Raw genomic sequence first — 141,856 nt, 5'->3', positions numbered from 1 at the left:
GCCCTTCAAACCTGACACTGAAAACACTCTTGTTCTGGTCTATAGAGATAAAAGACAAGAGTTGGGTGTTAAGCCCTCCAAAAACACAAGCTGAGCTGTCGTGCCCTCACTGGGTTAGTGAGTCTCTGACTCAGATGCAGGGGGGAAAGAGCCCCTCGGCCCCTCCGGCCCCATCGATTTCCTCTCTCCTTGGAAGAAGGAAGGAAGGAAGACACGGGAGCCCACTTCGATTTCCCATAAACATTCGTGCACACTCAACCAGTAATGAGACTGAAGGATTTTTTTAAAATTAATTAATTAATTTATTTTTGGCTGCATTGGGTCTTCGTTGCTGCGCGCGGGCTTTCTCTAGTTGCAGAGAGCGGGGGCTACTCTCCGTTGCGGTGCGCGGGCTTCTCATTGCGGTGGCTTCTCTTGTTGCGGGGCACAGGCTCTAAGCACGCGGGCTTCAGTAGTTGTGGCATGTGGGCTCAGTAGCTGTGGCTCGTGGGCTCTAGAGCAGAGGCTCAGTAGTTGTGGCGCTCGGCCTTAGTTGCTCCGCAACATGTGGGATCTTCCTGGACCAGGGTTTGAACCCGTGTCCCCTGCACTGGCAGGCAGATTCTTAACCACTGCACCACCAGGGAAGCCCAGGCTGAAGGATTTTTAATGATGGTTCATTGTGCTGTTATTTTGTTTGTGCTTTAAGGAATATTTTTAGCTTTTTCTGTGTTTGACTAAGAGCAAATCATTCTAAAGGGTACACTTTGATCAAAAGCACACATCAATACATCAGTGTGATCGTGACCTTTGCATAAATAATATCCTGTAATATTTATCCCACAACTCGGGACAAGGCTTATGTTCCTAAATTAAGACGGTGATGGTACAAAGCTTACAAGTACTAATCAACCCAATATTAGAAATGTTCTGGTTTTTTAATTTGTTAGCAATTAGAGTCTATTCACGCTGTACCCAAGAGGCATATGCGAGATCTTTATCCTTCTGAAACCCCAACAAGAATTCTTAAGCACGAATATTTCATTCCTGGTTTCTGAAAAACTCCAATAAGTCCCTCTGAATCCGGAGAATGTAGTTTGGTATGGCTGAGTAAAATGGTCTCTGAGCAGCATTGGAATTCTATTTACAACCAAGAATATTTCTACCACAGAAAATCTCTCCTTCGTTTTCTAGTATCACCTTATGACTTTCCAAAAATGAAATTTCTCAGCTTTACACCAGTCTCATCCACCAGGTTTGGGTCAGGATGTCTGCTGGTCCTTTTGCAAAGTCCAGTCTCCAGGAAGCAATGAAGATTTGCCACCAGCGAGGTCAGGAGTCCAAATGGATGTGCTGCTGCCACACTGAAGGCCATTCCAGAAGAGAGATTCCCAAAATACCTAGGCCAGGGTGGCAAAGCACAGCTGACACCAGAGCTGCCCACCACTTGCTTTCCTACAAACTAAGAGTAATTTTTGACATTTTTTAATGGTTGAAGGAAAAAAGAATTTTTATGACACATATAATTACATGATGTCTGGGCTTCCCTGGTGGCGCAGTGGTTGAGACTCCGCCTGCAGATGCAGGGGACACGGGTTCGTGCCCTGGTCCGGGAAGATCCCACATGCTGCGGGAGCGGCTGGGCCCGTGAGCCATGGCCGCTGAGCCTGCGCGTCCGGAGCCTGTGCTCTGCAACGGGAGAGGCCACAACAGTGAGAGGCCCATGTACCGCAAAAAAAAAAAAAAAAACTGATTCTGAGCTGTACTGTTAATTAGCCTCCTGTCTCTGAGCTGTCCCTGGAGGCAGTGCCAGGGCCACGCCCCCCGGGGTAACAGAGGAAATCTGTCTTCATTCTTTGTCATCAGCACCATGGGCTTGGTTCTCATCACAGGGCCAGATACCATCGAGCGAGCTGAGAAATCACACCTATTGCCTCGAAAGTGTGAGCATGGATTGTTTTTATTTCGCTAAAATATACATCACGTGAAATTTACCGCGTTAACGATTTTTTTTTTTTTTTTTTTTTTTTTTGTGGTATGCGGGCCTCTCACTGTTGTGGCCTCTCCCGTTGCAGAGCACAGGCTCTGGATGCACAGGCTCAGCAGCCATGGCTCACGGGCCCAGTCTCTCCGTGGCATGTGGGATCTTCCCGGACCGGGGCACGAACCCGTGTCCCCTGCATCGGCAGGCAGACTCTCAACCACTGGGCCACCAGGGAAGCCCCCGCGTTAACGATTTTTAAGTGTACATTTTAGTGGCATGAAATATATTCACATTGTCGTGCACCCATCCCCACTGTCACCAGAACTTTTTCATCTTCCCAGAGACTAAAGCTCTGTCCTCACTAAGCAATAGCTCCCTGTCCCCCTTCCCCAGCCCCTGGCACCCACCCCTCCACTTTCTGTCTCTGGGAATTTGATTCCTCTGGGCACCTCTCATATGTGGGATTGTATGGTATTTGTGCTTCTGTGATTGGTCCATCACTTAGCGTGATGTCTTCAAGGAACAGCTAACTTTTGGTGGCTGCTCCCCAGTTTACACAGAGTTTCACACACATTATCTCACTTACTTTGTGAGGCAGGTTATTTTTATCCCATTAGAGCAGATGCTATCAGGCAGCTACAGGGCCACCTGAGGTCACCTACAGGCAGTGTGCTCACCTCAGGCCACACTACACCTGGCACAGGGCAGGCCCAGAAGAGCTGGATGTTATCACTCTGAAAGTGACCCTCGCCTATGAGGAGCAGGAGGTGGTGGCTCGGCACCACCTTCACCCCCAAGGAGGGCAGTTCTGAGGTGAGTTACCCGTGGTCCCTCAGAGGGTCCCCACTGTCCTGGGCCCCTGTACTCACTGAGTCACCCTATTTTGACCTCCTTGCTTCCGTCTGAATTCCTCACTCCCTCTGGTACTCCCTGGGATGAGCTTCTACATATTTAGATTATAGGCACAAAATCCTTGCCTCAGGCTCTGCTTTGGGGGGAATTCCAACTAAGTCATTGAGTATAGATAATGGAGTCAGACAGGTTAATGTGTTGACTCTTGCACAGTTAGGAAACAGAGAGCCAGGCTTTAGTCCTCGTCTCCTCACCACAAGTGCAGTGTCCTCTCGCCGCTCCCCTACTTGTAAGACAAGGTCTCTGCCTCAAGCATTTAGTCTGGTGTTGGCTAAGAGATTAGAAAGGCAGTGTTTGCCTGGAACTCTCTTCCCTACAGGGAGTGCCCTGGGGGAACGAATGACCTCAACTGGGGCTCCTTGAAGAGAATCTAACCTCAGTTAGACTGCCTTGTAAACATGTTGTCCTCAGGGAAATGGTCCTATTTTCAGCAGGATATACCTGATCTGTCAAGATTGATTATTGTGAATAAATTTGGAATGTATAGACCAGTAAGGACCTACTGTAGAGCACAGGGAACTCTGCTTGATATTCTGTAATAACCTAAATGGGAAAAGAATTTGAAAAAGAATAGATACATGTATATATATAATAAGAATCACTTTGCTGTACACCTGAAACTAACACAATATTATTATTCACCTATACTCCAATATAAAATAAAATTTTTTTTAAAAATTTGGAATATACAGGTTTATGGGGCAGAGAAGGGGAAGTGGTCACATACATATCTTCCATCTGTGTAAGTAACAGAGTATAAAGCAGAGGGGCCCCAAACCTAAATGTCTTCCTTCGAGAACCATACGTCTGTCTTCATCACTCGAAACTCGTCAGTCAGTTGGAAACTAAGACATGTTCTGGTGTAGGAAAAGGGGACGTTTGGAGAACTGCATCTCAGTTCTGGGCTCCTCCAGGACAGAATGTTTCATTGGTGCCTGCCCTTGCCTGTATTACTTGAACCATTAGTTTTCTGTTGGGTGAGATCTATAATTCACACTGAATCTGCTTTGACAATTTAAACCTTTGTGTTACATGCATATGTACACATTTTAAAATAATAATTAGTGAAGAGGATCTCCTTATCCAAGAATGACTAGTTTTAAGAACGTTTTTTAAAAAGTTTCTTAAAAAGGAAACTTGCTAAAATGAAGACCAAAACCTCACAGTAAATCCCGAAGAAAAGAAAAAGCCGAGTACATTATTTTGAAAAGTAAAATTAAAATTATGAAAACAATTTTTATTTTGTTTTTTATCAAAACTTACTGTAATGTTGTACATAAAACTAATACAATGTCTTAGGTCAATTATATCTCAATAAAACAGGGGGAATATCTGTCATGTCAACCACATGTTGATTTGGGGCCTTTTGGAAAAGCTCATTCTCAGGAGCTTTTCCCCTCAGAACACAGTTGCCATGTTGTAAGAAACTCTAGCCACGTCAAGAGGCCACGTGTGGCCTGAGCAGCTGAGCCCACAGCAGCCCGCCATCAACCATGTGAGTGTTGCGCCATCTTGGATTCCTTCCCAGTCCAGCCTTCAGATGCCTGTGGCCTCAGCCAACATCTGACAGCAGCTACAAGAGACCCCAAATGAGAAGCACCCAGCTGAGCTCAACGATCCCACAGAACCTTGAGAAATGACCATATCTTCTTGTTGTCAGCTGCAAAAAAGTGCTAATGACGCGATACCATGATATGATGTCCTTTACTTCATGGTTACTTTTGCTGAGTGTTGAGAAATGGCTAATTTTTGCAAAAATACCTGAGGGCTTCATCAGGTTTCCCAAGACCCTTCCTTAAATGTTTCACATTAAAACCCTTCTTTTGGGAAGCTCTCCTCTCATCACTATCCTTATTTATTTCCCTCTGATTCAACTGTATCATGTCTAACTCTGCCCCCTGCTCTCTTGACAATAGTTTGCAGTGTTATTACCCCTACTTCTCTTACCAGCTCCACAGAATCCCAAGTATCTTGCAGGATCGCCAATTTAACTTTGCAGTCAGTTTGCGTGGTGTTTCCATTGACTGTCAACTGTCGTGAGACTGATCCACAAAAATGTTGATGAGGCAGTGGGAGAGAGAGCCGCCTTCTGCGCAGAGAGGGAGGCTTGGTGGGAACCAGTTTTATAAGTGACACGTTTGGTTATTAGTGTTTTCCTGTTTTGAGGATTTTCACTCTCAACGCGACTTTGTAACGCTAGGGAGTCAAATGTGAAATAAAAAGAAAAGAAGCTCCCTGTACACGTGTTATCAGGAGACCAGGTACGTTATGTCTCCTCCTCCTGCTTTCTGCACCCCTGCCCCCAACTCTCCACTTCCTGATTCAGCAGCCTTAACACCGGGGTGTCTAGTCTTGTAATACTCCTCTCCGTGAGAAAAAGCACAGAAAGAATTATATATGACTTGGTATTTTGTCCCTTCCACAGATGATTTGTAATTTCACAAAGGATTGAGTGAAAAGTCAAAATTTAACCTCAGGGGAATTATTGCACTAGCGGTGAAATTGTGGGAATCTCATGAGGCATCTGCCGGGTGCTCTCCATACAGCTCTGTCCCAAGTCCATCTCCACCAGGCACAGGGCAGGGGAAGAGGACAGGGGACCACTGGGCCCTCTGCTTGCTAACTCAGTGCATGAGTGTTATCTGCAGAGAAACAACTGTCACGCGTGGTTGGGGACCAGCTAGTCCAGGTGGATGCTGCACCGACTCGCCCCCTTCCTGCTTCCTGAACATCTGTCTTCTCTTCGCCTGGACTGAAACTGATGATACAGGACAATGAGGACAGAACTGCTGGAGAAATGTCCCTGGGCAGGCAACAAGGGAGGGGGGTCAGAGCACAGGTGTGCGGGTTCGCCTTAGCCAGGAGCTTGGTGAGCACCCCCAGAGTGAGACGAGGAGAGACCTGTGTGCAGAGAGATGCAGCTGGATCGGAAGGTGTGATGCTGGTAAGGTGTGGAGAGCTTCTTGGTAAAGGGAAGCAAGGCATCCTCTGTGAGTGAGGCCAGGGAGAAGATGCAGGAAGAAAGACTAGGAAAGAGAAGGCGTGATGTGGTCACCCAGGAAGCCAGGTTCCAGGCAGGCGCAGCTACGTGGCTGACGCGGGAGCTGGATGTGGATGAATAAGTGGAGTTTGCCAGATTAAAGGGTGGGGGAGGGCCATCTCAGCAAAGGGAATAGCATCGCTTGGGAGACAGGGTGACTAGGGTGTCACCCTGAGAGAGGAGTACAGGAGGAATGGTGGGGACTGAAGAGGCTGCATTTGAGGTGTTGCAGGGCATCAAGTTCAGGTGTCCCTTAGGTGGCTGAATGTACAGGACTGGAGCCCAGCAAAGAGTGTTGCCAGTCAGTGCAGAGCTGAGGGTCACGACTATGTGAGCAACTGTGGATCAGGACCCAGGGAGATCGTGCAGAGGGGGAAGGGCAGAGGTCCAGGTACTGAATCCCGGGAAACACAGACACATTTAATGGAGGAGCAGGATAAAGAGCAAGGACCTACTGAGCAGCACACGGAACTATATTCAATGTCCTAATAATAAACCATAATGGAAGGGAATACAAAAAAGAATACATATACGTCTGTGTGTATAACTGAATCACTTTGCTGTACAGCAGAAACTGACACTACATTGCACATCAACTAGACTCCAATAAAAAATAACTAAATAAAGGAGGAGCAGAGAAAGAGCAATGACAGAGATGAGATGACTCAGAATAGGAAGGATTGGATTAAAATGAGAGCTGGAAGGGAGAGTGGCGAACTAGAATGCGAGAAAAGAGAGACTCTCAGGAAGGGGATGGTCAGCGTGTCAGATGCCACAAACGGTATGAGTGGAAGAGAACCCATCAGCTGAGCAACGTGGAAGGCGCCCGTGTTCCTCGCTGGGCCAATTACAATGTGGTGGGGAGGTCTGGAGTCAGCCTGCAGGGCGTGGAGGGGGCTGGTAAGGAGAAAATGCAGAGCATGAGCGTGCAAGGGCCTTTCCAGAAGGAAAGGAAGGAGAGGTGGCGGAGGAGCTGGGCAGGAGTGTGCAGAACGGCTTCCCTGTTTGAACTATTGGTTTGTGTGAAGATGCAAGCGATGGAGCCCGCGTGTTTGCGGGAGAAAAGGAGCCCAGAGAGGGGAGCAGTGGATTCCAGCTGTGCTTCCAGGGAGCTGAGCCCTCTGGGTGCACAGACAAGGGAGCTGAGCCCTCTAGGTGCACAGACAAGGGAGCTGACCTTCTAGAGGCACAGACAAGGGAGCTGACCTTCTAGAGGCACAGACAAGGGAGCTGACCTTCTAGAGGCACAGACAAGGGAGCTGACCTTCTAGAGGCACAGACAAGGGAGCTGACCTTCTAGAGGCACAGACAAGGGAGCTGACCTTCTAGAGGCACAGACAAGGGAGCTGAACCCTCTAGGTGCACAGACAAGGGAGCTGACCTTTTAGGTGCACAGACAAGGGAGCTGACCTTCTAGGTGCACAGACAAGGGAGCTGACCTTCTAGAGGCACAGACAAGGGAGCTGACCTTCTAGAGGCACAGACAAGGGAGCTGACCTTCTAGAGGCACAGACAAGGGAGCTGACCTTCTACGTGCACAGACAAGGGAGCTGAACCCTCTGGGTGCACAGACAAGGGAGCTGACCTTCTAGAGGCACAGACAAGGGAGCTGACCTTCTAGAGGCACAGACGAGCCAATCGACGTGTGACACAGTGACGATCATGAGTGCTGAGGAGAACCGGGGAGGAGAAGAGAGGGGGCAGGGGCTGTTGTCCGGTGGCAGAGAGCCCCCTGCTGAGGTGACATCTGACCAGATCCTGAGGGGAGAGGGGGAGCAGAGACCTGTGGGGAAGCATCCCAGGCAGAAGGAACATTGGAGAGGAAAGCCCAGGAGTAGGAGTGCACTTGGCGTTTCCAAAGGATCTCGAGGAGGGTAGGAGGGGCGGGAGAAGCGAGCCACTCGAGCCCCAGAGAGTCACACGGGGGCCAGGTCACGGAGAACCTTGTGGACCACTTCAAAGACTTGGTTTTTCACTTAAAAAATAAAACCCCACTTTGGGACTTCCCTGGTGGTCCAGTGGTTGGGACTCCACGCTTCCACTGCAGGGGACATGGGTTCAATCCCTGATCGGGGAGCTAAGACCCCATATGTCACGCTGTTCAGCCAAAGGAAAAGAAAACCACTTTCGTTGCTAATATAAGCGTAGAATTATTGTCTGGGAGGCTCGCGGACAGGAAAATTTGGAAAAGAAGAAAAATCTTCATAGTGGAGATGAAGCGGAAAGGAATGGTGAAGATTGGGGTCCTTCTAGATGGAGGGGGATCTGAGAGTCATTGCCCAATGGCTTGACTCTTTTTTTTTTCAGTCACCTATGACTGAAGGTAGTGAAGAGAGAGTGACAGTGAGGGGAAAGGTTCCAGACAGAGAGATTTCAGAGAGCGAGGGGGTTTGGAAGAGCTGCCCAGCTTATGGAGGAAGACTTCACGGGGCCCTGACAAGAGGCCAGCCTGCTAGGACCGCACCTTGGCTGGAGCCCTAATCACACCATGGGGAGGGTTCTCTGCCCGCTCAACAGCCTGGCTGAGACAGAGAATGAGGGGGACACGGTGAGAGTGACTGGACCAGGGCCACCAGGGGTCTCCCAGATGGGGTGAGAGATGACGCAGCGGGGGCTCACAGGCAGGGCAGATGCCATGGCCAGAGACAAGTGGTCTCAGTGGTGTAGGAATTTCCTGATTTCTAAGAGTATTTAAGTTCCTCTTTGAGACCAAGATCCCTTTGAGATGAGATGAGGTTGATCCCTTTTTCACTAACCCAGAGGCAGCGCGGCATCAGGGCAGACGATGGTGAACAGAGGAGAGTGGCTCTGATCTCCATATTCTGTTCTTTCCCAGCGAAGATGCTCTGTTTTCAATCAAAAATAAGATCATCCTAAATGTCACTGCCCCACACCCATCTGGGCTCCTGAAAGCAAGCTGCCTTGTTTCTGAATCAGATGTCATCACCCACTGAAAAGCCTACTGCCTCCAAGTTTGGCTGGGTGGGAAAGCCTTGCGCATCGCTCCCAGCGAGGCTGGCCCCGTGGTTACAGGCAACCGTTTCCTGCAAAGGAAGAGGATGGAGCAGAAACAGGTGGTAACAGAGAACCATTTCATCACGGCTTCTCTGAACCTTCGGAGACCCACAGTTATATCAATATTACTGAGCTGATTTATGGGTGTGAACATTTTACTCCCCCAGAGTCACATGAAGCATTGCCATTTTCCTGGGACGTCCCGAAGAGGCAGCAGGAAACCAAACATAGCAACGTAGTCTATAAGCTACGATGGGTTTCCCAGCTAAAACCTGGGACATCGTGCCTGAAAGTACAGACACAAGTCACGGCAGGCAAGCAGCAGGGCACTGAGATGCCAATGAAACCCTGCAAAGATCTGTCTTGGGAGAAATGTCCGGGTTCCCTCCGAGATATGGCCACACTCTCCTCAGCCCCTGCTGCTGAGCCTCCTTCCAGGAATGACAGAAGAATATGTTCAGGACCCCGTACCTGCCTGCAGGCGGGAACTTTGAGGCTATAAATACATCACCCACTTCATGGGGGCAGGGCGGGGCAGGGGGAGTGGTGAGCTTCCAAAAGCACGATCACCCTCATGAGCTCGTGAAGTAAGTTTCATTCATAAACATTTATATCCAGCAAAAGATTTCAAAACTGACTTTCTTTACATCAAGCATTCCCACAGAGGGAAGGGAAGCCGTGAGAAATTCCTCTACTGGTAGCCAAATGTTTTCCCTCACAACAGGAAATGATGCTCCAACACATGACGGTTGAGGGGTTATAACATCTGCAGGTGTTTTCTATAGAAGTGTTGTCCCATGAAGAGTTCTCGTGTAGCAAACGGAAAGAACATTCAACATTTAAAAACATGTAACAATGTGTGTACACCATAGAGTTGTGTATACACGTGTGTGTATGTGTGTGTACGCATGTCTGTGTTTGTGTGTGTCTGTGCTTTACAGAACAGAAATGTGTGTTTCTTCTTCCACTTAAAGGTATCAGAAAGACTGAGGTTTCTTAACACTGAGGTGTGCCAGATGCTTTGCATACCTCACGTTCTCGTTTCATCCTCACCACAAGCCCGGGAGGTATGGGCTATTGCTGTTACCATTTTATACTGAGGAAATGAGGTCCCTGGTGGTTAAACCTGAGGTCACACCAGCAGCAAAGGACAGAGTCAGCCTGACTCCAAAACCCATGTTCTTCCCGCTATATGGCTTCACCTTTTCAAGGTCCATCAAATACTTGTACCCTTTCCTGTACACGTATGCAAACGTTCCTGCTGGAGTAATTTTTATAGTTTGTGGGAAAGTGCTGCTAGGAGAGCTGAAGAGGAACAGAAGGAGATTTTTGAAAGCTACAGAAAGGATAGAGTTCCAACATGTATTTGGGCATTTCCAGAAGGTACAATGCAAGAGTACAGTCTCAGCATTAATTAGCATCTCGTGCATATGGGGTAAGGTGTCCTATACCGTATTTAGGAGATATTCAGTTGCATCCCAAGTACAAACCACAGCTCGTCTGCGTCCCACTGTTTTTGTCCACAATTTCCTCCACCTGTCAGACGACAGTCTCAGTTTCAGTGGTGGTGGTGTGGTCTTCCGGGCGCCTGGGTTGCATCCCATCTTTGAAAGCCCTGGTCAGAACCACTTTTAAGGACTCCTTGAACCGCTTCTTCCTGCTGCTGCCCACGAAGAAGTAAATAAAAGGGTTGGCGCTGCTATTGATTGTAGAGAAGAGAAGAGAAATGTGGTGCAACTTCCTGAACGTCGACCAATACTCATAATAGAGCAGGTAGAGGAGCCTCATGGGCATGGCGAGGATGGAGAATATGATGATGGAGACCGTGATGACAAGGTACAGCTTCGAGGAGTGGGATGCCCACGTATTCTTCCGAATCTTCACTACCAAGATGGTGCTGGACACCACCATGAGTGGAGTGAAGACCAGGAAGCTCAGAACGACTATGAAGACGATCACCGCCCTGCAGTCACTTCGGGATTGAGTCTGTCCTTCACTGTCAATGCACATGACGTATTCCATGGTGGTCACTAAGCAGGAAAGTGCCCACAGGAGGGCACAGACGAATGCTGACTGGTGCTTGGGGCGATGGCAGCGGTACCAGATGGGGTACAGGACGGACAGGCACCTCTCCACACTGATGGCTGTCAGCAGATACAGACCCGTGTTGTAGCCAAAGAGAAAGGTCACCGACAATGTGACGATTGTGTAGTAATAGCCGGAAGAGAGCTCGTAATCTAAAGCATAGTCGACAGACAGAATAAAAATGCAAAAGAGTAACGAGATGTCCGCAATAGACAAGTGGGTGATGTAGACGGTGAAGGGGTTTCTTCTCATCCGGAAGCAGAGGAACCAGAGGAGAATTCCATTCTCAACAAAGCCCAGTGGGGAAATGCTCATGATCACCCAGTGCACGATGGGAATTTCCCGACGCGGCTCTGCTACTGAGGTGTTCCCTCTGGTTGAGGCGTTCGAGGACTCCTCAGCAACAAATGATGTCCTGTTTGCCTCATCCATGAGGGGACCTCAGCCTGGGCTCTTCAGGTATTTTTCTGTAAATAAGTTTAAGAAAAAATCAAGGTTGACGAATTGCAGTAAAAGGGAGACTTCAGCTACGGATTATTACCTTCAAGTTATACAAAAAGTGTTCACTAGACTGTACAATTCTCTTTCCGACGAAGATAAAATTACACATTTTACTGAGAGGGAACTGAGTTAATAATCTTTTTTGATCCCCCCAATAGCTTTTGTTTCTGTATTACTACTTGCTTGCGGTTCAGCACCAAAGGGGATCCGCCAAAGCAAGAGGATCAAATTCCTGGTGTCCGTATCTGGTCTGGCCCGAGCTTTCTGAACGGTGTTTTGAAAACCATCTCATCTTCTGTGCCTTCATTTCCTGGCCTGAGAGACCAGGTTCATCACATTAAAATGCAATGACAAAATACATCTTTGGGCAATGCTGTTGTTGTTGCTTTTTAAAGCATAAAGTACCGTAAGTGATGGGTGATTGAGAGGGTACCAATGCTTTCAAAAAGTGTGAACAATTAGAAGGTATGTGTTTTATGTGGTTTCAGTATCTGGGACGAAGCCGTGCACCTACTCAGACCAGGTATGCCCTGCAAACCATCCCTGGGGAACAGATGCTGCGTTTCAACAAGGCGTGTTCATATCCTCGTGCTCCATAGGCCAGACCATGCGGCAAAACACTATTGACAGATACTAAACAAGGCGCTAACCCAAAACCAATAAAAATGCTAAATATTTGAGACTGCAAAGCAAAGATTATCAGCCACTTTCCCTCACACTTTAGGAATTGCTAAATAAATATATGCACGGCTCCCACCCCCTTCCTGTTATATAACAAATATACATAAGCCACTTCCACCACTGGGGAATGGAAAAGGGAGGTGCCCACAGAGGTCATCTCCTTTGTTCCAACTCATGATGTCTTTGGCTTTTTTTTTTTTTTGGTGGTGGTAAAACATTGTTCTTTGCTTTTGGTCCTTCCAAAACAGGGTCCTATATGTGCAAAATAATTAACCTCTAGAAAGTTAATTTGTAGATAGATGCCTTTTCTGAACGAGCTCACCTGAGGCAGAACAGCATACAGACGCGATATTGTGTGAGCAGGTGGGCTGGGGAAAAGGCTAGTTTCCTCTCCGGTGTTTGATCCAGGAGCCCACAGAGGTCCCTGGCTTCACGGTCCTGAGACCCCTCTCCCCACTAACCCTTCCCTCAGCTGTTCTGATGACATCCTGGAAATTATTTTTACTGGAGCAGATTCTCCTTTTGTTTCATAATTAGATAAGATATAGACCCCAGTACCCTTAGGAGCCAAACACAAGGACCGGAATTCACAATTCCATGGCATGGCTGAACAAAGAGCAGCTGTACAGACCAGACTTTATTTGAAGTTTGTAGGTAAGATAGCCATATTCCCCAAGTTCATCCACCAAATATTTTTCAGTGCCAACTTCAGGCCAGGCACCGTTTCAGGCACTGGGCTACAGCCGTGAATGGAACAAAGCATCAACCTCTTGGAGTTTATATTCCAGTGGGGAGGCAGTCAATAACCAATAACTAATAACAACAGCAACAAACAGATAGATGTCAGATCGTAATAAGCGCCACAGAGAAAAGTAAAGCACGGACCACGGCACAGGCCAGAGTGTGGTTTTGGAGACAGTGAGACATGGTTGGATTCTGGACGCAATTTGAATTGCTAACAGGTGAGATATGAGTTATCGAAGGAAGAGAGAAGAGTTTGTAGCCACTTGCTGAATGGATAATGTGCAGGGAGAGCAGTTTGGGAGGGGCCATACGGAGCTTGGGAAGCTCATGCAACAGCCAGACGGAGCTGTCTCAAAGCATGTCGGGAGCTGGGGTGTGGGAGCAGATGTAGGCTGCGTGCAAACAGGTGAAATGTTAGTCAGCCATAAAAAGGAACGAAACGGTGCCATTTGCAGAGATGTGCATGGACCTAGAGACAGTCTTACAGAGTGAAGTAAGTCAGAAAGAGAAAAACAAATATCGTATGATACCGCTTATATGTGGAATCTAGAAAAATGGTACAGGTGACCTTATTTGCAAAGGAGAAATAGAGACACATGTAGAGAACAAACGTATGGGTACCAAGGGGGGAGGGGGGTGGGATGAACTGGGAGATTGGGATTGACATATATACACTACTATGTATAAAATAGATGACTAATGAGAACCTACTGTATAGCACAGGGACCTCGATGCTCTGTGGTGACCTAAATGGGAAGGAAATCCAAAAAAGAGGGGATATACATATACGTATAGGTGATTCACTTTGCTGTACAGCAGAAACTAACACAACATTGTAAAGCAACTATACTCCAATAAAAACGTTACAGATAAATAAAGATCATCATGCACAGACACACACGCACAAAAACGAGGTGAAACGTAAAATCATGAGGCTAGATGAGATAACCTATGAAATATGGGTCATTAAAAAGGAGAAGAGGTCCAAGGACTGAGCCTTGGAGCGTTTCAAAGTTTAGAGCTTAGGGGAATGAAGAGAAGGAAGCAAAAGAAACTGAGAAGCTGGGAGCATAATTTATTCATGGGAACAGGAGGGAAGGCAGAGTGTGTGGTTTAAGATGCAGCCAGGTGGGTCGAGTGAAGAGGGAGTGTTGCAAGTTGGAAGAAGCTCTCTTCTGAATGTGCAGTATCTCTTTCTTCAGCAAAGTCAGGAGCAAGGTCATCCGCTCAGAGTGAGGAGATGTTAAGGGTTTAAGGAGAGAGGGCAAGAAGCGAAGTAATTAGGAGAAAGAGGGAAAGGACTGGGTAAATACACAAAAAGCAAGATTTCCAGGCAAACCTTAGAGATTGCCTGGATTAGTGCTCATGAATTTAAAGAGAGATGATTGGCATGACGTGTGCTTTTCTCCAGCTGTGGCTCAGCTGTCCAGGTGTGAGTGTGCAGAAAGAGGAGAGATGGATTTAACCAGGATTGAGGTTCTACCAGGCTGGTGCAATGGAAAGTGGGAGACACATTGTAGCACATACAAAGTGGGGGACACACTACAGCACATAGACTATGGAATTCAGTAGAGTTATGAGAAAAGTGAGGCCAGGAGAGAGGTGACAGAGGGTGAACAGGAAATAGGAGCCCTCGACTGTAGATCCCAGCAGTGTCAGAGAACTAACTGCTGAAGTCCGAGTACTAAAGGTAGAGAACGGGAGAATAGGAGGTGGAGGTTGAACGGCCGGATGCTTGAAGCTGAGATTGCAGTGGTGTGGTTTGGGGGTTACTGGTATTGATAAATGTAATGCATGACCACGGGAATGAATGGCTGAGGGAGAGTGGAGGACAAGATCCTTTGATCAGGACCTGGAGCCAGGGTGTTGGAAGAATTGTCTACATGGACATTGAAATCACTGGAAAATAGGCTAGAATACAGGAATATCATTTAAAAAAACTGGCTGTGAGCCAGGTGTTAAATCCTTAAGGAATTTGGAAAAGCGGCCCAGAGGTCTGTAGACAGTCACAGCAAGGAGGGTGGTAAGTAACATAGTTGGATGGTATGCACTTTAGAGCTGGGTGTTTTGTTGGTGGTAGTGGTGATGGTGTTTCAGGGGGAGAGAAGAAGCAAACAGAAAAACCTGAAACACAAAAACGGTAGAGGGTATGAAGGGTCTAGATCAGTGTTGTCCAACAGAAATGTAATGTGAGCCATGTGTGTAATTTAAGGTTTTCTGGGAGCCACACACAAAAACGTAAAAAGAAATATGTGAAATGAATTTTAATAGCATATTTTATTTAATTTGATGTGTTCAAAATATCATTTCAATGTGTAATCGATATAAAAATATTAATGAGCTACTTTAGCTTCTTTTTTTCACAGTAAGTCTTCAAAATGCAGTGTGCATTTTACTCTCATAGAGCATCATGCTTCAGACCAGCAATACTTCACATGTGCACTGGCCACACATGGCCAGTGGCTACCATATTGGATGGCGCAGATCTAGGGCCATCACAAAACCAAAATAGCTTACATGAGGAAGTCAAATGTTTTCATCTTTTAATAACAAACCTAAATCAAAGAATAGAAATGTAAAATCAGGACCTAATAAGAATTTTTAAGAAAAGGGACAAGAACATCTTTCTGACTCAGTTCACAGTCTGGAATCTCTCACGGACCACAGCATGATTCAGCTTTTAGTTTCTCATTATATGCAAGAGAGCTCTCATGTACTCCTCAAAAAATCAGTCAGGAATTAATACACAGAAATCTCTTGCATTCTTATACACTAATGATGAAAAATCTGAAAGAGAAATTAAGGAAACACTCCCATTTACCACTGCAAGAAAAAGAATAAAATACCTAGGAATAAACCTACATAAGGAGACAAAAGACCTGTACACAGAAAACTATAAGCCACTGATGAAAGAAATTAAAGACAATACAAACAGATGGAGAGATATACCATGTTCTTGGATTGGAAGAATCAACATTGTGAAAATGATCATACTATCCAAAGCAATCTACAGATTCAACGCAATCCCTATCAAACTACCAATGGCATTTTTCACAGAACTAGAACAAAAAATTTCACAATTTGTATGGAAACACAAAAGACCCCGAATAGCCAAAGCAATCTTGAGAAAGAAAAACGGAGCTGAAGGAATCAGGCTCCCGGACTTCAGACTATACTACAAAGCTACAATAATCAAGACAGTACGGTACTGACACAAAAACAGAAATATAGATCAATGGAACAGGACAGAAAGCCCAGAGATAAACCTATGTACATATGGTCACCTTATCTTTGATAAAGGAGGCAAGAGTATACAATGGAGAAAAGACAGCCTCTTCAATAAGTGGTGCTGGGAAAACTGGATAGCTACATGTAAAATGAAATTAGAACTCTTCCTAACACCATACACAAAAATAAGCTCAAAATGGATTAAAGACCTAAATGTAAGGCCAGACACTATAAAACTCTTAGAGGAAAACATATGCAGAACACTCTATGACATAAATCACAGCAAGATCCTTTTTAACCCACCTCCTAGAGAAAAGGAAATAAAAACAAAAATAAACAATTGGGACCTAATGAAACAAAAGCTTTTGCACAGCAAAGGAAACTATAAACAAGACGAAAAGACAACCCTTAGAATGTGAGGAGATATTTGCAAATGAAGCAACGGACAAAGGATTAATCTCCAAAAAATGCAAGCAGCTCATGCAGCTCAATATCAGAAAAACAAACAACCCAATCCAAAAATGGGCAGAAGACCTAAATAGACATTTCTCCAAAGAAGATATACAGATTGCCAACAAACATATGAAAGAATGCTCAACATCACTAATCATTAGAGAAATGCAAATCAAAACTACAATGAGGTATCACCTCACACAGGTCAGAATGGCCATCATCAAAGAATCTACAAACAATAAATGCTGGAGAGGGTGTGGAGAAAAGGGAACTCTCTTGCACTGTTGGTGGGAATGTAAATTGATACAGCCACTATGGAGAACAGTATGGAGGTTCCTTAAAAAGCTAAAAATAGAACTACCATATGACCCAGCAATCCCACTACTGGACATATACCCTTAGAAAACCATAATTCAAAAACAGACAGGTGGGCTTCCCTGCTGGCGCAGTGGTTGAGAGTCCGCCTGCTGATGCAGGGGACATGGGTTCATGCCCTGGTCCGGGAAGATCCCACATGCCAAGGAGCAGCTAGGCCCGTGAGCCATGGTTGCTAAGCCTGCACGTCCAGAGCCTGTGCTCCGCAACAGGGGAGGCCACAACAGTGAAAGGCCCGCGTACCACAAAAAAAAAACCAGACAGGTACCACGATATTCGTTGCAGCACTATTTACAATAGTCATGAAATGGAAGGAACCTACGTGTCCATCGACAGATGAAAGGATAAAGAAGACGGGGCACATATATACAATGGAATATTACTCAGCCATAAAAAGAAACAAAATTGAGTTATTTGTAGTGAGGTGGATGGACCTAGAGTCTGTCATACAGAGTGAAGTAAGTCAGAAAGAGAAAAACAAATACCGTATGCTAACACATGTATATGGAATCTAAAAAAAAAAAAAAGAGAGAGAAGGTTCTGATGAACCTAGGGGCAGGACAAGAATAAAGACACAGACGTAGAGAATGGACTTGAGGACATGGGAAGGGGGAAGGGTAAGCTGGGACGAAGTGAGAGAGTGGCATGGATTTATATATACTACCAAATGTAAAATAGATAGCTAGTGGGAAGCAGCCACATAGCACAGGGAGATCAGCTCGCTGCTTTGTGACCACCTAGAGGGGTGGGATAGGGAAAGTGGGAGGGAGACGCCGGAGGGAGGGGATATGGGGATATATGTATACATATCACTGATTCACTTTCTTATACAGCAGAAAATAACACAACATTGTAAAGCAATTATACTCCAATAAAGATGTTAAAAAATAAATAAATAAAATGCACTCACATTAAATATTAAAAGAAAATCAGTTAGGAAAGGTGTTTCAACACATAAGACCAAATTGTATTTTTCTATTATAGTCAAACTCAAGTAACCAAATTCTCTTTCTAAAGAGAGATCGTCTTGTTTCCGTTGTTTAACCAACATGTAAGTTTCAGTCACTGCACTAGGAGTTAAGTATACAGAAATAAATAAGACACAGTCATCTGCACAGTTTTACAGGGGAGGCAGACAGAACTAAATCTAATTCAATATGGGAAATGGAATAAAGGAGACTGACCGCATCAGAGCAAACACGCACCAGGAAGCCTTGTCTCAGGGTTTCAAGGTGGGCTTCACAGGGCTGGGCCTTGAAGGGTCAGTAGGAGTTTGTTAGCTAAGGAAGGAAAAGAAAGGCATTTTAAGAGAAAATAACAGATGGACAAAGGCATGGAGGCAGGAGGGCACAGAATGTCGGTTGTGGAGTTTGAGGAGACTGGTGGACCGAAGGTGGAGGTATGACTTAACAAGAAATAAACAACTGGACTGAAGCATGAAGGCCTGGCTATGATGCTTCTTTAAATATCAGGCTTATTTTATAGGTTATGCTTATCCAACATTAGTGCTTAAAAATTATATGGGGTTGCTTATTAAAAATGCAAATTCCAGGGCCCCACTGTTTCAGGAAGCCTGGGGTGGGACCCTGGAATCTGAACTTTCATAATCCAGGGCATTCTGATGCAGATGGATCCTGGGCCATGATTTGAAAAACACTACATTACTGTATAGCACAGGGAACTCTACTTAATACTCTGCAATGACCTATATGGGAATAGAATCTGAAAAAGAGTGGAGGTATATATATATATATATATATATATATATAACTGATTCACTTTGCTGTACAGCAGAAACTAAGACAACATTGTAAATCAACTAGACTCCAATTAAAATTAATTTAAAAAAAAAAAAGAAAAATACTACCTTTTGTACTAGGGAGCCATTAAAGTTTCAGTGCAGGGCTGGGATGTGACCTGAACTGTGCTTTAGAAAGGTTACCGTACCGTAGTCATTGTCTACAGGCTGAATGGAAGGGAATAGTGGATGGATCAAAGAAACCAGTGGGGGTTGTTGAAATAGTCCCAGTGAGAAATCAGAACTAGGATAATGACTGAAGGAAAGAACGGATTCCAGAGACATTTCAGAGAAGACTGGTAAGGCCCCAGTGACCATGAAGGGGAAGAGAAATGGAGGAATCAGCGGACTGAGCTTCCCATCTGAGGAGGCTGTGTAGACAACTCCTGCTGACGGGAAGGGCAGCGGCCGGGAGAACAAAGAATTCGTTTCATTGTGTGTTGAGAATGAAGCATCAGGAGGACACGCATAAGGGTGGATTCCAGATGTGCTAGCCTGTGTGTTCTTTGCTCCCAAGGGCCTACATCTTTTAATAAGCAGAACTTCACAAAACAAAGAATAATAGACACACGAGATCTTTAGAACATTATTCATTACTGTGCATTTGCCTGATTATAAACTTCAAATGTAGTATGTATATGCATAACTGATTCACTTTGCTGTACACCTGAAACTAACACAACATGGTAAATCAACTAGACTCCAACAAATATTTTTAAAAATATAAATAAAAAAATAAATTTCTGGGCTTCCCTGGTGGCGCAGTGGTTGAGAGTCCGCCTGCCGATGCAGGGGACACGGGTTCGTGCCCCGGTCCGGGAAGATCCCACATGCCGCAGAGCGGCTGGGCCCGTGAGCCATGGCCACTGAGCCTGCGTGTCCGGAGCCTGTGCTCCACAACGGGAGAGGCCACAACAGTGAGAGGCCCACGTACCGCAAAAAAAAAAAAAAAAAATTCAAAGGCAGAAGCCACCTAAGATCACATGATCCTCTTCTATTCCCATGTCTTTGGCCTGGACTCCTGGGATCAGTCTCCTCATTTCCTGTTCTTGCTCCCTGCACCAATCTATCCTTCCCAGACCCTCACATTGCCATTCCTTCCTTTTCTAATACTCCCTCCACCACTCTGGTGTTACTCATTAATTACCTCTATAGCCATGACATTCCTCCTTATAGAGTTAAAATTATATCTTTGCATTAAACTGCAAACTCTTCCAAGGCAAAACTTTATTATTCACGTCTGAATCGCTAGGACTTGACATAGCCATTCAATAAATACATACCGAATTATTCCAAGGGACAAAGGCCATCACCATGGCCCTGAGAATGCACCCTGGTTACCCATGAAAGAAAACCGTCATCTTGAGCCCAGGCCATCACATGTGTCTTGATCATGATGTGGTTGGAAAGCAAATAAAAATCCCATTAAAACTAATTCTCATTAAAAACTAACAATAACCCTGGGGACTTCCCTGGTGGCACAGTGGTTAAGACCTCACACTCCCAATGCAGGGGGCCCGGGTTCAAGCCCTGATCAGGGAAGTAGATCCCACGTGCCGCAACTAAGAGTTCGCATGCCTCAACTAAGGAGCCTGCCTGCCGCAACTAAGACCCGGTGCAACCAAATAAATAAATAAATATTAAAAAAAAAAAACAACTAACAATAACCCTCCAAATTGATTTGTTATAGCGTGGTTTTATTTAAATGAACACATTGCTAAAAGTTACATTCCCAGTCTTACCAGACCAAACTGAATTTCAGTCCCTCAGGTGAAATAGCGGATGGCAAGAAGTGCCTTGAACACAGCTGGTCCTACCTGCTCACCACCCCCAGACCCCTTCTTCCTCCAGGCTCCCGGGTCATTTTGCATACTATTCACCTCCATGGGTGGATGACTAAGATGTTTGAGGTCGGGAAGGGTAAGGAGAGTAGAAGGGTGAGTGCTGCCAGCTTTAAAGACCGTCTAGCTGAGAAAGCAGTGAAGATGAGGGGACGCAATTGCACTGCAGGATTAACTGCTATGGGCAATCTGTCTCCATGTCACCCCAGTTCTGGTACCATGGGCTCTCTGTCTGGGCACACGCAGCGTCTCCTTTGTGCAGCTCTCTTTCTAGGCAGCAATCATCTTTGCAGTGATGCACGTTTATCCAACCGTGACTGTCCCAGATGGAAGGAGTGTCCTGACAGCACTCTGTGTCCCTGACGTGGTTGGTAGCACAGCAACACAGCAGTAGAGACCCCACTGTGTAGGAAATGGCACCATTCTGGGAAGCACTATTGGCAGCAGCAGAGAAGCATCTCTCCAGCCTCCCCGCCCTCTCATTCCCTACAAGCCCTAGGGAGACAGCAGAAAGGTGGAGCGTGAGAATGCCATTGCCTAGGACTTCAGGGTTCCAGGCATCTTCCCTTTGTGTTAGCTTTGGATACTTCAGTCAGCTTGGGAGGCTGTTAAGTATGAATGAAAAATATTGCCTGCCTTATCAGTAAACAAAGCATGTTGCAGCCATCAAGTCATCACATTACAGCCACCTTGATGGTGAGCCCTGAGGGAACTCACGATGGAGGCAGGACGCACCCCACCCCACCCCCACCCCACCCCCCACCCCACCCCCACCCCCACCCCAACCACCCCCCCACCCCACCCCCACCCCCACCCCACCCCCACCCCCACCCCCACCCCCCCACCCCCACCCCAACCACCCCCCCACCCCCCCACCCCACCACCCCACCACCCCCACCACCCCACCCCCCCCACCCCAACCACCCCCCCAACCACCCCCCCACCCCCCAACCACCCCCACCACCCCCCACCCCAACCCCCCCCCCACCCCCACCCCCCCACCACCCCCACCCCCACCCCCCCCACCACCCCCCCACCACCCCCCCCCCGCCCCACCCCCGCCCCCACCACTCCCACCCCCCCACCCCCCACCCCCCCACCACCCCCACCACCCCCACCCCAACCACCCCCACCCCACCCCACCCCACTCCACCCCCACCCCACTCCCACCCCCTCCACCCCGCCAACAAGCAGCCAGACCCAAAATGATGCACCCTGAGGAGACTCCGGATGAGAAAGCACAGGATACTGGCCTCAGATAGCTGAGGTGCGCACAAAGGAAAGATTTCAGTGAGCCCAGAGCGACTGTGAGGTACACACATTCTCAACTAATTTGAGGATTCTTACTCCGAGCTCTTCCCACTCTGCCCTGGGGCCGAATCCTCTTTTCAAGACCTGGCTCCGTGCGCAGGTTCAGCGGCCATGGCCCACGGGCCCAGCCGCTCCGCGGCATGTGGGATCCTCCCGGACCGGGGCACGAACCCGTGTCCCCTGCATCGGCAGGCGGACTCTCAACCACTGTGCCACCAGGGAAGCCCCCTATGGCCTCTCTGTTATAAATCTAATCTAATCTGCCTCTAATCCTTCCACTTAAGGAGTTGAAGACATTACATTTCCTAATGTTACAGGATTTCTTTTTTCTCCAAATACTCATTTAATTTCTGTTTATGACTTAGCCAACGTAAGACTGAAATCACTGTGTTGTCTCTACATTCAAAGTCCACTGTGAAGTAAAGTAGCCACCAGTACTGTTTAAATGGCCCCCCAGTACCCAAGGGATCACCCCAACAGGCTCATTTTACAGTCTGTTTAATCTTTGTTTATTTATTTATTTACCTATTTATTTATTATTTATTCATTTTTGACTGCATTGGGTCTTTGTTGCTGTGCACAGGCTTTCTCTAGTTGCAGCAAGGGGGGCTACTCTTCGGTGCATTGCGTGGGCTTCTTTATGCGGTGGCTTCTTTTGCTGTGGAGCACAGGCTCTAGGCACACGGGCTTCAGTTGTTGTGGCACGCGGGCTCAGTAGCTGTGTCACACAGGCTTAGTTGCTCTGCGGTGTGTAGGATCTTCCCGGACCAGGGCTCGAACCCGTGTCCCCTGCATTGGCAGGAGGATTCTTAACCACTGCGCCACCAGGGAAGTCCTATAGTCTGTTTAATCTTAACACAAAATGAGGGATTTAACTTTTATCATTGCCTTTTTTCTAATTATAAAACAATATTTGTGTTCATTGAAGAAAATTTGAAAAATTCAATAGGAAAAATAAATCACATAAAACCACTACTCAAAATTAACCTGATCTAACATTTTGGGATGTTTCTTTTTAGTCTTTTTTTCTCTGTCTCACACACACTCTCTTTTAAATCTGAGATTGCATTTTATCATCTGTTTTGATTGCCTGCTTTTTTTTTCGCTCCATATCATACTGTAAGCATTTTCTCTGTCAGCCTTTACTTTAAAAAACATGACTTTAATCATCGCTATTTGGATGTACCATAATTTATTTTTAATAATCCTCTAACTTTGGACATCCCAGTTGCTTCTGGTGTTTCACCATTATTTTTTCAAAATAACAAAACACTGTAATGAACTCTCTTGGATGCAAATTTTGTGCACATCTTTCATCATCTCCCTAGGACATATTTCTAAAAGTGGAATTGCTGGATCAAAGGGTATAAATATTTTTCAAGATTTTAAAACATTTTAACAAGTTGTCTTCCAAAAACTGTATCAATTATACTGACATCACGGTATGAGAATGCTTTTTTTCACAGCATATATACTCTTTTGTCCCCATAACATCTCCATTTTTAAAAATTCCCAACTTTGATAGGTGATTAAAAAGGTATTTTGACTTAATTTGCATTTATTTGATCTCTCATGAGTTTGAATATTTTTCATGATAACAGTCCTTTGAATTTCTTCTTCGACATTATTTTTTCATGTTATTTTTTCATTTCTTTTACTGAGTTGCAAGAATTCTTCGTAAATACAATACTTTGTCAAATATGTTGGAAATTCTTTTCCCCAGAAACTGGGGTATTTGATAGAAGATGTAAGAGGATACAGCTTGGAGTTTTCATAAAAACACTTCCTGACTGTTACAAGTCTGCCTGTCCTCTGTTGATAACTGAGGTTTAGAAGTTGAAGGAATCATGTAGATACTGCAAACCACTCTTTGTTTTACATGTGAGGAAGCTAGCTCATAACTAGCTCGAGATTACATATTTACTTAGCAGCCAAGCCAGAACCAGAGTTTAGATTGCCCAGGTCCAAGTGGGCACTATTTCTCCTCCCCACTCCAGTCTTTTGTCAACAGTTCATCTATGTGTGAAGTTCACTCACCCACGCATGTGGCTAGTAGAACTTTGGGGACATTTAACAATGGCCTTAATGTCACCAGAAGTGATTACCACAATCAATTTGACTGTTAGTAAAGATTTTTATTAAAAGCCTCAAGGACTGGACTCTTTGTTTATTAAAGAATGCTATTATTTATTAGAAGATGGATTTTTATTTATTAAAGCACCATCTCATCTACCCAGTGCCAAACACTGAACAACAATAAAAACAGACAGGGATGAGTTGTTTTCAGTTTCTTCTCATCTGACTTTCTTCTGCCAAGTGGAGTGACCACTTTGGTGATAGTAGTCATCTCCACTATCAACAAACACCTCTATTAGAAAACAATAAAAGTGAGACGGTCCAGGCAGCAGCATCACGTTTTTAGACAAGTCCCCCAAAAGGGAGTAAGATGTAATCTCGTTCTCGCACCCCTGCCCACACACAATACAAAGTGTGTTATGAGATTCTACTCCATCTCCTCGCTGTGGTCTCAGAGACGACACCATTGCCTAGACATGCTTTCTCCCCTCTGGCTCTCTTGTCTCTTTGTAGTTTCTTCTCTGTCTCCTTTCCTGGATCTGTTCTCACCCTCCCTTTGGGCCACCAGGCTCCATTCCTGGCTCTCCTCCCTTCTCACCCTCCCTGGGTGGCTTCATCCAATCCCCTCATTTCAACTGTTACCACATACTAATGAAACCCAAATCTACAGTTCTAAGTCAGACATCTCTCCGGAATATCAGACCCTATAACTAATAGCCCTGGATATCTCTAACTGGGCCTTTCGTAACAGCAGACCCACCTCAGCTGATCCAAAACAGAAATCAGACCTTCGCTGCTGTTCCGTATTTCCTCTGGTATTTTCAGTCTGCCAAGCCAAAACACTGGAGGTTTTACGAGGCACTACTCATCTTGTATGTTCCCTGCACCAGTCCCTAGAATCAGCCATTTCTCCAAGGAGCCCTGGTCCTCTGAGTAGAGATGAGTACCTAGAAGCCAAGATCTGGATGTGGGGTGTACCCGTTGCTGTTGAGGTGCCACTGCTCCCAGGCCCTCTCAGGGGACAGAGCTAAGGGGTATATGTATATAAATATATATGTACAGGCATACATATATGCACTGACATCCATATTTCCATAACTTTCTACATATGTATTGATTACCAATGACTTCATACAAATATCTCCAATTTTGATCCAGCATCACTGAGTCCAGTTTAGTTTTCTTTGGCTCCGTACCTGCAGTTCCCAGCTCTGATGGTAAGAAACCTGACTCCCGTTATCCTCAAGGCATTTACCTGTTTGATCAATCCACGAATAGGGAAACAATCTCCTCTGTCCACCACTGCCCATCCTCCACCCCCACCCAGATGTCCTCCTCATTTTGTTGGGCCTTTCACCTCATGCCACTGTCTCCTGCCCTGGGACATACTCCTCCCCCAGCAGAAGCTCTGAACTTGGCTCCAGGTCCCCTCCCCTGCCGTGCAGATGCCCTCCTTGTCCTGCAACGTCACTGCTACCTCTCTCACCCCAGCTGGGCTGCACAGGCTCCACCACCTCATACAAGCCCCAGGCTATGAGAGAGGGTATACTTAACACCCATCTCCCTCCCTGCAAACATCAAAAGAATTGTGGGCAGTAAGGCATCTGAATGCAAAAGAGATGTTTGAAAAAAGAGGTTGCACATTGTTCAAACTACATTGCAGGGGTGACTGTCTATTCTGCCTGTACTTAGCCTGCTTTGTCTCTGAGCCATGCTTTCACTCAAACTGACCATAGATGTGAGTCCTACACAAAGCAACTTAGCCCCTCTGAACCTCAGGTCCTTCACATAGTTGGCACATAGTTTACTGTATTTCTGGAAGCCTGGGGTGTACAAAGAGCTAGAGACTGAAAAGCATTTTGCCAATACGAGTCTCATGGAAACGCCAAACTGAGATCATAAATCAACAAGCAGGGAAAACAAGAATGGTGGTTTCCACAGATGTTGAAGGATGTGGGCTGGCAGGTCTACTCGAAATTGCTACCTGCATTTACTTCTCAAAGAAAGTGAGAGCAACAGACGAGCAGCGAAGGTGATATAAAAACAAGAAGAATGAAAGAAGGCAGAGTTGTGGGGAGTTTCAGCTTTAATGGGGTATAAGGCAGAGTTTTAAATGCTCTATGTACATGCTTGCTGAAGTTTTCTCTAAAGATCTAAGAAGGAGGCATCCTCTTCCACATTCCCATTAAGTTGCCCAGAGCGCTCCCATGATCCTGAGTTCTCAGTCTACCACGTCAGTCTTAAAGGGAAGGAAGGAAAGAAGGAAGGAAGGAGGGAGGGAGGGAGGGGGAAAGAAACGAAAAGGAAAGGAGAGAAAAGCCAACCAAATGAGTGTCCTGGGTTGGCCATCTGAAACCTTGTATGTTCCTAGGCAACAAAAAGGAGAGGCCTGACCCTAGGCTGGACCTTCCAGGTGTGCACCTCTAGAGGAAAAGGCAAATTCTCCCCTCTGTGTGTGTGCAGTAACCTGGACAAACAGAAACCCATCTGCGAGATGGAATTTCCATGGCAGGTACGGGACCTGATGGGAATGTGCCGGCAGGAACATCTGTCCTGATTTTAAACGCCTCATTCCCAGCTTCCTAACCCTTGAGCCATCTGCACAGAGAAGCAGGAACTCCTTGCTCCCTTTCCACTCGTCTCAGAAGTGGGGGGACTGGGGGTAACTTTCTCTCCTGGGGCACATTTGGCATCTTGATGGTCCCACTGAGAGGAGGAGGCTAGTGGCATCTAGTGGGCCGAGGCCAGTGATACTGCTAAACATCCCACAGTGCACAGAAGAGCTTCCCCCAGCAAAGAATTTCTGGCCTCACATGTCGCGGTGCCAAGGCTGAGGCAGCTAGAGGCAGGCTTGTTTCCACCCTCTCACTGCTGCCTACATAGCGATCGGACAAAATCCTGCACGTTCTCTCCCCAGTTTCCCCTCCCCACCCTGCCTGGGAAATATTGCCAAGATACATCAAAGAGCAGGAGATTCTTTTCAACGGAACCTTGCCACCCGTGGGCCATACACCTGTCTTTAGAAGACACAGAAACCGATATTAATGCTGGTGCCCCCTGAGGAAAGGTAGAGGAACATCAATCCAGCCTCCAGCCAAGAGATTTCCCCAGAGGAATCAAATGCACTAACAATCCCTTCAGACCCCAACACCTTTATCGTTTATCACATCCCATTAGACAACCTTGAGCACCTCCAAGTCCACCATCAGATTCGTGAATGGATCCTAAGATTCTTGTCCCCTGTCACGAGTCAAAGAGAAAAAGTTAACACAGAAGTTTCAACCCCGAAGTTGAAAAACGACGTCTGGGGACAGCTAACGCAGCAAAGAAGCAAATTTTCCAAAACGAAGGCAGGAGGAGACAGAGGTTTTTGCCAACAAACACCAAACATCTAACACACTATGAAGACAACCAGCACAGAAAGAGTGGCCCGGGCAATAGCTTTTTGAAGAGGGAAAATCTTACTCTGGTTGTCAAGGGTAGCTGCACCATTAGAAACTGGGGTGCTGACTCACTAGGTCCACTTGCTCAGGGAGAGTCAGAGGTGGCAGCAGCAAGGCTCGTCATTCGCATCCTGGGGCACTGCTGCCCCACCAGCCTGCAGGGTCTCCGGTCCCAGCATGTCCTCCCAGGATGGCTGCAGCCTCCCTTCTCTGAAGAAACCAGAGCTGCTCTCCCACTGCTGAAAATATTTGAGAAGTGCCAAGCAGATGGTCCCACGCTTATCAGCAGAAGCCGTGCTTCAAACAGCATCGTTCGGTGACACACGCAAGTGAAAATCTTCGCGCTGATCCGCAATGGGAAGAAGCTGGTGACCACGTGAGGTGGTTGACCCCCTTGAGCCACCAGTGCCAGCCAGGGCTGAGGAGGCAGATGGCCCAGAGGCACGCTGCATGGAAGGGCAGAATCGCGTGTGCAACAGAAAGACAGACCCAGCTCGAATTCCTGACTCAGCCTGTAACTAACCAAGTGATGTCTGCCAAGCTCTCGAAGACTCAGTTTTGTCCCCTGTAAAATGGAGCTAATCATGACCACCCAAAGTTGCAATGGTTAGGGACTTCCCTGGCGGTCCAGTGGCTGAGACTTTGCCTTCCAATGCAGGGGGTGCAGGTTCGATCCCTGGTCGGGGAGCTAAGATCCCACACACAGCTAAGATCCCACATGTCTCACGGCCAAAAAAACAAAACACGAAACAGAAGCCATATTGTAACAAATTCAATAAAGACTTTAAAAATGGTCGACATCAAAAGAAACTTAAAAAAAACCAAGTTGCAATGGTTAAATGAGGCATAGGTAGACACCTGCACAGTGAGGGACATTTTGTTAAGTAATTAAATATCCATTCCCTTCCTACAACCAATTTGCAGAGCGTCTCATGCCCACATGAGAGTGTAAGTGTGATGCAACGGAGGAGAGAGAGAGAGCGAGCCCAGAAGCTACGTCCCAGGCGTGGACGAGCATCAATGCCCAGCTTGCTTCTCAGCCTGGTTCAAAGACAATTCCTGGGAGCAGCTGTTTCTGTTAGGTGCAGATTCGCACCCAGGCAGTCAAGTTACTTCCCTGCTGCCACCCCCGTTCCCTTTGTCCACAGACCCGAGGTGAAGGCGCAAAGGTCAAGCCGGAGGCTTCTGGATGGTCTGAGTAGCCAAGCCCTGTGGTCAAGACCCTCCCCTGCTTCATAGCAGCATTTATTTCTTCTTTTTTCAAACGTATTCCTTCATGGTTATTGTGTCACAGTAGTCATGGACTCCCGGGACTGACTAAATCAAAAGAGGGCAAGGATGCAATTTCAGATTCTGTGGGAAAGCCGACTTAGGAACCCACACATGAAGCTTTCCTCGGACTAGTTTCATAAGCAGGAAGACGAAAGGCAAGCCAAACTGGTCCTGTGGGAAGCCTGACCTGGGGCTCTGTCCTCCGTTGGGAAGAGGAGAGGGGTGACCAGGGCACGTCCCTGAAGACCTTCAAGCCACAGGCAAAACAAGGTGAGGTCAGGGCATTTACTAGGTCGGCAGGTGCTGAGCAGCAAATCAAAATCGGGTGAACTCAGTGCGTTTTCATTACCTGGATTTGATGTTCCAAGGGAGGAAAGGTCAGCCCCCTGAAGACCTTTACATTTCCCAGGGGATCATCAGAACCTGCAGGGAAAACCAGGACAGCCTAAGGCAAATGGCCAGGCCCAGGGGGTGAAGCAGCCAGAGGAGAGGGGATCAGACACGGGGAAGCAAACACAGATCGGGAGAGAAGGAACAGGCTGGCTGAGAGAGTGCCAAGGTCACGGGCAGGAAGGAAGAGACCGGAAGGGAACGAGGAGTGAGGGAAGGAGAGAGGGAAGCAGTTGGCTGCTTCTCAGAAGCTCAGGGACCGTCCAGATCTTATGAGCATTTCACCCTGTCCCTTCGGGGGCTCTGAAACCCTGAGCCGAGGGACCAACGGGAAGGAAGCCTCCAACGTCATGATTTAAGTCAACAGAATAGAGGGCCTCACCGATCTGCTTCTCCCAGCTCCTAACAGAACAGAGGAGTCTGTCCATCCTGCAGAGGACAACAGGTCGCCCCATTTGGAAACTGGTAACGGTCAGCAGGTAAACCTGCTGGAGCGAGGCAGCAGGAAGTAGTGCCTGGAGAGGTCCGGTGGGGTCCAGGCAGGGGGAGGGGACACGGGGTGGGGGGTGGCCGCTCGGGGGGGAGCCCGGAAGAGATGGCGCTCTCTGCCCCCAGATCGAGTGGGCAGTGGAAGGCACCGACTGTTTTGTGAGTAACTGGCACCACTAACGAAAGCAGGAACTCTTGCAGATGGAGCCGGAATTTCACTGTGGTAGCTAATGATTTATACTTAGAGAAAATACGGCAACTCTGTAAAAATAAAACTGCTTTTGCATTTAAGCCACAAATAGGTTGTCTATTTCTGTGCCTGGCTTGTCTTTGTGAGTAAACATCCTCCTCTTGAGAGGTAGGGAAAGCTTGGGCTGAGGGAGGTGTAGAGAGAAGGGGTGACGGAGCCCACGGAGCCCCGGAAAATGAAGAGTCCCAAACGTCCAGGGTGGAAAGAGGTTCCATCTTTTGCCTCCACAAGTTCCCTACAGAAACAAGATCCCTCTTTCTCCCATCAAACAACAGGGAAACATGGTGGAGGAGGCCTGGGGAAGGACCTTATGGGACCAAGGAAGGAGGAAGCTTGGTAACCAAGGAGGCCGCAGACTGGATCTATGGGTGGTAGACCCATTAGGTGGTGGAACCCATAAGTTGACCCCCACGTGGGAGAATTCCTTTCTTCCATCAAGAGTTTACTCTTACGTTTTAAACCCTCTCAAGGCCACGTATGCTTTGCTCAGGGTTAACCCCACGGACACCCAGTGAATTCCAGTCACATCCTAGAATGTTCTCCTCCTCTGGAAGGACCTCTACTTTACCCTAGATATTGAGCCCTTGGTTATGAGGAGACAGCCATCAAGTGCTTCCCAAAAGCCCAGCGCTCCCCTCAGTGTTAGAAAAACGGACAGTTAGCATAGCAAGGGGGTAGGACGCTCAGACTGAGAGAAGGGCAACGGTGGGGCAGTTGCAAGCCCGTAGGAAAAGGACAGAACTCAGAGTCAGGGCTGGAGATGGCAGGTCCTTGAAATGGTGGGCAAGTCATTTAGCAGCAATTGTCTTGGTTCACCATTTGGCCTCAGAACAGCTTCAGGTCTGCTAGAAATTTGGAGCGAGCTTGACTGGAGTGGTGAGTGAAGCTTTATCCCATCCATTTGATTGACAGGGTCTCAGAGCAGGGCTGGCCCCGCCCTCTGTCCTCCAGTCCTGCAAAAGGGACTTCAGATCTCACTGGCCAGATAAAAGTCCAAGATAAAGCCCTGAGAACAGAGCTCTGATCTGAATCCCATCAGCCTCGGGGACGCTTCGCCCTGCATCTCCTCGCCTACCCTGGCCCAGCATCGGTTGGGTCTCTCCCAAGTAAGGATCTTTACTTTCAGGGCGCGTTTCTAAAACATCAGATCTTAAAGAGAAATGCATTTTCTACTCCCTGCCTTTTGTTTTCCTCCAACTAGACAGGACAGCGTGGCAGGGCCCGTGAGAACACTGTGGAGCAGAGTCCATAGCAGGTGCTGCATGGGGGGAAGCAGCCCCACAGGAATCTGTGGAAGCAGCCCTCCCGGGTGGACCTTGGGAGGAGCCTGAACCCAGATTGGACCCGGCTGTGGGAGGCTAGGTCCCCAGCCCTGAGCCTCTCCGGACCTTCTCTCGGTATTTGGAATGTTCCAGAAAGACTCTTCCTGCCCAGCACCTTTGCAGGGAGAATGTAAAGTGACCCACAATGGGGTGAGCGGTCCTCAATCAAGTTGGCTCTCAGCACCGAGGGGCAGCGGGGACACTCATGGTGCGGTGGTCACCCGTGTAGACCCAGCACCGGGCAGTTTCCTTAACGGTAATAGATGGACCGTCTCCTGCTCTGAGTCAGCACCAAATCGGCAACACAGACACTTTGCCCTCTAGATTCCTTACCTAGATTGTAATCGTGTGCTCTCACTTGTCCAAACATCATGAAAAAATCCACTTGTGAGAAAGAGTATTTTTGGAGCATTGCCTTGGGACATGGAATCTGTCCATCACTCAGGATGTTCTAAATATTACCCTGGGTTCAGCCCTGCATTCTTGGCAAGCATTGTCTCGGCCCTTCATAAAACTGCAATTTCTAAATTACCCTTTGGAGATATTCATCAGCCAGCATCTAGAGGCTCTACAAGAAAAGACACATAAAAGGATCAAAACCGTGCTCGTGTAGGAACTGGCGAGCACCCTTCCCGCCGTACCTCCAGAGTCTCCTGTTGGAGATTCCCACGTCAGGAGTAGCTGAGTTTCTTCTGAGAAGCAGCCACTTTGTTTATGTCAATAGAACACAATAAAGAGTATAACTGGGGGGTTTTCTGTCCCTGCTAGGAAGCCTGAAGACACATCTTTGATCTGCCTTTGCAAATGCCCCACATGGCTTAAAAGAAGAATGTTAGAAATTACAAATTTAGTCAAAGGTCAGATTTGGGCACATTAAACTTGTATTCATTGTCCTTTTTCTGCTAATGACTGTGGATTTTGGCAAACAATATTTTTCTACCTACAATTTCCTCAAGGAGACTGAAAAAATCAGTCACCTTCAAATGACAGAAACTTAAATATTGGGACTACCACAAGTAGCGAACCTAAATAGCTGTGACTCTGGACCCACGCAGAAGAGTTCTCGAACTTCTACGACAGCACCTACTAGATTATTTTATGAGAGGCACTTATGTGTCTGTTTTCCCCCAAACACTTAGCTCCTCAAGGCAGAGGCCACGCCTTTCTCATTTGGTACTGGCTGAGCAAAAGAGTTACTTGAATAAATCAATTATGTGTAAAGTTGGGACCACAATTTTAAGTATTGGTTGCTTATTAATTGTTTCTTGAGTATTAGTCTAATTTCCCCAGCTGGACAGCACGTCATCTGGGGAAGGAACCACATGTACACTTCCTGAGAACACCAGGGGCTGAACACTGCTAGATGGCTTGACAAATACCCGGCTTCACGTAACTGAAATTCCTAAGCCCTCGGGTGAGAGTTTGCTGGACTAACCTGTCTCCGTTCATCACAACTAGCACCTAGCAAACCCTTCGGAATATATCACGATACCATGCCGCTGACTTCCATCTGTTTAGGGTATGAGAGGGTCCTCGGTCATCACGCCTGCCGTGTTTTAGAGGGACTTGCTACTCTCTTTTTAAAACCAGAGTGCCCTATCGTGGCCTAGTGTGTACTTGCTAGGTGATTTAGGTGGCAAGTAACAAAGGTGAAAGTGCATCCAACTAGCTTTGCTCCAGTTGTCTGAAAATAACACGTACGACAGGCTCATTACTGGTAAGTCAATCTCCATACGTTGCCCTAATGAAGGACGCTCAGCGTCCGCAGCCGAGAAAACAATAGTTAAATATTTCTGGCAACCGTGGCTCCTTTAGACCTACCCAGCGGCCCTATGCTTGGTTATAAAAATTGTATCAGACAAAAATGAAAACGTCCAGCCTGCAATAGTGTAAATTAGGCAAAATAACTAAAATCAACCTTAATTTGTCCCAACTTTAATCACCGTTCTGGGTAAAGAGGAAAGTACAGTCAACTCCCATTCCTTCCGACTTGACCGCTAGGTGTGTGGTTCTCCAAGACCTTGACCTTGTGCTTTCAGTGTTTGCTCCTTCCTCATTTCCGCAGACCGATCACCATGCAAGGGTGAGCCAGGGAAACAAGATGGGGGGGAAGCCCACTGAACGCATGTTCTTAGCAGAATGTGCTGGAGGAGAAGGAGGTTGTGCTATTGGCCAAAATGAGATTAGGGATTTTCAACATTTTCCTTTGAACATTCTTCCTGTGCTCTGCTGACAAGGATGTGTTAGGTCACCTCTGGTCACCATCCCTGAGTCAGAGAGGTGGGCTTTTAGACGCCCTCCGAGCCCCGAGATGGGTGGCGCAGAAGTGGTCCCTAAGAGATGAGAGGAAAGCAGTGGGTGATGGAGAAAGCAGAGGCCTCCATGCACAAGGCAAAAATGAGTGACCCCTGGGATGTGCACTTCCACCCCTCAGAGAATCCCTGGAACCCCTGGGGAGAGGTCGGGGTGGTGAGCAGAGACCTATCGATACAGGTCAAGCCAAGCACAACCTAGGTTAATTTTTATCATTAATCTGAGTTGCGTTCCAATCCCTTAAATAGTTCTGATACCCTGGAATTGTAAAAGGAGTAACCTGAGGTGAAAGTTCTAGAAAGTTCTAGAACAGGAACATTCTAGGCTCAAGAGCCTTTACTGAAAAGAGAAAGAGGGAGAGGGTAGGAAACTCAGGCATATTACCCACTGGGCATTTTTGGTGGATGGCTTTGTAATAGCAAATATGTAGTCCGTGTATTACCTGACCAGCCACAGAGAGGCTCTATTTTGTCCCCCACAAGCTGGGATCAGGGTTTTCCCTGCGTGCCTTTATCAGTCCAAAGATGTCAAGTGTCCCACTCTGCTCTGGAGGACTGCGGAGCCGAAGGCTGTCCACTCGGCAAGGGGCTGGCAGAGCAGGGCAGCGTCCCAGGCACAGATGGACAAGCGCCTCGCTGTGCCATGGACGACAGCTGAGCTCGGGGACAACAAGCCGAGAGGGACGGCTCAGGGCTGAGTCCTGCCCAGGTGGCTCTCCCCTCCCCTACTGTAATCCGGCGCCTGCCCCCACCTCTCTGGTCCACATGGTCCTTCTTCCTCCCAGCCTGTTACCATCTATCTAGTCACTGTCAGTGGAAAAATTGCTCTGCAAATAGGCACCTGATCTTTCTGTCTTGGGCAGACTGCAGCCTCTTTTTTCCCCCTGTAACTTCAGTCAATGATTGTACTGAGCAATGCGGGCTGGGGGCTGGGGAGGAGCCTTCAGGGCACAATGGTGAGAAGTTGGATTATCAGAAAACCTGTGGTCCCAGGGTTCCCCCAAGAGAGGGGCTGGGACTCTATCTCCAGTCTCTGCCTCCAGAAATGGACCAGCAAGGGGCTGCTTGTGGCCCTTCCACTTGACTCCCCAGTGGCCGCAGATAAGCCAAGGTGCACGATGGCTTATTGCACGCCCCCCTGCCCCCCGAAGGGCTCTTAGCCCTACCTCCTGCCCGCAGGTGCTCTGACTCTACTTCCTGAAGCAAGGGTAGGACGCTCCCTAATGGGCAGCAGGTTTTTCTGTGGATTATGATGTCTTGCCCTCTTTCATCCTCCTTCCCTACTTATGGGTATATTCATTTGCTAGGGCAGCCATAACAAAATACTACAGACTGGGGGGCTGGAACAACAGAAACTTATTTCTCACAGTCTTGGAGGCTGGAGGTCTGAGGTCAAGGTGTCGGCAGGGTCGGTTCCTCCTAAGACCTCTCTCCTTGGTGTGTAGACGGCCATCTTCTCTCTGTGTCCTCACGTCCCTCTATGTGTGTCTGTGTCCTAATCTCCTCTTCTTATAAGAACACCAGTCATCTTGGATTAGGGCCCACCCCAAGGACCTCATTCTAACTTAATCACCTCTTTAAAGAACTTGTCTCCAAATACAGTCACATCCTGAAGTGCTGGGGGCTAGGGCTTCAACACCTGAATTTGGGGTGACACAATTCAGCTCACAACAGTAACCAATTAGGATAAGGCCCTAAACTGTCCCAGGACAGGACACAGAGGGGCTTCAGCAGTTAACCGTCTTGCTCCTATACTGTAGCCGCTGGGCCCCCAGCAGCACTCTGTCCCCCGACAGCCCCCAAGCCCTCCCTCCAGCCCCCAGCTATTGCCTATTCCCATCTGAGCAGCTCCAGGACGCGGCAGCAGCCACTCACGCAGTTCTTGTGCTTGTCCCTAAAATTAGCTGCCACTGGATGAGGTTTCCTGCGTCTTGACTCTTTCCAGGCAGAGACGGGCAGCCTAGGTTCCCCCCATCCCCCAACCTGAGACATCTGTGGCATCACTGCTACAGATGTTATGGACAAGCAATAGTCCGACATCTTTAGGAAGTTTACTTAAATCTCCCTAGTTGAGGCCCCCTTGGGAGTGGTTGCTGGACAGTTCTGGATTTCTGCCCTTCCCCAGCTGAGATCCATGCCGTGTGCATCACCCCCATGTGAGAGGATTCTAGCAGGAGGATTCTTACCATGAAATGTTGGGATTCTGGCCCAGGGGGGATCCGACTTGTGCATGATGCGTGACCGGGGCAGACGTACCAATGCATACCCAGGCTTGTGCTCTGGAGTTCGTAGGAGAAGAGGTTTGGACACATTAATACCTGTGACGTGCTGTCTTGAAGAGTCTACACCCAAATGTCCCTGGGGTCAATTGTCCCCCTCTGGATACAGCAAGCTCAAGGTGCTCAAATACAATCACCACATCCTGCCATCTTGAACCAGGAACGTGCCTTCCGGAAGTCCACAATCATAGTTTGATGCCTCCAGAACCATGAACATTTATCAGGAGGAAAAACCACCCTGGAACACGGCTCTGAAGCCCTTCTATTCTACTCTAGTTCGCAGTAAAATGTTGAGGTCCCCGGAGACAAAAGCTTTACTAACACCCTCAGCTCAGGACCATCCCCCCTGCATCCGCCTCCATCTCCTGCCCTGGCTGAAGTGGGACAGAGCTGCCTAGTTCCACAGAGTTCTCAGCTTTGGGGATGGGGGCTCTCAGCCATGAATCCTTACCAGACTTTCGGCAGGAATATCTGCTGACCTCTTTGAGGCCCAAATTTTCTCAAGCCTTTCCTGAGGAGGACATTCAGCGATCTACATACGAGACCTGCAGGAATGGGCATCCATAGCTTCGGTGCTGCAGCTCAGTCCATGCTGAATCCTGAAATAATAGTTAGCGAAGACAACCTCATCTCAGACCGTCTGCGTCCGTTTTGGTTCCAGTGAGCAGTTACGTGAGGGGACCACGGCCAGTCCTTACCACAAAGATGGCCCCATACACATCCTCCTGCAACCAGTTTCTAAGGGCCAACTTGACTTAGGAAATCTAATTTGATGTAGGGTTCAAGTCTCATTATCAGACAGACACTGATACACAAAACCTTCCCTGTGGAGGACATCTTTTTTTGTATTTTTTGTGTTAAAATACAGATAACACGAAATTTGCCATTTTAACCATCTTTAAGTGCACAGGTCACTGACATTAAGTACATTCATGCTGTTGTGCAACCATCACCACGTTCCATCTCCAGGACGTTTTTCATCTTCCCAAACTGAAACTCTGCCCATTACACAAAGACTCCCCACTTGCCCTTTTCCCCAGGCGCTGGCAACCACCCTTCTACTTTCTGTCTCTATGGGTTTAACTGCTCTAGGGGCCTCATATAAGTGGAATCATAGAGTATTTGTCCTTCTGTGTCCACACAATGTCCACCTTAGCACGATGTCTTCAAGGGTCATCCATGTTGTAGCATGTGTCAGAACTTCATTCCTTTTATTATTTTTTAAAATATTTATTTATCTATTTGGCTGCCCCAGGTCTTACTTGCAGCACGTGGGATCTTTTAGTTGCATCATGTGGGATCTAGTTCCCTGACCAGGGATCAAACCCGGGCCTCCTGCATTGGGAACGCAGAGTCTTAGCCACTGGACCACGAGGGAAGTCGCAGAACTTCATTCCTTTTAAAGGCTGGATAATAGTCTATTGTATGGTATGGAAGGTGTATGTAGCACATTTTGTTTCTCCATCCATCCAATGGTGGACACTTGGGTTTTTGGAGGACGTCCTTTTTTAAGAGTGCTACGTTATAGATCAATGCCCAGATACCCTTCTTTCCATCTAGTTTTCAGGAACGTTTCTGCAATCAATAGCTTGGTATACTTCACTTAAAACTACACGGGAGGTACTTTGCATATACTTCCGGCCCTGGACTCCACATGTGCCGAGGGACCTGTATCAGGGTTCTTAACTGCAAACCACAGAACTAGACTCCAGCTAATTTGAGTAGAAAGGGGATTTATTAAAAGCACATTTGCTAGCTCACAGAATCTCCAGGAGGACAGAAAAATCCAGGCTAAGTAAGGACGCCCAAAACAACTGTGTGATGCTAAAATCGTGCAGCAGAATGAGCTCCATCAAGACACCGCTGCATCCTTCGCTAAAGCCACAGGCAATCTGGTTGCTGCCTCAGCCCTGCAGGCACCCAGTCCCGCTGCCCTGGGGCCCCCTGAACACCACCCCCACCAGAGAGGGTCCTCAGTGTTCCTTCTTCTTGTCACCAGCTGCCAGGCAAAGCCAAGACCAGAAAAATCTGGTCAACTGTGCCAAGGTCAAATGCCTTGATTCACAGGAAGGGAGCCTGGGAAAGTGAGACTCTCATGAGGTGGGGAACGCCCCCAGGGTGGGCAGGGGTCTGGATTCTGCGGGTCCAAAAAGAGAAACAAAGATCCAGGTCAGGCTTAATGGCCTCTCCAGCCTGAACTGTATCCTCATCACAGGGAGCGGGTGTCCCAGACTGTCCTATACTGCCTTAGGCCTGATGAAGTGGGGCCCCTGCCCTGAGCCCCGCACCTAAAGGCCCCCAGCGACCCTTCCCTATCCAGTCCCACCCACCAACGTTCACGGACCCGGTCCCTGGGTCCGCCTGCAGCCGGAGGTCATCCTCTGGGTACCCAGGACCCTGGAGCACCAGGGCACCGACGGCATTAATTACAATCACCATGCTGTGCAAACACCACCACTATCGAGTTCCGGAAATTTTTCACCTTCCCAAACTGAAACTCTCTACCCACTAAGCACTAACTCTCCATCCCTCCGTCCTCCGTCCCCTGTGACCTCTAATCTGCTCTCTCTATGAGTTTCACTGCTCTGGGTACCTTCTGTAAGTGGGGACATACAGTATTTGTCCATGTCTGGCTTATTTCGCTTACCATGATGTTTTCAAGGTCCATCCGGGTTGTACCACGTGTCAGAATGTCCTTTTCAAGGCTGAATCATATTCACGTATGGACAGACCTCATGGTGTCTATCCATGTGGCAGTCGACGGACACTTGGTTGTTCCCACCTTTTGGCTGCTGTGAATAATACTGCAAACATGGGTACAGAGTCCCTGCTTTCAATTTGGGGGGTATATACCTAGGCGTGGGATGGCTGGATCAAATGGGAATCCCATATTTAAGTATTTGGGGACCTGCCCATTTGTTCTCCACAGCAACTGCACCATTTTACATTCCTACCAGCAATGTACGAGACTTCAGTTTCTCCACACCCTCACCAGCACTTGTTATTTTGTAGTTTTCTCTTTTTAATAATCGCTATCCTGGGGGCTTCCCTCGTGGCGCAGTGGTTAAGAATCTGCCTGCCAATGCAAGGGACACGGGTTTCAGCCCTGGTCCGGGAAGATCCCACATGGCGCGGAGCAACAAAGCCTGTGCGCCACAACTACTGAGCCTGCGCTCTAGAGCCCACGAGCCACAACTACTGAGCCCACGTGCCACAACTGCTGAAGCCCGAGCACCTAGAGCCCGTGCTCTGCAACAAGAGAAGCCACGGCAACGAGAAGCCCACACACCGCAACAAAGAGTAGCCCCCGCTCGCCGCAACTAGAGAAAGCTCGCGCGCAGCAACAAAGACTTAACGCAGCCAAAAATAAAATAAATAAATAAATAAGTAAATGAAAGCTATCCTAGTGGGTATGGAGGGTAGCTTGTTTTATAACATTTAAATATTTAGATGTAGAGGGTGTGGGCTTCCATTTGTACTTTTATCTGAGCCTCAAAATTACTAGGGCTGGGCCTGTTCTTACCAGTGTAAATTTATTAGAGAGGTGTACTAGTTTCCTGGGGCTGCCATAACAAATTATCACAATATGGGTGACTTAAACAACAGAAATTTATTTTCTCATCGTTCTGGAGGCCAGAAGTTTGAAATCAAGGTGTCAGCAGGGTCTGCTCCCTCCTAAGGCTCTAAGGGAGGAAGCTTCCTGGCCTCTTCCAGCTTCTGGTGGCTCCTAGCACCCCTTGGCTTGTGGCAGCTTCACTCCACTCTCTGCCTCTGTCTTCACGGCCTCCTTCCCTGTGCCTGTGTGTCCTTTTCTGTCTCTTATAAGGACACCCCCATGGATTTATTGTTATGCTTTAATCTAGTATAACCTCAGCTCGACCCTCAGTTACATCTGCGAAGACCTTATTTCCAAATAATTTCTCATCCTGAGGTTCTGGGTGGGTGTGAATTTGGGAGGGACACTGTTCAATCCACTGTAAGAGGTAATTCCCTTCCCAGTGTTCCATTCCACTAGCGACACGGAGCCAGCCCATCACGATGGTGCCACAGAGGGGAGAGGTAGCTCAGGTGGCCCCAAATCCACAGTCAAGAGCAGCCCAGACAGGCTCCGTGTGCAGTGAATCATGCAGAGGTAGAGTCACTCTGCCTCAGGTACTGAGAAATACATCCGTCTTTAACTTTCTAGAACAAAGCTTAAACTCCCGTAACCACTTTGTTCTGGAAAAATCCTTAATCTTGGCACCCCAATGTTACTCATCTCTTCTAGCTTAAATTGTTTCTTTCAGGTAAGCAGGCAATTAAGATTTTCAGTTCAGTCACTTCAAAGTCCCACCCAGTCTTTCTCTCCCTTCCCCTCTGCAGAGTAAAGACAGCACTGCACGTAAGGGCAGCTTTGGGACCTCGTGGTTTCAGGGGGCTGTGCGAGCCCAGGGCCTCTGAGAGGCAAACAAGAAGGTAGGATTAACGTACAAGGACAGCATGGGGGGAAATGCCTGTGTAGAGGAAACAGGAAGGGAGCAACGGCTGGGAGAGTTGCCAGACCACAATCAATGCAAGTCTGACCCTGAGTGAAGGGACGGGAAGTTGGTGGACATGTCCTGACCTCCTGCAGAAGGCTCAGCAGGGCCAGTGGGGCATCCCCGAGCCCAAGCTGGCTGTCAGGGGAGTCCCATTTGCCCCAGCACCCTGCAGATCAGCCTTGGCTGGGAGCCGGCCCAGGGAAGTGAGGCCTCGGGCGCACATGTAGGGGGAGTCCCTGCGCCGGACACAGCGCTCCTGGCACTGTCACCTGAGCTGCTGGTCTGGGGGCCTCCGCAGCGCCCTCCTGGCCTGGCTCTGGAGTGTCTCCCTGCTGCATCCCACCTCTAGCCCCAGCGGAAATGTAAGCACTTGTTCCCACCCTGCGCAACGAAGCAGGGGCTCATCCAGGCTGCTACGGGACACCCGGCCCACCATGGTCACCCCCGGGTCCGTGCAGGATGCCCAAGGGCCCCTGCAGCCAGGAGGAAGCAGCAGTGTGGGACCACCTCTCCTGCAGGTCCCACACCCTCTGGGCTACCCTCCCCTTGGGGTCCGTCTCAGGCATCCCCCTGTCTGGTGCCCCTCGCCTTCCCAGGCCCCGCGCCAGCTCTGCTAGGACTTCCTGGCCAGCACTAGCCCCTGAGTGTCTGCAGTCTGTCTTCAAATCGACACTCCAGGCTGTAGTCCTCCAGCCCAGACCTACTGACATTCGCAGCCCCGCCTTCAAGTACCCAGGAAACCTCCTCCTCGCTGTCTGAGCCATCATTTTCTAAACTGTTTTAAACTCCAGCCTGGGCAGTGATGTCCGTCCCAGGCAGGGGAAGAGAGAGTCACAGGTGATAAGCTCTTCCGAGAACAAAAATACATCAAAACATATTTCAAAGAATATCATCCCACCCTCACACTAGGGAAAAATGGGGTTTTAAATGGCTCTACGGGTACGCAGGAAGGAGCCCTTTGGGGTTCCTTAGTTTTTGGTGCCATCAAGTGGTGATTGAGGTTTTTACAAAATGGAAGCCATCTAATGAATATTTTTATTCTTCTGTTTCCCTGCTTCTATAGGACATTGGATTTTTATCTCTTCAACGGTTACTTTAGGGAAATTTTTCCCAAAAGACAAGGGAAGGTCCCTTTACCTTGGCAAACCCAAAATTAGTTAAATAGGCTATTTTTTAAAGTCGGTGACTGAGATATTCTGAATTTCTAAGAGGCAGCACTCAAAAGAGATTTTTTTTTTTTTTTTTTTTGCGGTACGCGGGCCTCTCACTGTTGTGGCCTCTCCCGTTGCGGAGCACAGGCTCTGGACGCGCAGGCTCAGCGGCCATGGCTCACAGGCCCAGCCGCTCCGCGGCACGTGGGATCTTCTTGGACCGGGGCATGAACCCACGTCCCCTGCATCGGCAGGCGGACTCTCAATCACCGCGCCACCAGGGAAGCGCAAGTTCACCTCTTTAATTAACTGTGATCACTCATATGCTCAGTTATAGGTACTGACTTTTTAATAATACATTTCCTTTTTTTTTCTTTTTTTTTTTTATGGTGCGCTGCACAGCTTACAGGATCTTAGTTCCCAGGGACTGAACCGGGGCCCCAGCAGTGACAGCGACGAATCCTAACCACTGGACTGTCAGGGAACTCCTTCTTTGCTTTTCCTTTCTTTTTTTTAAAGTACATTTCCATTTAGAAGGGATACATGCTGTTATAAAAAATTTTCAGAATACAGGAAAGTATGAGATAGAACGTTAAAATCACCCAAAATCTCCCCTACAGATATCATTTTAATGTATTTTCTCAGTCTTTACAGGATAATAGAATGTGATGCATATACACCATTTTGCCCACACACGGACAATCATAGGCTTTAGATGGAAGAGGGCACAGAGATCATTGATTACGTCTGCCTCCAGCTTGTTTACTAGTGACTCAGGCCAACCACCACCATTGCCCCAAACTTCACCACAAAACGGTCCAAGTTATTTATTAAAGTTTTAAGGATTTAGAAAATCATTACCCCAGTTCTCTGGCCATAAAAATAGACATCATGGGCTTCCCTGGTGGCACAGTGGTTGAGAGTCCGCCTGCATATGCAGGGGACACGGGTTCATATCCCGGTCCGGGAAGATCCCACATGCCGCGGAGCGGCTGGGCCCGTGAGCCATGGCCGCTGAGCCTGCACGTCCGGAGCCTCTGCTCCACAGCGGGAGAGGCCACAACAGTGAGAGGCCCGCGTACCGCAAAAAAAAAAAAAATAGACATCATATGATAGATAGCTCTGCTCTCATGGAGAAAGAAAGAGCCTTTGGATAGAAGGTACCCATCCACGCAGGGAGCCGGGGGTCCTCCCATGGCACTGGGGCCGCAGGAGCTGGGGGAGAGGCAGGGGGAGCGGCCGAGGGCGCCCAACAGACTTGTACTCCACCCGGGGGCTCCGGCCAAGGTCCAAGAACCGCTGCTGAGCCAGTTCTTCAGATGTCGGCCACGCGGTCTTGTTTTTAGAACCTGCCTAAACCCACCATGCATATTCACGGCGGATGAGTGGGGCATTAAAGCACGGAGGGTATGGAACGGGCTCCCGACCCCCACAGGTGGCGTGGCAGGAGGACAGCGCGCCTGGCCCAGGGAGCGCCCCCCACGTGTCTCTGAGGCCTTGGTTCAGGGAAATGGTTTAAACTACAAACAAACAAGATTCAAAATTCTGGGAGCAAGGACTAGAGTCACATCACTTGTATATGATCAGGACCCAGAGGACCGTAAGAGCTCCCGGGGGCGGAGTCTGGGGGCTGCCACGTGTCCCTTTTCTGTACCACTGAGGCAGAGCCACGTCGATTATGCAAAACGATGAGGCCTGTGCCACTTGCCACGTGCCTCCGAGCAGCACCGAAGAATCCGAACTCGTTCCCACAGTGCTAAGAGTCGTCATAGGGGCAGAAGGAGCCCAACCTCTGACGGGGCATCGGGGCGGCAAAGCTCCAGAACCTGGAGGAGACGCCAGTTGAACTGAGTCGAGAGGGGCGAGGGCCATGAGCCCCGCGGAGGGAAAGGGCTGAGGGACGGTGCTCAGCATGGCCTGCAGGCGTGGAGCAGCTGGGGAGGCCAAGGGCTCCGGGACTCGGGTGCAGAACCCACGGAAGGGCTTCGGGCGGGAGAGGGGACCAGATCTGCCCTCAGATCCCTCTTATGTCTGTGAGGCCGTAGGAAGGAGGTGGGCAGGGTCCCAGGAGGCTCTGAGCTTGTCCCAGACGGAGGTGGTGTGAAGGGGGCCCGGACGAGGCCAGCAGTGGCGGGATGGCAAGGAAGAGAGAGGCTGAAGGGGGGACACCCGGTGGAGACAGGGCAGGGTCTGGGAAGAGTGCCCCAGCCCTGCCCTGGAGCTAACAGCGGGGGACCAGAGGGATGGCCACCACCTTCCTCAAACGAGGCCGTCAGGGAAGAAACACAGCTCCGCTCCGCTCCGGCCCAGATGCACTGGGCCCAGAGAGACACCAGCCGGGGCACAAGCTTCGGTCACAGCAGGACACGCGGACAGCACCCAGTCCCTCGGCACCGAATAGCTGCGAGGACCACGGACGGCAGAGGGCAGGCCGAGCTGTGTGGCTGTGAGCAACTCGGCGGCGAAGGAAAAACGTGGCTGGAAGGCGGGGGGACAGCCAGAGCCGCAGGGAGAGGGGCACAGAGCGGAGGATGGGAGGCTGGTGTCTGTTCCTTGCTTTGGTTCTTTCATTTAATGATGGAGAAAGGGCTGCACGAGAGGCACCGACACGAAGAACTAGAGGAGATGAGGAGAGAGCAGGGTGAGGGTCCCGGGCCCACGGGGTGGGAGCTGGTACGAGATGTGCGCTCTGCTACTCAGCACCTCCGACCATGCACACGCAGGGAACCTCAGGGGAAGTCGGTAGACAGAATCCGATCCCAGTCGTGGGCTTTCAGCAGCTCAGATGTCACCCCCACCCGCCTCCTCAGGGAGGGACAGTGGACGGTGCGGTCAGCCAGAGTCCCTGTGGGTGGACGTCAGGATGCTACCAACAGCACGGAGGCCCTGCTGAGCGTGCACGTAGCAGGGACTCGAGAACAACCTATGAACAGTTTAAGAGTTTAATGAATAAATGAATAATGTCTGATAAAATTACTATAGGGTCTCTCGCCCCAGAACGAAGACAGCTCAGTGCTCAGGCCCTGCCCCAACCCCGGGAAGTCAAAATGGTCACTGTATACGCTCAGCTGAGAAGTCCGTTTTCACTTTTCAGGTTTGCTTACTTAATGCAGGGCTCACATCCATGAGATGGGGCCCCAAAAGCCCACAAAAAAGGGGACTTTTCCTTAGTGTACACAAAGGAACATCCAATGGGAAGACAGACAAAACAACAATCCCACTAGGAGGCCGTTTGGACAAACGGGTAAGACCTCCCTCCCCTCACCGAGAGCAGGGTTTCATTGGTCTGACCAACGGGTAAGACCTCCCTCCCCTCACCGAGAGCAGGGTTTCATTGGTCTGACCACAAGAGCTGCCCCGAGCATCGCAGGGACAGCAGCCCGTCGGTCACCGTGTCACTCACACCCCAGGACAGGCGTGTGACTTCTGGGGTGGCTCCCAAACTCTCCTTCTGGGTGGCTGCCAGTACTAACACTTCTGTTTTATACAGAAAAAACTTCTTCCACAAGGAATTTAAGAAGGCTTTGCTGAATCCTTAAGTTCAAGGCTGAACACACAGCCCAGCCAAGTTCAACCCCTCACAGAGAAGAGCTCCTGATAAAGCCGAGTGAAGTGCCCAGCACTGCCAAGGAAAGAAAATAATCCGATTCTACCTCGATCTCAGGGTTCACACCTGTGGTACAAGTCACTTTGTTTCTAAGGTGAGTTGCTTCATGGTTTATGACAGTTACCCAAAACATGGACCAACACCGGCGCCCATGACACCTGGTTTTATTTTTCCCTTTACTAAAGCTTCAGCCGTTTCTCAGGCCTAAACCCCTGCCTATCAGCTATTGCTTTCTCTCTCAGCAATAACGGAGTCTTCTGCCCACCTGGTGTCCAGCTCCTATCGTCCCAGTTGTCCGTTCAGAAGACACTCTGGAACATTAGCTCAAATTCCCAGAGGTGTGGCTTCTCCCCGGTCATTTATAGAAAGAAAAGTTTTGGCCACATACAAAGGATTTATCATTGATAATATTTACAGAATTTCACACTCAACACATAACAAAACTCCTAGTAAGGACCGCGCAGATCCACGTGCAAGTAGGATGTGATTTGAACAAACAGAAGCCAGGACGGCAGCCCCGGGATCGCGCGGAGACAGGACGGGACTGCAGGCGGCCTTGCTGCGCTCAGGGGCGAGCTCTTCCCAGGAGAAACGCGATAAAGGCCCAGGTGGTGACTACGCCACAGACCCTGCAAGACAATGACACCGGTCAGCGGCCTGGATGGCTCGGGAGGCCCCGCGTGCGCCCAGCAGGTGTGAGAGCGCCGGCGCAGGCTGGCCCCTCTTCCTTCCCGGCTACATTCGCCCGGGTGTTATTTTCTTTCCATCCCTCTCCCGGCGCCAACATTCTCTCGAGGCTAGAATGGCTCTGGGACACAGAGGGCACCTTTCCCAGTGATTTACGTTGGAGGTTGAGAGGGGAGAAGACTGCCTAGCAGCCAAGCTTTCTTCTTCAACGATGTGGTTTTCGACGGGTCTGGCTCCTAACAGGAAACCAAAATCCTTCAAGCTCATTTAACAGCAGCTCTGTCTTCCCAGTTGCTCAGACCAAAAACCCTGGGTTTAAACTTGACCCTGCTCCCGTCTGTCTGATCCCACCTTCAGCACCCCCGACTCCCCCGATCTGCCACCAAGCAGTCCAAGCCGCAGCCGAACAGTGTGACCAGGTGACCTGGCTTCCTGACGTCCCCCTGCCCTGTCCTCCAACGTCTCCACGCAGATCCCTGCGCCACCGAACCTCCGGCGGCCGACCCAGCTTCTCCCGCAGTCCTCAGCCGCGCCCTCTGCTGGTCGCAACCCGCCGGCTTCCGTAGCCTTGCCTGCTGCTCCTTGTTTCGTCTGGTAGCTTTGTCACTGCCCCTCCACACGCCAGGAGCACCGCGCCCCCAAGAGGGCCCCTCCCCGCTGCCTCCTCTGCCTGGACACCGCCCCCACCCCGCGTCGCCGTGCCTGGCTCACTCCCCGCCAGCGACACCCCCCCACCCCCGCCCTGGGCCTTCTATGAGGGCCCCGATCTTCTCCTTTAAAGAACAACCTGCCCCCAGGCCAGCCCTCCCGCTTCCCGACCCTGCTCGTTTCTAACACTTATCACCTAACAGACCATGCAGGTCACTCGTTTATTGCCCCCACTCCAGTGCGAGCTCCACGAGAACAGGGGGTTTTGTTTCATCCACGGATGAAGCCCTGGAACCTAGGACAGTGCCGAAGACAGCACGTGCTCGATCAACGTCTGCTGAGCGTCACTGAACGACGTTTGGTCCAGCGTGCTGGTCAACGACCCCTTGCCCAGCACACACCGGCTAGCGAGCTGTGCTCGACTCACACCCAGCTGGGACCACCGGCAAGTCCGAAGCAGCCTCAGTCCCGGTCACTTACTGTAACAGGCAGCTGACGTTCGGGGAGTGTCTCCAGTAGCGGTACAGGGAGACCTGCAGGGTGGGGTGGCACCTGTACTCCTTCAGGATGCTCCGGGTGCTGCCGAAAGAAGGGCTCGGTCAAGCGCGCAAGCAGCACAGCTGCTCCGAGCGGCTGGAGTGGCCGCAGTTGGAGGGCGGGGGCTGAGAGCCGAGGCACCTACTCCTTAAACTTATTGGTCAGAAGCAGGAAGTGGCTCCCCACCAGTCTCCTGACATCAAACTTGCAGAGGTTCTGAAACTCGCGGTAGACTTGCTGCTCGCTGACCCCGGGCCACCTCTTGACGGTGACAATGAGGATGGGAGGGCGGATACTGGGGTGATCTGGACCCGAAAAATTCTAGAAGACAGGGAAGAGAACAGGTTTTCCACAGTTCCTACTGACTGACTACCTACCCAGCTGGAAAGTCCTGCAAGAGAAACTAGGATAGGCCCTGCGAGCAGGGGGGAGAGAGAGGGGAGGAGAGGAGAGGAGGAAGGAACGGGCGAGTTCACCTTGGCTCAGGCGGGAAAACACAGGAGACAGTCACAGGCTTAGTGGGGCGTGAGCGCCCTCTCTGGCCGCGTTTGGTGGCCATCAGAAGCCCCTGATAGCCCCCAGAGCCCCAAGCTGCCTCCAGCCTCCGAATGGGGGAGCAAAATGAAGTCTACTTACGATCTTGGGGACCCCGGCTCGGATAAGATTCACCTGGTTCACATAGGGAGCCAGCACATCGAGGTACAGCGGGAAGGAGGGCTCGGGGATGGGAAGAACCCTATGAGGACAGAAAGCCCCAAAGCCTTCAGGCCCACGGGGGGTGTCCCACGTCCTCGGCCGCAGCTGAGGCTCTGGTGACAACGGGCAAGGTGCTGCCCGAGACCCCCCTCCCTCCTCCCCTCACAGGCTCTGGGACTTCTGTTGACGGGCCTCCCCCACACGACCAGCGAGCTCTCACCATGGCCCGAGCCAAGGGAGAACTTCCAGGGGTTACCACCTGTTGGTGGCCATCTGGTAAAGGCCCCTAGGCTCACCAACATCAGCCACAGGCTCAGGGGATGAGCGAGGCCCCTGTTCAGAGGAAGGTCCACTCCATCGCCCCTCGACGAGACTGCAAATGGCTGTCCCTCGCCCCACAGCCTTGTCGTGACTCAGCCTCGCCTCCACCCAGACACCACCACGTACCTGAGCACAGGCCCGCGAGAAAGCACAGCCCTTGGCACCAGGCAGGCCTGGCTGCTACGGAGCTTCTCTAAACCTAGGAGGGTTTCTAGGTTTTGAGGATTAAAAGAAATTGGGGCTTCCCTGGTGGCGCAGTGGTTAAGAATCCACCGGCCAATGCAGGGGACACGGGTTCGAGACCTGGTCTGGGAAGATCCCACATGCCGCGGAGCAACTAAGCCCGTGCGCCACAACTACTGAGCCTGCGCTCTAGAGCCCGCAAGCCACAACTACTGAGTCCACATGCCACAACTACTGAGCCCGTGCACCTAGAGCCCGTGCTCCACAACAAGAGAAGCCACCGCAATGAGAAGCCCGCGCACCACAATGAAGAGTAGCTCCCGCTCGCCGCAACTAAAGAAAGCGCGTGCACAGCAACAAAGACCCAACGCAGCCAAAAATAAATAAATTAATTAATTTAAAAAAATTTTTTTAATTAAAAAAAAGAAATTAAGGACACAAGGTCCAGGTACTAAGGCACCAATAAGCTCCACTGCTCTTAGCTGCCCTCACAGTCAGAGCACAGGGAAGAAGGAGACGGGGGCGGGGGTTTCTTACTGAAGCTATAAGCCTCACATCAATGTGTCATAGGCTATTTCTGTGTATAATACCCTTTACCAAAAGAGACAAATTAGGCAGTACCCACATTAACAGAGTAGAGTCTGAAAATGTTTAAGTCAGTCCCAAAGAACACAGTTTTGATCAGCTCCTTCCCCTGGCCTGCTAAATCCTACTTTTATTAAAAAAAAAAAAAAAAAAACCCTCTTGAAGGGTATTTTTATCCCCAGCATGTGGGATCTTAGTTCCCCAGCCAGGGATCGAACCCGTGCCCGCTGCATTGGAAGCACAGAGTCTCAACCACTGGACCACCAGGGAAGTCCCTAAATCCTACTTAACACATGTACGCAGCAAGGATGGTGCCACAGAATGCACAGTTCACGTGTGGAGCTGATGCCTACAAGCCCAGCACTGCAGGCATCCAGGATGACAATGCCCTGAGAAAATGCATTTAAGATTCCAATTTGAGGTTTTAAGAACCTTTCCCCTGTGTGCCTTATTCCAAGTCACTGCCCTTCTCCCCAGCCTGACTGTGTGAACCCCGAGGATGGATCATTTGTTGGCCTATATGCTTTGCCCTCCTACCTCACTGCGGTTTACACGACACGAGGAAACAGGAGGGTAACAGACGAAGCAAGCATACTGCCCCGGGAACACTGGGGCGGGTGCGGAACCCAAGCCTGACCCACTGTCTTGGCGTCCCGACAGTGACTTTTCCCAAGGCCGACACAAGAGGCAGGGGGGCCGGGACCGGCCCCAGGGTGGGAGGAAGGCTGGGAAAGGCCGCCTATGGAGGAGGGCTGCTTCCATAAATGTGTCACTTACACAATGACACTTGCACCCTCCTTCTTTGGGAGAGTGTGGGAGCCCCGAGGTCTTGGTTTACAGTGAGGGCTCAACAGATCCTGACCACTGATGAGATCACAGCATGAAGGGAATACTCACCCGTGCACTCTCCACAGGAGCAAGTGGGCCACCTTCAAAAGAACTGGAAAAAAAGAAGCTAGAAATGTGACAGACATCGAGGCGCAACCTGATCACCTTATCAAAATATGCAAACTCAGGCCTTATTTCCACATGCGCCACCCACCTGGAAGTAAAGGGGGGGGTGGGCCCAGGGATGGCGGGGGATGACTGAAAATAAGACAGGGGTCTCCCTTTAAAAGCGCAGCAACTCTCACCTGATCCGCACAGGAAGGCATCGTACGCTGCTTCGTGGGGATACTTTGTCTCAACTGAAGTGTTTTTCCAGAAGCAGGAGAGACGGTCAAGCAGCGATTAGAACACAGCCCGGGAAAGGACTCTCCCCCAACCCCGCCCCAGTTCCACACCCACGTCGGCTGTGCACACACAGCCTACTAACGGTTGTTCCTGCAGAGACCACGCACCCTCCTCTCAGCCATACCCCACTTTGACCTAGGACCTCCCCACAGCAGCAAGAGCGCCCACGGGAGGTGGAAGCACAGGGCTTCCGGACAGACGGACGCCCCCGAGACCTCCGACGCCTTCTGGGATGGCTCCTTTCGATCGGGTGGTTATAATATGGACACGGCACGGGAAAAGCCCCACCCAGCCCTCCCACACCTGCCACGTGGAGACCCAGCTTGAGCTCCAGCACCTCAAAGCCGTGCCAACCTCGGAGAAGCACAGCTCAGGCAAACATACGTACCGTATTTTTCACATTTGCTTGCGTGAATAATCACTGGCCCAGAATTCTTGGTGGGATTCAAGTCACTATTAGAGAAGAAAGATCAATAGAAAACGTTCGCTGACAATCGTTTCTCATTCTCCCCTCATCCTCTTAACAAATAAAAACGTCCTCAGTACTGGGATTCCTTGAAAATCACAACGAAACACAGCTCTAATATAAAATAAAACAAACAAACAAAACAAAACAAGGATCCAGGCATGGGCAGACAGGTCTTGGTAACCAGGCAACGGGACAGATGAAAGAACAGCAGAGCCAGAGGCTCCAACCGCGACATTCTGAGCATTTACCAGACGCGGGACCCCAGCCCGGGCATAGGGTTCTATGCTGGGTCTGCCCCCGGGAGCTTGCTGTTCAGTGCGTCCTAGAAATGCGACGCCCGAGGCGTGAGCAGTGCACATCTGGCTATCGAGGGACAGGCCTTCGGGAGGAAAGGCTTCCTGAAGTCGGTGGTCCTACAGGAGAGTCCTGAACCCCAGTGACTCACCTGGTTGAGGAAATGGGGCAGCGCCAGGCACTTCAAGCCAAGAGAAGAGCACGCAGAGACAGCGAGGGAGAGGGCGAAGCCCGCAGTGAAGGGCAGGGGCCGGGAAAGAGCTCGAACGTTATGGGGGGGGGGGCTTCAGGAACCAGAGGAAGACTTTGACCAGAAAAATGGTCAACTTCACATTTTAAAAGATCACTCAAGTGGCAGCCCGGCAGATAAAGTAGGTCAGGCCACCAAGCTAACCGGGGAGGAGCTACTACCACCATTGGAATAAAAAATAAAGGCCTCAGGGAAGGCAATGATCCTGGGGATGCAGAAAAAGGAACCGGTTTCCAGGACATTTAGGGAGTAAAACCAACAGGCCTTGACTAGAAGACGCTGGTGGCCCAGCTCTGGGTCCCCTTCCAGGTCTCAGCTCTGGCATGTGGGTGAACGCAGCTGGCGTTCCCTTCATCTGTTTTCCAACAGAATCTATCGGTGCCTCTCTATGTGCTTCACATCTCTGAACCCTGATTTCCTCATCTTTCCCTAAGTCGCAAGGCGGCCATCGCTCTGGGGGCCTGCTCGCAAGGTGACTCACGAAGCTAGCGAGAGGCAAAGCTGGGATTTGCACCCAGCAAGTCTCGATGCAGAGCCTGCGTACTGAAAACAAGATTCTCTCTCACACCTGCACACGAGCCATCGGCACAGCGCCTGGCGCTGTCAGGACGTGGCAGAAGTCGCTCCAGACACGGGAGCGGGTTTGACGGGCAGAGAGGCGGGCCAAGCAGAAGGTGCCTGCAGCCACGTGGTGCAGGAACAACCAGAAGGCGGTCAGGACGCGAGGACTCTGGAGCCGCGGTGGCACAAACGTGGTGGTCGCCGAGGCTGGGGGTGGGTGGATTTGGTCACCCAGGGGCACGGTAACAAGGAAGACGAGGACAGTGGGGACCCTGGAAAGATGTGAGGGACCGAGTGGAAGAACGAGAGCCCGCGAGGAAGAGATTAAAACACTCACCAGAAAATAAGAGAAAGCCGGGAGAGGGCACAACGGCAGGGAAGGGGGCCGAGGGGCCCAGGGTGTCAGACGCCAGACAGAAGTTAACACTGAGCACGACCGCCTGCCACGCCCTGTTCCAAACGCCTGTGCGCATCTTCCCATCAGCTGGGCCCCGATACCCAGATCGAGTTCCATGGAGGGGAGGCAACCTGACCTCAGTGGGCCCAGGAGAAGGCGAGGCCTCTGAAGAGGCCTGTTGTAAAGACAGAACAAGGACAGTGGTGGCAAGAGGGGAGACCGAGGGGAGCTTCACGTTTCTGAGTTAGAAGAAAAATGCTGATGCTGAGGGAGAGGCTGAGGACACGGCGGGGGTCAGGGGCGCACGAAGGGCAGGGAGGCTGCTGAGCGGAGCGAAGGCGCAGGGCCAGGAGGACGGACAGGCCGCGGGAGGGCAGCCCTTCGTGCCTTGGCCCCATACACGGTAGGCGTTCCCGTGTGCGGGCTGACGGGAGAGACAGTGGCGAAGAGGATAACACCGCGCAAGTGTCTGCAGGGGGCTGAGACACTCCCGCCTCTAGCCTCTTGTTTTCTTCTTAGAAATGAAGGCCAGGAGGGCCGTGTGAGAAAGGAGGAGATGAAGCCTAAGGGGCCAGAGGAGACGATCACGTCGGAAATAACGGATGCCATGAGCCGGAAAGAGCATCTATGGGAGACTCAAGAGGCCAGTGCAGCTCCGTCCAGGCATCTTCAGGGGCCCCCGTGCCAGTGGCCGGATGACAGCGAGCCACAGAGACACAGCTTCTTTCCAAAAAGGTCTCACCTTCAACTGCTCCCGACGCCACCCTCTCCCCGCTCTGGTTTGCTGGTCCCCCCAGTTGGGGACAAAGGAGTGGGCAGAGAAGCCCCCATCCACTCCAGGCCTTCCAGGCAACACACTCCTGCCAGCACATGCCCGCAGCGTGGCTGGGACATGAGGGAAGACAGGGTCGCTGTTCCTGTAGGAAGGGCAGGAACTCACCCGGTACTAGGACCGTTCACTCACTCCAGTGTTTAATGTGAACCTACTATGCCTCGCACTGCTGTAGGCCTGAGAGAAACATCAAGGTCCAAAAGAAGAACAAAATCTGTTCCCATGGAGCTAATCACTCCAATAATCAAACAGATCACAGGGAAAATAAAACCCTGGCCAACAGAAAGCACCAGATAATTAAACAGCTGTAGGTATTTGACCAGGCCCCTTCCCCTCCAGAAGGGGGTTTCGCAACCTCAGCACCAGTAACATTTGGGGCTGGAGAATTCTTTGGGTTGGGGGCTGTCCTGTGCATCCTGGCCTCTACTCACTAGGTACCAGTAGCACCCCTGAACTGTAACAACCAAAAACATCTCACTGTTGCCAAATGTGCCCTGGGGAGCAAAATCACCCCAAGTGAGAACCCCTGATCTATAAGCAGCTCCGAAAAGCAGCTTCCTTACCTGTTTAGGACTTCATAAACTTCTAAAAGATTTGAAACCCTTGGGAAATTCAGTTCCTATAATATGGAAAACAAATTAGGGAGAATAAGACATTTGTGGTTATGTTTATTATCTGCTTCAGGTATTACCAAATGGCCATTAAAATGACCTGGAAAATGCAAACTCCTATAAACTCCTCTCTCTTCACACACACCTATCTTTATTCCTTAATTCGGATGTCAGGGTACCTAGTGTCCTTGGGTTTCCTATAAGGGACCTGGCAACCCAGCCTAAGAAAACTGCCACAAACACAACACAGCAACTTCCTTCAAAGACAAGTGTTTTAGGGGTTTGAGAAACACAGGACTCCAAGGCACAAGACCGTGGCCAAGGACACATTACGCAGGGCACTAGGTACTCTAAGGGACTGCCAGGTCACCAAGGCCCAGAGTTCACCTCATCTCACGTGCAGTGGAGACTGGTTTGCACTAGTTGCCTCAGATCAGCCCCCGCGTCCTTCCCGCTTCGCCCTAGAACTCCGTTCCGTGGAGATGGGCAGCGTCACTGAACAACGTCAGCTAGAAATACGTGAGGTACGAGTAATACGTGTGTCTCTGGGCAAAGATGTACCAAGTAACCCAGTGCCGTCTTTGTGGTTTCCTTACCGAACAGTAATTCTGATCAGCTTAAAGCTTTATTTACAACACTGATCTGGCTCCCCTTGCTTGGTTCCTCAGTTTTAACTTCTAAACCAGCTGGGTGCTTCCGTTCTCCACACCACCTCAGCTGCAGAACAGAAGTCACCTGGCAGCTGTAGAAATGCCACTCCCGGCCCCTCTACACCAGAGAAGCTGAAGGTGGGGTCTGGGTGTCAGTGTTTACCCTCCCAGGTGATTCTAATGTGTCTGGGTTGAAATCCCACGGCCCTAATGCTCAGTAAAGATAAAATTTTTCAAGTGGGATCCCTGCCCCCAACCCTGACGCTCCTTAAGCACGTTGCGAACACTCACTGTGTATACACCAAGCTCTAGAACAAGTTGTTCTGCTGTGCCATCTAAATAAGCCCGTGAACTACACAGCAGAAAGTCAAAACGTGAGAACTTGAATGAAGGAAAGAAAAAAAAAATCACACATAAGCTAGCATCACTCAGAGGTGGTAGAATAAAAAAAGAAAACCAATACTGGTTGTAAAATACGAGAAAAGGGTTCAAGGAAACGTTCAAGGAACGCACGCTCTCGTTCTTTTGAAAAGAACGAGAAAGCTAAGTGTTAGTGGGACAAACAAAGCATTCCTTTCCCCAGAGCAGTTTAACTTATTACCTTCCAGATATCCTTTGCCACACTTTTGGTGTCAATGAGAACAGGAAATAGGTTGTGGATATTCAGCTTAAATTCATCATAGCTTTCTGAAGGGAAAGACCCAGATAGTCAGAAGTGAGTTCATTGGTAAAAATGGGAAGAAATTCTCCAATCTAGCTTGTCACCAACACTGGCTAATAAAGCAAATAAAACAAAATAGGAATTGAAAACATCCTTACTCCTAATCATCAAGGATTTCTGAATCTCAAACCAACCTGACATCACCATTTGTAACAGCAAAAGCTAAACGGTTTTCCTAAATTCAGGCCAACATTAGTTAACGCAATTTGCAAAGTTCTAGCCAATGGAAAAGGGAGAACGAGGTATGACTGGAAAGACAGATGTGAAGTCTGTAAATAACCGTTCAAAGAAAAATCCAGTAAGTTAAAAATTATAAGTGCCTTGATAAAAATTACCTATTAATTCTCGTATTTATCAAAATTATACCTGCATATAGTTGTCTGCAAAACAAACCAACCCAAACCCCTCTGCTAGCCCTCTTCTCACTGCCCTCCCATTTCCTCTTCCCCAAAGGCAACGACCTTCAATTTTTTCTTTCGGAGTTTATTCCCACATCTCTAAATAACATGCTTACGCTGCTCGGTGATTTCCTGGTTTGGGGCCCTCACTAACTGTTGACTCCCACGAGGTAGGAAAATAATCACCCCTCCTACCTCGTACGCCTCACCATTGCCAGCACCTGTGCATCACTCACCAAGGGGCCAGGTGGTATCCTCCAATGACTTCCTTTCTGGCACAGCTTTTGTTCCAGCAATTTTTTTGTTTGGTTGTTTGCTTAGTCTTTTGGTGAGTGATTATTTTACCCTTAATTCTCCCCAAGTTCTCTCAAGATGCTCAAACTGAGGTGTTTTTTTTTTATCAATTCATTTCCTAGAGAACTCTCTCCTAGAACCTTCTCACCCCTTTCAATCTGCACTGGTGTTCCCAGTACATCGTTAGTTCATTTAATCCCCAAACAACTCTGATGTCCACACTGTTGATATCACTTCCCCCATTTTACAGACATGGAAACAGAACAGGCACGTTTAAGTAACTTGCTTGAGATCGCACATAACAATGGTGGGATGAGGCCTCAACATGACATCTGAATGCGTGCTTTTAACTGCTATGTCACACTTCTGTGTGTCCAACGGCATCACTCATGGAAAAGACTGGGACAGGCGTAAGTCAGTACCACGTGGCCATTAAATGATTTTAGGTTAATGACATAAATAAATGCTTTTGGCAAGTGAAAAAAAGCCAAAATCAAAATCATATACACAGTGTGGTCAAATATGTAGAAAGCCACAACAGAGGGAAAAGCAAAAAGTGTCAGGATTATAGCTGTGATTACACGTCTCCTGCCCGTCTCTGATTTTGCTAAGTCTTATGCAATGAGACTGAACAACTTCCGTAACAGGGGGGAAGAGTATCAATTCAAATGTAAGTTTTTCTCCTGGAGAAAGTCCCCCAGCTCCAGGAAAATGGTAACAGGCACAGATGTACGCGACCTCTCCGGACACCTGTGAGGCCCTGGGGATGGCTGTGTGTGTAGGGGCTCCCTCAGGGGCACGATTCTGGGCCAATCCCCTTGCCAGATGGCAAGTTAAGATCAGAGGAAGGAGAAGGATGGTCTGTCCCTACCTGGGAGAGGTCTGAAGAACTTCTCATGGAGATGCAGCAGATCCATCATCATATTATGTCCCACTAAGGGCTACTTGGAGGAAATCGACAGGTGAGAGGAATGAACTTTTAAAAATAAAACAGACGCCATAGACTAACTGCTGTCTTCGGCAAAGGGTGTAGCTTTAGAACCCACTGCATTCTGACGACATGGTAATCCCATCCCCACCTGCACTCCACTCCCATGAAAGGTAGCCTGACTGCTTAAAGGCCAGAAAAGCAAAGCAGCGAGTCAGAGGGACTCGAGGCCTGGGCCGCACTGGGAATCTAAGCTGTGAAGCAGACATGTGCAGTCCCCAAGTAGTTTTAGGTCAATTAGTATTGAAATGCCCATGTGTCTGAAAGGAGCGAAGAACTAGTAATATTTCATAGGGACAGTCTTTCCCCAAATTAATCTGTCATGATTTTGTGAAAACAAGGTTAGATCCATAAAGCCAGTTAACAAAAAGGAAGTCACTTATCTTAAGGAATCTTAGCGTACTGTTGAAGGACCCATTAGTACCTACAGCCAAAATTACAAAAGACTGCTGAAGACCAAGGAAAGAGATACTTTTTCCCTACCTTCTGGGCTTTCACCAGCATCTGGAAAAACACAGAAAAACCCCTCGCAGAAAGAAGAATCTTCTCCTGCCAACAGCTCTCTCGATCGCAAGAGGTGTTCTCAAGATACCAGCGATGCCGTTTACTCACTTTCTTCACTGTCACCTGAAAGGAGAAGTAGAGACAAGGTCCCTGTATCCTGGGTTCTTGGGAATGGGGCCAAAAAAGTGGTCCTTCATCTCAAAAGGGAGGAGAGGGAGGCGGGGCGAAGAAGCCTTTCACAGAGGCCAGATTTGGCCAAACGAGAGAGAAATGATAGAGCCACCGAGGCTGCCCCCCTCCAGGTGGGAACTCACCCCCTGGTCTCTCATCACCGTCCAGATGTCGGGGAGGGCCTTCCTCAGCACAAGCTGGACCTCGAAGGCCTGGAAGCCTGCAGCAAGGAAACAAGACTTGCACAGAACCACTGCAGACCCTGGAACGGCAGTCCACCCTCCCCTCAAGAGAAGCCCGAGAGGAAAAGCAGCTGAGAGATGGATGGATCAAGTGGAAAGACAGCTCTTAGGTATACCCAAGCCCACAAGGCCAAGCAACAGGGATGGCACGGCATGATCTAGGGCAGCTTTCTTGAAGTTTCTTATCTCAGGGCCACTCTTAAATTGAGGACCCCAAAGAGTCTTTGTGTGTGGGGGGGTACGGGTCTTGATATTCATCATGTTAGAAATTAAAACTATACATGAAATTCAAAATCGCCAAGTTTTAAAAATAATAAACCCATTCATTACACTTTTGCCCATGATTTTGTAACATCACGTGGTGGTTATTTGGAGCACACTGGTTTCCTGAGTTATACACATCGTCCAAGTGTTCACATATCATACAATACCATCAAAAGGCACTTGTACATATGGCCACTGATCTCATTAGAAAGGTCTCATAAAGTTGTCAAGCTTATGGTGACAGATGCAAGCTTTCCAAAATTCCAGTCTTTTATTGAAAGCTCAAATTTCATCTCTAGCAAATACTGTAAGTTAGTCTCCCTGAAGACAAGGCTTACTTTTTTCACTTGAGAAAGTGATTGAAAATACCCACATTGAAACAACCAGTCAGTTCCTTCAAGTAAAAATTATATTCCTTAGGGGAATTCCCTGGCAGTTCAGTGGTTAGGACTCAGCGTTTTCACTGCCGAGGGAGGGCCTGGGGTTCAATCCCTGGTCGGGGAACTAAGATCCCACAAGCCATGAGGCATGGCCCCCCAAAAAGAAAAAATATATATATATATTTATATATACATATATATATTTATATATATATACATACACACACACACACACACACACATATATATGCCTTTAAATAAATAAGTAAATAAAAGGGAGCTAATTCAGCTCTCAATACAAAAACCTGCACAAGTGCTTTTGCTCAAGACAACCACTGTACTTCGGTAGCAGCAGCAATGTTTCATGAACATTTATTTTTTCTGTACTTATTTTGATACACAGAATATTTTAAAAGATGAGCAATCAAATGTTGAGATTTAATAAAATTAATAATTATTATTTCACTAAAAAGAATTATTTCACTAAATTCCAAGTAAAACTGGAATTTTTAAAAACTGGAAGCAGTAACAAAGAATACAACTACCAGCGTGGTCGGACGCGCCTCCCTTCACCTGTGCTGAGGTGCCAGCCTCTCTACCCACCGCTGCTGCAGGACCATCAGTGCAAATGGCACAGTGATAATGGCAAGTGATAGCCGAGTGATATTCTGACAAGAGTTTTGACCTTGTGAACCCCTTACAAAGGGTCTCAGAGACCCCTGGGGTCCACCGACCAGGGCTGAGAACCGCTATTCTATGGCAGGTTCATTGTGATCCCACATTGTCCCGTTGGGGGAAATTCAGAGAAATTCAGAGATTAACAACAGTAAAGCAAGAGTCCATAGCGCACCAAGGATTGGGATAAGAAGGATGGCTCTGAATGGAACTTTACTCCCTCAACCTTAAAATTCAGAATTGGTTGAAAACCCTTCAACCTCAGAATTGAGGTCAGGGCTCTATCTAACCACAAGGACCATGTGTCTGCTGAGCTGCCGCCCAGGATCCACCAGGGGAGAAGGGATGCTCCCCCACCCTCCAGCACGTGACAGCGGCCGGTTCCACAGCTCCCAGACCGGGGAGCCACCTCCTGCCTACCGGTGATACCAGGGAGGGTCATCCAGTCGCCTTCCTCTGCCAGGTCCAGCCAGCGCGTCACCTCGTCAATCACCACCTTGATTTGGTCTTTATCCAGAGAACTGAAAATGGGCACAGTGAAGCGGGAATGCTGGGGAAGACCACAGAACCATGAGACAGCGCTAACGTGGGAGAGGCTTCTGAAGGCTCCCGTTTTAACACTGTGATCTCGGCAAGAAAATGGACCCCAAAGAGACCACTTCTTTTCTGAGTCTTGTTTTGCAACAGGAAGCCAACCACTTGGCCTCTACCCTCTGGTCTGTCCTCAGGAGCCCTTCTGCCCCTCCCTCGGACGGGCCTATGGGCGGGAGGACGCTGGGATGCAGCCCGCACTGAACAACACCATCAGCCCTATCTTCTCAATCCTGCTCTCAGAGGTGGAGAAGCACCATCTGCTGAAGCATGGAGAAGACAGCAACTTTGGTAAGTACACCTTCTCCTGCGTTAGAAGTATAAGGACATGATGTTATGCTGAGAAAAGGAAAGACTTTTCTCCAACACTTGAAGGTAACAGAAGATTAAAAATTCAATTTGTTTTTCCCTTCCAAAAGGTATTTTTATATAAAACCACAAACAGACATTAAAAAAAAAATGCCCACATTACATAATTATCTGGACCAGATAATCCTAACATTCCAGAACTAAAAGCTGTCTAATTTAACCCCTTCTTGAGACAGGCAAAGAGTCTCAAGCTCAAAGAGCTTAGAGGACTGGTTCAAAACCAGAAAGCTAGCGGACAGCAGGGCCTGTGTGGGCCCGGGCAGCCTGCTCCTTCTAGCACACAACGAGGCTGTGCAGGCCTGGCCCCAGCCCTACAGTACAACTGGGTTTCTGGAGGCACTGGAGGCCAAAGAAAAAAGGCAGAGATCCTGCCCTGGGGAACACAGCAGCGTCAGGCACGTGGGGCAACGTGCCCAAGCCAAGGCATGTGACTACCTGGTCAAGGCTACCTGTGATTTACCTTGAAAAATCCCTAAGATCACGTGGGAGGCCAAAATAACATCTCACAGGGAGGCCAACAGAGCCATCTTCCCCTCTAGCCCTGGAATGGGGTTCCTGCCTCTTTGAGTACCAAATTAACAGTCAGTTCTTTCTCCCCTTCATTGTTAAACACTAAAATCACACGCTACACAGTAAGAGATTTCTTATCTCAGGCCTGAGAACGGTATCACCAGCACTTCAGGCTGTTGCGTTTGACTGAGCGTGGGTCCAGGAAGCTATGCCAGCTAAAGCTGATGGTGTGAGGTCAGCCTGTCCTGGAGACAGCACGTCTACGCACAGGAAAGCCAGAAACACACCAGCAACAAAGAAACCCACAAAGCACCCGGAGAAGCAGGCTTTACCTGCGAACTCTCCAGTTCCCAGTCAGGATGCTGTGTTTAATTTTCTTCTCCTGTTCTTCGTTCATATATGGGATTCCATTCTTGAGAAACTGAAGATAGGAACAGACAAGGAAACTACTCAGAGGCATCCTCTCTGCTGGCAGCAGAGTGGAAAGAAACCTTCCTTGTCCGCGTTTTGAGGACAAGTCAGAAAGGGGACAGGAAATGGATTCAGACCAGGTGGGCTAGATAGCCTTGCAACCCTTCCCGGTCCCCTCCTCCAATGCTGTACCTTGTTATAATCGAAGCCATGCTCATTCAAAAACTGAACACTAGAAGCCTGGAAAGAGAACTCTGAATCCAAAATCCCAAATGTTGTAGGGAAGAGAAAGAAGTTACACGAATGGGCTTCATACCTAGAAAAAAAATACACATAAGGAGAAAAAGACGAAAACCAGTTTTAGAATTCTGGCTCACACCACAGGCTTCTGAGTGGGCTCTTCCCTCCACTTGAGAAGTACAGTTGACCCCTGAACAACACGGCGGTTAGGGGTGCCAACCGTTCATGCAGTCAAAATCCGCATATAATTTACAGCCTGCCCTGTGTCTACACATGGGTACCATCATTTTAGTGAAAAAAATCTGAGTATAAGTGGACCCATGCAGCTCAAACCCCGTGTTGTTCAAGGGTCCACTGTACTTGAATGTCAGCTATATCTCAAGCACTATGACTGGCATGGGGGTGGCCAATGAAAAAAGGCAGAGATCCTGCCCCTGGGGAACAAAGTCTGACGCCCTGTTTGAGACAGTGGGGCTGCCATTCAGCATCCTTTCTGACTGCTGCTGCCTGGGAGGTACATCACCTTCATTATAACACTGTTAATTGCAATCCTGAAGGCACACACAGGAGACAAGGAAATGGGGAAAGGAGCACCAAAGGTACAGGGGTGTTGGGAAAGGCCCCCAGAGATGGTGCTGCTTTGAGAGACTTGAAGGACCAGCGGGCATCGGCAGGGGAGGGGGGTGGCGGGCACAGAAGCCGGAGAGTCTACAGAGCACCCGGGGCCAAAGCGCTTCAGAGCCTGACGCAGAATTTGAAGGGGGAGCAGGTGGAGAAGGTAAATGGGCAAGAGCCATGTGTTTTGCCAAAGGTCTTTATACATACTTGTTTGACTCGCCTTCAATACTGGAAAACATAGACAATCCTAGAAGAATGATGGTAGAGAGAATGAATACCAAAAGAAAAGCTACCAGAAGTTAACTACAGAAAAACTTCTGAACAGTACTTTGCACCCAAAGTTATTGTACAAGCTTTAAGATAACTTCTAAAAAAGAAAGAAATGAAGAGTCAAAACATGAAAACTGTCAAATTGTCATTCACACGGAAATTACTGAAATATAATTGTGAATGGTTGTTCAAACACAGAATGTTAAATTGACACTTCTATGGTTTTAAAACTAGTAAGAGGAAACACTAAGGAAAAAAAAAGAGAAAAAAGGGATAATAAAAGAAAAAAAAGAGAAAACACTAAGATCTATGAAGATGTATACATTTAATTGCTTTAGAATGTCTGTACCGCTAAAAAGACCACACACAAAGTGAAGAAGACTTTGAAGTAGGGGAAAAACAATACAAACGCATCTAAGTGCTGTTTCCCATACTTTCAAAGAGGTCTCACAATTAAGAAAAACAATCACAACAGAATAATAGCAAAGGACAAGGACACAGAGCAAAACACACACATACACATACACATATACACACACACACACACACACACACACACACACGGGTGTTCACCATCATTCACAGGAAAAGAATCAGTAAAATGTCTCATGACCTGTTTTTTAAATAAAGTTTTATTGAAATACAGCTATGCTCATTCATTTGTGTATTAACTACAGCTGATTTCTCATTAACAAGGGCAGCACTGAGCAGTTGTAACAGAGACAGTATGGCCTGCAAAACCTAAAATATTTCGTTTAGCCCTTTACAGAAACAGTTTGTTGATCCTGTATTAAAAATGTAAATCAGAACGGTAATTTTAGATCATTTTTCCTCTACCAGGTGGGCAAAAAATTAAGACTGGTAATACTCAGTGTGAGTGAGGGAAACAGACACATTCCCTGTTAGTGTAAGTCTCTGTAAACTTCTCAGATGGTTGGTAGGAAGAGCAATAGTTAGACAACAAATCAATACTTTAATGCACATACTCCACTGCTACAAGTATACCAAACACATACATTCACAAGTACACAGTAACATATAAACACTAAGACAGTCAATGCAGCCCTGTTTCATCACATACAAATGGTAACTAAAATACTCATCATTAGGAGAGGGAGCCAACAGATACATTCAGTTTGGAGTGCTATGCAACCGTTAGAAACGAACAGGAGGGCTTCCCTGGTGGCGCAGCGGTTCAGAGTCCGCCTGCCGATGCAGGGGACATGGGTTCGTGCCCCAGTCCGGGAAGATCCCACATGCCGCGGAGCGGCTGGGCCCGTGAGCCATGGCTGCTGAGCCTGAGCGTCCGGAGCCTGTGCTCCACAACGGGAGAGGCCACAACAGTGAGAGGCCCGCATACCGCAAAAAAAAAAAAAAAAAAAAAACGAACAGGAAATCTGTATAAGCTGATATAGAAAGATCTCTAAACCCCAGTCGTGGGGAAGAAAAAAAACGATGCAGAACAACATGTTTATAGTATGATCTTGTATATGATTTTTCTTTAAAGAAAACATACAAATTTTTCCCTGAAAGATGGTACAAGTTCCTTAATGTTGATTTAGGCATGGAGATCACGTTTCTGCTTATTCTGAAGTGTTAGGTCTCGCAGGCATGACATGGCCAAAAACCAAATGAGCACGCAAAACGATAGCCAGTATCTCACAAAGGCGCCAAAACTGTTTTCCCAGTAGGAAACACAAAGACAATTTTAAAAAAGGAAGAGGGCTTCCCTGGTGGCGCAGTGGTTGGGGGTCCGCCTCAGAGGGTGCAGGTTCGTGCCCCGGTCCGGGAGGATCCCACGTGCTGCGGAGCGGCTGGGCCCGTGAGCCGTGGCCGCTGGGCGTGTGCGTCCGGGGCCTGTGCTCCGCGGCGGGAGAGGCCGCAGCGGTGAGAGGCCCGGGCACGGCAAAAAAAAAAAAAAAAAGGAAGAAAGTCTCTATTTCAGTAACTTATAAGAAACAGCTGAAGATTAAACTCACCAATCTGACAGATGGTGAACTGCTGAACACTCTGACGGGTCTTTAGATACCACTCTGATGGCAAGTCAAACAGACTGTGAAAAAATAGGCATCTCAGCGCAGAGGCAAGCAGATGGCATCAAGGCAGCACTGCCTCCATGCTGGATCAGCACGTCTCAACCAGGGGCAGCACTTTCCTTGTTACAACTAGAGAACCAGCGTTCCTGACAAGGGCCAGGTCCCCAAACCCCACACAAAATGCTGTCCTGCCCGCCCAATGCCAACAGGGTGCCTGTCAGGAAACAATGCTGGCCGGCCAGGGTGTCGTCCAGGAGCGCGCGGCCGAGAACCTCTCCAGCTCAGCTCTAAGGCAGTTTTAGCTTTACCTGATCTGCTGGGGCCCGGACGGGTTAGAACGAAGACCAGTGAACTCTATGTCTAGACCTGTAGGGGAGGCAAGAAAGACAAGAGTCCCCAGGCGCAGGCCATCGCAAGGCTCTTTGTGCTGTAAACGCTGCTGGTGGTAAAAGTTCTGGCTCACCTTCTTGCTGCTCAAGAGGCCAGGAGAGGTCAAGAAGGGAGAACAGAGGAAGCCAAAGCAAGGACAAGCCAGGCCACCCCGTTCCACCTGGACCAAACTGGGGCCAAGGCTGCTGCCAAGTAACTGCTGCCTAACATCCCCCCCAGGCCCGAAAAGGCACACACCCTGTCCTTCGGAGGGGCCCTGTTTGAGCCTCCTGCAGCCTGGCAACCACCCAGCCGGGCCTCACCTCTCCGCCCTGCGCCGCCCGAACCACACCCTCCCGCCGGCCAGGGGGCTGCGGCGATGAGGCCCGGAATCCCGGCGCCTTACCCACGAAGTCCGCGCCCAGGACGAGCTCCTGCAACAGAGGGAGGCTCTGCTCGAACTCATCGGCGCCCACGTCCATGGCCACGCAGCTCGGCTGAGGGCGCCCAGTGCGGCCACGTGCTGCCACGCGCTTCCGCTGCGCCGCCGTCTTAAAGGGCTCGCGGCGGGGAAACCCGCTACGCAGCACACCGCCACCAGCCCCGGGGGCCTCTGACCGGCGGAGGGCGACGCCGGCCACCTGCCCACCCACGGGCGTTTGATCTTACACTTGGGCCCCTACGGTGAAGGGAAGCTTGGTCAGACTCCGCCCTGGCGCTCAAAGGCCATTTACCTTGCTCCGCAGCAATTTCTTCGCAATCCCTACAAGGGGAGAATATCATTTAGGTAGAATGTGAAGAGGAATGGTAGGAAAAAGAGCCTGAAACAGTAGGAACGGACCAGTAAACAGCACCTGAAGGAACTGCAGTAGATCAGGTACTGCAGCTACGGTGCAGGGATAGGGGGACCGCATCTTGTCGGTTTTCCAAATCCGCACTTCTTCCCAACTTGGCCATCGCCGCCAACATGGGTCTGTCCCATCTCCTCCCCAACAACCCGCCATCTCCCTCTCTATTTTGCATCACTGCTGCCTTTGTAATACCTTGCATCAAACTTGCCACACAAAGCCTCAAAAATTGCCCATCAAACTGAAGTTCTTGGTACAGAGGTGATCTACATCATACGCCTAGAAAAAATCCCCACCTATGGCGTCCCTTACAGGTGAACCCTATTTTTGTCACTGTCAATTTCCAAAGGCACACTACTCCAGTCCGTGGTCTCCTTTGCATCCTCCCCTGAATTCTAGACTTGTCTGAACAGCCTTCTAGGACTGTGGTCTTCAAAGTGAGATGCTCCAATCTTTAAGAAGAGGGAAGAAAATATTAGAACTATACTATGTATTTGTAAATGTGTCCACTGGGGTATCTGTTGATCAAAAGGGGACTACTAAGCCATTGCACTCTGAAGGCCTCTCAGAGTGAATCAAACTTTTAAAAAATGTTGGTGCATACGTATTTCTTGTTAAAATAATAATACACTGAATACTTAGATGAACAGTAGCGATGTTATTTCACTTCTGTATAAATATACAATTGGGAGTACACATTTCAAATGTGGGGGGGAAATGCTCTAGAAGCCACTTTAACTGCTTACTGGTTCTTCCTCTTCGCATTTGTCTTAAATAGCCAAAATCAGTTAACACCTTACTTTGATTTAGCCACTCATTTAAGAGAGCCGCCGTGATTCCCATCTACCCCACTTCAATTTTAAATTAACCTGAATGTACTTCAAGCTTCATCTCCTACCTAACAAATTTTCACTTGATGGCAAACTTAGCATACACTAACCCCGTCCATTTCCTTTCCTCACTGCATTCCTTTCTTCTTTCAAACCTGGTTCTGTTAGGATCCAGGAGCCCAACTGAGGTTAGGATTTGCCCCTTTTATCTTCACATGACTGTTTATAATAAATTGACTGATATTGACATCTCTTATTAAAAAAACACCTCCACACCCTGAGCGGCAACCCAGCCACGGTGACAAATGCATAAACCTATGTGTACCCATGCCACAGTAAGCTCAAAGGTAGAGAAAATGTCATATAACCAGAAAATAAGAGTTCACAATATACCTTTATTCTTTAACTTATAAACATTTGTTCCTCAAAAGTTAATTATAGGCTTCCCTGGTGGCGCAGTGGTCGAGAGTCCGCCTGCCGATGCAGGGGACATGGGTTCGTGCCCCGGTCCAGGAAGATCCCACATGCCGCGGAGCGGCTGGGCCCGTGAGCCACGGCCACTGAGCCTGTGCGTCCGGAGCCTGTGCTCCGCAACGGGAGAGGCCACAACAGTGAGAAGCCCGTGTACGGCAAAAAAAAAAAAAATTGTTAATTATAATTGGCAACAGCTCTTCTCAAATACTTCTCTCATGTCAGAGAGAGGAGAAGAATTTAGCCCTGGATTTAAAACAAACACACACAAGGGGAGAAGAGGACAACCTTTACTAATAACATTCCACTGTTAGGTTACTGTACAGGACGTCCAAGCTGGCGGTTCGTCTAGAGACTCTCTTCTGATGAACGAACAGCTGACAGCTTTACATTTACAAGTATCAAGCAACGCTTCTGCTTCATTCATAGATTCTCCGAGGCTCCTGCAGCACCACACCACCTTCTGTCATGGCACTCTGCAGTCGTTTCATCTGGTTTTGAAGATCAGGAAAAAAGGAAAAGATTAAGTCAACACCACAAGCTGACAACAGTTCACTTCCCAAGAGAAAGAGAAATAAACACCTGATTTGATCCTTGCTAACTTCCCAGCCTACACTGGTTTTTCAGAAAGTGACCTTAATAATGACACAGATAAGAAAAAAGAGGATGTAGAGATGTCAAGGATTAGCAGCATTTAAAAATATTCTATAGACAAGATGTTACTATATGAACAGGGAAGCAGAGTGGTCAACATTATGGCTATGAAATCGGTCACGTGGGTTTGAACCCTGCCCCGTGCCACGAGGACTGGGCCAGCCAGCCTCAGCTGACCTACAGAACATGACTCCTGACACGCTATAGGCTGCTGTGAGGTAATGCACATCAGGATACTCACCTCAGGCTCTGACACTTGGAAAAAACTTAATAAATGGAACTATTATTATGTAAATATCTGGTGTCGAGAATTAACACAATACCTTTTAACTAAGTACATGAAAACAAAAATACCGAGTCTGAGGCTGCCTCCCAAGGAGTTGGTTGGTAGACCATGAAGTTGATTCCTGCTTCCAAGCACCGCTCTGCCAGCACTCGTCCTACACTCTCACAAGCCACCACATTTCTGGTGCTATAAAGGTGTTTTTTAATGGCCCATTCACGAGTGGATGCCGAAACCACAGTCTGGCCATTGCGATGCTCAACAAGCGCGTCTATGTGATGCTGACTCCTTATAACTCGCAACCTAAATGAGGTGAGAGAATAAAATCATAAAAGAATTCTAAAGATAAATGACTTCAGGTGAATAAATGCCGAAATATTTCTCAAGAATGTAACGTCTGGTTCATTTACTTCAGCATACTTAACCTGGCTTTTACTTGGGAAAGGTGTTTTTCCCTTGCTTTTATGAGAATATCATCAGCAATAAACCAAACATTTCTACTTAGCCTCAAATATCCAGGAGAAATTTGGTATTTCTGACTGCTGAGATTTACACAGCATCTACTTCAAAAAAGGACTTGAAGAGGCAAAGCTAAGCTGCTGACCCTACACTGGATAAAAATATACTTACTATATGCTGTTTTTTTTTTTTTAAAGGAAGGAAATATTTTATTTATTTTTTGGCCACGCAATGTGGGATCTTAGTTCCCTGACCAGGGATCGAACCCGTGCCCCCTGCATTGGGAGTGTGGAGTCTTAACCACTGGACCCCCAGAGAAGTGCCCTTACTATATGCTTTTATTTTCTAGCTAACGATTTAAATATAAAAACAGAAATCATAAGTGTACTAGAAGACAACATGGGAGAAGTTTTAAGTAATGTCAAAGTAAGATAAACCTATTTAACTGTATCAAGCTATTTAACATGACCTCAAACTACATCATATGGCTTTTGTTTAAAAAAAAATTAACAAAGTTTTCTGCATGCTAAGAAAAACAAAAAAACAAAACAGTAAAGTCAAAAGGCAAGCAATGAAACAAAAAATACTTTTAAATCATATATTGTGCTAATTTCCATAATATGTAAAAAGCCTCCTATAATCAATAAGGAAATGACCAGTAACTTAATAGGCAGAGGATGGACAGACTGTTCACAGAAAAGAAAAATATTAATGACTCTTAAACCCATGAAAATATGCCCAATCTCACCACTAAATTGCATGGACAAGACAATTCATTTCAACACTGTTTGAAATCATAAAAGATAATCATCAATAGGCAGTCAGTTAATTAAAACAGCCATGCAGCGGTATTTTATTTTTATTTTAAAAATCTTTATTGGAGTATAATTGCTTTGTAATGTTGTGTTAGTTTCTGCTGTATAACAAAGCGAATGAGCTATACATATCTCCCTCCCACCCTCCCTATCCCACCCCTCTAGGTGGTCACAAAGCACCGAGCTGATCTCCCTGTGCTATGCAGCTGCTTCCCACTAGCTATCTATTTCACATTTGGTAGTGTATATATGTCCATGCCACTCTCTCACTTCATCCCGGCTTACCCTTACCCCTCCCCGTGTCCTCAAGTACATTCTCTACATCTGTGTCATTATCCTGTCCTGCCCCTAGGTTCTTCATAGCCTTTTTTTTTTTTTTTTTAGATTCCATATATATGTGTTAGCATACGGTATTTGTTTTTCTCTTTCTGACTTACTTCGCTCTCTATGACAGACTCTAGGTCCATCCACCTCACTACAAATAACTCAATTTCATTTCTCTTTATGGCCGAGTAATATTCCATTGCATATATGTGCCACATCTTCTTTATCCATTCATCTGTCGATGGACACTTAGGTTGCTTCCATGTCCTGGGTATTGTAAATAGTGCTGCAATGAACACTGTGGTACATGACTCTTTGAATTATGGTTTTCTCAGGTATATGCCCAGTAGTGGGATTGCTGGGTCATATGGTAGTTCTATTTTTAGTTTTTTAAGGAACGTCCATACTGTCCTCCATAGTGGCTGTATCAATTTACATTCCCACCAACAGTGCAAGATGGTTCCCTTTTCTTCATACCCTCTCCAGCATTTATCGTTTGTAGATTTTTTGATGATGGCCATTCTGGCCATCCGTGTGAGGTGATACCTCATTGTAGTTTTGATTTGCATTTCTCTAATGATTAGTGATGTTGAGCATCCTTTCATGTGTTTGTTGGCAATCTGTATATCTGTATATCTTCTTTGGAGAAATGTCTGTTTAGGTCTTCTGCCCAGTTTTGGATTGGCTTGTTTTTTTTGATATTGAGTTGCATGGGCTGCTTGTACATTTTGGAGATTAATCCTTTGTCAGTTGCTTTGTTTGCAAGTATTTTCTCCCATTCTGAGGGCTGTCTTTTCTTCTTGTTTATGGTTTCCTTTGCTGTGCAAAAGCTTTTAAGTTTCATTAGGTCCCATTTTGTTTTTATTTCCATTTCCCTAGGAGATGGGTCAAAAAGGATCTTACTGTGATTTATGTCATAGAGTGTTCATGCACATATGGTCACCTTATCTTTGATAAAGGAGGCAAGAATATACAATGGAGAAAAGACAGCCTCTTCAATACATGGTGCTGGGAAAACTGGACAGCTACATGTAAAAGAATGAAATTAGAACACTTCCTAACACAGTACACAAAAATAAACTCTAAATGGATTAAAGACCTAAATGTAAGGCTACGGTATTTTACACAGTTACTTCAAACAGTTATTTTACATAATTAAGAACAAAGTAGCAATTTATGATGCTGCTGTTGCTAACATCTACTGAACACTTACTGTGCCAGGGAGTCCTAATTGTTTACAGGTATAGCTCATGTCTCAAACTAATCCCATTATTCTTTCTTTCTTTATTTCTTTTCTTTTTTGGGCTGCAGAAACTGACACAGAAAGGTTAAGTAACTTAGCAAGATTACAACTAATGAATGGTAAGTAATGAAGCTAGGTAGGATTTAAGTCCAGGGGTCTGGCTCCAGAGCCAATGTTCCCAACCAACACAAAATATTTCCAAGATGTATTTTTAAGAGAGAGAGAGAGTGTGTGTGTGTGTGTGTGTGTGTGTGTGCGTGTTGGGGGGCGTGAAGGAGGTGGGTGGGGGAATGCAGAACAATGTATATGATGTGGTAAGATTTATAATGAAAAAAATACAAGTTCATACTTATCTGCATAGACTAGCTCTAGGAGGATACACAGAAACTATAGTCCCTTTTGGATCTTACAACATTTGTATACATTACACATTTAGAAATAAAGTTCATGATAAAGAAAACACTGAAATCAAACATTATACTAAGATTCTTAGTGTGAAATAGCATAAAAAGCACTAGATTTAGACATGTGGGTTCTACTCCTAGTTTCGCTGGTAGCCCTAGTAAAAATCACAATCTCTTAATCCAGGGATCAACACACTCTTTCTGTAAGGGATCAGATAGTAAATATTTTATGGTTTGCAGGCCATATTATAAGCAGAGAGGGTAGTGGGTCCCTGGAGAAAGAGAACTAGGCATGTCTTTCTTCACATAAGAGAAGCCATTTTTGGCCTAAGCCATTTTGTGCTCTAAGCTTGGCCACAGTGCCTGCTCTTGAACAGGTCTCAGTAATTAATGATCTTAAGGGAAGTAAGGGAACGCAGGAACAAAGGAAAAGCAGTCAAGAAACAATAGTCTAGTGGTAAAACAGAGTCCTAGTTCCTCCTCAAGGGAAATATATAACAATCTGATACCGTCTTTAAGTTTCTCCATCCTCAGGTGGAGGAAGGAAATGACTATGTTGACCCCTGTGACTTCAATCAACTAACGCTAGGACTCTGTCGACCCTGGCCCCAATTCTATGGTGAATTCTCCTCTGCTCAAGTCCCTTCATGAGTATGCTTGTACCCTTAGTTTAAAGCTCCCGCAGTTTTGCTGTTCTGCGTGACCCTGCTTTGGGGAAGATCCCCGGGGTTCTCCTTACTTGCTGCAAGTAATAAATCCTTCCTTCTCCTGATCTTTGGCTTGCTTGTGTCTTCTGGCTTGACATCCACCAAGAGGTGAACCTAGTTTTCAGGTAACAACGTGGGTCAACTGCTCAACTCAGCCACAGTAATACCAGAACAGCCAGGTAAGAATGAGTGGTGGCTGGGTGCACATAAAACTTTCTTTGTGGATAATGAACTTTGAATTTTACACAGTTTTCACATTACAAAATATTTTTTGCATTTTTTAAAATCTTTAAAAAAAATGTAACAATATTTAGCCTGCAAGCCAGCTTTGGCCCAGGAGCCATAGTTTGCCGATCCTTGTCTTAAACCATTAGTGCAACAAAGGAGTAGGACTCATTATCTCCAAGGTCACTTCCAATTTTATACTGATAATACTGTGAATGGAGAGATAGGGAAAAAAAAGGGGGAAACAGATCTCCAATTATTTAAATAATCCAAATATTAAGTAAAAGTGATAGTTTGGGTATTTCAAAAAAAATTCAGGCTTCAGATTATTTCGACGATGAACTGCCTGCCCCTTTCTTTGACCCCCTCCTGTCTCCCTAAGCCTCAATTCCCCTGCTCCTGTAAAACGGGGGAAATTACTGCACCTGCTTCAAAAAGTACTTTTAAGGATTAAATGCGAAAATGCATATAAAGCACCTAGCATAGTTCCTGGCAAAGACAAAGCATTCAGTAACTGGCCATCTTTATAACAAAGAACAGACTCCTAATGTTCTTCCTGTCTCTACCACCGCCCCCTTAAAAATTTGTTCTCCTCAAAGGAACCAGAATGATCTTCCATTCGGGCTCAAATTTTAAATCCCCTCATAGTTTCCCACTGTAGTGAGAATAGCGTCTAAAGCGCTTACTTGATTTACAAAGCTAATGATGTGTCTCCTACCTACCTCTCGGCCCTCTGAGCTCCAGGTCCACAGGCCTTTCAGTGCCCCACATGCGCCAAGCTCATTCCCACCCTAGCTGTTTCCCTTGCTGGGAACGCTCTTCTTGGCAGCTAGTTTGGCTTCTTCCTATTTTCTGAGGGGTCTTAGTCAACCAGTTCCCCATTCTAACTTTATCCTCTTTCAGTTTCCTCCATGACACCTACGTATTTACTGTTTGCCGCCCCCCTCCACTAACCCCTCCTAGACCCACCGCAAGGCAGCTTCCTGAGAGGAGAGTCGCCAGCAGTTACCTGGCACGTTCCTCAAATGAACTGATGAAAACAATTTGCGGAGCACCATGCGTGCTCTGTGGTCAATACCTAGCAGAGTTAATTACCTGTGCCAGAACTCGCGGGAGGGCCACACTGTCCCCCAGCCCCGCTCTTTTCTGGCTACAGCTAAGAGCTCCAGATTCCGGGGGTTCCGGTTGGTGAACTCCGGGGCAACAGCTTCATTTCCTTCGGGGTCCGCCTCAGGCTTCACCGCTGGCTTGGAACTGGTCGACAGCACTGCCACCCGACACCCTAAGAACGTAAACAACCATACGTATCTTTAAAAAATGACGAAACGAGACTTCCCAGGAGGCGCAGTAGTTGAGAATCCGCCTGCCGATGTAGGGGACGCGGGTTCGTGCCCCGGTCCGGGAAGATCCCACATGCCGCGGAGCGGATGGGCCTGTGAGCCATGGCCGCTGAGCCTGCGCGTCTGGAGCCTGTGCTCCGCAATGGGAGAGGCCACAACAGTGAGAGGCCCGCGTACCAAAAAAATATGACGAAACGGACAAAACAAAAATATGATCTAACTTGTCTCCATCCTCTCCCCCCTCAGTCTTTGCGCCCTGGAAGGGGGACAAAAGGTATGTTCGGTCACGGGGTGTAGTCATCACAGACCCTTGTCCTTAATTTTCTACTAGTGTCATCACGACGCTGTCAGCTCGTTTACTTTTCGATGGTATATGTTGAATGCAAAAGACGACCTACATGTGCGCATTGTGCTGACCCTGGGGAGTAATCTGAGAGACGTGGGAAGATGAAATTACCGGGGTTCCTGCAAACCGACAACAACTCCCAGAACCCCGACCGAAGCGCCATTGCTGAGGGGAATCGTAGCCAAAACCTCGGAGAGACCTCGCCTCCTCTCCTCACCGACGCCCCAGCGGCTCGCCGACCGCAGCCATATTAACTTAGGGAAAGACCTTAGGAGAACGTAAGGTCATAACGCCTCGAACCCGAACAAGCCCCCTGCCGCTGAGTGGCGGATAGGGCAATCCGTCACCTCCGCCCTTCCAATCAGCGCTTACGCTGGGGCGCACGCAGGCGCCGGATTCAACCAACCACCTCGCAGCAACGCGCTTGGTGGTTGGCTCACGGTCCGTTAAGTCGGGCCAAGCTCATCGTACCTGCATTTCGTTGCGTCATTTGGGCCCTCGGGTCGCAAAGCAGAGACCGATCGTTGTTGGGCACACACGCATGCAGACACACACGGACAGGCCATCTGGGCTCTGGGAGGACGGGGCAGCGCGAGATGCAGTTTTCAGAAAGGGTGGTTGTCGCTTTCCCACATGACCCATGAAGCTTATACCCGTGAGCCCGGGAACAAAGCCTGCTACTTGTCGCGTGCTCTCCTAGCTAGCTCATACATTTAAGTAAAACAAGAACGCCGATTTATACACCTCCAATTAAAACTCGCTCAGAACCCCGGCTCTACCTTACACGGCCCTAGCCCCCCCGCCGTTCCGTCACAGAACTCCGCCCTACCGACCACTTTTTCTAGAAGGCACTAGAATGTGCAAGCGCGCACGCGCAACTTCTGCGTAGTAGGGAAAACTTCGGCCCAGCGCCCCCTTCCTCCAGCGGTCCGAGATACTGACTTCCGCCCTCCTACCTTCGCGCCCTTCTCATTCGCTCTTTAATTGAGCGAAAGTGCTGGATCCGCCCCCTTCAGGGTCCTCACTTCCTGCGCGTTCACGATTCTCCACCCTCCTCCCCATTTTTCTTTCCCGCCCTGCCCCGCGCCTGGCCAGGGAGCTGGGTGGAGTGGAATTCCCAGCAGGTCCCGCGGCGTAGCTCAGGCCAGTTCCACGCAGTTTCCACGCAGTCGCTGCTGCTGTGGCCGCCGCCCGGCCCAGGAACAAGACGCTTGCTCCCCGCGGTGTGAGTGAAACTCGACGTGTGCCCTGCCGCGAAGATGGAGGGGCCCTTGTCCGTGTTCGGGGACCGCAGCACTGGGGAGGCGATCCGTTCCCAGAACGGTAAGGGCGGGCGAGGCCTGCGGCGGGCCCGCGGCGGTGCGCCAGCCTCCCCTGCCTCGCTGGGGCCGTGGCTGCGGTGCTCACGCCTTCCCTTCTCTCCCCAGAAAGGGTCCCCCGGGTGGCACGGGCGGCGTCTCCGACCCGCGGCGGGTCTCGGCGCTTCGGGGCGGCAGCGCCCTCTTCCCGGAGCGCGGCATTCCCGAGGGCGCAGCGCGGTTTTAACTAGAGCTGCCCGGATGCTGCGGTCGTGAGGCTGGCGAGGCGCGCCCCGACACGTGCCACCGCTCCTCGAGTCCCAGAGGGCCGGGTGCCCTGCGCCCTTTTGTCTTGATGCTAATCAGGAAGGGTGTCCACCGCAATCTCTGGGTCTCCTTTTAGGGCCATTCACCAGGAAGAACTGGCTTTAACGGCTCGTTTTACTGAGGGGCGAATGGCCATCGGCCACTCTTCAAGACGACTTGCCCGTGGTCCCCCTGCAGATTCAGTCCGTACCCCACCTGTCGCTGACCACTTCTTGTAACAAAGCTAGCTGACGAAGTTTTTGTTGAATGTTAAAAGATAAAACATCTTATGTAGTAGATTTTAACCGCTTAAAGCATTGTTGAGATGGTTTACACTTCAGAAGTCACGAATGCCAGTCCCTCGAACTGTCATTTGATAGATTCCTATTTTTGTCATGAACAAATTTGAAGTATAGTCAGAACCTTTGGATTACCGCTTTTTTGATTCACAAAGTCTTGTTAATTTTAATAGAACTTTTTTTTTCTTAAACCTGCCAGAGTCTGAAGGAAAAGGCTGATACGTATGTATTTCTGTTCTGTGTGGAGTGGCAGAATCTGAAATGTGGAAGAGTAGATTATATTTTAATTTTATGAGACAATAAAGTGGGTACTCTCTACAACACTTGGCGTCCCCGTGGCGGTTGAATTCAGACTGTGTGTTACTAGTCACTACCCTCCCCATGTTGGACTTTTAATAGCTAATTTTCAAATTGGGACGGATTTGTAGATTTGAAAAATTCAGAGGCTGTTGCATGTCACTTACTTTTTTTAGGCTGAAATGATTGTCCTTGGAATCAAGGATTTTCTAATTTCATTTTTCTTTCATTTCTGCAGTCATGGCTGCAGCTTCGATTGCCAATATTGTGAAAAGTTCTCTTGGTCCAGTTGGCTTGGATAAAATGCTAGTGGATGATATTGGTGTAAGTATATCTAAATATCGTGTTAGTCACTTTAAGGGAAAAAAACGGTTCATAAACACCTTGCTTTGTAAATTCTTTGTTTTTATCAGGATGTTAGTGTTGAAAGGTATACCGAAGGTGAATGTATCGTAATGGGGTTGTTCTAACTTAGGGGATATTCTGTTTCTGTGGGTGGTTATGTCAGTTTTTCTTTCCTGGGAAATTTCTTAGGATGTAACCATTACTAATGATGGTGCGACCATCCTGAAGTTACTGGAGGTGGAACACCCTGCAGCCAGAGTTCTTTGCGAGCTTGCTGACCTGCAAGACAAAGAAGTGGGAGACGGAACTACCTCCGTGGTAGGTAAAGACTAATGGACTAATGGCTAAATACTAGTTTACCTTTTAAAATCAAACTTTCAGAAAGTGAAGCCAGAGGTAGGTCATTTGTTTTGGGGGTAGTGGTTCAGAAACAAAATTTGAAGACTTGTGGTTATAGCTAGTTTGTACAATTCAAGTAGAAAAGAAACTTAAGAGATAATTTAATATAATCCTCACTTTAAATGTTTTTGCGAGTTTTACGAATTTTTTCTCAGCTATTATTCATGCATCACGCAGAATTTTTTTTAATGGTTTCTTTTTAAAGGAAAAAAAAGTGTCTTTTTTTTCTCCTCCCCTCACAGCCTGAGGCCCAGGAATTCCTAAAACCTTACCAGTTTTTTAAAAACAACATGTTTTTATATTTTAAAGGCTGACAAGTGATCTCATGAGTTCAAATGGGAGTTTGAGAAAGTTTGTAAACACGATCAGTAACATGATTTAAACTCCTTGAAGATCACCCAGCACCCTGATGTAGTAGAAACACTATTATTTGGTGAGGAGCAAATAATAATTTGCTGTAAAGAAACAAGCAGTGGTTTGTGGTAGAAGATGGTTGTTTCTAGATTAAACTTTTAAGCCATGGAAGAATGAAATCTATCTCTTCTAAAATAATGATAATGGTCTTTGTTAAGTAACTTGTTTAGGATAACATAGTTTTTAAAATATAACTATAATTTCCCCCAAAAGATGCAGACTAAATTTTTTCAAAGTTTTTTTTAATTAAAAAATAATTTTTGGTGTACTTAGAAGGATGATTTTTAAAATAATAACGTAAAATAGTACAGATCAAGAATTCCCTGGCGGTTCAGTGGTTAGGACTCCGCACTTTCACTGCCGAGGGCCTGGGTTCAATCCCTGGTTGGGGAACTAATATCCTGCAAGCCGTGCACAGCCAAATAAATAAATAAATAGTACAGATAATCTGAGTGGTCAGGCTCTTCATTTAGCTTATGTTGAGCACTTCATCTTGAAGAGTAATGGATGTGTCTCCTATTGTTGTACTGACTCTTATCTGGCTTTAGCTATTTGCGTATACAATACCGTGTAGGGGTGTCTTTTTTCTGGTTTCTAATAAGCAGTTATGCATTTCACCACTGTTATCATTCTGATTCTTAATATCTGATGCGTGTTAGTGTTGTTTGTACATATGTGTTGCACGTAATGAATGTCAGGCTATTGTGAGAGTAATGGATGTTTTCTCTGCAGGTTATTATTGCAGCAGAACTTCTAAAAAATGCAGATGAACTTGTCAAACAGAAAATTCATCCCACATCAGTTATTAGTGGCTATCGACTTGCTTGCAAGTAAGATTGTTCACATTCAGAGAAAATTTTATATATTATTTAATGTAATAGTTGCCAACAGTCTGTTCTTTAAATGTTTCAATTAATGACTAAATCTTACTTTGAAAAAGTTGTATTTTAGCATTTAAGTAAACATTTGAAGTAGGAAGTTGGGCCAGTATCCTTTTCTTCCCGTTTGACTACCACGTTATCTCCTAATAATAGATATAGTGGCTATGCTTATGGGATAGATTAAAATTGCCGTGATCTGAAGAGGGAGGATTATATGTGTCCTCCTCCTATATGAAATGGCTGAACAGAAAATGGATGCCTCTGACATCCTGACACAATGATAAAGCAAAAATTTTGAGTAATTGAATTTATGTTTTCTTCCCCACACTTCAAACAGGGAAGCAGTGCGTTATATCAGTGAGAATTTAATTATTAACACTGATGAACTTGGTAAGGATTGCCTGATCAATGCTGCTAAGACATCGATGTCTTCCAAAATCATTGGAATGTATCCTTGTGATGGTCCAGTAAAGTGTAGGCTTTTTTAAAAGTAAGACGCTGTGTTAGTTTTTCTGCCAGATGATGCTGTATTGAAATTGCCTGTTCCCTTCTTTCCTAGGGGGAAAGGTAATACAAAGTATGTGTAAAAGTAGTATGCAGACAGTGATAAATAGTACTCTAACATTTTGGTGGCGTATATAATGGTTGTTTCTTTGATGAGATTGCTAAAAGGAAGTGCATTTGAATTACCCTTGATTTTCATGTGCACCCGCTGTCCATCCCGAGTCTCTTGTTCTCCTTAACTGTTGGCTTAGAAGTGGAGATTTCTTTGCTAATATGGTGGTAGACGCTGTACTTGCTGTTAAATACACGGATGTCAGAGGCCAGCCTCGCTATCCAGTCAATTCCATTAATATTCTGAAAGCCCATGGGAGAAGTCAGATGGAGAGTATGCTCATCAATGGCTATGCACTCAACTGTGTGGTTGGATCCCAGGGTAAGACTTACGGTTTGATTTGGTCACGTAACAAGAATACTAAAGGATAAAGTTAGCTGTTTGTGGACTGTATAACTACATTTTCAGGTGAACTATCCAGGATGTGCATTTACTGTTCTTTAGTGAAGCCCAGAGAAAAAGGAAATGGTCCATAATGTTGCCAATTCCTCTTTTGTAATTTAATTACATATAACTTAAGAAAAATGCAAATTAAAAGAAAACACGTGTGTTTAATGCCATTTAAGTGTTTGTTTCTAAGGGTAAAAGTAATAAAATCTAAATTCGTTTACATACAACAATTTAAAATCTCTGCAGATCTCTAAGGATAGGTGTGTTTTGTTGTAACAATGTTATAGTTACTGTAAAGGTACTTAACGTTATGTTCAATTTTAGGCATGCCCAAGAGAATAGTGAATGCAAAAATTGCTTGCCTTGACTTCAGCCTGCAGAAAACAAAAATGAAGCTTGGTGTACAAGTGGTTATTACAGACCCTGAAAAACTGGACCAGATTAGACAGAGGTATGTTGAGAGATTCATTTTTGACCTTGGACAGGGGGTGTTTGTAAAGTACCCTTTTCTAGAGCAGGTGGCAGTAAACTAAGAAGGAGGAGCGGTGGGTCTAATCGGTAGCAGGGTATGATGATGAGGCAAGTCGTTTTTTTGTTTCCAAGTGAGTGTCTTGGAGGACTTTAAATATTAACGTTTTTAACCAAAGTTTTAACTGAAGTCAAACTATATTTTACCCAGACTGCTTGGAAAATTAGAAAACATGGTGATGATTTAAGAGAGCTTTGGGTGATACATGAAAATCAACATTCTATGGAATTTTGGTTTTATGAGTATATTGATATTAAGGCTTGAAGATACATCCAGGAATGTATTTCCTCAAGTGGTACAAGAACCAAACAGTATAGTGTTGATTCTGCCAGGTACCAGGTAGTTCATACGTCCATATCTATTGACTGGCATGCTAGAGAGCTAGTCGGGAAGAGGTACTCCCTTTTTTTTCCCTTGTTTTTTGGCCGAACCATGTGGCACATGGGATCTTAGTTCCCCAACCAGGGATCGCATCCCCTGCTGTGGAAGCACGAAGTCTTAATTGCTGGACCACCAGGGAAGTCCCAAGATGTACTCTTAAATCTATTTGCATGTGTACTCTTTCCATCAGAGGTCAGCCCCTCTAGAATAAGTGTTCAGAGCCTGTTGCCTTCTGCTTTTAGAGTCTTGTTTCCTCTATTATTCTTTCTCAACTGCATCTTCAACTGCTAATTCTACTCTTCTTTCCTTTCTGGATTCCACTTGTACCTCTCTTATCCCTAAATAAAAGCCTCTTGTGCCCCCACATGTTCCAATTACTCTATCCTTCCTCAGTTCTTCATAGCCAGATGTCACGAGTGATTTACACAAAAACCTTCCTGGTGTTTTTTTTCTCATACCCTTTTCAACTGTGTTCTCCACTGGAGGACCGCTTGCTCAGGTCACTAGTGATCACGGCTGTGAAATTCATTAGACATGTTCAATTTCCACTTGACCTTTATCAAGCCTTTGACTGCTTGAAAGACTTCCCGAGGATAGAGCAGTTTTGTGATACTACCTCATCTGTATTCCTGTGCTTGGGTGGCCAGCGTCTCTGTGCTGGAGACTCCCAGATCTATTTCTCTGAGCTTTAACTGATTGAATACTTCTTAAGCATCTCAAAGTCATTATGTCTAAAATTGAACTTGTGATGATACCCCCAGATCTGCTCTTTGCCATTTTAGTTAGGGACCCCTCTATTCAGGCAGAAGACTGGGAAATGTCTGTAACTCCTTTTTACTTAATACTCTTTCCCTTTCTCATCTGTCATTAAGACCACTTGATTTCTGTCTATAAATTAAATCTCAAATTCACCTACTTTTCCATTTCCATTTTCTTGCCCAGACTATTGGAGAGGCACCCAAGCTAGTCGTCTTGGTTTCAGTCTTGTTCCCGCCCAGGCTATTCTCCTCACAGCAGCCAAGTGGATCTCGTTGCTTGCAAGGCCAGAACCTTTTGGAGGCTTCCCTTCACTCTAGGATAGGTTTTGTTTTTTTTGTGTTTTTTTGGCGGTACGTGGTCCTCTCACTGTTGTGGCCTCTCCCGCTGCGGAGCACAGGCTCCAGACGTGCAGGCTCAGCGGCCATGGCTCACGGGCCCAGCCGCTCCACGGCATGTGGGATCTTCCTGGACCGGGGCACAAACCTGTGTCCCCTGCATCGGCAGGCGGACTCACCACTGCGCCACCAAGGAAGCTCTAGGATAGGTTTTTTAATTCCTTATATAACTCTTTTTACTGTGCTCTAGCATGGCTGAAACTAGAATCCACCGAAGCTCTACTTCCACAGGCCCCTAAGAGTTTTCCTTCGTCTGCCCAAAATATATTCTGTGCTTACTTGTTTTTGTTTTTGTTTTCGTTTTTGTGGTACGCGGGCCTCACTGTTGTGGCCTCTCCCGTTGCGGAGCACAGGCTCCGGATGTGCAGGCTCAGCGGCCATGGTTCACGGGCCCAGCCGCTCCGCAACATGTGGGATCTTCCCGGACCGGGGCACGAACCCGTGTCCCCTGCATCGGCAGGCGGACTCTCAACCACTGCGCCACCAGGGAAGCCCGTGCCTACTTGTTTTGACTGGTTAATTTTTTAGTTTATTTTTTAGTTGATAAATCTCTCAAAGAATCTTTTCTTTCCCCCTCAATCTGAATTATTCTCTGCTGTGAGCTCCTATACTTTGTCTTCCTGGGGCTTAAGCACAGTTTCTAACTATATTTCTGTGTCTGCAATTGTAAGCTCTGTGAAGGTAGAGGCTGAATGATTTCCTTTGCTTTGTAGCCCCCATCCTTAGTATCATGTTTGACGGGCAGTATTTGTTTAGTGTATATACAGAGTTTTATTTTGAGGTTCACCTTTAACTCATTTCACTAAGATCCTTTGATCTCCTCTGCTATTCTTTGAATGAGTAAACTGGCTTCAGCCGTCTCTATATTGGCTGTTTTTCACATCTGTGCATGTTTCCCGTAGTTTGGGATTTCCATTTCCTTCTGGCAGTTGCACCTGAGTATCCCAGGGGCTTCAGACTCATCTTGTTGAAACAGGAACTCTGTCATCTTGCAGCCCAACCTGTTAGCATTTATTTCACTCCAGGAGTCAGTGGCTGAACCTCCCAGTTACCCAAGCCATAAACTTTGACTTATCTGCTCAGGCCATCTATTCTCAGATAGATTCACCTCCAGTTATCACTTTGTTGTCTTCATTCCTTCATCTTTTGAAAACACAGATTGATAACGTTACTTTCACTTAAAAATATTAAACAACTTCTCAGTTCACACTAACATCCCTACGAGACTAACAAGAACCTACAAGTTTCTTCATTTTTTGATCCCACCTGCAGTTTCAACTCTGGACCCCTGTATTAACTCCAGACCTTTAGCTTTCCTTGTCCCACCTGCCAGGCTGGATGCATGGCTCTCATGCACTTGTAGTCTCTGTACTGCACTGAGTAACATTAGCCCTGGAGTTTGGTTGTCCCAGATCCTTGAAGGCAGGGACGCTGCTTCCTTTCTAACCATAGTTCTTGGTTAAGAGCTCAAATTGGGGTGGGGGAGAGCTAACTGGTGGTTTTTAATCCCTTTTCTGTAAATTGGACCGATTTAAATTCTGGTCATAGAAGGGAGAGAATAAATTTTTTTTTTTGGCTGCATTGGGTCTTTGTTGCTGTGCGCGGGCTTTCTCTAGTTGCGGCAAGCGGGGGCTACTTTTCGTTGCGACGCGCAGGCTTCTTATTGCGGTGGCTTCTCTTGTTGCAGAGCGCGGGCTCTAGGTGCACAGGCTTCAGTAGTTGCGGCTCGCGGGCTCTAGAGCGCAGGCTCAGTAGTTGTGGCGCACGGGTTTAGTTGCTCCGCGGCATGTGGGATCTTCCCAGACCAGGGCTCGAACCCGTGTCCCCTGCATTGGCAAGCGGATTCTTAACCACTGTGCCACCAGGGGAGTCCCTAGTTAATATAATTTAATCTGCAATTATTTTGTGAAAAATACTTAATGGAAGTTCGAGCTGTATTTAACATAAAAAACACAGCAGATAACTTTAGGTTACTACTCAAATACTTATCTTTGTAGAGAATCAGATATCACCAAGGAGCGAATCCAGAAGATCCTGGCAACTGGTGCCAATGTTATTCTAACCACTGGTGGAATTGACGACATGTGTCTGAAGTATTTTGTGGAGACTGGTGCTATGGCAGTTCGAAGAGTTTTAAAAAGGGACCTTAAACGTGTTGCTAAAGCTTCCGGAGGTGAGTCTCCTGCCGGCTCTCAGATACTGTTACTACCCAGGACTGTGCCCCTTTACATTGGATGTTAACAATAAGCAGCTCCAGAAACGTTTTACTTTTTACTCCCTTAATGCTTTGTGCTACAAATATGTGTATAGAGGCGTGTTTTTCTGTAACTGGGCAAGTTCTTTTCCTTGCTCCACCTCAAAGTGACATGGTTCCACCTTAGGATGAAAGGACAGTTGGTTGCCTGATGCTTAAATGTAAACCCTGACCTTACCTTTATATGACACCTCTGTCATCAATACATGTGTCTGAATCTAAGGCAGGATTTGAAAATATTCATGGAAGAACAGTGTTTACAAATCCTTGTAATTACTTTAATAGCAACTATTCTGTCGACCCTGGCCAATTTGGAAGGTGAAGAAACTTTTGAAGCTTCAATGTTGGGACAAGCAGAAGAGGTGGTACAGGAGAGAATTTGCGATGATGAACTGATCTTGATTAAAAAGTAAGAGCTACTTTCTAAATTATAAAGCTCTACAGATTTTATTTATTAATGAGTGAAAATAGGTCACCTTCCCATTTATTTGCTGCTATATAGTCTTTCAGTGATATAAGCAGTTATACGCATGGGATAAAATAATGTTGGGCCATTGTAAATTGAGGTGAAGTAACCATTTCATCTCTTCTCCATGGTCTAGACATTGCTTCCGTGTCTAAATGTCCTGTGTAAGCAGGATTTAATCAAGGCACTTAGATTGAATTTCTGCACGGATTTATTAAAGCATTGATTTGAGAATTTCCCTGTTTTTGAAATAGCACTAAGGCTCGTACCTCTGCGTCGGTCATCTTACGCGGCGCAAATGATTTCATGTGTGACGAGATGGAGCGCTCTTTACATGATGCGCTTTGTGTGGTGAAGAGAGTTTTGGAGTCGAAATCTGTGGTTCCTGGTGGCGGTGCCGTAGAAGCGGCCCTGTCCATATACCTCGAAAACTACGCAACCAGCATGGTAAGAACATCTGGAAGCCCGTTTTCATTTCTGGAAGGGCACGGCACTTTGTTCACATGAATACGTCTCTTCTGCGACCTTAGCTGCCGCTGTGGGTGTTAATTTTCTTCCTCCTGTGAAGACACCTCATTGTCTTTGTTCTCAGGGCTCCCGGGAGCAGCTTGCTATTGCCGAGTTCGCAAGATCTCTTCTTGTTATTCCCAATACTCTGGCTGTTAATGCTGCCCAGGACTCCATAGATCTGGTTGCAAAATTAAGAGCTTTTCATAATGAGGCTCAAGTTAACCCAGAACGCAAAAATCTAAAATGGTAAGCATACTTAACATTTTTCATTGTCATCTGTATATCATATATGGTAGTTTGGTTTTTGTTTTAAACTCATGAAGGATGATGACTAGTGATTATTAGCATTGGTGTGTCTTAGTTATCAAATCGGATTCCTCACCTTTCCCTGCTGCTGTGGGTAGAGTCATTTACCTACAGTAGGAAGGTTCCAGAGAGGAAATTATTTTTGGGCAGTCCACACCTGTTTTTAAGCAACCTCCTTTTAAGATATTAAATGATGTTTAGAAACAATTTCTTTACTACCATCTAGGCTTTCTACACCTCTTTCAGTGCTGAATTTGTTTATCCATAATCAATTACTTTAGACTTACAGGGATCTACTGTAAGGTCCCAGCGTTTCCCAAGGTTAACATTTGAATGGAATAGCTGGCACTAATGAGACTACTTTTTAAATATTTATTTGGCTGCGCTGGGCCTTAGTTGCGACGTATAGGATCTTCAGTTGCAGCAGGCGGGCTCTTATTTGTGGCGTGTGGGATCTAGTTCCCTGGCCAGGGATTGAACCCAGGCCCCCTGCATTGGGAATATGGAGTCTTAACCACTGGACCACCAGGGAAGTCCCCCTAGTCAACTTTTAAAGGAGTGGAATAGGATGGGTGTGAACTATGAAAGAGGCCGTTTAATAGGTTTTTTTCTAAATTGCAGGATTGGTCTTGACTTGGTCAATGGTAAACCCCGAGACAACAAACAAGCAGGGGTGTTTGAACCAACCATAGTTAAAGTTAAAAGTTTGAAATTTGCAACTGAAGCTGCAATTACCATTCTTCGAATTGATGATCTTATTAAATTACACCCAGAAAGCAAAGATGATAAGCATGGAGGTTACGAAGATGCTGTTCACTCTGGAGCCCTTGATGACTGATGTCTTTTATTTATGACAATGTTAGATGCATTTATCTTGTTGTACCGTGAGTATTACACATTAAAGTGCAAAAAGCTGTCAAGTCTTGGGATTCTTATGAAGTGGGAGGTAGTTTCCATCCTCACTTTGGTCCTCTGATTTCACTAACTTAGTATTTTATTAGTTTAAAAAGAAACGAGGTTCACGTTTAGTTTAAGCATAATTAAAGGTTAAGCTGTTTCATCCTCTCAGAACACACATTGCTATTCCCATCCCACCCCCAATGCACAGGGCAGCAACCCCACGATGTCCACCGTTGCGCTCCATCGTGTGCAACAGGGTAACAAGAATCCGGCAGCCAGATGCTCCGAGAGGATGGCCCAGGGCTATAGCTCCTCCTTCAGTGTTGACCTAAGGGGTACATAAGATTTGTATCATTTGTTTTTCTCTGGACATAAAGTTAGAATCCCAAACTTGTCTTTTTCCTCTTAATGTCATACCGGTTAACTACCCTTTCAAATTCAGTTCTTAGTTCAAGTTGCTTAGGAAGTGATTTGTACCCTTGTGACATCCATTCTGACTACCTTAGTTTAAGACTGAAAATACCCTCTTCCTGTGGGAAGTGAACTAATGCACACAAGTTTTTTTGCCTTAGGAAGCAATAAAATAAGTGAACTCCCAAGTCCAACGGGAACTTACCTACCACCCACCCCTCACTGTATGGCCAGTACCTGGGACACATCCTGTGTTTTGCTGTTTACAGTGTTAAGATCTCATTGTGAATGTTCATTTGCAAGCTCTCGTCAGGACTGCGTGCTCAGGTTTACCTTCTCTGGGTTTAATCCAAGTTCTTTAGCTATTGCAACAGACACGGCTGCAAAGGCTTCATTGATTTCAAATACGTCAACATCCTCCAGCGACCAACCTGCTCTTGCAACCTAAAGGAAAGGTTAATGGAAGAGAGGTCTAAAAACTCAAGTGGAACTATTCTTCGTTGTAGGTGTAGAAGCAGAATATACTGTGTGATATTGAAGGATCTCTTGAAAATGCCACTTTGAGTTCCAAGTGGTAACACATTTTGCCTTGGTGACACCAATTCTAAAAGGTTTAAGGATAAAACACCCCTTGGAAATTCTATACTGTCTTCAAGTTTGAACCACTTAACACGTGGACGTGAGGTTATAGGGCAGAACTAGTTGCCCTATAAAGCAGATGATCCAAATGCTGGCTGCTCTTCGTGGAAGGGAAAGAGCACTGTAGATATAACTAAGTGAACAGGCTCATTAAGGCTAATGGGAGGATGTCTCCTTTTGAGACAATGCAAATGAAGCCTGATAGGAATAAATATGAAAATAAAATCAAGCTCAGTCTCGGCATTTTGGAGTGGGAAGGATCTGAGCGAAGGTTTGAAGGAGGTAGAAGTTGATAAGCATTTACAAGTTACTGGTCTGGTCCCAAAGAGGCTTTAGCAACAAAAAGGACAGGTGCTAACATTGGAAATTAAACTCACAGCTTGCTTTATTGCTGGAATTGGTCCTATTCCCATAATGGAAGGCTCCACACCTGCTTGTGACCAGGAAACTATCTGTGCTAGGGGTGTAAGCCCACGGTTATCAGCTTCTGACTTCTTCATAAGAACCACAGCTGCAGCACCATCATTTATTCCTGTAAAATATGAATGTCTTAATTTCCAAAACAGTGCTCACTAAGTTACATACGTGTGTCTACTTTCTCCAACACCTGAAGACATGGGTTAAGTTAATACCTTTTGACAAGATGATATAACAGACCACAGAACATTCCAATGGGATAAAGAGCGGAAAGATTAAAGCAGTGGGGGAGGGGAGGTTAATGAAAAGAAATGGAAGAAATAGCCCAGACCTCATAGGGGGTAATGGGAGTTCCGGGTTTTGGAAAAGGACAGAGGTGGTAGATAAAATCTGGAGTTCCTTAATTTGCTTTTTCACTTGTGTGTCTCGTTAGGATACTGCAAGGAAACCAAATCCATTTTTCAGTATGTTGTACAGGTTAAGTCATAAATCTAAACATGAAGAAACATGATCAAAACTACATTTTCTCCTAAAGCAATGAAAACAAGGTTTTAGAGTAATTTGTTTATAAATAATGGATGAAATGAAATTAAAAAGGTATTAACTTAGTAGACCTAGCAGAAGATAATACTCCCACAACTGCCCTTCAGAAAATCTAACCTGAAGCATTAGCTGGGGTGACGGTTCCTGTTCCATCTGTAAGGAAGCAAGGCTTTAGCTTAGACATGGCTTCCATGTTGCTCCCATGGCGAGGAAACTCATCTGTTTTAACTTCAGTAAGACCTGAGAGAAGGGAAAGTCATTAACCAAGACTAGTACAGTTCCTCAGACATGATACAGAAGGATTCACATTTGGAAGAAAAGGTTTATTATAAAATACTTTTATTCCAGTAGGAAAGTACACACTAGTACAAATTACTGTAAAGACATGTTTTCCATATCCAGACAGCCCTTTCTGAGGAAGGCAGTTACAGGGACTTCTTTGCTTAAAAGGTTGCTAAGATTTGGGGTATATAGGTCTTGGCTGGTTACAACTGACTGGATCTAGGGTGTCAAAGCCAGTCTCATAAAGGCTGGGCATAATCAATGTCAGTCATCAGTAACAGAACTTGACTAGAGCGTTCCATATTAGAGAATAGCTAAGTGACCCCAGAAGATCCACCCTCAAATATGAAACACACACAGAAGCAACAGGAAGTAATGGACATTTGCTTCGGAGGAGATTGAGCCTGTAAGCGTAGAAAGGTCGGCTGCTTTCTCCAATTTCTCCTAAAACGCTCCATCTACACAGCCATGTGGAGACCCTGGGCGAAAAGTGTCTGGATGCTGACACAGCCTCCCATGTCTCCTTCCCTACCTCACATTCAGATCTATCCTGAATATATCTTTGCAACCTGAAAGACAACTGAGACACGATATATAAACATTCCTATATGTTATTCTTTTGAATATTAATAATTTACTTATAAATAGCCCCGTTGATGTTTAAACCATTATGACTGGGCTTCCTTGGTGGCGCAGTGGTTAAGAATCCCCCTGCCAATGCAGGAAACATGGGTTCGAGCCCTGGTCCGGGAAGATCCCACATGCCACGGAGCAACTAAACCCGTGCGCCACAACTACTGAGCCTGAGCTCTAGAGCCCGTGAGCCATGACTACTGAGCCCATGTGCCAAAACTACTGAAGTTCGCCTGCCACAACTACTGAGCCTGTGGTCTAGAGCCTGCAAGCCACAACTACTGAAGCCCGCATGCCTAGAGCCCATGCTCCACAATGAGAGAAGCCACCACAGAGAGAAGCCACCACAGTGAGAAGCCTGCGCACCGCAACAAAGAGTAGCCCCCGATCGCCGCAACTAGAGAAAGCCCGTGCGCAGCAACAAAGACCCAACGTAGCCAAAAATATAAGTAAATTTATATATATAAAAACACCTTTATGACTTATACACCCACCTTTTTTAGAAGATACAAAAACCGGTACAATCTCTTTGTCAAAATGGCCAGCTTTCTGTGCGCTTTCAGTCCTGTTCTGGGACACAACTGCAACCTTGTCCTGATCTTCTCTACTCACTTGCCATTTGTTGGCTACATTTTCAGCTGTGAAAGAAAAAAAATAAAGCAAAAACCAAACATTTTTAGGAACTGGCTTTTGGTAGCTCAAGCTTTTCACCTTTAAACAAGCACTGAGGCCCAACAATGGCAGGCTCGCTGGTGGACTGAGAGTGCTCTGCGGCAGCCTTGCCTCCCACTGAATGTGGAGACGTTGCAGTGATTCTTAAGAAGCCATTTCCTTTCTTTGCTTCCTTCCTTCTCTTTTCCTTTCTATAAAATAACTTTCGGAAATTTCATTTATGTGGCTTCACCAATTGTTCATATTTTTTGCCCCATTTGCTTTATCATTCTCTCTGAACCATTTGATGGAAAGTTGTAGACACCATGCCCCTATATCTCTAAATTTTAATTTCACTGTATATTTTCCCCCCACAAAGGCCATTTTCTTACACAACCACAGCTACCAAAATCAGCAAATTTAACAGTGATAAAATACTATTATCTAATTCTTAGTCCATATTCAAGTTTCACCTATTGACCCAATGATGCCCTTTAGAGCTAATTTATTTGTTCGGTCCAGTAACATCCAATCCAGGATCACGCACTGCATTTCACTGTCCATCTCTTTAGTTTCTTTTTATTTGGAACACCTCCTTAGACTATCTTTGTGTTTTGTTTTTTTTTTTAAAGTTTATGATGTGCTATGTGAGGCTCAGTAGTTCTAGGAAACCATGTTTTTATTTTTATTATTATTTTTTTGGCCACGCAGCATGTGGGAATCTTAGTTTCCCCCACCAGGGATGGAACCCGCACCCTGCACTGGAAGCCAGGAGTCCCAACCACTGGACCACCAGGGAAGTCCCTGTCTCTGTGTTTCTTAACCTTGATATTTCTGAAGGGCAGGGGCCAGTTCTTTTGTCAGATGTCACCAATTTGGGTTTGTTTGACTCATGTTTCCTCAAGATTAGATTACGTGTGAAAGCACTGAATGATGATTATATACCATCTTCTCACTGAATCATTTATTTATTTATTTATTTATGGCTGTGTTGGGTCTTCATTGCTGCGCGCGGGCTTTCTCTAGTTGCGGCGAGCGGGGGCTACTCTTCATTGGAATGCGCAGGCTTCTAACTGTGGTGGCCTCTCTTTGTTGCAGAGCACAGGCTCTAGGCACACGGGCTTCAGTAGTTGTGGCACGAGGGCTCAGTAGTTGTGGCTCACGGGTTCTAGAGCGCAAGCTCAGTAGTTGTGGCGCACGGGCTTAGTTGCTCCGTGGCATGTGGGATCTTCCCGGACCAGGGCTCGAACCCATGTCCCCTGCATTGGCAGGGGGATTCTTAACCACTGCACCACGAGGGAAGCCCCTCACTGAATCTTATCAGGATACAAGTGGGAGTTTATCTCAGGTGATGTTAGCTTTGCTCACTTGATTAAAGTAGCATCCACCATATTTCTACACTGTAAAGTTAGTGTAGTGTATTATGCGTGCAATAGCACTATATCTTAAAAAACAATGTACATACCTTAATTAAAAATACCTTATTGCTAAAAACTGCTAACCATCATCTGAGCCTTCAGCGAGTTCTAGCAGTCACATCAAAGATCAAAGATCTGTTTCCTGCTTTGTCAAAATTGTTTTGGGTATTCTAGGTCCAGGCTTTTCATATCGCCATAACAAATATAAAAATGAAAAAGTTGAAATATTGCAAAAATTACCAAAATGTGACCCAGAGACCTGAGGTGAGCAAATGCTGTTGGAAAAATGGCACTGACAGACTTGCTTGACACAGGGTGGCCACAAACGTTCAATTTGTAAAAACACAGTATCTGTGAAGCGCAACAGAAACTTGTTTGAAATTTGTTTCTAAGATAATTAGTTTGGGTCTAGAGTAGCCCTTATCCTGGGCCCTACCCTAAACTGTGGCCTTTCTTAGATGTCAATGGAGGGTCCAGTGGGTTCAGTAAAGTCTCTACTGTTGTTGGTTTAGATTGCTGTGTCCCCCAGCAATCTAAAATCTCCATTCAGGGACTTCCCTGGTGGTCCAGTGGTTAAGACTCCAGGCTTCCACTGCAGGGGGCATGGGTTCAATCCCTGGTCGGGGAACTAAGATCCTGCATGCCACGCTGAGCAGCCAAAAAAAAAAAAAAAAAAATCTCCATTTTCCTAGAAGCTGCTTCTACTAGGCCTTGTAGAGCGTTGCCCTGAACATCCATAGCTAAACATTTGGCCAAAGCCTTAAGGGGACCCTTACGCAGATTTCTGGAGCTCCTCTTCTTCTCTCCAGTGCTCTGCCCCACAAACTTAGCCATCTGAGCAGCCCCAGACTCTGATCTCTACCTCTCCAGTTGTTTGAAGCCACTTTTCCCCAGATAAAAAGTTAGGAAAGCAGCCCCAGGTAGAAATCTAGTTATAGTGGGTCTTTCCCTTCTTTTAAGAAGCTCAGTTTTGCATGATTGTTGGCCGTTTGAAAACAGTTGATATATTCTGACCAGTCTTATACTTGTTTATAGTAGGAGGTCTAGTCTTTACTAATTACTACATCATGGCCTGAGCCATTATCTTTTCTTTTTAAGCAACAGAAATTTATTTTCCCACAATTCAGGAGGGTAGGCGCCCAAGATCAAGGCACGGGCAGGCTTGTTTTCTCCTGAGGGCCCTCTCCTTGGAAATGTTCTCACTATATCTTCACATGGTCTTTCTCACTATATCTTCACATGGTCTTCTGGTATTTCTTCCTCTTTTGATAAGGATACGAGTCAGATTGAATTAGGGCCCAGGCTAAAAGCCTCATTTCAACTTAATTACCCCTTAAAAGGCCCCACCTCCAAGTACAGGTCACATTCGGAGGTCCTGGGGGTTAGGGTTTCAACATAGGAATTTTGGAAGAACACAATTCAGTCCATGACACCTCGGAAATGGCTGGGGAGCTAAATTTTTAATGACCATCTCCGGTGATGTTGAGGCAGTTAGCTTGGACTATGGCACTTTGAGAAACTGACACGTTAGGCCCTAGTACAGCACACATTGCCCGCGATGCCCAGCCATCTCTGCTGCAGCTGTCAGTCCCACAGCGACAGAGACGCCCTGAACTTCTCATTGTCCCCGCATCTCCAAGCCCTCCCTCCCTTCCAGGCACTCACACACACTGTTCCCTCTGCCTGGAACCTCACCCTTCCCCTCCTTATCTTTTTCACAAGAATTCTTTTCGCAGAACCAGAGCCGCTGCCAGGCATCTGAGCAAGATAGTTAACCTCTCAGAGTTGGTTTCTTTAACTCAAAACTTAAAATGTTCTTAAGTTTTACATTTATATGCAGTAAAGACAGGAGTTCTTTTGATCTTCCAGTTGCTTTGCCAGTACACCTAGACCACAGGAGCCTTCTAGACGGATGAAGACCTGACTGCGTAGTGCAACAAAGACAGAGTTAGGTACCGGAAGTACTAGTTTATCTCTGATGTTGCCTTTGCCACAAAGCCACTATTTGTGAGCTCTGTTCTGTCATATGGTAAAGTGAGAGTTTGATCCAGAAGAACTCTGAGGCACCTCCCACTACTAACATTCCCTGACAATCAAGGAGTCACAAAGGACAGAGGGAATACATCCCCACTTCGGTTCATCAAATGGGAACTATCCCTGTCATCAGGGATACAAAACGATTAGGACACAGTCCCTGCCCTGAAAGAGGAAAGCACCTGCAAAGCCGATTATTATAGGATCTTTTTTAAACTTTTTACAGTTAGTATGTTTTCAGCCATGTTTGCCTTACCTGTAATGCCCATATGATAGTTGTGAAATGCATCTATAAGCCCATCACAGAGCATACTGTCAGTTAGTGGTGTATCCCCCATCCGGACTCCTGTCCTCAAGTGAACCAAGTGAGGAGCCTGAAAACAACAAATACAAATAGATTAGGCTTGGTTGTAACTAGTCCTCTCCTTAGGATCCCACTCAAAACTATCCAGCGGGACTTCCCTGGTGGCGCAGTGGTTGAGAATCCACCTGCCAATGCAGGGGACACAGGTTCGAGCCCTGGTCCAGGAAGATCCCACATGCCACGGAGCAACTAAGCCCGTGCGCCACAACTACTGAGCCCGCATGCCAACTACTGAAGCCTGCACGCCTAGGGCCCGTGCTCTGCAACAAAAGAAGCCACTGCAGTGAGAAGCCCATGCACTTCAACGAAAAGTAGCCCCTGCTCGCCACAACTAGAGAAAGCCCGCGCGCAGCAACGAAGACCCAATGCAGCCAAAAATAAATATGTTTAAAAAAACCCAAAACAGCTCTCCAGTGATTCCTCAGTCTTCACCTAGTCCCCCTTGTGACCCTTCTCCCCTGTTCCAGTCCATGTTCCTCCCCACCCAGGGCCCAGGGCCTGAAGACCCCTGGAATCAACAGGCTACTCCACCCTTCCTACTCCTGGAGACCCATTGCTCTCCTCCTCACCCATTTCCAGTCTTCTGTCAAACAAACCTACGCATTCTGTGTCCTATTTCCTTAAAAAGCTCTTTATTCTTTCCAAAGAAGCAACTAGTTACCTATTAAATGAAGAGCTCATCAAAGGGCTTAAGTGATGGGAACAATGTGTTACTTATTTTGATGGGACACATAATGCCTACAGTGAGAATAATCAGGTTGCTTAATTAACTGATGGGGGAGATTTCTCAGTAGGGGATCCTCTTAACTCCTACCAACTCGATAGCAGCTATCATAGAATGGAAAGACTTAAGAGTCAGAAGATCTCTATTGGAGTCCAGGCTCTGGGCCTCAGTTTCCTTACCTGTAAACTGGGAATAATACCAAGACTAAGGGCTGTTATGTCTGCGTGTTTAAAAGCACAGCTATTAGTACGGTCCCATCAGAATCACTCCGATCATGTTTGCTACTTTCACCCTGCCTCCTCCAGAGCCTCCGCAAATGTGGGGCTGAGTCGACCTCTGCCTGCGGGATCCCCAGGTGAGACCCTGAACTCCTGCAGGAAGCAGGGGATATATTTTTCCCTTTTCACCACTGTGCCGATTTGAGGGATGGAACTTGGTGACACCAATCCCACCTGGCAAGCCTACTGGAGAAAGGCACTACTCAGTGGTCCTCTTTTCCATATTCTATACTTACCAAAGGTCAACAGAATGTGGCCCCTGGAATATTCCTTGTCCTGTGCAGGAAGGTAAGTAGCATCATCTGTTTTCAACTTTTACTCACAATGAGAAAGAAGTTTAAAGCGAAGTATATCAACTGACCAATGTTACAGGTTTAATTCAGAAAATATTTTACGCTTCAGTAACACTCCATTTTATTTATTTATTTACTTTTGGCCACATTGGGTCTTCATTGCTGTGTGCGGGCTTTCTCTAGTTGAGGCGAGTGGGGGGCTACTCTTCGTTGCAGTGCGTGGGCTTCAGTAGTTGTGGTGCATGGGCTCTGTAGTTGTGGCTCGTGGGCTCTGTAGTTGTGGCTCACGGGCTCTAGAGCACAGGCTTGGTAGTTGTGGTGCACGGGCTTAGCTGCTCCGTGGCGTGGGGGATCTTCCTGGACCAGGGCTCGAACCCGTGTCCCCTGCATTGGCAGGCAGATTCTCAACCACTGTGCCACCAGGGAAGCCCCAGTAACATTTTAGAAAAAAATATATTGTTCCAGTCATACTGGTTGATAGGCTTTTTCTTCAACCTGGATTTCCCATCCAATTTGAAGAATAATTAATAATCAGGCAGGGATCAAGGTTCGATGCGTTTTTTACTTGTTCCCTGTTTGGTTCCAGCTCTGATACCATTGGTCTACCCTGCTATGGCAGTGGACGAGAGTTTATCAGTGAGAGGTCAGCGAGAGCCATCTCTTCAGAGGCCTTACCTTGCTCATGTTTTCCATGCCTCCTGCGACCACAATGCTGGAGTCTCCTACCACTATGGACTGGGCTGCAAGGCACACGGCTTTTAGGCCTGACCCACAGATCATTTGGCAGCTCCATGCTGGAACAGAGTAGGGGATTCCGGCACCCACACTGGCTTTTCGAACAGGATTCTGCCCACAACCTGGAGGAAGGAACAGAGAGGCCTCCCAGCAATCAAAGAGAAAGATAAAATCTTGGGATGAAAGTGAATGCAAAATCAGGAGATTGCCAACCTGGTCTCTTGCCACTTCCCAGCCAAGCCAAGTCAAGTTCCTGGCAGAGGCAAAGACCTGTGTGGACCTCACACCCATCCCAGTCTGACCCTTCAATACATATTATCTTGTGCTGTTCTACAGATATTTTATTAATGTAAGCTTTCGGGGCTTCCCTGGAGGTCCAGTGGTTGAGACTCTGTGCTTCCAATGCAGGGGGTGCAGTTCGATCCCTGGTTGGGGAACTAAGATCCCACGTGCCATGTGCCAAAAAATAAAGTGAAACAAAAAATTAAAAAATTTATGAACATAGGCTTTCTTCTCCACAAAGAAGTTATTAATACTGTAAGAAGGAACTGTCTTCCTGATCTTTCTCTAGGGCATGAATAAGCACACACTCCCTTATAAACAGAGGGCAGAACTGGGGCATTATTCCTGTTTCTAACTACGGTTATTTGCTTCCTTGATCATGGCTTAAGACACCTGGGCAGATAAGAGGGTTACTTAAAAGAGGAAACCTCTGCTAAGAAGCACTTCTTTCCTTGCTTAATATCCATCACACCATGATTAACTGGTTACGTAACGAGATATGTACAAAATCAGAATTGACACTACCTTTCTATAATTCAGCTGTGGGCACTTCCTTCAGGGAATGGGAAGAAATACATCACATACTTAAGTTGGCAGAGAAGGGGGTGGAGTGGAAAGTTTCAGATATCTTCAGTCACCATTATCTGTTATCAACAGGTCAGTGTTTATACAGTGGCCGCTCTATTGCAAATTTCAGGTATACCCATACCGAACACCTCTCCTCAGTGAGTTTGTTGGAAAAGAACTAGCAAATGGGTCACTGAGAAAAATTTAGGGATTATACTCATCACGGTGTTATTAATCTGGGATTAGGCTGGGAGCCTAAAGTTTGAGATTGAAAATAGACGCAGGAAAAATTATTATTATTTTAAAATATTTATTTATTTATTTGGCTGTGTCGGGTCTTAGTTGCAGCACGCGGGGTCTTCGTTATGGTATGCGGGATCTTTAGTTGCGACATGTGGGATCTAGTTCCCCGACCAGGGATCAAACCCAGGCCCCCTGCATTGGGAGTGCGGAGTCTCAGCCACTGGACCACCAGGGAAGTCCCAGGAAAAATTATTTAAAAAACAGTATCAAAATGTTCTCGAGGACTTCCCTGGTGGTGCAGTGGTTAAGAATCCGCCTGCCAGTGCAGGGGACACAGGTTTGAGCCCTGGTCTGGGAAGATCCCACATGCCGCGGAGCAACTAAGCCCATGCTCCGCAACAAGAGAAACCATCGCAATGAGAAGCCCGCGCACCTCAACGAAGAGTAGCCCCCACTTGCCGTGACTCGAGAAAGCCCGCGCGCAGCAACGAAGACCCAACGCAGCCAAAAATAAATAAATGAATAAATAAATGTTCTCTGAATTAAATTCATAGGATACTAGTTAATAAAGAAGACATTAATATTATTTAAGTTTCCTGCTTTTTAAGCTACAGTGAATTACATCTGTATTTAGGTAAATAACTCCTTTATAAAAATTTTATGTATTTATTCATAATCCCCATCTTCAGGCACTTAGAGTAGTGCTGGACATAATTAACTAACAGTCTAGCATTTAGCAGAAAGTGAGGTCCATGAGACTGAGGATTCCTATCTGATATGAACACTTTATCCCCAGCTGATAGAACAGTGCCTGGAGCGCAGCAGGTGCTCAGTAAACATTAGTTACAGGACCCTGGAGGGTACCTGCGTAGGAGGTAGGACAGATGTGGGTTGTGATCCTGGATAAGTTACTCAATCTCTCAAACTTTCATTTACTCGTTCGTAAAATGGAGAGAATATGATCCAATAGACTTCCTGAGAGGATTAATGAAAGCACTAAACACAGGGTTTTTAAAGGCCCAGCACTTAGCAGGCCCTCAATAAACACAGCTATTATTTTTATTCTAATTGTATGGAGATACCACACAGGTGAGAGGTGGGGTGAGGTGAGATATGGAAGAGAAAACAGAAACCAGGATTGGAGGACCCTATGGCAACAGAGTAAGTCTAAGTCGTGGGTCTGGGAAGAAGAAAGGAGGGAGTGGCCCAAAGGCAGCCACCTTTGGGCCACCAGTAAAGTTACTCATATGCTTTAAAGCCCTGGAGAGTCAGGAGAAAGTGGCGTGCTTCGACTTTAAGGCTGCCCAAAAGGACAAGGTGAGAAAGGAGAATTAGGAAGAGGAACTACAAAACTACAAAGTAAAGGCACAGAAAAATGGGCCTGGTCTCAGATAAGGTAAGGACAAAAGGTGGCCGTAAGTGAGCGTGACCAACTATCACTAGGAGTAATTAGAATTTATGCTGAGTGAGCGTGATACTAGTTAGGAATAACTAGGAATTGTCAGTGGTCGTGGGCCTGTGAACCTAGTGGGAATGAGAAGTGAGCTGGGACACTGGTGATTCACCTACGCCAGCCCTCCAGGGGTGATGCGCCCGTCTGGCAGTCTGGCAGCAACACACCTTGGCGGCTCGGAAGTGAGCCCTATGCGGGCAAGGACTAACCTGTGTTGGAGCTCTATCCCCAGCACCTAGCACAGTGCAGGGCACAGAGGAACTCAATACATTGTTATTGAATGTGTGACACTTTAGGGAAATACGGAAGGCCCTGCATACTCTCCCATGTGTCAGGCTGACCCTGCTTCTAAAGAAAGAAAAGGCAGTGGAGGACGGTGATCTAGGATAATGTAGGAAAAGTATATTAAAGACGCTTAGTGTTAAGCCGGAGAGAAGCTACTGTTGGGGCTTGACAGAGGGGCGACAGGAGGTATTCCAACCGAGGGAACTCCGTAAGCAAATTTACGGAGGCAAGAAAACAAGCTTCTGAGTGTTGGTGGGGGGCCGGGGGAGGGGAGTGTTAATGGGCTGCTTCCAACAACCTGACCTCTCCGCTGGGGTCACTGTGGAGTTACCTGCTGCCAAAACGTGTCCAAATATGACCTCTGATACCTCTTCGGGAGCCACAGCGGCCCTTTTCAGGACCTCTCTGATGACAGTTGAGGCCAGGTCATAGACAGGAACGGTGGATAAGGCACCATTGAAGGAGCCTAGAACAGAAGGGAAGGCGAGGGCGATGGAGAGCGCGCCCAGGGCGGCGGGGGACCGGCGGCCCGGTGCTTTCCCCCTGCGCAGGCGCCCACCGCATCTCGTCTGGGCACAGAGAGGAGCGTGGGTGCCTTGCAGCAGCCGAACCCCGGGGAGGCGGCCCCCAGGCCGTGCGGGGAAGCCGCGGACCCGCGAGAAACCTACACATCCACTCCCCAAATCCGAGCGGATGGGCGCGGCCCACGCTTTCCTAACAAGAGGGGTCCACACTCCCGCGAGTCCAGGGCCTTTGAAATCTATACAACACTAAGGACATTTGGGCAATTCTCTGTAATCCTCCTTTGACTAACGCGACCTCTGCCCAACGCCCCGGCACCCACCACCCAGTGGCCCCGCCCCTGAGGCCACAGGGCTGAGGTGGCGTCTCCTGAGGCTGGCCAATCAGGGGTCTCCCCAGCCAATGGGAGAGCCGGGAGGCGCAGTGGCCCTACCCAAGAATCCAATCAGAACACTCGGAGTGGAGTGGACCTCACCGCGCGACGAGGGGGCGGGGAAGGCAGGCGGGCCAAGGAAGGCGCGAGGCGCCGGGTGCCGAGGGTCCCGGAGGTCCCGGGGGTGCCCGTGACCGGGCCGGGCCGGGCCGAGCTCGCGCCTCAAACCCCATGCCGGGTCCGCCGACCGCTCACCTATGATGGTCCGCGCTGCCGAGACGATAACCACGGGGTCTGAGTCTGCACTCATCCTGCCGCACTACTGTCTCTCGAGCTACAGTTGGCCCAGTGCAGCCGGCTAGTGAGCAAGATCCAGCCCCGCCTCTGACATGCCGCTTTGGGGGCGGAGCCTCAGAGCGCCCCGCCCACCGCCTCCGCGGGCGCCGGTGCGCAGACGCGAGGGCGGAGCTGGGCCGGGCAGGGGGTGGGACTGTGGAGTTGGGACTCACAGGCGCGCAGCCCGCCAGCCGTTTAGACGTTTATCTGAACCCCCCCGGTGTTGTCGTTTCTGTTTTGACGTTTTTGTTTTGGGGGGATAAGGTTGTCTTTTTTGAATTTAATGTTTTTGGAGTCAGTGAAAAGTGGGGTGACCAGAGTATCCCGCGTTCAGCCCGGGCTCTCGATCTCGGCAGCGAGAATTTGGTGCGAATCCTCCCAACTGCAGGCCCGCGGGCCATTCTCTTTGTGTGCTTTCGCTCTCGTGGCCTTTTAAAGTTCCCCTTTGTTTTGCCTGGGCGCCAATAATCAGTCATTCGTTTACTTGGGGGTTAACTTGGTTCTCTGTGCAAACAGTGGGAGGAGTCCGTACCCTTCCGTGGGGCTGGCCACACTTGCCAAGTTCTTGTACCGGAAGATCAGCTGTAGCGACGAGTGTGTGAGAGCCAGAGAGTCTCAGTGTCTCACAGATCAAAAGGATTTCCTCCGGTTGACTGCGGACAATCTGGAAGGCGAGGAGCAAGTAATCACAGGTTGGATGACTCTTCTGCTTAAAACCTTTTCCAACTTCATATCCCCTACTGGGCAAATTTCAAAATCTTTCAGAGTTCTCTATAGGAACCTCAATACCTGGCCCACTTGGCAGCCTCAGCTCTGGCTGTTTCCCCCTGGACACACCCCACGATCTAGTCTTCCAGAGAGAGGTCTTGCTTTGTCTGATTCTCTCTAGCCCCTGGGACAGTGTTGGACACACAGTAGGGACTTAATACTTATCATATAGATGTTAATGCATTTTCATGATATTATCCAAGAGCTTTAACCCTCCCCAAGGGCTGCATATAGAGAGGTTGGAGTTTGCCATAGATACGGAGTTTTACAAATATTTGAGTAATAATTAAGATTGAATAATCATTAATTGTCAATATTGACAAGATGTATTTGAGTAAAGGGTAAGTACTTGGATGGGGTAATCAGTGATGGCTGGAAATTCAAAGCTGAATAGACTTATTCTGTTTAAACCATTAAAATAGACTTGGTATTTTTCACCTCTCCATAAACCCAGTTATAGTGATTGATTCCTAACATTCATTTTACTCCAAATAATTAGTCTTAGCCCTGGCCAGTGGTTTCAGAATGTCCACATGACCTAATCTTGGCCACAAAAATGGAAACTTGCTGGGTGGCTCTAGGAAAGGTATTCTTACTTCTAAGATACAAAGATGGATCCTTTTTCCCTCTGGACATTGTGGTGTCTGGGTGTGATACCTGGAACTGCTGCACCCACCTTTTGAGCCAGCATGATTGCAAGGCCAACACACTGAGGACAGCAGAACAGAGATGGGAAGAACTCTGGCCTTTTGAGGACATCTTCGAGACCAATCTAGAATCCACTCAACCTCTGATCTTCCAACTATGTGAGACAGGTTTTCCTTATTGCTTAAGCCAGCCTGAGTTAGGTATTGTTCTGTTAAATGTAACTGAAAGCATCCTCATTCATCCAGGCTGACTTCCCGGTAGAAAGCTGAGATTTTCAGATGTTTGGTGAATCAAAGAGAATAGCCTAATATGCTAGGAAGGAAAGAGTTTCTGGGCGGGCAGTGCAGCTTGTTGAGAACACTGGAGCAAGAGAACTTACTTACAGGGTTGTAGGGGGAAGACTGTTGACACGACTGGGGAATCCTTCTGAAGAGCTTTCAAGTAGATTGAAAACTCATTAGGGCCAGGGAACCCCCATTAAGACTTTGCAGAGATACGCGGACGGGCCAGATAAACCAGAGAAGATAACTAGAGCATAGCCCCTGTGGTGAAGGAAATGCTTGGATAATGGTGGTCAGGAGAAATCCTTAGGGTCTGGAGTAGTAATAGAATCAGTAGTCTTCTGTCTGGGATGTGTTCCCTGTCCCGGAACATGAGCCTCCAAGGAACTTAAGGAACTTGTCACTCGACTTCATGCTGTATCTCAGTGTCCCCTTACATCTCTGGCCACTCTTCAGTCTCCTTTGTGGAAGCCTTCCTATCTCTTGCATTTGATGCCTCTTATTAGCATGTTCTACGTATCTTTCTACTTACCATGTTAAAATTCCTAGTTTCATCTGTCTCGTCTACTAGACTCTATAAGCTTTGCAAAGTGATCTTGTTCTACTGCCTTATGCAGAGCTCCTAGCACATTATAATTACATAGGAATGAATACTAATATATTCTTTATGCCCAATGCCTTACACATCTGAATGACTATGACTGTATTCTTCTGGATGCAAGGAATGTATTCACTTGTTTCTTACCTGGAGGCTCCATTCAGAACCAACCTAACAGCAAAAACTGAAAAGACAATTGCTTGCTTTTGGTGAGTGGCTGCTCAGCACCTGGCCTCGAGGGAGTCCTCATACCTATTCCAAGCTACATATGGGCCAGACAGGGACTCAGAATAAAGAAGAGGTGAAAGAGGGGGACAGTCCTTTTAAAAATTACATCTCCCTCATGATCCAGCTTCAAAGGGAATGAAATGACATTACCCAGCGTTGTAAGAAGTGTTCACTATAATCAAGGAATAAGTGAACTCCCAAGGAAGTGTCATCAGAGAAGAGCAGTAGGCAATGAGTGGGTACAGGGGACAAACTACTATTAGTGAGAAATAAGGAACATCTGAGAGAAAATTGTCAGAAAGAATGGCTTTGCATTATGTTTGCAAAAGTGTCCCAGAAACTAGAATGCTCAGTTGCATCAAATACAGCTGAGAGGCCAGGATAACTAAAGTCTAGTGAGCCCTATGTAACAAGCACTTGTACATATTTTTCTCATTAAAATGGTCCCAGCAGTAAGTATCCACTGAATCTTATGTGAAGAGATGGGAACTGGTACATCCTCTAATAGTGCCAGACATTATTAGAAATAGTCTCAATCCTTTTGTCCACAAACTGGTATCATTTCCTTCAAGGGCTAAACTAACCACTTCTGAGAGATTATGCTTACCTAAACCCTCTTACCTTAGCAAGCTAGCGTCTTGAGCTCCGTACTTGGAATCTTTGTAATCTGCATTTTTTCCATCACTGCATTGCCATTTCGTGATTCTTATCGTTTAATTTAGCACAGCAACCATCCAGACGGCTTGTGAGATGTCATCCTTAGAAGCTCACGTACATTTTCCCCTCCTCCTCAAGATGAAGGGAGGCAGAATGGCGCAGTGTCCAAGTCAGCTCTTGGCACCTGGCCTGGTTCAGCTGCCAGCTTTGAGGTTGGTATTGTCCAGGGAGCTTTAATGACAGCACCCTGGAGGGCAGCTCCAACGTTTACCAACCGTTTGCTTCTTATGTAACCCTTTTAAGTGCATTTCCTATTCTGTATGTGGGGATAACAAGTGCCTGTTTCATGGGGTGATGATAAAAATGATTATGCATATAAAATACCTGTCAGTTTCCAGCATGTAAGTACTCAATAGACGTCAAAAAACGTTAAGACATTTTTTTGCTACCTTCACAGTAAACTCTGAACTAATGCTCCAGTAGAGACATTGGAACTTTCTTATAATCTTGGGCTTTATCCAAGTTGATGCCCATAAAATTACCCCTTTGGCAGTACTCAGCAAGCTTTCCGCCAAAAGCTGCATTTCTCCATTTCCAGGATTCATCAAAAGAATGCTTAGGCACTTGCACTTGTCCAGCGTAAGGAGTAACAGACACACTTGTAACTCAGGAATTCAAGTAAATACAGGCAGCTTTTCACTCTTCCATCAAGGGTATTACAATCCATTCAATTAAAGCTACTGTCTTTTATCCTTCGGTGGGAACTACCCAAACAATAAAAATTTATATTTGGAGTAGTGTGACCTAGGCAGACAGTTTGTTATCAGGACTGGAACTTCACTTCAAGACAATAGTACTGGCGAACATGGCTACTAGCAGTCACTACATGCTTGGCACTGTTCGGAGGCTTCACACGTATTAACTTATTGCTCTTTACAGGGCAAAACTTGAGCCAGAGAGAGAGAAAGTAGTTTGCCTAAGCCATGAAGTAGACACACAGTAAAGCCAGGATCCAAACCCATTCAAATCTAGGTCACTCTCTCAACCTAGATTATGATTTACCATCTTTTTTATCATAGTCATACCAGCAAATAAAGCATCCAATTCCAGAAATGAAGAATACTGACTCTGCACAGTCTTAAGTCCTCACTGCCCAAGTCATTCATCCATTAATGCAGATTCAACAGAAATCTGAAAATTGGTAATGACACATAACAGGCCTATTAAATTTAGTCATAAAATTTTATCACCAGTTGAATAATTTTTTTGCACACACCAACGATTACATAACACCAAAAGGAAGAGAAATTCCATCTTTGTTTAAATTGAGCAAGTTAAAAGGATATACATAACAAAAACTAAAGCTAAAGCCCATGGTACTTAATAAAACCAAGGGAATATTTAGTATTTTAGTACACACCAAAATGTTTATAAGCAAATTTAGTTAAAATTGTGTAGCATCTTTTTATTTGAAGACTGCACAAAAGGTTAATCAAAAGGTAAGAAGTGCAGTATTCTACATACACCATGAAGACCAGATACACTTGTATGCCAGTTAAACAAGCAGAAACATAGGAGTTATTTTCAAGTAAGTTGTACCTCAGTTTCAAATGTCATTATCTCCACTTTTGAGGTTCCCTGGTTATATTACAAGTAATATCTAAAATGAGAAGGTATTTTGCTTTCAGCAAAAATTGTATTTCATCTCAACCACATATGTGAAGTTATTCTAAAGCCATTCAATTCCATAGACCTTGATACTTAATGTTTAACATGACAGGAAAAGAAGCAAACTTTGTCTTATCTGTTTAAAACATTTCACCTTCATTCTAACACCCTACACCCTTACTATGTAACATTAGCAGATATTATTAGTACAAATCAGAAGTGGCCAATATTTTAACACAAACATCACTGACTACAGAGATACCTAATTACCTAAAATCATTTCACAAAAACAAAGTCTACTTTTCCAATTAAAACCTAACAAATACTTAGGTGACTATTTTCTTCTTTATATTTTTTGTATTTTCAAGTATTTTAACAATTATTTTTACAAGTCAGGAAAAAACATTGAAGTGTAGTCCTAAACTCCAAGTTCATTTTCCAAAACAAGGGATAAATTAAAAAAAAATTAAGTTCACAATTAAATTTATGCATGGACTTAAGTTTCACCTTTGTGGTATGTTGAATAATAAGTAGACATTCAGCAAGCCAATGAAAAGAAATGACAAATGCTAAACACACATAAAGAAACAAAAAACAACTAATGTAAGGAGTTACAATAAAAATCTTTATTTAAGTTTGGTCAGTACAGGTGAGATATACTGGAGTCACAGAGCAATATGCATTAACAGGATACAACAATTCATAAAAACTGAGTAACTATGCACACAGTTTCTTAAACATTCAGTCACCTAAAGAGAAAATGCACAGATGTATGGTGGAAAAAACTGTATCTAACACTGAAACTACTACAGGACTCCTTCAACAAGTCCAACTTTCAGTGATAAAACTACTGTACTGGGCAGACCTGGCAGTCATAAACCCACAGCTACGCTAACAAGTCTGAACGGTGCGTAAGTACAATAACAGCATGAATAAGAATGCCCTTACACAGCACAGGTTCTAGGATAGACACAGATTTAAACAGACATCATTGTGTTACACTTTAAGGAAAGGTTTCCATTTACAACTTCACATTAACTCATATAAAAATAACCTGACCCTACACAAAATGTCCTTTTAGCAACAAAGTAATTAACTGTTACAGTTTCCAAAGTGGCAGAGGTATTGAAGCAAAAAGAAAAAAAAAAGAAAAAAAAAAGGAAAAAAAGAAAAAGGGAAAGGAAAAAAAAAAACACCCACAAAAAAGGCAAATTGTGACAAAAGTATGCGTTAATTTTCTGGACAGTATCCTCTCCCAAATTAAATGACACTGTATAAAAATTTGCTGGAAAAATTTTTACAAAACTGAACCCTGTACATTTACACTTGAGTCCAAGCCATTCTGAACGTGGCGGGAACCCGCAGTTCGGTTACCTTTCCCACTCACTGTTTTCTCCTCTTGAGGGTCATGATTGGAGTCTGTGTCATTTGAGTGGTGTGTGACAGAGTTTTCACTGCCCGTGGGAGAGTCTACACTTTCATACCCCGCACTGAGTTGGTTTACGTAACTACTACCTCCTCTGCCAGTTCTCTCCTCCGAGCTGTTGGAGGCCTTATTACCATTCCCTGGTGAAGAAGGGAAGTCATCTTCGGCTGTGTCCCCCTCCCTATGAAATCCAGACCCAGACGTCCTCTGCCGGGAGGAACTGCCATTACTTGGTCCGTTGGCCAGACGACTGCAGTCTTTACCTGTGGCCTCTGCCTGTCCTACAGGCTCAGAAGATGTAGTCCTGCTGGTACTCGGGCCTGGGGCTTGAGACTGCTGCTGTTGGTACTGAGCCAACTGCTGGCGCGTCTCCTTCAGTTGTTGCTGAAGAACTAGAATGGTACTCTGCATACCCTCTACTTCTTCGTCAAGTTGAATGATGAAGTCATTCAGTTCTGTGCAAAGGAGAGTCAAACCTACTTTAATATCTCTTTTAACATATTTAAAAATATTTCTTAGTGCCTGCACAAAGCCAGGCAATCAGTAAATGTTTAAATAAACAAATACAATTATAAAATCACAAGAGTACTTTAAAATTTTGCTTGGAATGTTAAAATAGCCATTCAACAATGAGTTTGTTTTGGGGAGGAAGGCAAAAGCTTAAAATAAATATATTAAAGCAACCAAATTTAAATTTATTCAAACTACCTAGCCACATAAAACTGGTCACAGCCCACAGAAGCTGCTCCACGTCTGCTGAGCTGGGGCCTCATGTCCAGCCCCTTACTCCTCATCCTCCGAGCCAATGTCTCAGCTCCACAGCAGGTTAGCCCCTGGGGAAGTGCGGTCCTCTACTCTTAATACTCCAAAGAAGCCTATGCAGTCATCAAGGATTATCCCCCATCCAAGAACAAAATTCAGAGAAAATAACTCTTGAAAACTGATAAAAATACAGATGTCTATTAAGTTCTAAAAAGGCCTTGGGGGTGGGGGGGGGGAGTTCATTTACTACTATACAAAACCTCCTATTTACTATATTTATAAATAGTGAGAGCTAAGAACCATCACTTTGAAAAGGCAGTTTTAAAGATATTGCTTAACTAGCGACCTTCTTTGCAATTAACTACAAATTTGCAATTAATTTAATCTCCAGAGCTTGGGTATTTTTCTTACTTATAATCTTCCTCACAAAGGAGAAACAGCACGGATGAAACTGTACTTGCCCAACAAAAAAAGAGATGGCGGCTGACGAGTTGCGTTTGTCTTAGCAAAGAACTATTACATCTTATTCACTAAATAGGATCTTAAAAGGTAAACTCAACTATATACTTTTATTTATTTATTATTTTCTATTTTTTGCCATGCCGTGCGGCTTGCAGGGACTTAAGTTCCCTGACTGGGCAGTGAAAGCACCGAGTCCTAACCACTGGACCACCAGGGAATTTCCACAATCAATTATATATATTTTCAGATCCCTGGAAATAGCCAAATACTTCCAAGATTTACACTTACAGAAATTGGTTAAATGAAGATATTCCCTCTTTTAAGCACTGAATATAAACTTATATAGCTACATAATGCCTTAGTAATACAACAGCCTTTCTATCTTTTGCCAAATCCCACCCCTAAAAAACAAAAACTTCTTATGAAATTTGCACAATAAACAATTCAGGGGCTGGGGGGGGAGGTTGAGGGGACCGCTAAGATTAAATGGCTTTGTTTGCTGACTCAACTGGAAATATTTCACTTATAATTTTATAGAACCATTGGCAGAGATGAGCATGTACACTCTAATCTATAATACTCATGCCTGGCAGTATTTTAAAGCCAGTGCAAACTTAACCAAACTTTTCAAAAAACCCCTTACCATCCTGACTGCTTTTAAGCTCCTCACTATATTTCTTCTGTAAAGCCAATTCTGCTTCAAGTTGTGCAATACGTCCCTGGGACAGCTGCCTTCCAAGCTCTTGATTCTCCTGGATAAGCATTCGACACTTCGCCATTAACTTTTTGCCTGTTTGGCTGTAAAGGAAAGAGCCATTCATCACAAAATGAAGACAAAACTCTCTACAACCTTCTTTGCTTGCAATTATTACAACGATAGATGTAACACGTACAGAACATAACACTATGTCACAGCAGATGCCTCCCTACAATTACCATCTTCTTTTTGGAACACATCCATCTTGTACATTTGAGTATTTTGCCAATACAGCAGCAAAAATTTTAAAAACCTAAAGAAGTACCTAAATGGCCACTTTTTGTTTCTATTAATAACTGATTCTGAAATCTATTTTTATCCCAAATTATAATTTGAAATAGAAACAGGCCAGTTAATTAACACACATTTTAGATATACAGTATTAGTAAAACACTAAGGTACTTAGCTTTATGGAACAGAAAAGTTCTTCAAAGGGTAAATGTAACATCAACCACAAATGTAAACTTCTTTAAAATACCTAATATATAAAAATCAGCACCTATAAATATATAAATGAATGAGAGTATATTTATTCCTGCTAGATCAGCATTTTTAAGGATGCCTCTTAATAGGCAGTTCTCACAAGAATGTTTATTTACTGCATTAAGTGAGGCCTGTTCAGTTACTGTTTTTAAAAAGCCTTCAGACTATTCCTATTCACCAATCCCTCATTTAATTTCATATGATATATATATACTTTTGAGCTGTCTTAAACTGGGATGGAAGTTTTTGAAATTTTAATATTGGTATGTGGTGAAGATTTTATCCATGTTGAAAAGATTACCCTTAGGACACAAAAATAAGGTTGAGTTATCATAAATAATGCAAATATGTAAGTGTGTGCCAAATTAGGAGTGCCATACTTTCAACAAATTAGTTACCAAGTGCTAGTGCAATGTACTATAGACCTATGTGCATATACACAGTAATTGCAAAAATGCAATCAATGTTCATCCCCTATATTACTTTTTTTTCTTTTTTTTGGTGCTACGCGGGTCCCTCACTGCTGTGGCCTCTCCCGTTGCAGAGCACAGGCTCCGGACGCGCAGGCCCAGCCGCCCCGCGGCATGTGGGATCTTCCCGGAGCGGGGCACGAACCCGTGTCCCCTGCGTCGGCAGGCGGACTCTCAACCACTGCGCCACCAGGGAAGCCCCCCCCATATTACTATTAAGGATGAGATGAATTTGAAGTAGTATATCAGGCAAATGAAAGCCCTATTTAAAGGAGTTAAAAGAAGAAAACAATACAAAGTGTCAGCAAAAAAATTTTTTAACCAGTAAGGTCATTCTGAACTTTACTCCATCACAAGAATATCAAACTGTCCCTATCCAAGTTTCAAAGGTAACATCACAATTATATACTTAAATTAGCACTCTTTAAAAGTGATTCTTTCTATTCTTATTAATGAGGCTAAAGAAAAGCAGTGAAGTTTTATTGAGACACTGTTACTGGGGCTTTTGGTTGCATTTTTGCAATTGCTGTACACACACTTTTTAAATGTTTTAAGATGGGAGCACTTTGTAAATGTTTCTCATTCTTTGGCTCAGCGTTGCAAGGTTCTTTTATCAATAGCACATGTTCTAATCCAATATGATTCAAGCAAAAGTTTTTAATACATATTCCTTACACAAATCTCTGGTAAAACCTGGGGTACCACTGCGCAAAGGAGCCTCAGATGAAAACCATGAGTTAGCATGTGGTAAGGGTTTTTTCTCTACATGGCAACTTTATTAGCTGATATTTCTGTTCATTGTTATTATAGCTCCAGATATCCCCCATTTCCTATAAGCACCCTCAGACTTTAGCCTCTAGGGAACAAGAGTTTACAAATCAAATGAGGAATAAGAAACACGCACCATCATCTAAGACAGGGGCATTCCTTCCATTTTACTGCCTATGCTCCCACAACACTGCTTTCTTGCAAAGTATATAGCATTAGTGTTTACCAACCTGAGAAATCTTTTATATGAATTTTTAAAAACATAGACAATTGTAAAATCAATACATTGTGACCTGACTTAACCTCATATAAAGTATCACAAATTCTAATGCAAAAAATATTTCATTTATGAAGTCATGCCTTTTTATAAATGCCTGTTCTAAAATAATCCTACCACTTCTAAAATTAGTGATCACTTTAAAACAAATCTTCAAAAAACTGCTGTTCTTTAAACATTCTGTAATTTTACTATGTCATGTAAAATTTGTGTTGTGTTCATCATATCACAAAAGATGGTAAGAATCCAATTACAAGTAACTTGTCTTTGGAATCATTTTACCAAAAAAAAAAAAATCTAACTCATTCCTAAAATCAAATAACCCACAAAGAAAATACAATAGGAAATAATTTAAGAGAATGATTTATAAAAAAGAACAGACACTGTACACTGCTTTGTTATCAAGGGGAAGGGAGACAGGGTATTCTGAAGAGGTGTACACACAAGTACCTAAATGTTTAAATGCAAACTGAAAACTGTCAAAACACTGCAATATATCCCTCTAACTACTCTAAAATATACGCACTGTCACATGTATGAAATATTTTAACTTAAGTGGACAACATAATTCATGAGATCTTTCTTAAAACAGAATAAAAAAGTGGAAAACAAAACAAAACCCACATAACCCATTCTATTTGAATTATTCCAGAGTATTGATTGAGGATTATTTGTTTCAAATTAATGATGTATTTATACCACCTGATGAACTCTGGCTTATAGCCTACTTTTTACAAAATAAAAACCCATTTATAGGTAATTAAAGTAAATTATGATTTACTAATACAATGAAAATATTATATAACCATTAAAAATGGTAAGTAATTTAAATATAGTAAAAAATGGGAAAATGCCCAAGGATAAAGTGGGGTGGGGAAAGCCCTGGCACAAATCATCTGTATGTATGTATACATGTATGTCACATTTGTTTAAAATCTATCTATATATATATATAATTACTGTATATGCACACAAATTATCTTAATGATACCCAAGAAATTTAAAAGTGCTTACTACTCGTGCGGAATAGAACAGGGAAGGGCAAGGTCACACCCAGGAGTAAAACTCACTTTTCACCTCCACTTTTCTTTACACTGTTTCAATTTTATACATTAGCATGTGTTACCTTATTAATTAAAAAAAAGTTTTTAACAGTAAGAAGAAAAAACCCACTTCAAGGTGACTGTTACCTAAGTGGCAAAGAAAGATGCTTGGCTAAATTTGAGTACATGTTAATGATACCTTTTATGAATTATTTCCTGACCTACTGAGAATACATAGGCCTTCTCTACTGTGATCTTAAATGGCATAACATATACACAAAAGCCTTAGATCGGGCACAAGAAGCCAATTTCAAACAGATTTGGTTACTTACCCTCCAACCCCCACAAGCAGTGAGAATTTTAGAAGCGATTTCTTGCCGTGAAGTCACACAAACCACTTCGCCAGCCCACCCTCTGCCCCACAACCAGTTCCCTAAAGCACACACATACAAGATACTTACAATTGATTTGAATGATTAAGAGAGAACTTAAGTCACCCTTGTTAAAACTGCACTTAAACGTTGGGGCAATCTGGAACATTTATCTTCCACTCATCTTAGACTCCATTATCACCAAGTGAAAATTCGAATTGGTGACTTATAGAATGATCTGACGAAAAAATTCACCTCCAGGATTGGATGGAAGCATGAAGAAAATAATGCCTCATTTATCTAAATGATCAAATGAATTTGCTAGAAATGATCACTATACCTTGTTTTTTTTTTTTTTTTTTCCAATTCACAAAATGTCTCACTTAGGCCAGCCCACAGTTCCAATACATTCTGTCCCCAATCTTCTGGCAGGCACCCTGTGAAGCTGTCCCACATTAATGTCTACTGCAATATCCTGGGACAAGGTGTCAAAAAGCAACAAGTGTCAAGTCTCCTTGTCTTTTATGATACCAGCTGGAAAAAAGTAGGTCTTTAAAAAATGAGACACAGAGCCTTTTCCTTCACTTTGAAGAGCACAGCAACAATTTTTTCGAAATCAATCTGCTCTCACAGCCCCCCCAAAACCAAAATGTTAAAAGTACAACAAAATCATCATAGTAATCCTTGAACTTAAAAAACAAAACAAAACCAAAAACAAAACAAAAAAAAAACCCAACTATTTCAAGGCACATTTAATTTAATATCAAGAGTGCAATACAAAAGGCCCAAATACAATGAAGGAACACATTCCCCCATTAACACCAACGACAATGCTCTTTCAACATGTGCCTGTTGAATGGAATGGGGATTTAATAAATTTCACTACTGAAAAAAATAACGCAGTGAGTCTCATCACAGCTAATATCCTTATACAATCTAGTTGTGAAATGAATGTTTATAATGCTTCAAACAGTTTAGACCTGAAGTTTGATACCACACCTTCATTATTTGTACAGTCCTCAATAAGATTATCTACAGTATTAGCAACCATTCAAAGAACAAACCATTGAGTAAAACCACATTGATTTAAGGCTCAATCAAGTAATATGGAGCCCCAAACTAAATGGTTAAATATATGAACTACTTGTACTGACATCTATTATTTGATTCTCTCATGACTATTAAGTTGGTTCTTAGCAAATAAACCCTTTAAAGGCAAAATTCACCTCATTTGAGTTTGACCCAGAAGTTCAACAACAATCACGAAGTCCACAGTCTTATTGGCAAAACTGATATACAGTGTCTCTAAGTCACTATGCTCAAGGTTAAGAGCGATGCATATTCCATCTTTACATTTACTGGAATTTTACATGTTCAATTCATGATTTTAAATCTCTAGGTTTTCATTCCTCCAAACTGTCTGAAGACACAGTGTGCCACAGACTTAAGACTTCTGTTTCTCCCTCTATTTTCTTCAAACAGAAACATTTCTCAAGTGTCTACATGTTCTAGAAGGGGAATTTTTCGGAGGTGGCCACTTCTTCGGAATAGTCCGACGCCATCAGGCCTCTGAAGCAAGGGGAGGGGGAAGAGAAAAAAGCTGAAACACAAGGTTCATCTGGTAAGTTTTACATTAACCATTACAAGCTGGATAGTATAAGAATGTGGCTTTTTGGCTCAAAAAGTCTGAGTCTTGGTGTGGAAACGAGTACTTGGCTGTCCCACCACAGCTTTCTCGTAGTGGGACTGTCAGGGAAGTCTTGACTGGGGAGTATGATTTGTTTACCTATCAGGCGTAAACTTCCAGGCACTCAGTTCATTTTGGGCTTGTTCCAGTTTGTCTTTAGTCTGTTCCAGTTCACCTTTCATTTTTAGGAAAAACAAGTTGATCGCTGGGTCTACCATTGTTGATCTCAGTTGGGCAACGCTAGGCTGCTGGACTTGCTTGAGGTACTGGATTTGAGTCTGTGCAAAGCAAAAAAACGCCAATTACTACCAAATCCAAGGAAACATACTTAAGAAGAGATAAAATCCCTTTCATTCACTGGATTTACCAACTTGTTTGTTAAGTCCTTTCCCCCCTTGATCATAAAATCCTCTAAAGTACAAATTAAAACAACTATTTGGGAATTCCTTGGTTAGGAGGGTCTAGTGGTTAAGAGTCAGTACTCTCACTGCTGGGGCCTGGCTTCGATCCCTGGTCAGGGAACTAAGATCCCACACGCTGTGCAGCCAAAAAAGAAGAAAAAAACCCCCCACAAAACTATTTAAGGTTATCCATGTAGGAATAAAGGCCATTTGATTGCACTCCGTATTTAGAAACTTCAAATATAAGGAGACTAACAAGTTGGCAACCAAAACAGTACAAAATCAATCAATCAATCACTGTTATATTTACTAAAAATGCTGATGCCCACTGGGGAAAAAAAGCAAAGTTTAAAATATTACTTATGTAAGTAAATCTGTGCTTATGGGAAATTAGTCTATACACAAGTTCCCTAAAAATACACCAGGTTACAAGGTTATAATTTAAAACATATTTGCATTTCTAAATTTAAAAATGTATAGTACTTACATATTTACATCAGTTGGCATTACAGCTTTATAAACAGCACCTTAACCCAAAATTAAGCATTTTTTCCCCTCCAAGTAGATTTGAATCACAGCATTGTAAGGCTGGAAGGTGACTGACCTGGTCCAAGCTGCTTATTTTTGAGAGATCAGATAAGCCAGCTGTCCAAGGATAGTTAGTTCAGTGCCAGTACTAAAACTAGAATTCTTGTTCTCAAGCCTCCTGGCTCCCAATCTAGGGCTTTTCCCACCATACCAAAACCCGCTGCTTACATATGAAACCTTCAACTTCAACTTTGGTTGTACTATTTACTAGCACGCTAAAAATACATTTCTAAAATATGAGATACAGTGTATCATCATTAAATGCATCACTTTCTTCACACCCAAAGTAGATCTGGTTCAAGATCCTGCTCCACACTAAACCTTAAACAGGACTGAAACTAGGGCTTCCCTGGTGGCGCAGTGGTTGAGAGTCCGCCTGCCGATGCAGGGGACACGGGTTCGTGCCCCAGTCCGAGAAGATCCCACATGCCGTGGAACGGCTGGGCCCGTGAGCCATGGCCGCTGAGCCTGCGCGTCCAGAGCCTGTGCTCCGCAACGGGAGAGGCCACAACAGTGAGAGGCCCGCGTACCGCAAAAAAAAAAAAAAAAGGACTGAAACTAACATTCCCTAAGCAGCTAATTTCTACCATAAAAGATACAAGTATAGTAGGATACATTTAGTTAGTATTTCACTGAGCAAACAGAACTATTTTTTCCTCTTTTAGCTTAAGGAATTTTAAAAGTAACTCATTTTAAACCAAAAAGTACACCTATTTATTCAATATAATGCAAGCTGCTGAGGTAATCTAACAGGAATAAAGCATGCCATGTAACATATAGCATGTACCGCTATCGCTAAAGAAAACACTGCCTCTCTTACACGAACATAGTTACTAGTATTTAGATTACACAGTGAACGGCCCTCATCTGCTACACATAAGCTTGCCATTTCCTTGTGTTTGCTCCTGCTGCCCTCTCTGCAAAACTTCACTGTGTTCTAACTGAAAGAGCAGTGAGTTCTTCGGCTGGCCTGTGCAGAGAAGAGCTGTAAAAAAATGTGGCTGGAAAAAGTTAGGTTCTACTTGAAAAAACTCTTAAATATAGGCTGAGATGACAAAAGGGTGATGAGGCATCACCAAAGGCCCTGATTGGGCATAACATGATCAAAACTGCCCGTGTATATGGAATGGCTGCAGAATCACTGAGATGAGTCAACAGCACATACTATCTAGGCAAGTGTTAAGAAGTATCTGGACTAGAATGTCAAGAATAGGATTCAAGAGATAAAAAGAAATCAAGATGCACTGGCTTTATGAGACATCATCAGCACCATCTATTCACACTCTATCTACCAGGTGCTAGCACTCTGAAGGTGAGATTCATCCTTTGCATGTGTAAGCCTCTGGCACAGTGCCATGTTAACAGGGAAACCTAAAACTATTAACGAGTAAATGGTAGAACCTAGAATCCTAAATATTACAAAAAGAAAGAATTAAATGGTTTTGAGACTAGGCACTCGAGAAGTAGTACTCATGCCATTAGACGTGAAAATCCTAAGCAAAAAAAAAACTGAATGGGATGGGTGGGTGTTACAGAAAAGAAACAAAAACAAAAACCCTATATTCAAAATGTTGGTAAGACTTCTTGGAACCAGGTATCTAGGTTAAAAAAAAAAAAAAAAAAAAAAGCCAAAGGTGGGAATGGTCAATAGTTGAAGTTAGGGAAAGTAAAGACATATGAGTGCTGAGAAAGAGAAATTTCTTAATACGTTCATTAGTGACTTTACAGAAAAAATATCAGTGGCAGTGCAGATGGAAACTAAATTGGTAAAAACAAAAGGAATGGTGAGAAGATAGAGAAAATAACAGAGGCTACTCTTTAACAGGTAAAGAAGTCATTTTGAAGAAGTGAAGGGGGCTTCCCTGGAAGTCCAGTGATTAAGACTGCACTCCCAACGCAGGGCACAGGGGGCGTGGGATCAATCCCTGGTTGGGGAACTAAGATCCCACATGCCGCACAGCACAGCAAAAAAAAAAAAAAGAAGGAAAAGGGACTAAAGACTTTTGTGGAAATGTGGACAACAGACAGCGTCTGCACAAGAAGCATAGGGATTGTGATTAAGCCCTAAAGAACATTTTATTGGTGAGAGAAGAAACAGAACTGTGCCCCACAGATTATTAGTCTCCAGTGACCAGAATATTGCCTATGCATTAGATTTTAATAACTATCAAATGGAGATTACACAAAAAAATTCAGGAAAATTTCAGCTTTTAAGATGAGAAACAACACGGAATTCCCTGGCGGTCCAGAGGTTAGAACTCAGCACTTTCACTGCAGGGGCCTGGGTTTGATCCCTGGTCAGGGAACTAAGATCTCGCAAGCCGCGCATTGCAGTCCAAAACCAAAAAAAAACCAAAGAAAGAAAGAAAGAAAGAAAGAAAAAAAAACGATGAGGAACAACAGGAATAGAGCTGCCCCTATTTTATATAACTGACATATACAAACACCAAAAGAAAGGGCTAAGACTGTCAAAGACAGCATAAAACTGACTCTAAATTCAACCCCAGAGCTAAAGGATCAAATATATCATTAGATTTCAGATCTATGTAGACATGGCAAATAGTACGAATGAAAGATTAACAATTAAAAGACATGGTAGAAGTTGATGATACTAAGAAAAATAACTTTATACAGAAAGGGGTAAAGACAGCAGAGGAGAAACTAATCAGACGGCTTGCTTAGTAAAGAGTAAATGCTGCTTATACCCTCAGATATCAGTTACTTAAAAATATCTGAACCAATATACTAATTCTTATAAATCATGGAGATTTCAGAGAATAGCTTAAGATTTTTGACTTCCTGGCCACAGAAAAATTACTTTAAATCCAATAATGAAAGGTTATCTATCAAAATTTTACATTTAGCACATTTAAGCTCAAAGCATTTCTACCTTAACAAAATGTGCATCTATAATTCCTATTAAGTAACAAAATTAGCTTAATGTGAATTAATACATGTCATCATGTGACCCAAAACCCAATTCCTCAAAAAGACTTTAAAACATTTGAAATACTTACAGTACACTCCTGCATCTCTTGCTCCTTGGTTGCTAGTCGCATTACAAGAATGTTTTCCCTGCGTGCAGACTCTTGCTGTTGTTGCTTTAGTTTTTCTTCAGATTCCCTTAAGCCAGTTACATCATTAGCTGATGATTAAAGGAAAAAACCCCAACATCATGAAATATAATTTTCAAGATCAAACTGAACTAACCAAAAGAAAGTTCTGATTGCCTTTGAACAGAGGATAAAAACCATGGTAACAAGTTTAAATCTTTACTTTCTATTCTACCAATGCTTCTGTAACAATGAAATCTGTTCCTGATCATGAGCGCTCTTTTAGGAGTTAGTGCTGTTATACGGGTCCACAGCCACTTAATGCTAGACGGGATTACGTTGTTATAGTCTAATCTGTTGCCAACAAACACCAGGAAACTTCGTTATTTGCATTTGTTTATACTATAAAGTATTCACAAAGTCCTGATTAGTACTGTTTTTAACCTATTCAATATAAACATGCCCATAACTGCAGAGACAATTATTACTTTAAGTTTTCATAATGTTCACAACTTCTATGGATTATACTATAATCATAAAATAATTGAGATTTTAGGATATTAAGCTTTCTGAACTTGGAAAAGTGTACTGGTTTTTATACTCACAAATATTATGTTACTCTAACTCAGTGAAAAGTGACAAAGACTAAATTGGTCTGAAATGATAAACTTCGTTGTATTATTTTTAGCAGATGTTGAAAAATCCATAAATACATAGCTATATCCTATTGTTACAATTTAAGCTATCATAAATTTAATACTGGTTGCTTCTCTCTTCTAGAGTAATAACTCATGCTTCACTTGAAATTTCTCTGTGGAAGGGACACATCACGGAAAGTTTCAAGTAGTTGTGAATTTCCCTATCTATGCTCTCTCAGAACCTTGTAGTTCAGTTAAAAGAGAAGTGCTATTATAAGATTATTGCATGTTGGTCTTCTCCAATGACTGCGAACTCTTCAAGAAGAGAGAGCATGTCTCATTCACCTATTTCTTAGCACCCAGCATAGTGCCTGGACAGAGTTCCTCAATAAAATGCTTGAATAAAAATTACTTAGTAAAACCAGTTATCCTGTGCTTATAACAACAATCTAAAATGCAATAGTCACATAGTCTTTAGAAAGCTAAAACTCAAACTTACAGTTAAGATCTGTGTACTTGCCCTCCAAAGCTTGTACATATGCTTCATATTGTTTCCACCTAGTACAAAAATAAATCCATATTAGTTATGTTTAAATTGCTTTTATTAAATATACTAGAAAACCACATCCATAAGCTTTAAATAATACTGAGAATTCCACTGCATGAATTTTAATCTCTTCCATTTTGAGATAACTAGAAATCCAGTTTAACCCATAATAAATGAGTCACTTCAAAATTATTCCTTCTCAACTTACAGGAGTTAGGTAAATGGAAATACAGAGAAAAGTGTTCCCTGCTGAAAACACACCAAGCAGTGTTCCCGTGGGTCAGATCACACACCATACAGGACTTTGTATCACTGATGTTCAGCATGTTGCCTGGATTATGGAAGCTGACTGAAAAACTTAACCCTACTTTTCAGATATGCTCTCCACCTCAAACAAAAGGCATTTAAAAAACATGCCTAGGGACTTCCCTGGTGGTGCAGTGGTTAAGAATCCGAATGCAGGGGACATCGGTTCGAGCCCTGCTCCGGGAAGATCCCACATGCTGCGGAGCAACTAAGCCCGTGTGCCACAACTACTGAGCCCACGCTCCAGAGCCCGCATGCCGCAATTATTGAAGCCTGCGTGCCTAGAGCCTGTGCTCTGCAACAAGAGAAGCCACTGCAATGAGAAGCCTGCCCACCGCAAAAAAGAGCAGCCGCTGCTCGCCACAACTAGAAGAAAGCCCGTGTGCAGCAACGAAGACCCAACGCAGCCAAAACTCAATAAAGTTGAATAAAATTTAAAAAACATTAAAAAAAAATTTTTAAGTGCCTGATTATAAGGGACTGAAGGTTATCTCGGCTCTTATGTGAAAATACCACGTGATTCTCTCAAAGTTAAAAAAAAAAAAGTGTGGGGGGGGAGAGAACATACTACTTTTCAAAAGCATATCTAATTAGCAGAAACAACTTCCATACATGCCATATGCCATCAGGACCTTTCTTCATTATATTCCTCTACCCTCAAAATATAGGCCATATTAGCTGCTCTTGGCAATTACTGCAGATAACAAACTTTCCCCAGTCTTACATTTAAGCAACTGCTCCTGGAAAGTAAGCCGTCTGCCACCTTGCTTACTGAAGAGCTGTTTTCAAGGTGCTCTTCAGTTACAGCTAATTAAAATTTACTTTGATTTTAGAAAATATTTTTATAATCTTAAAACCTCTGACAAGTTTGCTATGAGATTTATTAACATTACAACACAATGAACAAAAATATTCCATAATATCAAGCTAATCCATTCTACATAAAGACTAGGCCAAGGGCATGCTCATTTTTACGGCCTCTACAACCTAGGACACAAAGAGGAGTTCATTCAACATTTGGGGATGAATAAAGATGTTTTGTGGAGGCTATATAAGAACTATTTATTTTAGAGGAAACGAGAAATATAAAAGCTCAGGGACCTCCCTGGTGGCGCAGTGGTTAAGAATCCGCCTGCCGATACAGGGGACACGGGTTCGAGCCCTGGTCCAGGAAGATCCCACATGCAGCAGAGCAACTAAGCCTGTGTGCCACAACTACTGAGCCTGCGCTCTAGAGCTCGTGAGCCACAACTACTGAGCCTGCGCTCTAGAGCCCGCGAGCCACAACTACTGAAGCCCGAGTGCCTAAAGCCCATGCTCCACAACAAGAGAAGCCACTGCAATGAGAAGCCCGCGCACCACAATGAAGAGCAGCCCCTGCTCGCCTCAACTAGAGAAAGCCCACGTGCAGCAACAAGACCCAATGCAGCCTTAATTAAAAACAAACAAACAAAAAATATATATATAAAAGCTCAAACCACAAACATCCTCATCAAGTAGAAAAAAGAGACTAAGTAGCAGTTAATTTAAAATCACAAAGAGAATTAATGAGGAAAAAACCTACTTAAAAGTCATAAATGAGAAGTCCCTAAATAAATTAAACTACCTCAAGAATATAAATTGCACATGATTTTAAAACCTTAAAGGTAATTTAACATAAAAAATTGTTCCTGATTTTTAAATTAAGATTATAGTACCGATTTCTCCCCCAACAGTTAAATCAAGAGACGGCACATACTAACGAGAGGAATTATCTAAGAAAGGATAAAGGCAAGGAGTGTACCATATCAGAGGTACAAAGAGAACATCAACAGTATATCACAAGCGTCTACATCAGCAGGAAAGGGCAGAAGTATTTTAAAATACTAAGTATTTAAATTTTATGTGCAGGAAAATGAAGGTATGCGATAGAAAAACTTCTCTGCATGAGATTACGGTAAAGGAAAATAAAGAGCATGTCTGCAATAGAGTGTAGCTAGTTAAGTACACAAGGGTGGGAAATTATCGGGCTCTAGGAAACAATGGAGCATGTCATCTGTGTTTCCCTATCTTATAAAACCACCTTTTCTCTCCCCAACTTCCACTCTGTTAAATTTACTCAGTTCCTCAAGTAAAAATTCCTTGAAATTTCTAGAGGAAAAAGTTCAATGAACTTGCAGGTTGCCCTGAAAAATTCATTTTATTTTTATCTAAAAGTTACCTCGTAAAAAACTTACCATAGTGATAAAATGCAAAAAGAATATATTTAAGTTATAAAATACAAAACATGCGTGATCCCATTTTCTGATTTCTTACATTTGAAAAACGAATAATATAATGCTGTACTTGACAATCTGCTTTAGTAAGACATTTTAAGATAACCACAGAAATTCAGAGCTGGAAGTCACCTTTAAAAGTAATTTAATCCAACTGCTTTAACTTGCAGATAATAAAATGAAAGATATATAAAGTTAAATGAGTTGACCAAGGTCACAGTTATGAGAAAGAGTAACTCTGCTTCACCAGTAAATAATATATTTCTTCCACAACGAGAAGAATATCCTTAAGGAGTACAACTTTTCCATATGTTACGCAGAAAAGTAAAAAAATTAACTACATCAAAAGAAGTCTATTCATTTGGTAAACTGAAAGCTTCCTGAGAACAGGGTCTTTCCCCATAGCAAGTTATACACATGAAGTACAAATGCTTTTCAAGTTAAAGTTCTGAAATATTTGCCCTCTACAAGAAAAAAGTCAGGTTACCTATCAGTCTAGAAGTTACCCAAGCTAGTGCTTTAGTTCTTTAAAGTGTTATGCTTTCCCCAATGTTTATATAATGAAGAAATAGGCCGTAGGAAAGAGGTTCAAAAAATGTATTAAATGATTTGAGGATGTATTAACATTAAAAACAAAACAATACCTCACATAAACACTATAGTACAGAATCACAACATAATGTTCTATAGAAAGATTTTTATTTGGTAAAAGAACATTTTACCTGAGAATTAATTCATCTCGTGCCATAACTTTGAAGTCTGTTTCACTCAGTCGAACCTATAAAGAGAATTATGATACAAACTAAGTGCTCTTTCTAAAAGTTTTAAATATTAAATACCACTGGCACTTATATTCTTATTTTTATGAAGACAGGATCATACTTTTAATCCCTCAACTGCTGGTTTCTGTTATTAGGAATCCCCTTTTTACCAAAGACACACAAAGCTCCTCCCAAAAGGAAGCCTGTACTGAAATGTCTGAAACTTAAATGGCTCAGTACATTCTACGACGTTTTTTAAAAAAAGTCTTGGGCTTCCCTGGTGGCGCAGTGGTTGAGAATCTGCCTGCTAATGCAGGGGACACGGGTTCGAGCCCTGGTCTGGGAGGATCCCACATGCCGCGGAGTAACTAGGCCCGTGAGCCACAACTACTGAGCCTGTGCTACACAACGAGAGGTCACGATAGTGAGAGGCCCGCGCACCGCGATGAAGAGTGGCCCCCACTTGCCACAACTAGAGAATGCCCTCGCACAGAAACGAAGACCCAACACAGCAAAAATAAATTAATTAATAAACTCCTACCAACATCTTAAAAAAAAAAAAAGTCTTATTTTTTGGAACGAAGTTTTTAAAAGGTGGACTACTTGTTATCTTTAAAACAGGTATCATTATTAGGAAAATGCAAATTAAAACCCAATAAGCTATCATTACACCCTATTAGAATGGCTACATAAAAAAATAGTGGTAACACCAAATACTGAGTGAAGATGCAGAGAAACTGAGCCTTCATACATTGCTAGTGAGAAAGTAAAATGGTACAGCTGCTCTGGAAAATAGTGTGGCGAATCCTTTTAAAACTGAAAAGGGCTGTTCCATGCAACTCAACAGTTGCACTCTTAAGCACATATTCCAAAGAAATGAAAATTTATTTTCACACAGAAACTTGTACACAAATGCTCACAGCAGCTTTATTTGTAATAGCCAAAAACTGGAAACTACCCAGATGTCTTTCAACAGGTGAATAGTAAACTATGATACCATGAAATACAGCAATACAGGCAACAGACAACTGACATATGCAACAACTTGGATAAAGCTGAAGGATATTAAGCAGTGTGAAAAAACTCAAAGGATATGTAATACAGCATAATTTCACATACACGACATTTGTGAAACAGCATAATTTTAGAAATGAAGAACTGATTAGTTGTTGCCAGGGGTTAAGTTAAGAATGGAGTGGGAGAGGATGGATGTGGCTATAAAAAATGGCGTAAGAGAGACTTGTGGTAATGGTTCAGGTAACTATTTTGGTTGTGGTGCTGTTTACATTAAGTTACAAGTGATAACACTGCATAGAGCCACACACAGAATGCACGCATAACCAGGGAAGTCTGAATATGCTCTGTGGATTGTACCAATGTCAAGTTCCTGGTTTTGATATTCTTATGCAAGATGTCTGACAGTTATGCAAGATGTTAACGCTGAAGGAGGCTGGGTAAAGAGTGCACAGAACCTCCCTGTACATTTCTTTTTTTATAAAGTTTTTTTTTTTTTTTTCTTGCGGTACGCAGGCCTCTCACTGCTGTGACCTCTCCTGTTGCGGAGCACAGGCTCCGGATGCACAAGCCCAGCGGCCATGGCTCACGGGCCCAGCCACTCCACGGCATGCGGGATCCTCCCAGACCGGGGCACGAACCCGTGTCCCCTGCATCGGCAGGTGGACTCTCAATCACTGCGCCACCAGGGAAGCCCTAAAGTTTTTTGGGTTTTTTTTTATTTATTTATTTTTGGCTGCGTTGGCTCTTTGTTGCTGCACGTGGGCTTTCTCTAGTTGCAGTGAGTAAGGGGCTACTCTTCGTTTCTGTGCGCTGGCTTCTCATTGCGGTGGCTTCTCTTGTTGCAGAGCACAGGCTCTAAGCATGTAGGCTTCAGTAGTGGCACGAGGGCTCAGTAGTTGTGGCGCACGGGCTTAGTTGCTCTGCAGCACGTGGGATCTTCCTGGACCAGGGCTTGAACCCATGTCCTCTGCATTGACAGACGGATTCGTAACCACTGGGCCACCAGGGAAGCCCTTTTTTTTTTTTTTTTGCTGCATTGGCTTTCGTTGCAGTGCAGTCTTTCTCTAGTTGCAGCGAGTGGGGGCTACTCTTCCTTGTGGTGCACGGGCTTCTCATTGCAGTGGTTTCTCTTGTTGCAGAGCATGGGCTGTAGGTGCACAGGCTTCAGCAGTTGTGGCACATGGGCTCAGCAGTTGTGGCTCGTGAGCTCTAGAGTGCAGGCTCAGTAGTTGTAGCGCAAGGGCTTAGTTGCTCCACCGCATGTGGTATCTTCCCAGACCAGGGCTCGAACCTGTGTCCCCTGCATTGGCAGGCGGATTCTTAACCACTGCGCCACCAGGGAAGCCCCCTCCCTGTACATTTCTTTACAACTTCCTGTGAATCAGTAATTATTTCAAAATAAAAAGTTCTTTAAAGTGGGCATAATATTCTAATGAGATGAAATTGCTTTGCAAATTGAGAAATATGAAATGTTTTCTCTATACCAAAAGAAGATTGTAAAGCTGAGGCACCTCTCCTACTTTAATATAAAATTAAGTCTTATTAATTTCCCTTATAAGATATTAAAACATTTTTTATAAAAATGTTTCAAATTGTAGCATCTACCAGTAACATGTTACTATCAGAAAACAGAAAAGGGAAAATCATTATACCAGAATATATTAAAAGCCTAACAGAAAGCACCCAGTAATTCTCAAGACTGTTAAAGCACTTGACCCCAAAACTTAGGACAGAAATTTCCGTAACATTTACTATTTAAATTGTCCACTTAAATATTCACTGGTTAATAAGCACATACCCCTACTTTCCCAACTGAATTATAAATACCTCTTAGAAACTGTTATTCTTTTGTAACCTCTTTTGTGTGTGTGTCATAGTGACTAAACTGAAGAAAAAATGGGGAAAATGAGACTAGAAAATAAAACTTCAGAGGAAATGGTAGAATCTAAGAACCAACTAGCTGTAAACTTTTTTGAAAAATATGGAAGTGGTTCTGCATTACAACCAAAGGGATTTAAGTTAGGAAAAAAAGAAAATAAGTAACTTATAGGATCTTGTAAAATAATCTCTTATTTTGACATTATTTGTAGTTATATAGCTGGGAATATTCATATGATAAAGGCTACAAGTTGACCATGGGGATGTCATTATTACAAAAGTTTTCCAAAGGCTGAAAATATTCTAAAAAAATATTACATATTAGATACAATGTCTCACACATTATACACCCATGATGCTATTAATATAAGGCAAGGAGTAAACAACAAGCAAACAATAGGGATAGTGCCTTCAACTCTATTAGTCAAAAGAAGTGCTTAGAAACTGCTGAAAAAACAAACCTTTTTAGGAAGAGGTTCCTCGTTGGTCATCTTGAATCCTAGAAAAAAGGAATAAAGAGAGGAAAGTCAACTGATTTTCTTCCAGTTAAGGTAGGAAGAAAAAAAGACTGGCTTTTTCAAACGAATTTATTACTGAACTCAGTTATGACCAAATCATTCGGTTATTTTTTTAAATTAAAATAAACCTTTTAGGAACGAAATTGAGTTATTTGCAGTGAAGTGGATGGACCTAGAATCTGTCATACAGAGTGAAGTAAGTCAGAAAGAAAAACAAATACCGTATGCTAACGCATATACATGGAATTTAAAAAAGCGGTGCTGATGAACCTAGTGGCAGGGTAGGAATAAAGACGCAGACGTAGAGAACGGACTTGAGGGCATTGGGTGGGGTGGAGGGGAAGCTGGGATGAAGTAAGAAAGTATCACTGATATGTACACACTAGCAAATGTAAAATGGATGGCTAGTGGGAAGCAGCTGCATAGCACAGGGAGATCAGCTCAGTGCTTTGTGACCACCTAGAGGGATGCTCAAGAGGGAGGGTGGGAGGGATGCTCAAGAGGGAGGGTGGGAGGGATGCTCAAGAGGGAGGGGATATGGGGATAAAATGTATACATATAGCTGATTCACTCTGTTGCACAGCAGAAACTAACAACATTGTAAAGCATTTATACTCCGATAAAGACATGAAAAAAATTATATACCTCTTAGACTAGTTTTAGATTCACAGAAAGGCTGCAAAGATATTACAGGGTTCCCATATACTCTGCACCCAGTTTCTCCTTTGTTAACGTCTTACACTACTATTGTTATTAGGTTTTTTTTTTAAACTCTCTTATAAAAAAGTTGATCATTCTTTGTAATGTTGCCACAAAGGATTGAAAGAAATATAATCAACCACTGGACCACCACGGAAGTCCCAAAGAAATACAGTTTTTCAATGCATTCTTACAACTGCCCTGTGAAAGACAAATCTGGCAGCAGAAGTAATAGGTTAGTGCTGAAGTCCGATACTGGCCTCAGGCAGTATCTCAGGCATCTTGTTGAAAGGACAGAGGAAGGGTAAGACCAGTTGCTAAGCCTTTCCTTTTACAGAATTAACATTGTTATAGTAAGGTCAAATCTATCATCCTCATGATAATTCACCACTACACAATGCAGGTATGAAGGTATTTACACCTTAATAAAGATACCCCTACATTATTTAACTTCATGTCACAGAATAATTTGTATCTCAAAATTAGCTTCTTTTATAAATTTACATAAAATTCACTTAACCCTGTTGAAAAAGATTAATGACAGAAATACTCTCATTAACTTTATTATGCTTACTGAAAAGACTTGTGCTATTTCCTAATATTCAAATTTAACAAAGAGAAGCTAATTTAAAGTTATTCCTAGGTATCCTTTCTAGCAGCAAAGTCATAAATGTTCCCTTACATCTTAAACTTTCTTTTTAGTTTATTTTACCTGCCCATACTTACTACAAACTCCGAACAATTAAATAAGTAGCCAGTAAATAAGTCACAGAGATATAATGTACAACACAGTGACTATAGGTAATAATACTGTATTACGTAGATTTGAAAGCTGCTGAAAGAGTCAAAATCTTCATCACAAGAAAAAAAGTTTTGTAACTACGTATGGTGACAGGTGGTAACTAGATTTATGTGGTGATCCTTTTGCAATGTATACAAACATCAAATCCCTATGTTGTACACCTGAAAATAACATGTCAATTATACACAATAAAAATAACTTAATCAAAGAATTTACAGTGTAAAACTGAGTTTTAAAAGCTACTTGACTTCTTAATGAATATCTGAGATTCCTCAAAAGGAGATGATTTTCAATACCATTTTTTATATTACACACAATTCCAATTCAAATATTCTAATCATACTGTCACTAAACCCTGATTTTCAGATTAGGTACACTGAGTTGAAGAAATCAGTACATTTTAAGGAAAAAAATTATATATTGATCATATCATAAATTAACTGTCTTAATTCTTCCCTCTTTGATAATCTTATCATTGGATGTAAGACAAAAACCTGAGCATATATCATTAGTTTCTGAGCTGATGGAGTTGATCAAGTCTCTATGACCAACCGATACCTATGAAGACATGACCATATTTCTACGATTTAAAAATCGGTATTTTTTCTCTGAATTGGCCCCTGCCTACTTTAGTCCCCTTATCACCCAGTTTATAATCTCTGTTGCAAGTTATAGACAGCTGCTTAGTGACTGATTATCCTAATGTGACTCTAGAGTGAATCCAAGCATTTGGAAACAAACGCTCACCATGTTCACCTCCAGGGGCCTGACTACTTATATTTTAAAATGGCTTTAATGGGCATTCACTCCACTAGACTGCAACCTCTTGGAATCCACAACTCAAGTTTAACATTTCCTTTGAACTTCCCATTTGTCCAATGCTAAATAGTAGGTAAATATCAATAACGTACTAATAACGTAATAAATTGGTACAAGAAAATTTGAGCCATTTGAACTTTTAACATACTTAAATAGTATATAAATGTGTACCTATATGTCAGTCTTCTGGTTAAATCCTTCTAAAGGCTTCCCATCTCAAAACTGTGCATGTGGTACATATACACAATGGAATATTACTCAGCCATAAAAAAGAATGAAATAATGCCATATGCAGCATGCGGGCTTCTTAGTTGTGGCATGTGGGATCTAGTTCCCCCGACCAGGGACCGAACCCTGGCCCCCTGCATAGGGAGCCCGGAGTCCTACCCACTGTACCATTAGGGGAGTCTCCTGTTTTTGTCTTTAAGCCCCACTGCAGAATTCTTGGTGACCTCCAATTTTCAGAATTCTAAACAGCAAGTTATTTACATTTTTAACACTGGCTTATGTTCTCTCTCCTTTTAAAAAGCTTGACGCTGGGTAGATTCTAATTACACACTGCTTAAAGCATACCTACATTTTCTTTATAAAAATAGATGTTTAAATTTGTAACGTAAGTCAGGGATAAATACAGGTTTTGTATATGTTTGCGTTTCACATGTTGACTCTCAATCACAAGTCACTCCACATGTTATGGAATATGTGACTTGGGAAATCAAAGCATAAGCATTTAGTAAGAAATTCCTCCCTTATCTTTAGCAGATGAAAAGTCAATCTTTGCTTGAGATTCCATGATATGCCACAACAGTTAAATGGACAGTGTGGCAAAAGGCAAATTAGAAACAGGCTTAAAATTTGCAAGCACCAACATTCAACTATTTAATCAAAATAGAACCTGGTTCTCAATTCTGACTCTCCCACTGCACATGTGCTGTGAAATTTATTACTCCCCAAGGCAATTTTTTTTAGCACAACTGACAAGCACAATACCATCTAAAGTTAATTCTACATTCATAAAGACAATGGATATTCCAGGTTCTTAGAACAAGCTATTCTCATATCAGAAAAACAGAATGACTGAAATATCATTTGGAGTTGAACCCTGAGTCTTGAAGGGAAAAAATGAATATATACCCAGTGCTATGAATCACTTATTTAATAACCACAACTTCTAAAGTCGAAGTTAGTTTCCATTTTCCAGATGATGAAAAGGGTTATGAATCATTAGGTGATTAGCTCAGATTAAAACAGCTACTTATTAAAAAATGGGGGGGTAGAGAATGCTAGAGAATTAGCATTAGCTAGAGAATGCTAGAATTCTAGAAAGCTAGAATTCTCTAGCATTAGCTAGAGAATGCAGAAAAGCAAACTAGAAAAAAAGCAAAAATTGACCAATTTGGCTACCTTTTAGCAAGTTTAGGAGGATTGGCTAAAACATGGTTTTATGTTTTATGTAAAGTTTTGTTATCCATGTGGATAATTCAGAGGTAATATAGCTCTTTAGACTGTCAGAACCACCATCTACCCCTGATGCCTTTACACTGAGAAACACCTTATGATGGAGAGTTCGGTTTTCGTAGGCTAGGTGCCTAGCATCCCAGATCCCAGTACTTCTCTGGCTCTTAGCATTATGATCCCAAGTTATGCAACTCAGTTCTCCCTTAACAGAGAAGCAAGTACCAGCCAACACAACTTCAGTAAGAAATCACGTACCTTGCTGAAACTAATCACAACTAAATGTAAGAAACTAATAATCTGACACTGTATTAGCCTAGGCACTGTAGTAGAAGTGTACTTGTTAGGAATTGGAAGACCAACTTTTCTTGACTATGTATCAGTCATGTGATCTTGAGCAAGTCACTTTCTCTAGATTGCAGTCTCCAAATCAGCAAAAAGAGGATACCAGTTTTGCCTGCCCCACAAAGTGCTACAAATGTCAGTGTTTTAAGTGCCATAAAGATACTATACAAACAAAAGATATTCCAAATAAAATACTAACACTGACATAAAAGAGAATTTTAATGTGTATTTAGGAAAGATTAAAGTAAATTCCACCAACTACATTTTCAAGAGTTGAGAATGTTTATTTATAGCACTGAATCTAGCCTGATACACCGCCTTAATATCTAATGGGATACACTGTTATAGGAATATTGAAAAGTTTTGCTCTAGTAAGCTTAGTAATAGAAAATACTTAGATGCAGAAAAATGGAAGGTAATAAAAACAAGAATAAAACCAAATACTATCTACATCTTGCTTTGCAAAAGCAAAGCAACAGAAAATTTTTAAGAGCAAGAAAAATATTTTTTTCAAGAGCAAGATAATGTACAATTGAATGAAAATGATCAACACCTCTAAACAAAGAATATTTTCAAGGGAATTCCATAATTACACCTATACATACATACAAGAGTGTACGGACTCTGAAAGCTGTAACGTACTGTACAAATACAATTATTACAACTCTCATCTCCATGCCACAAGGCTGCTACGGATTTTCTGTATTATACCAACCCATTTCTGACAAATACTCAAAATTCAATCAGGAAAGCTATATATTATGAAGTTCTATAAATTAGATGAGCTAAGTAAAAAACAGCAGTGCCTGGGATACACTTTTATCAGTACTTTTGTCCTTTGGGAGTTAGAAATTTAGGTAGTTTGCCTAAGTTCCGCCACTGAGAAGTGAAAATACTGATCTCTTAGCTATACCTATCTGCTTAAGATAAAGTAAAATCTGAACGCACTCTAGGAATACAGCCACCAAAACCCTTGAAATTGAACCTCCTCTTTATCACAACCCCCAATTTCTTTCCCAATTTCTAATGGACCGCAATTTCTTTCCCCAACTTGCCTAATTAGATGCTACTAAATGGCATGTGTACATATATAACATTTAGGCATCTTGAAAAGATTTTCACGGTAGCTTTATACGGGGTTTTAGATGTCTACAGCATGTTTATCTGTCATAGAAATCTTAATGGTCAAAGTTTTTAAATAAAAAACCCGGTCGATAATCACTTTGTTGTACACCTGAAACTAACAACATTGTAAATCGACTATACTTCAAAAACAAAACAAAACGAAACAAAAACCCGGTAGGGCTTGTGGTGACAGACGCGTGACTTCCACGTATCTTCCTCAGCAATGGAATTAACTAAATTCTAAGAAGGAAAACTACACGGACAACTCAGGACTGTAACATGATCATGAAAGTATTTCTTTATCTTTTTAAATCTCGGGCAAAAGAATCGTTTCTTGCTTTATAAACACGGTTATTAAGGATTTTAACACAGTCCTCTAGGATCAAATATCCAACTGACTTCATCAAAACAAACTTGGACTTTTCCACTATGTGCTCCCTACTGACTAGTGAAATATGGTTTAAAAAATTAATAACAGCCTTACAGGGATCCGAGGTGGGACTCTAAAATTTCACGAAAACCTCTAATTCAATAAATAATTTTTCTCTTTTTAATTCAGAACGCATGCCATCATTTAAAAATGGAAGTCTACAAGACAACGCAGCTGCAATATTAAGCTACTGCGCGACGTGCGATTTGATCAACGAACGCTGCTTTCCTTCCCCTGCTGAACTCGTTCGTGCCGCCAGTCCTCGCGCTCCGGCCGAGGTGGGAGCCGGCGACACCGGGGCGGGGACTGGACGCGCACCGAGAAGGCGGCCTCCGATTGTCGCCCGCCCCGCGGGAGCGCCCACCTAGCCCCCGGGACCCTGAGGACGGAGGTAAAATGGCCTCGGGGTGGCGGAAGTGTCCCTGCAGGCGGAAAAGCGGCGCGGCTAACGGGAGGCCGGCGGGCCCGGGAACCCCGAGTCGCCCCCTGTGCTCCGTCCGCCCCTTCCCGGGCCAGGCGGCCGCGCCTCAGCCCTGGGGACCCCGAGATCCTCGCCGCCGCTCCGGCGAGCGGCCCGCACCTACCTCTCCTGACGGAGGCCGCGCCGGCGCCGCCCAGTCACATAGGCTGACCCCCGTGCTACCCGCTCGCTGCCCAGGCCGCCCGACCCCGCTGCCGCCAGCCCCCGCGCTCCTCCTCCCGCCACAGCCCCGGCTCTCCCCTTTATTTGCAGGTCTCGCTGCCACAAAATGGCGCTGAGGGAGGAAGCGAGGTCCCGTCGCCCCACCCCCTTCCCGCTCCTCCCGCCGCCCCGCCCCGCGACGCCGCCGGCGCCCGCCCGCTTCTCCGCCCCGCCATGTTAGCGCCCGGCCCACTCACCGACCAGTTGTCTCACGGACGCGGCCACAGCTTTCCGCCCGCCGGGCCCAGCCGCGGGGAGGAAAGGCGAAAGGAGGGCGCCCGCTGAGGGCCTCGAGTCGCTACAGGCGGAGCTGCGCCTGGTGGCACGCCCCGCGGCCGCTGAAGCGCTGCGAGCTCGGCGGGGGCGGGGAGGGAAGCGGGCCTCAGGGAGTGGTGAGCCGCGAGGTCGCAGGTTAGCCGCGGGGCATCACGGGAAGGGCGGCAGGGGTCGCGATTGGCGGCGCCGGGTGGACACGCTCCCCGGGCGGACAAGCTCGCCGGGCCACCTGCGGCTGCGGCGCTGCCTCTGGCGGAGGAATCTGGGCGAAGGCGGCGTGTGATTGGCCGTCCTTTGGTACAGCATCCATCTGTGATGCTTCCGCGCGCTGTCGGCAAGGTGCAACCTAAGGAGCGACACCGTGGGCGAGGAGTCCGAGCAATTGAGGCTTCGTGAGCCGTTGCTGTTTGAAGTTTTGAGAATTTGGAAACCGATGCTCTTTCTTCCGTCAGGAAGTGCTGCCTCCTGGACGCTTGGTTCGTCCCCGCCTTGAAATCTCGAGGCGAAACCGGGGAGCTATTGTCTAGTACGTGGAGGTTTTACCTATGTCAGCAGCTCTAGGGGCACCTTGCTAACGCAGAAGCGAGGGGAAGGCGAACCTTGTGAGGTTTTAATGGAGCCGATAATATAAGTTTTTTAATTCGAATATACGCCCTTACGCAAGGCTGTGTGTCATCCGGACCGTCGCATAAGACCGATGGTGTTACCTGGTAGACGTGAAACAAGTCTCATACTTCCTACAGGGGTCAGGTAATCTTTTGATTGGGCTGCCCTTATCCAATTTTACCCAAACCGTTTATCCCCAAAGGAGGTATTCTGGAATGAGGTGATTTATGGGGATGAGATTAAACTATACTCCAGGTGGTCAAAGACCAAAATCCGAAGAGAAAAATGGGCAAGGACATGAACAGACATTTCACACAAAAGACCAGCAGTGGTCCGAAACGTAAAAGTCTGTTCGTCCTCACTTATAATGGAAATGCACATTGAAATTACACGGCAGTGGAGAAACAGTGCTCGTAAATTTCCTGGTGGGAATGGGAAAATGATTCAAGCCCTGTGGAGTACCAAAATTATATATGCACTTATTCTTACGTCTTGCAATTTCACTTCTAACCCTAACCTTATTCTGAAAATACACCTTCACTTATAGAAGCAACATGTAGGCAGGGTTACTTGTTGTAGTGTCATAGCAAAAGTTATGAAATAACTCAAATGTCCATTAATAGGGAACTGGTTAGACACCGTACATCCATAACATGAAATACAATGCAACCCCCCCCAAAAAAAGAATGAGGATGCTGTTTATGTGTTGCTTTTAAATGCGTCCCAGGCTATGTGGAAAATTGGAAGCATATCCTAGAAACAATAAAAATGGTTACCTATAGAGAGTGGTGGGGAAAGGTGGAGGCGAAAGAAATAAAAGCAAGACTTCTCTGACTTTGAACTTTTGAAGTTTTAATATCCAAAAAGTACATTGAAAAGGAAACAAACCCAAAGTTGATAGCAAATTAAAATAAACTTAACTGTAAGTCACATTGGTAATGCAACTATCTTGTTACACAGAGAAAGGAATTAATTCCCCAGGGCTTTTGGACATAGTACTCTAAGAGAATTATCTGTGGTGAGATACATTCTAAGGTTGAGAAAGAACTGCAAAGGAATCTTCAGCTTCGCTCAGTGGTTTATAATTAATGGTAATTTTGTTGCTGTGGTTTGAAAGTATGTATATTGTAGGATAATACAAATATTTTTTTTTTTTTTTTTTTTTTGCGGTGCGCGGGCCTCTCCCGTTGCGGAGCACAGGCTCCCGGACGCGCAGGCTCAGCGGCCATGGCTCACGGGCCCAGCCGCTCCGTGGCATGTGGGATCTTCCCGGACCGGGGCACGAACCCGTGTCCCCTGCATCGGCAGGCAGACTCTCAACGACTGCGCCACCAGGGAAGCCCCAATATTTTCATTTTTAATGTACAAGGCTTTAAGTGTAAGAGAAAATGAGGTACAAATATAAGATCAAGGAAGTTCAGAAAAAACCTGTAATACATTTAAATTGGATATATCAATTTGAGCATATGATTTAAAAAGTAAATTTACTGCTTCTGTGCACCGAAAGGGCCTAGAAGCACTAGGGTGATGACCAAGTGTCCCAGTTTCCCCGGGACTGAGGGGATTTCCCCAGATGCTGCACTTTGTGTTAAAACTGAAAGTGTCCCAGGCAAACAAGATGGTTGGTCGCCTTACAGTAGCAATAAGCACATTTGCCATGCCTTGGTTTCTAAATTCCATTTCCACTAAATAGAACCAGAGCTCCTTGGAGAATTGGCTGATTCCTGTTCTTGAGCAGGGAATGTGCAAGATGAATCAGACATTTTGTTGTGCCTGAATGTAAAGGTAGTGCTTAGGTTAATAAAGATAGGTCAACAGGACTTAGGAGAATAGGCAAAACTAATCTATAGGGATAGAAGTCAAATCTGGGCTTGGCTAGGAGTGGAAAACAGCAGGAATCGGTTGGAAAGGAACACGGGGGAACTTTTTGGGGTGACGAAAATATTGTAAATCATGATTAGAATGGTGGTTACCCAGTATATACATTCGTCAGTATTCATCAAACCGTACCACTAATGAGTGCGTTTAATGTAAATTATACCTCAGATTTGTTATACCTCATATAACTTTTACCCTCATGTGTATGTAAATGAACCTCAGTAACGCGTGAAGACTAACCCAATGAGAAAAGCAAAGACTATGTCTTCAGAGCTTGCTATAGGAAGAGAGTCAACCATGATCACTTGCATTTTGGCAGAGACTCAAAGGCAAGCAGAGGAGTGGGAAGGCTTCACAGTGGAAAAAAGAAGGGCTTCAGCTGCGCCCTGTTGGAGGCTGTTGGCACAGAGGAGCTGGAGGTGGCTAACAAGAAGCAAGGCATTCTACGCGGTTGGATAGGGCTGCATATTCGGCTTTCTCTCGTTGGTTCCAAGTTGGAAGTGGGGACAAAAATTAGAGAAGCAGTCAGATTTTAATCAAGTCCTGGCCATTTTGAGCTGATTGTTATACTCATTGTTTATCTTCCTGGATTGTTACTTGTGATAGCAATCTGACTTCCTCCAAGTGTGACTTACAGCAGGCTGGCTTCCGGGGCTGGTTATGGAAGCTGAGGGGATTGGTTTCCTGGGCACGCTGCTGCAGGTTGTGGGTCAGAATTCTTGTTCCTTTTGTGGTCTGGCCATGTCCTTCTGTATATTCAGTCTTCAGAAGTAAATTTTTATTTTTATTTTTTTATTTATTTTGGCCATGCCCCGTGGCATGTGGGATCTTAGCTCCCCAACCAGGGATCGAACCCTTGCCCCCTGCAGTGGAAGCGCGGAGCCTTCACCACTGGACCCCCAGGGAAGTCCCCAGAAGTAAATTTTTAAAAGACACAGGAACCAGCTTGAAGGGTCTCCCACAGGCCAAATTTAAGGCAAATTTTAGCATCAAAAAGAAAATGACTACAATTGACTATAAATACTGAATAGATAAAAATCTGTGACTCTCCAGTTACACTTGATGAGAGACGAAGGGGGACTGTTCCATCACTGGAAATGGCTATCACACCAGCTTCTTACTCTGAAAATTAGTTATTAAAAGGAAAAATATCGTTTGCTCTGCCTTCCTTAAAAAAGGAAAATTGTGGTTCACTCTGGGTGGTTGAGGAAAAACTCTTCTTTACAATAGGGTGCTAGCGGGCTTCCCTGGTGGCGCAGTGGTTGAGAGTCCGCCTGCCGATGCAGGGGACACGGGTTCGTGTCCCGGTCCGGGAAGATCCCACATGCCGCGGAGCGGCTGGGCCCGTGAGCCATGGCCGCTGAGCCTGCGCGTCCGGAGCCTGTGCTCCGCAACGGGAGAGGCCACAACAGTGAGAGGCCCGCATACCGCAAAAAAAAAAAAAAAATTGTCATATACCCAAGAGATATTCACTAGATACCTGCCATTATTGTATTAAGTACAGTCTTCAAAGAGATTTTATCTCCCAAATAGTAGCTATATATTTGGATTTCAATCATTCTGAATCCTTGGTGGCAGCAGGGAGCAGAGATACTAGAGGTGTAGGGAACTCAGACTCACCTGTTCTTGGAAACAGGCTTGTCCAATTACTAGGAAGTCCTTTCACTAGTAAAAATAAAGGTGACCCTTGGAGATAACTTCCGTGTCTTGATCTCCATTCATTGTAAATAACAGCGCTTTCTGAAAAGGAATCAGTGTGCCAGCATTGACTAAGCAACACCATCCCCCTTCCAACCTCCACCAGGGTACCATGGCACAACTGCTGGGAGCCATGTGCTTCTTGCTCTTGGTCCCCTCATTGTGTTTGAGTCATCAGCCCGTGAGATGAATTATGGATGCTATGAGCCAGTGTTTCTTAGTAGGAATGCTATTGGTATTTTGAGTAAGACAAATCTTTTTGTGTGTGTAAAAGCGTACTGTGCATCTTAGGACATTTAACATCCCTAGACTAACTCACTAAATGCCAGTAGCCCCTTTCTTTTTGTGTGACAACCAAAAGTGCCCCCTCTATATTTCCAGTACCTCTGGAGGGGCAGGATGCCCCTGCTGAGAACCCTAGTCAATTGTGGGCATTGTGGTCTTTACCAAATAGTGGCGCCCGGTCTTCTCGCAGGCAGAATTGGCCAGTTGACCAGTTCTGGCCAGGACCAGCGGATATCTCCTGGGGCTTCTGAGAAAGAGTTTCCTCGATGACAAGAGACATGTGCATGAGGAGAAAGTGCTTTTTTCCCCCTCCCTTCTTGTCTCTTAACTGGCTGGGAGGGGCTGTGATCCTTGCATCTGTAGAAACCATCTTATGACCATGACGTACCAGGTGGGAAAACAGAAGCCAGCCAGCTAAGAATGCAGAGTAGAGGGTGGAAAGTCCCTGGGTCCTAGATGACATTGGTAAGCTTCCAAACTAACCCAGGGACTGCCAGCTGTTGGGCTTTTTATGAAGTAAAATAGAAATGTTCTTATATTTGAAACCACTGTCCATAGGATTCCTGTTACCCATTGCCAAACACATCGTGACTTACACAGAGAAAAAGCATATTTACATGATAAACAAGTTAAAGAAAACGGAAAATTACCAACAAAGCTAGGTTTTTCTAAGGAATATATATATATATGTATAAAATAAAGGAATTTACCTGCAGAGAGTTGACTGTTCAAAGTCTTAAGTTATGAATTGTGTTTCCTTTACTGAACCCACGCATCAAAATAATTGTCCTTCCTGCAGCATTTTGCTTTATTGTTGCTTTGACATTACTTTATGACTACAGCCCTCATTGTTCAGCAGTGCGATAAAGCAGACATTTCAATTCCATCATTCACTTCCAGAAAATCAGACTTTACAAGACACAGACTTAGGTACATTAAAAATATAAGGAGCTTGGAGAACCTTATATTCAGAACTTTTCAAAATACTATTCTGTTTGCTCTGATGCTCACAAACTGTGTTTAACCTATGGGAGCAACAGGTAAATTCTGTTGGGTCGAACACTCAGTGAAACCTCTTCTAATTTTTAAAAAGGAAAGCTGTATGTTCCCCACAAATTAAAGACCTACTAGCTCAGGAGACGGTCCATCTGGAAACCATATGCCCGATTCCCCAAGACAAACTGCAGATCTGTGCTTCTGCCAGAGAAGTGCACTGGACTCTGGGCAGTTGTTCTAATACTGACCGTGCTGACCACCTGCTACAGATGTCTGTTAAGAACAATTGCAGACTTATTTTCATTGCTCTTTCCTGCCTTTATTAACCTCCTAACTATTTTGCTCTGTCCCACTCATCTGTGTCTGGTGCTGCCAGCCAAGTCCAGGCCTTCATCTTTTCTCCTAGTTGGTTCCCTGCCGCCCATCAAAACCATCTTGCACACAGGAAGCAAGCCCTTTTCTAATGTAACTGAGCAAGGGCTCATGTGGCCGCAGTGCAGAAAGCCCAACTCATAGTGGGTGTTTGCAGCAAAGTAAGGGCTTATTTGCAGGGTATCAGGCAAGAGAGTGGGAGACAAGCCTCAGGTCCACTCTGTCTTGGACTTTGAGTTAGGGATGTTTTAAAGGGGAAGAACAAAGAAACTGGGATTAATCATCGTTTTGTGACATTTCTGACGAGACGTGATGGGGCGCATTCAGGGTGGTATGGCCGTGGATTTGTGACATTTCCTAATCGTGGTTTTAGGAGCCAGGATGTCTGCGGTTTACCATTCCCTGGCCAGGTGGTCCGTGGCTCCGGGGTCTGTGAGCTCAACTTGCCCCAGAGAAACAACCGGAGTCTGTACGTTAATGATAAGATCTTCTACAACTTTAGTATGTTAATGATAAGATCTTCTACAACTTTAGTACATTAACGACGTTATCGATACAGCAATCTCAGGCATCTGACTCTGGTTGGTTAGTGTTCAGTTAGCACAAGATGGAGATTGGAGGAGACAAGAAAGGAATTGAGGTCAGAGGAGACAAGCAAGGCAATAAAGTTTGGGATAGAGAGATTAATCATGAACTCAGCAGGGGAACTCAGTTTTAGGGAGACTCGGTTTCACTAATACAATTCCGGGAGAGTTCCACCTCTGGAGAAACGGAGTAGACAGCCTTTTCCATGTCACTCTGTCTAAGCACAACTTAAGATCCCAGACATTACATGTGAAACAACCACAAGCAAGCACGTTGGCTGGGGACCTCAGGACCCTGGGCTTTGTTTTTGCTTCATAAACCCCAGAAGCAGGCAATCTGGAAAAACCAACAGGTGCTGACAAAACATGCTGCCGCAACAAAAGCCTGCCACCTGTAACCAAAGGACCAGGGAAGGGGCAGCCCAGCAAGACAGCCTTTAGACAGCAACCACTGTCTCCATCATTTACTCCTGCAAAGGCTCTTGATCTCAACCCCAGTGAGCCTGGATGGGATTAATTGGAGAAGACACCAGGGCTGGATTGCCCCACAACCTTGACACTGGAATCAGAGTCATTTGGTACAACTTTTCAACAAATTGCAAAAGAGAAAGTGCTTTATAGTACTCTGGGAAAGAGCACCACCTAGTGATGAACCAAAAGCAAAAAATGTAAACGTAAATACTGTGCTTCCAAGCCCTCGGTCAAAGCCAAGTCAATGTGGGTTGTTAAATCATAACCCAATCCCAACCTGGGGAGGCAGGCGGGGGTGTGCAGTCAGGAGAAGAGACTGATGAAGCCCAGATGGAATGTGCTAGAATGTTGCAGTTCAAAGCTGGGCTCATCCCTCTTGGGATGGGAAAAGTCTCTATGAGATGTGTCACCCAGTGTGGGGCTCAGAAATCCAAGGTGTGGCTGGGCTTCTGGAGAGGAAAAAAAATACGGGGGAAGGTATAGGCAGAAAGAGAGGTGGGAAACTATGGCCAACATTTTGCTGGATGTTTCCATACGTTGTTTCATTAGTCCTCACAACCAGACATCTAGAGGAGTAAAGGCTTGTATTTGTCCCGTTTGACAGATGGGACAGCTGAGGCACAGAGATTCAATAACAGCACAGATAAGGAGGGGTAATCAACTCGGATGAAGTTAAGCTGATTTCAGAGTCCACTCAAATGTACACAACAGGCTTCCCTTAGGGACATATGCAAGAATAGAAACCTTTGGCAAAATAATGGTCCAACTACGGCGAAGCGTGTGACCTAGAATATGTTTAATTTCATCAGACTGATATTTAGATAAAATGTCCTCTATTTGGGATATCCTTATTTTCTGCCCGCAGACCCTTGAACTGAATAATAAGTCTCCCTCTCAGCAGAAGAAACCTTAGATACAGAGGAAGGGGATTTTGGTTTTGGTCCTGGGAAATAAATGCTGAATATAGCCAAGCAATCCAATAAGTTTGAGTAGTGCTTCTGCCCCAGACAGAGGAATAGCCAAACGGTAATGAGGGCAGGTTTGGGTAGGAGGCAAGGTAAGAGGGGCTGCAGTGTCCCCAGAGTCTATCCTAATAAGGAAAACCAGGCTGTCCAAGGCCATGTCCAGAAGACATGGAAAAGTTAGATGTGTCTTGGCAAATAAGTGTTTTCAGAGGCCCATTCTGGGAGCAGGGCCCAGCAATGATGTAGGACTGAGGGGGAACCATGTGGTGGTACCTGCTAGTTACATTCCCAGTAAGACCCCAGGCAGAAGCCTGGATGCAGAGAAGGGGACCAAGCTGCTAGAAGAAGGGACAGGTGAGGGCCAGGAAGTGTTTGCAGGCCTCAGACATTGGAAAAAGGGAATGAGTAATACATACAGGATCAACACCAGCAGACACATGTGCTTGTTGTGGGAAGGAATCTTACTAGAAGGCATTAAAACGAGGTAAGTATTTAATAAGTTTTTAAAGGATGAACCACGGTATGGCGTTGACCAAGGCATTTTTCTGAGCTCCACTACGTACTTGACTTCAGCCTTGGCCTTTGAAAAACTGGAGTCAAGTGCTATCTTCACTGTCATTTGGGCCATCTGACCTCGTGCTGGAGAAGTGATTGTGTAACAGCTAAGGTTACCACCATATTCAACTGGAGTAATGACGTCAGCCATATAATCAAGGCGTGTTGTTCAGATTAATTTGAAACTCTAGAGAGTTCCTAGATATAGCATGGGGTGACAATCTTCCTATGTTCTGTGTTCATTGAAATTCTATCAGTTGTATAAATGAATATTCATTATACAAGAACTTTAAAGGAGCTAAATACATCTCCCTTATTAAATATCATTATTTAAATTCTTATAAACATTTATTGACTCAAAAGAATACAACAGTCTTCTTAAAGTTACCTACTTAATATTTAATATTGTTATAACTTTCAACCTATCTTCAAATGTATTTAACCTTTTAAAAGTTCTTAATAATTATCTTTGTACATAAGATGCATGATTAAAATTAACTTTCATAATCACCATTAAATGTTATGGTATTTAACCCTTGCAGTAATAAGTACACACTTATACTTCAGTTGACAATGACAGTTGTCATGAGGTATAGCAATGACCTCATCAGTAATCTAGCAGCTGACATGCTGAGAAATTATTATAATATGAAGTATTTAAAATTACTTTAAATTTAAATTTGAACAACTGCTGAATGTTTTAATAAGAGAATAGTTTTATTTATTTTGAATAAAACTTCAGATTTATTCTTGAATTCCAAAGGTTCCTTCTGTGATGGTGCTATTTGTTGTTGACCAAGCATTGATCATAACAATTGGCTATTAGACATTCAACTAAAGTGTGCATTGATTGCATTTCTAAAGTCTTTAGAAAGTGACTAATAGAATTATCATCATATTTCTTGGTATCCTGTGAATATTCATTGACATCTTAACACTTATTACAATTACCAGTTATAGAATCCTTAATATATGTATTTGTGTGTGTGACAGACACCTGTTAAATACCCACCAAGCCCATTTCCTCCTCTTCCTTGGCACGGAGGTCAGCTACATGGTCCTGCTTCTCTTACAGTCAGATGCGGTGCGTGGCTGAGCAGAGAATGGTGTGTGGGCAGAGGGGATGTATGGCACTTCCAGGCTGGGCCCATTACCACCTTTCTCATTCTCTTTGCCATCTACCAGCCGGTGGAGCGGAAGGCAGGAGCATGCACGCTGGCCTGTGTGATGTAAGCCCTGGAGAAGTGGGAGTCTGTCTGTCAGAACAGCTAGTGCTACTCTTACTAATAGTCTTCTAAAGGAATTTCAAGAAATGTTTGAAAACAACTCAGGAAGCCATTAAATGTCTAGAAGCATCTAAGTTATAACTTTGCATACTCCTTTATAAATTTAAAGGTCACGTCTGGGCTGATTGGGGATGGGTACTCTTAGGCAAGATGCTGGCATGAGCAAAGTTCCTCCTCTAAAATTGCACCAAAATGACTCATGGGACAGACTCATGGGGAGAAAAATCCAGATTAGTGCTGGAAATCTGGAGGCCACTCAAAGGCCAGAAATATGGGAGGATTTCTGGTAGATGTAGCATCGATGTGTTACCATCACATTGAGTAACAGTGACTCATAGTATGTGGTCATAAAGTGACTTCCTTTTTGTCCCCAACTGTGTCATTATATTGGCCTGGTGGACTTGTGTTTTTCCTTGCCCCTGGACCAAAATGCTGGCCCCATGACCATTTAAAAAAAAATTCTTAGTTAATAAAAAGTCATAAAATCACTTGAAGTCAGAACATAGGCACTATTGTAAATGTGCAGTCCTGTGTCATAAAACTCTGATTTAAAGTTGGGACTTTGCCTCCTTCAGCACAAGCCTGTAGGAAGCCAGCAGCCCGCAGTGAAAGAAAGGTGGGAAGCCGGTGGGTGTTAGGTTTCCCTCCTTGTTCTTGCGTTTCTCCTTTTCTAGCAAGCGCATTGTGGCTTCAGACTTCTCCAGGGATCAAGCTGCGGGAATGTGGAGGTTCTGGTACTGTTCTTGGTGGTGGAGTGGGGGGTTCGTTGCGGGGGGGTCTTACCTGACTACCACTGTCTTGCCTGGCCATTGTTTAAAGTGGACTCTTTATCTCCTGGTTTTGGAGACCATCCTGATGCTGAGGATTTCTCACTTGGGGTTCAGTCTGAAAACCGAGGGACTGCATCGTGTTCCAGGGACACAAGAAAAGAAACCCAAATCTCTGCCTTGGACTTGAAAAGTTGAGGCTGAATCTAAAAGAAAACCAGGCCAATGGAAACTCAAAATTTAACAAAATGGAATTATGTCCCAAAGACCAGACCTTTAAACACAACTTCCAAAGTGTGATCACAGAGATATTTGTTCTTCATTTAGCACGAATAGATGAAAATCTTCTTCCATGTGATCAGAAAAGTTGGAGTCACGCAGACATAGAAAAAAAACTTATGGTTACTAAAGGGAAAGGGTGGGGAGGATAAATTAGGAGTTTGGGATGAACAGATACACACTACTATATATAAAATAGATAAACAACAAGGACCTATTGTATAGCACAGGAAACTATACTCAATATCTTGTAATAACCTATAATGGAAAAGAATCTGAAAAAGTTATATATATTTGTGTGTGTGTGTGTGTATGTGTGTGTGTATATATATATATATATTTACATATGTAACTGAATCACTTTGCTGTATACCTGAAACAAACACAATATTGTAAATCAGTTATACTTCTGGGGACTTCCCTGGTGGTCCAGTGGTTAAGAATCCGCCTCCTAGTACAGGGGATGCGCGTTCGATCCCTGTTTGGGGAACTAATATCCCACATGCCGCGGGGCAACTAAGCCCATGTGCCGCAACTACCAAGCCCGTGCGCTGTGGAGCCCACGCGTCACGACTAGAGAGAAGCCTGCGTGCTGCAATGAATATCCCGTGTCCCGCAACTAAGACCTGACGCAGCCAAATAAATTAATTAATTTTAAAAAAAGTTGGAGTCAGAATAAAATGTCACACAGTTACCTTAAACAATGTATTTTATTTATTATTATTTTATTTATTAATTTATTTATTTTTGGCTGCGTTGGGTCTTTGTTGCTGCACGCAGGCTTTCTCTAGTTGCGGTGAGCGTGGGCTACTCTTCGTTGTGGTGCACGGGCTTCTCATTGCGGTGGCTTCTCTTGTTGCGGAGCACGGGCTCTAGGCACGCGGGCTTCAGTAGTTGTGGCACACGGGCTCAGTAGTTGTGGCTC

At 45.2% G+C, this 141,856-nt stretch overlaps 6 protein-coding genes, 1 long non-coding RNA gene and 2 other non-coding genes across 15 annotated transcripts; 4 read left to right on the top strand and 5 right to left on the bottom strand.

Moving 5' to 3' along the window:
• Positions 1–10,469: 10,469 nt before the first annotated feature.
• MAS1 (MAS1 proto-oncogene, G protein-coupled receptor) lies at positions 10,470–11,831 on the bottom strand. Its single transcript, XM_022562977.2, has one exon. It carries the CDS (start codon positions 11,445–11,447, stop codon positions 10,470–10,472), a length of 978 nt encoding a protein of 325 aa, XP_022418685.1. The 5' UTR covers positions 11,448–11,831.
• Positions 11,832–43,469: 31,638 nt separating this feature from the next.
• On the bottom strand, positions 43,470–64,650 carry PNLDC1 (PARN like ribonuclease domain containing exonuclease 1). The gene is made up of 19 exons (XM_089922230.1): positions 64,470–64,650; positions 64,003–64,060; positions 63,638–63,711; positions 61,596–61,635; positions 60,723–60,846; positions 60,452–60,540; positions 59,070–59,170; positions 57,232–57,308; positions 56,897–57,040; positions 56,297–56,366; positions 54,614–54,699; positions 53,315–53,370; positions 50,337–50,401; positions 49,849–49,902; positions 49,613–49,655; positions 47,567–47,666; positions 47,076–47,251; positions 46,874–46,972; positions 43,470–45,687 (listed from the first exon to the last, which is right to left on the bottom strand). The coding sequence occupies exons 1-19, from the start codon at positions 64,543–64,545 to the stop codon at positions 45,624–45,626; spliced, it is 1,596 nt and encodes a 531-aa protein (XP_089778356.1). The 5' UTR covers positions 64,546–64,650; the 3' UTR covers positions 43,470–45,623.
• Positions 64,651–66,116: 1,466 nt separating this feature from the next.
• Positions 66,117–74,534, bottom strand: MRPL18 (mitochondrial ribosomal protein L18). Of its 4 annotated transcripts, XM_089922228.1 has the most exons (5): positions 73,969–74,534; positions 73,484–73,585; positions 72,422–72,608; positions 67,221–67,452; positions 66,117–66,703 (listed from the first exon to the last, which is right to left on the bottom strand). In XM_089922228.1, exons 2-5 carry the CDS (start codon positions 73,500–73,502, stop codon positions 66,632–66,634), a joined length of 510 nt encoding a protein of 169 aa, XP_089778354.1. In that variant the 5' UTR covers positions 73,503–73,585; positions 73,969–74,534; the 3' UTR covers positions 66,117–66,631. The 4 variants fall into 4 exon arrangements, with proteins under 4 accessions (XP_089778354.1, XP_022416317.1, XP_022416319.1 ...); XM_022560609.3 differs by lacking the exon at positions 73,969–74,534 and having other exon boundaries at positions 73,484–73,860; XM_022560611.3 differs by lacking the exons at positions 73,484–73,585; positions 73,969–74,534 and adding an exon at positions 73,124–73,371 and having other exon boundaries at positions 67,370–67,452.
• TCP1 (t-complex 1) lies at positions 74,073–84,777 on the top strand. Of its 2 annotated transcripts, XM_022560546.3 has the most exons (12): positions 74,073–74,335; positions 75,451–75,536; positions 75,747–75,875; positions 77,103–77,200; positions 77,589–77,699; positions 78,007–78,188; positions 78,582–78,708; positions 82,319–82,494; positions 82,861–82,984; positions 83,296–83,488; positions 83,634–83,797; positions 84,479–84,777. In XM_022560546.3, the coding sequence occupies exons 1-12, from the start codon at positions 74,272–74,274 to the stop codon at positions 84,693–84,695; spliced, it is 1,671 nt and encodes a 556-aa protein (XP_022416254.1). In that variant the 5' UTR covers positions 74,073–74,271; the 3' UTR covers positions 84,696–84,777. The 2 variants fall into 2 exon arrangements, with proteins under 2 accessions (XP_022416254.1, XP_089778349.1); XM_089922223.1 differs by lacking the exon at positions 75,747–75,875.
• LOC115802086 (small nucleolar RNA SNORA29) lies at positions 77,368–77,505 on the top strand. Its single transcript, XR_004022464.2, has one exon. It is a non-coding gene; the product is annotated as a small nucleolar RNA SNORA29 (small nucleolar RNA).
• Positions 83,052–83,183, top strand: LOC115802084 (small nucleolar RNA SNORA20). The gene has a single exon (XR_004022462.1). It is a non-coding gene; the product is annotated as a small nucleolar RNA SNORA20 (small nucleolar RNA).
• Positions 84,685–98,276, bottom strand: ACAT2 (acetyl-CoA acetyltransferase 2). Its single transcript, XM_022560563.3, has 9 exons — positions 98,160–98,276; positions 97,341–97,475; positions 94,120–94,301; positions 92,042–92,159; positions 88,177–88,320; positions 86,885–87,007; positions 86,185–86,339; positions 85,502–85,612; positions 84,685–85,085 (listed from the first exon to the last, which is right to left on the bottom strand). The coding sequence occupies exons 1-9, from the start codon at positions 98,212–98,214 to the stop codon at positions 84,915–84,917; spliced, it is 1,194 nt and encodes a 397-aa protein (XP_022416271.2). The 5' UTR covers positions 98,215–98,276; the 3' UTR covers positions 84,685–84,914.
• Positions 98,277–98,418: 142 nt separating this feature from the next.
• LOC149747923 (uncharacterized) lies at positions 98,419–104,262 on the top strand. The gene is made up of 2 exons (XR_016395272.1): positions 98,419–98,932; positions 101,486–104,262. It is a non-coding gene; the product is annotated as an uncharacterized LOC149747923 (long non-coding RNA).
• WTAP (WT1 associated protein) lies at positions 103,693–130,369 on the bottom strand. Of its 3 annotated transcripts, none has more exons than XM_022560578.3 (8): positions 130,111–130,366; positions 123,500–123,537; positions 120,105–120,160; positions 116,774–116,832; positions 115,601–115,728; positions 111,694–111,872; positions 106,382–106,536; positions 103,693–104,969 (listed from the first exon to the last, which is right to left on the bottom strand). In XM_022560578.3, the coding sequence occupies exons 2-8, from the start codon at positions 123,527–123,529 to the stop codon at positions 104,386–104,388; spliced, it is 1,191 nt and encodes a 396-aa protein (XP_022416286.1). In that variant the 5' UTR covers positions 123,530–123,537; positions 130,111–130,366; the 3' UTR covers positions 103,693–104,385. The 3 variants fall into 3 exon arrangements, with proteins under 3 accessions (XP_022416286.1, XP_022416277.1, XP_089778350.1); XM_022560569.3 differs by lacking the exon at positions 130,111–130,366 and adding an exon at positions 129,816–129,941; XM_089922224.1 differs by lacking the exons at positions 103,693–104,969; positions 106,382–106,536 and adding an exon at positions 110,645–111,476 and having other exon boundaries at positions 130,111–130,369.
• Positions 130,370–141,856: the final 11,487 nt, after the last annotated feature.

Source organism: Delphinapterus leucas, chromosome 12 (assembly GCF_059928025.1).
Source record: "Delphinapterus leucas isolate spDelLeu-1000000601 "Yukka" chromosome 12, BTC_Dleu_Yukka2, whole genome shotgun sequence".
Taxonomy (NCBI): Eukaryota; Metazoa; Chordata; class Mammalia; order Artiodactyla; family Monodontidae; genus Delphinapterus; species Delphinapterus leucas.
This window is presented reverse-complemented; position numbering and strand designations above follow the sequence as displayed.

Coding starts and splice junctions, on each gene's coding strand:
- MAS1 (XM_022562977.2), bottom strand. CDS start 11,447: ATGGATGAGGCAAACAGGACATCATTTGTTGCTGAGGAGTCCTCGAAC.
- PNLDC1 (XM_089922230.1), bottom strand. CDS start 64,545: ATGGACGTGGGCGCCGATGAGTTCGAGCAGAGCCTCCCTCTGTTGCAG. Junction 60,541..60,722: donor ATGGCTTCGATTATAACAAG/GTACAGCATTGG, acceptor TCCTATCTTCAG/TTTCTCAAGAATGGAATCCC. Junction 53,371..54,613: donor TGGCAAAGGATATCTGGAAG/GTAATAAGTTAA, acceptor TCCATATTATAG/GAACTGAATTTCCCAAGGGT.
- MRPL18 (XM_022560602.2), bottom strand. CDS start 73,175: ATGGCGCTTCGGTCGGGGTTCTGGGAGTTGTTGTCGGTTTGCAGGAAC. Junction 67,453..72,421: donor TCCCGCGAGTTCTGGCACAG/GTAATTAACTCT, acceptor CACCTCATTTAG/GTTGCGAGTTATAAGGAGTC. Junction 66,704..67,220: donor GGGAGGCAGCCTCAGACTCG/GTATTTTTGTTT, acceptor CTTCAAAACCAG/ATGAAACGACTGCAGAGTGC.
- TCP1 (XM_022560546.3), top strand. CDS start 74,272: ATGGAGGGGCCCTTGTCCGTGTTCGGGGACCGCAGCACTGGGGAGGCG. Junction 75,537..75,746: donor TGCTAGTGGATGATATTGGT/GTAAGTATATCT, acceptor GAAATTTCTTAG/GATGTAACCATTACTAATGA. Junction 78,189..78,581: donor CTGTGTGGTTGGATCCCAGG/GTAAGACTTACG, acceptor GTTCAATTTTAG/GCATGCCCAAGAGAATAGTG.
- ACAT2 (XM_022560563.3), bottom strand. CDS start 98,214: ATGAGTGCAGACTCAGACCCCGTGGTTATCGTCTCGGCAGCGCGGACC. Junction 86,340..86,884: donor CACCCCAGCTAATGCTTCAG/GTTAGATTTTCT, acceptor CATATTTTACAG/GAATAAATGATGGTGCTGCA. Junction 85,613..86,184: donor TTCCAGCAATAAAGCAAGCT/GTGAGTTTAATT, acceptor CCTTTCCTTTAG/GTTGCAAGAGCAGGTTGGTC.
- WTAP (XM_022560578.3), bottom strand. CDS start 123,529: ATGACCAACGAGGAACCTCTTCCTAAAAAG. Junction 116,833..120,104: donor CGAGATGAATTAATTCTCAG/GTAAAATGTTCT, acceptor TTTTTGTACTAG/GTGGAAACAATATGAAGCAT. Junction 106,537..111,693: donor TGGAAGTTTACGCCTGATAG/GTAAACAAATCA, acceptor TTTCCTTTACAG/CCAAACAGGCAAAAAGTTAA.